The sequence below is a fragment of the Urocitellus parryii genome, chromosome 4 (genome assembly GCF_045843805.1).
Source record: "Urocitellus parryii isolate mUroPar1 chromosome 4, mUroPar1.hap1, whole genome shotgun sequence".
NCBI classification, from domain to species: Eukaryota; Metazoa; Chordata; class Mammalia; order Rodentia; family Sciuridae; genus Urocitellus; species Urocitellus parryii.
In genome coordinates this window covers 58,976,390-59,120,568 of record NC_135534.1, presented here as the reverse complement: position 1 = coordinate 59,120,568, position 144,179 = coordinate 58,976,390, and the positions used below count along the sequence as shown (strand labels likewise).

Here is a 144,179-nt window from a genome sequence, read left to right as displayed (position 1 = left end):
GTTTTCCAATTTTTGTGTGTATACTAGTTTAAAATAGTCTCTAGTGATCTTTTATATATAGTTTTTGGATATCATTTTTAAGCTATAATTTTATTTATTTAGGCTTTCTGACCTTTTAAGTTAAAGGTTTATTATTTTTTGAAGGAAGCAATTTTTCATTTCATTGATCTCTAATATTTTTCATCTCTATTTCATTTATTTCTGCTCTGATATTTTTTTCTGTCTTTCCTTCTACTAATTTTTCTTTTTCTTTTTTTTTTATAGTGCTGGGGATTAAACCCAGGAATTTATGCATACTAGGCAAGTGCACTACAACTGAGCTATATATTCAGACCTTTCCTTTTACTAATTCTGGGGTGAGTTTTCTCTTGCTTTTCTTGGTCTTTGTGGGACATCAGTAGGAATTTACTTGAAATCCACTATTTTGGTGTAGGCATTTATTGCTATAAATTTCCCTGTTATTACTGCTTTTATCGGGTCCCATAGTTTTTGGTATGTTGTATTTCCATTTTTCATTTGTTTCAAGAAAAATTTTTATTTCCCTTTTGATTTCTGCAATGACCCATGAATTTGCATAAAACCAATGTGTTGCCAATTCTATATAAGGCCTTTGGTCCAGAGACATGGATCAGACTCGAACCTGACCTCTGTCCTAGTTATCCCACACCCAAGGGCTAACGGAGTCCTTAGAGAGAGCCCCAGTCTCTGCTCTCATTCATTAGGAAATAGGAGAGGCTCATCTTTGTCTCCTTTATGGGCTAGGAGTCCACTCTCCCTTTCTGACTGTCTCTCTTTTCTTTTTCTTAATGGCTGCAACCTCTTGTATTTTAGCATTTATTCCTATAACTGCATAAGGATGGCATTAGGTTGCTTATCTATTTTCCTTGAATTTACTTCTGCTGCTACTAAATCTACCGACATCTCTTTACAGGAGATTTGGAGAGGTCTTTTTAGTTTGGCCTGGGTTTTATAAACTCCTGTTTTCTGCTGCAATCATTCTGTTTCCTCTAGATCTGCTATCAGTCATGCTGATTTCTGGAGGGACTTCCATACTAATTGGGTATAATATTGATACCAGGTCATCATAAATTGATGTAGGTGCTCATATAACACTGCATCTCTCATCTTGGAAGAAATAGTTATACTCTCTGGTCCTGGGAAAGGCTGCACATAAATAGCATGTTTCATTGCCAGTTTCTGCAAATAGTTCTGTAGTGCTTTCATAGAGCCCCAGGTTCTTCTGGACATAGGTATATCTCCTGAATCTCCTGAATTTGGCCACATATTATGAGTGGCAAGAAGCAGCCAAACTAGTAATGACTCCATACTTTCATTAGTGGCATTAGTATAAAGCCCTTGACATAAAGCAGGGAGAATAAAGGTAGTTTTTCTTTGATGTTACTTCCATAAGACCTAATCTTTGGATTCTGGATCATGAAAGGTCTAGTTGACATCACTTGGTGGGTCATAAAGATCTCATTTTACCTGGAAAAAGTACCTTCATCACAATGATAAAATGCATTAAAGTCTTTCATTGTTGAGTCCTGTCAGAATTTATAAGATTAGGAGATACTTGAGGTTCTACTATTAGGGAAATAGACCTTCCATTATCTATTTCATAAAGGGTTAATCTATGTTTTCCAGTGGAGTGGACCTGGTAGCCATCAATTAATAATTTCTTTGACTAAGACAAACTAGTTGATTTCAGTTAGTTTTGCCTAATGCTGTTGTATTTGCAATACCTTATTTAATTGTTTTGCAACTTGTTTGGTTAAATGAGTGCCTTTATCATTGGAAATTTCTAAAGGAAAACCCCATAAGGGAAACATTTTAAAATAACCTTTTAGATACTTTATAACACCAATCTTCCTGCATGGGAAAATTTTTATACAACCATAAAAACATGAATTGAAGATGAAAATGGAATGAAATCCATCTGTAAGTGTTCAACTGATCCAGAAGTTGCCAGAAATATATTCCCTGAAGTTTTTATTGTCTTAACAGAATTATGGGTTTGACAAAGCATAGATTTGATTATAAAACCACGTTAAAACAAAGATTAGTTCTAAACCACGTTAGCAATTTTAGAATTGTCACCCCACAAATACATTTCATAATTTGGATCATTTAATTTCTTCCACAATAAGTCATGTAATGCAGACATTTTTAATAATAGAAACGTTAAAGACTCAGAAGTGACTATGTGCTCTCTACGCTTTCCAGGAGTCCACAGTTAACATTGGATTTATGTCCTCTTAAATACAAATTTTGTTTCTCCAATTCAGGTGCCTAGTACTGTTTATTCAATTTAACTTGGATCAATCTTTTGGTGTTTGTTCAAATTGTGTGTCTCAAAAACTTCAGTACTAGCTAACTAAGCGTGAAAATTTGCCAAATAATTTCCTTGATGTTCAGTTAATTCTTATTAGCTTGATGTTGGGTTAATAGTTTCATGAACCAGTTTCTTTATTAGAGTTCTGGGAATTCTTATCCAGTTCAATGGTGTGATCTTAAAGTTATTAGAAACCTCTACTTGTCAGGATTCTTTTCATGAGTCCCTTTGAAGATGAAACACTTTGGGATTATAGTTTCTCAGTAGAATAATTGAGCAAGCTGTGAATGCAAAATTTAAAATGATCATAGTAAAGAGCTGATTGCAATAATGACACAAATGAAAGGAAGTTTAGTTATTTTAGTTATTTTATAGAACTAAATAGAATCATGACCAATAGCATTATACCAGGAATATTTGGTTTCTGTAACTTTCTTATGATTTCTGAAACCTATTTTAATCACACACACACACACACACACACACACACACACACACACATATATATATATATATATATATGTATATCTCCCAAAGAAGGTTTGGTATTACTTATTATTTGCTATTCCCCCTCTAATTTAAAATAACAAATGATCCCTATTAGTTTAATATCTGCCTTTAAAAAATAAATATATATATCCTTTTGAAATGTTCCAAGAGCTCATCTGGAAGATCCCAAAATTAATTTGAGGTAAAGAAAATAATTTGGTTTTAAGATGTTTGTCAAAATATCAATGTTTAAAACACTTGATCAAGACAGTATTGTAGGTAACTGTTAAATAATAGTCTTCATTAATCAGAATGATATTCAGATGCTTTAAAGGAAAATACAGACAGTTGCTTAGTTGTAGAAAAACATTGGATTTTCTTTTCTTACTTTTTTTTTCTTGGATAGGACTCAGTTTTCTAAATAATCAAAACCCTAAACCTAATAAGGACAACATGAAGCCTAGAAAACTATTTTGGCAAAACACAGAATCTTTGTTTTCTAGGCCAATTACCTAGAGGTAAAGAAAAACCTTACAATATTTTCTACTGGGAGCAGACCAATGATCCAAGAAAAACTTACTGTTTTAACAGAGAAGACCAAATTCTCTCCCTCTACCCCCACATAGTAGGTGTTTATATAAACATCTCACAACTACTCAAAGGAAATACTTTTACTTTAGGAAACTTTAAAATGAGAAAAATTTATTTTAAATGATTTAATTAATTGACATTGATAATGTTATTTGAAATTCTTCACATTATTTAAAAATAGAAAATCTATTTTTAAAAAGGTATGTACCATCAGCCTCCTGAATAACTGGGATTACAGGTGTATACTACTGTTTTGATTTGCATTTTCCTGATACCAATGATATTGAAGATTTATCATATATTTGAGGCCATTTATATGTCTTTTGAGAAATGTCTATTCAGATCCTTAGCCCACTTATAAATAGGTTATTTGCTTTCTGGCTATTGATTTGTTTTGAGTTGCTGATATATTTTGGATATTAACCCCTTCTTAGATTCATAGTTTGTAAATATGTTCTTGGATTCTGTGGGTTGTCTCTTTGCTCTTCTGATTGTTTCTCTTGTTGCATGGAAGCTTTTTAGTTCTGTCCCATTCACAAATTTTTATTTTTGTTGCCTGTGTGTTTGGGGTCATATGGAAAATATCATTACCTAAACCAACATTCTGAAGCATTTCCCTTATTTTATTTTAGTGATTTCATAGTTTGGGTTTATATGGAAGTCTGATCTATTTTGAGTTTGTATTTGTAACCGATGAGAGACAGTGGTCTACTTTCACTTTTCTGCATGTGAATATCCAGCTTTCCCCAAATCATTTATTGAAAAGATCATTTTTTCCCCTCATGTATCATTATCTTTTTGTCAAAAATCAATTGGCTGTAAATACATGGGGTTATTTCTAGGTTCTTTATTCTGAGAAGAATGACATTGGTATTTTGATAAGGATTGCACTGAATCTGTGGGGTACTTTGGGTAAAATGGACACTTTCATATTAATTCTTTTAATTCATGATTAATCGTATCCTTTTAAACTTCTTTCATCCATATTTTATTGTAGAAATCTTTTAATTTTTTTCATGAAGTTATTCCTAGGTATTTAGTTTTTAAGCTTTTGTAAATGGTATTTTTTTCCAGATAGATTGCTAATTAGCATGTAGAAAAACTGCAGATTTTTGAGCACTGATTTTTTTTATGCTGCAAGCTTACTCAATTTACTCCAGAGCTTTTTAGTGGAGACTTTAGAAACCTATACACAAGATAATAAAGAAAACTAAATTTTAGTTTTGTATCAGTGTACTTTTGGTTAAAACACATAAAATTTAATTATCACACATAAAATTCCTTTCATAAGATTCATATTTCACAAACCTTTTACAACATTCCTATCTACCTTTCTTATTTATTTATTTATTTATTTTTATTGATTTTTAAAATATATGACAGCAGAATGCGTTACAATTCATTACACACATAAAGCACAAATTTTTCATATCTCTGGTTGTATATAAAGTATATTCACACCAACTTGTGTCTTCATACATGTACTTTGGATAATGATTTCCATCTTATTCCACTTTTATCATTGCTAATCCCTTGCTTTTTTCCCCCTCCACCCCGCCCTATCTAGAGTTCATCTATTCCTCCCATCCTCCTCCTCCCTACCCCACTATGAATCAGCCACCTTATATCAGAGAAAACATTTGGCATTTGTTTTTTTGGAATTGGCTAACTTCATTTAGAATTATTTTCTATCTAACTCCATTCATTCACCTGTAAATGCCACATTCTCTTTTATTGCTGAGTAATATTCCATTGTGTATATATGCCACATTTTTTAACATTTATTTTTTAGTTTTAGGTGGACACATATCTTTATTTTACATTTATGTGGTGCTGAGAATCAAACCCAGTACCTTGTGCATGCCAGACAAGTACTGTACCACTGAGCCACAACTCCAGCCCCATGCCACATTTTTTTATCCATTCATCTATTGAAGGACATCTATTTGATTCCACAGTTTAGCTATTGTGAATTGTGCTGTTATAAACATTGATGTGGCTATGTCCCTGAAGTATGCTCTTTTTAAGTCCTTTGGGTATAGACCGAGGAGAGGGATAGCTGAGTCAAATGGTGGTTCCATTCCCAGATTTCCAAGGAATCTCCATACTGCTTTCCATATTGGCTGCACCAATTTGCAGTCCCACCAGCAGTGTATGAGTGTAACTTTTCCCCCACATCCTTGCCAATATTTATTGTTGTTTGTATTCATAAAAGCTGCCATTCTGACTGGAGTGAGATGAAATCTTAGAGTAGTTTTGATTTGCATTTCTCTAATTGCTAGAGATGATGAACATTTTTTTCATATACTTGTTGATTTGATTGTATATCATCTTCTGAGAAGTGTCTGTTCAGGTCTTTGGCTCATTTATTATTTTTTTGTGTTTAGCTTTTTAAGTTCTTTATATACTCTAGAGATTAGTGCTCTATCTTATGTGTGAGGGTAAAATCAACACCCATAAAACAAAGGGAAATGAGGAAAACTACCCCATTTACAATAGCCTAAAAAAAAGTTGGAATCAACTTATTGAAAGGTGTGAAAGATCTATACAGTGAAAACTACAGAACCCTAAAGAAAGAAATCAAAAAAGACCTTAGAAGATGGAAAGGTCTACCTTGCTCTTGGATAGACAGAATTAATATTATCAAATGACCATACTACCAAAAGCACTATACAGATTTAATGCAATTCTAATCAAAATCCCAATGGCATTCCTCATAGAAATAGAAAAAGCAATCATAAAATTTATCTGGAAAAATAAGAGACCCAGAATAGCTAAAACAATACTTAGCAGGAAGCATCACTTAGCAAGTGGCATCACTATACCAGACCTTACACCATACTACAGAGCAATAGTAACAAAAACAGCATGGTATTGGCACCAAACAGACTGGTAGACCATTGGTACAGAAGAGAAGACACAGAGTCTACTTTTCTTTTTGTCCTTTCTCATTTTGAAACCATCAGTCATTCTACTTTAGGATAAAAATTTACTCTCTTTTTCCTGTAACACAATATCCTTATACCTTGGAGTTTCTACTTACCAAAAGCACATCTTATTTTTCTTGTATATGGTTTTAAATAATCAGTTACATATGTAAATTATGATTCTTAACTCTTAGTGATGTAGGTTTATAATGAATAGTAGGAAGCAAGAAATTGTGAAATGTCACACCAGAAATCTGCAGATCGATATATCTTTGAATCATAAGTTCTAGAAGCTTTTGTCTTTTCATTGTAATTTGTTATTGTGGCACAGATCATGTTTACTAACAATCTTAAATAATATTTTTAGTGTCTCCATAATAAAAAATTGTCAGAGGCAAAATTTTATCTCCATCCTTTTTTTACTCCCTTCATTTTGCTTTTGTTTTTGCTTATTTGTTTGCTGGGTTTGAGCATAAAATGGTTGATATAAACTTCTCTCAGTCTCAACTTTAGTTGTTAATAACAAGAATGTGAAAATCTTCTGGTATAGGGAAAACATGTTTTACATAGGAATTTTACCTTTTTACATCAATTTAACTGATTAATTTTTAAAAATTTATGGATATAGCTCAGTTGGTAGAGTGCTTGCCTTGCAGTCACAAGGCCCTGGGTTCAAACCCCAGTACCACACACACACACAATATGCTTTGATTGCTCATGAAGATGAGACGATAACCAATGAACCACCATCTTAAGTTATTTTGCTTGCTGACTATCATTTTTTTTTATTAGAATGTTATACATCAGTAGTTGGGTTCATCCTAATAAAAATAACACATGCAGGGAATTTGGTTTCAGTTCACATTCTCCCGTTTTCTTTCCCTTCCTCCTTCCTCTCACCAGTCTCCTTCTTCTACTCTACTGATCTTCATTTTGTTTATTTATTTATTTGGTTGTTTGTACTTCTACATGAAGGTGAGATTCCTTGTGGTATATTTATATAGACATATAGCATATTTTTAAAAAAATTCATTTATCATTTCCTCCCCTTTCCTGTCAGCACTGACCCTCTCAATCTCCTTATACTCTACTGATCTTCCTTAAGTATTTATAATATCTGGTCCTCCTCTCCTTTCCCCCCTTATTTTGATCTAGTTTCCACATATGAGAGCTTGTTTGGAGGTTACAGGGGGAGGCAGCTATTCCTATATCCTATCCTCCTCTATCTGGGAAGGTTATCCTTTTCTACCAAGCATGCAGCTTCTGGAGGGAGGAACATGAAGCAATGAGGGAGAAAGGGGACACCTACCTAGCCAGCTAGATCAGCTGAATCAACCCTGGTGAGCAGTGGGGTGACAGATATTGCACATCCATAGCTTCCACATATAAGAGAAAACATTTGACCCTTGATTTTCTGAGACTGTCTTATCTCACTTGGCATGATGTTCTTCAGTTCTATTCATTTACTGACAAATGCAAATTTCTTTTTCTGTTGGTTAAGTAGAGGGCACCTGAGTTGAAACCATAATTTGGCTATTTTTAATCATGCTGCCATAAACATTGAGGGGGCTGTATTATTATAGTATGCTGATTTTAGTTCTTTTGGAAAAATACCAGGGAGTGGGATAGCTGGGTTATAGTCATTTCATTCCTAGGTTTTTTGAGGAATCTCCATATTGCTTTCCAGAGTGATTATACTAATTTGCAGTTCCAACTACAATGTATGATTGTAGCTTCCCCCCTACATTTTGCCAGCATTTATTAGTTTTGTATTCTTGAAAATTGCTCTTTGACTGGAGTGAGATGAAATCTTAGTGTAGTTTTGATTTGCATTTCCCTGATTGTTAGAGATGTTGAACATCTTTTCATATATTTGTTGGCCATTTGTTTTTCTTCTTTTGAGAAGTGTCTGCTCTTTTACCCATTTGTTGATTACATTTTTTTGGGTATAAGGGGAGTAAACAAGGACAGGGTAAGGACGAAGAGCTTGAGAAGAAGATTTACATTAAACAGGGATGAGAGGTGGGAGGGAAAGGGAGTGAGAAGGGAAATTGCATGGAAATGGAAGGCGATCCTCAGGGTTATACAAAATGACATATAAGAGGAAAGGAGGGGTAAGACAAGATAATACAAATGGAAGAAATGATTTACAGTAGAAGGGGTAGAGAGAGAAAAGGGGAGGGGAGGGGAGGGGAGGGGGGATAGTAGAGAATAGGACAGACAGCAGAATACATCAGACACTAGAAAGGCAACATGTCAATCAATGGAAGGGTAACTGATGTGATACAGCAATCTGTATACGGGGTAAAAGCGGGAGTTCATAACCCACTTGAATCAAACCGTGTAATATGATGTATTAAGAACTATGTAATGTTATGAACGACCAATAAAAAAACATTTTTGAGTTCTTTATATATTCTAGACATTAATCCCTTGGGAGAGGAGCAGTTGGCAAAGATTTTCTCCAAATCTGTAGGTTTTTCTCTTCATGCTCTTAATCATTTACTTTGCTGTGCAGAAGCTTTTTAATTTGATGGTATCCCAAATATTGATTCTTGGTTTTATTTTGTGAGCTGTAGGGCTCTTATTAAGAGACTCAGTACCAATATGATAATGTGTTCATCCTATGTTTTTGTCTAGCAGTTGTCAATTTTCTTGTCTAATTCCTATGTCTTTGATCCATTTTGATTTGACTTTTGTGCAGGGTGGGAGTTGGGAATCTAGTTTCCTTCTTGTCCAGGAATATATTCAGTTTCCCCAGTAACATTTGTTAAAAAGATTGTCTTTTCTCCAACATGTATTTTTGGCACCTTTATTAAGCATCAAATGGCTATAAGTATGTGAGTTTGTCTGTGTGTTTTCCATTTTGTTTCATTGGTTCTTATGTCTATTTTAATTCCAGTATCACGCTGTTTTTGTTACTATAGCTTTGCAGTATAATTTCAGACCAGTTATTGTGATGAGTCCTGCACCACTCTTTTTGGTTAGTTTTACTTTGGCTATCCTGGGTCTCTTATTATTCCAAATGAATTTAATTTCTAATTTTGTGAAGAATGTCATTGTTATTTTGATGGAGATTGCATTGGACTTATATATTTCTTTTGGTGATAGGACCATTTTTACAGTATTAATTATGCCTACCCAAGAACATGGGTATTTTTACATCTTCTAAGGTTTTCAGTTTCTTTCTTCAGTGTTTTATAATTTTTGTTGTAGAGCTTTTTCATGTCCTTGGTTAGATTTAATCTCAAGAATTTAATTTTATTTTTTTTTGAGATTATTGTGAAAGGGATGGTTTTCCTGACTTGTTTCTTAGAAAAATCACTGTTGGAGTATAGAAAAAACTATTGATTTATGGGTTTTGTCTTATATCCTGCTGTTTTGCTGAATTTATCAGCTTTAGAAGTCTTCTGGCAGAAATTTTTGGTCTTTTACACACTGGGTCATATCATCAGCAAACAATTTGACTTCTCTTCCTATTTGTACAACTCTATTCAGTATGGTATTGGCTTTGGCTTTGCTACAGATAGCCTTTATACTGTTGAGGTAAGTTTCTTTTATCCTAGTTTCTACAGATTTTTTTTTATGTGAATGGATGCTAGATTTTATTAAAGATATTATCTGCATTTATTGAGATTATTATGTGATTCTTGCCCTTAATTCTTAATTATCTTTGTTAATTTGTGTATGTTGAACCAAATTTGCATCCCTGGTATAAAATCCACCTGATCCTGGTATATTATCTTCCTGATGTGTTTTTGAATGCAACTTGCTCATATTTTATTAAGAATTTCAGCATCCATGTTCATCAGGGATATTGGTCCATAGTTTTCTTTCCTTGATGTGTCTTTGTCTAGTTTTAGTATGAAAATGGATTCATAGAATATATTTGAGAGTTTTCCTTTCCTTTTCACTTCATGGAATAATTTTAGAAATATTGATGTTATTTCTTCTTTAAAAATATGTCTGGTAAAACTCAGCTGAGAATCCATCCGGTCCTAGGCTTTTCTTTGTTGGAAGACTCTTAATTGCTGTTTCAATTTTATTACTTGATATTGGTCTCTTTAATGTTTTTTATGTCTTTCTTGTTCAATTTAGGTAGGTCATATATGTCTAGAAATTTGTCATTATCTAGATTTTCCAGTTTATTGGCGTATAAAGTTTCAAAAATATTTTCTAATGATCCTATGGATTTCAGAAGTGTCTGTGGTGCTATCTCTATTTTCATCTCCAAGTTTATTTATTTGGGTCTTCTCTTTCTTTTGGATAGTTTGGTTAAGCATTTACCAATTTTATTTATCTTTCAAAGAACCAACTCTTCATTGTCTTGTTAATGGATATTGTTTTCTATACTCAATTTTGTCTCTGATCTTCATTATTTCCTGTCTTCTACTAATTTTGGAATTAGTTTATTCTTCCTTTTCTAAGGCCTTGAAGTGGAACATGAGCTTATTTATTTGAGAATATATTTTTTAATGTAGGTACTCAATGCTATAAATTTTCCTTTTAGAACTCCCCAGAGATTTTGATATGTCATAACTTTGTTCTCATTTATTTCTAAGAATTTCTTGGTTTCTTATCTCATTTCTTCTTTGACCCATTCTTTATTTAAAAAAGTTTTGGTCAATTTCCATGTGTTTATGTAGTTTCCATTATTTTTCTTGCTGTTGATTTCTGGTTTCTTTCCATTATGATCCGATAAAATGCACAAGATTATTTTGACTTTTTTGGATTTTCTAAGATTTACATTGTGACCTAGAACATAATCTATTTTGGAAAAGTTTCCATGAATTGCTAAGAAGAGAAATCCAGCTGTTTGGGGGGTAAAATATTCTGTGGATGTCTCTTAAGTCCATTTGATTTATAGTATTATTTAATTTGGAAATATATTTATCAATCTTATATTTTGATGATCTATTAGTGATAAGTGTGTGTTGAAATCACCCATTATTATTGTATTAGAATCTATCTGATATATTTTTTAAAAAAATATTTATTTATTTATTTTTAAGGTGTAGATGGACACAACACAATGTCTTTATTTTTATGTGGTGCTGAGGATCGAACCCGGGTCCTGCCCATGCTAGGTGAGTGCCCTACCACTGAGCCACAATCCCAGCCCCTGACATATATATTTAAATATAGTTTTTTTTTGTTCTTTGTTAGAGTCCAACTCCAGCAGGGGGTCTCAGGAGATGAATGGATGGTGAGGAGTCTGAGAAAGGCGGCGGAGAAACAACACAGACACTAGAGTGAAGGTGCTAATTCTGATTCTTTACTTGTGAAGTTAATCATATATACTTTTCATTTTGGCAGGCTAACAGTATTTTGTGGTTACAAAACAAGAAACATTATTCAAGGAAACAAAATTTTACGTAGCTACAGTTAGATAAGAAGAATGTATCTTGGCTTATGCATAAGCAAGCATTTTTACTTTCAGTTCGAGTTTTTCCTTGAACTGTTTCTACTTAGTTAGCTTTTAATAATAGTTAGAAATGTCCCAGACTATTGACCTATACCTTGACTATTCTTTCTTGACTTCTGACTAGAACCAGTGCCACGAATATGGCAAGTGGTTAACTTGAAAAGAGAGGCTACTAATTTTAATCAATCAAGAGGAAGAGCATCAAACCATTGTGCACAAGAACGAGAACAAGTTGCCCAGTACCAAGCACTAATCTGTCTTCTTAATATTAATTTTTCTTCTCTAGATTTTAATTTAATTTCTCAAAAATTTCCTTGACAAGGGAGAGAAATGAATTACAGTAGATGGGGTAGAGAGAGAAGATGGGGAGGGAGGGGAGGGGGGATAGTAGAGGATAGGAAAGGTAGCAGAATACAACGTCACTAGAATGGCAATATGTAAAAACGTGGATGTGTAACCGATGTGATTCTGCAATCTGTATACGGGGTAAAAATGGGAGTTCATAACCCACTTGAATCAAATGTATGAAATATGATATGTCAAGAGCTTTGTAATGTTTTGAACAAACAATAATAAAAAAAAATTTCCTTGACTGTTTTTTCTACAGGAGGTTTCTCATTAAACATTAACAATTTATGTTCCACAGCTGAATCATTGCATTTATAACAAACAGATCTATTCATGTTTTTTCCTTCATGCTTCATGGTCATATGAGAAGTCGCAACTATACTTATTAACAGGAATACAAAAACAAACCAGCCCATTCTCAGAAACATGCTGCGCTCCTCCAGAGGATGGACACCTTATGCCATCCACCTCAGTAGGGCCTTGCCTTTGCCTGAGTCAGGGGAGGGGTGCAACAGTTGTTGTTGTTTTTTAATATTTATTTTTTAGGTGTAGATGGACACAACACAATGCCTTTATTTTTATGTGGTGCTGAGGATCGAACCTGGGTCCCACCCGTGCTAGGGGAGCGCTCTATCGCTGAGCCACAACCCCAGCCCTCTATCTGATATTTAATGTCAAGAGGTATTGTATTTATGTAATTGGGGGTACTGACATTTGGAGTATATATTTGCATGTTTATATCTTCTTGTTGGATTATTCACTTCTGACTTCTCAACTCAGATTCTAAAATCAAAGAAGGCCAGAAATGAGATATTCCAAGCTCTAAAATAAAGCAATTGTCATTTTTTTTTTGCTTGAAATCTGCATCATCAGATATAAGAAAGTTACTTCAGCTTGTTTTTGGGCTGTATTTGCATGGAACATTTTTTTCATCTTTTTACCTTTAGCCTTCCAATGTCTTTGTCTATGAGATGAATCTCTTGCAAACAGCTTATAGTTGCATCTTGTTTTTTGATCCAGCAAATAGCTTATAGTTGCATCTTGTTTTTTTGATCCATTCTGCTAATCTCTGTCTTTTAATTGGAAAGTTGAGACAATTCATATTCAGTGTTTGTGATTTCCTGTCATTTTGATTTTTTTGATATATTTAATATTTAATCATATCTTGATTCTCATTTGGTTGATTATTCTTCTATTGATCTTTCTCTACTTAGGAGTTTTGGGATTTCGTTTGGTTTTGATTTCCTCCCTCTGCAGTTTATCTTTAAGTATTCTTTTTAGTACTGGCAGGTTGTTCATGAATCTTTTTAGTTTGTTTTTGTAAAGAAAATATTTTATCCCCACTGAATTTGAAAGAGAGCTTTGCTGGATATAGAAATCTTGATTGGCAATTGTTTTCTTTTAGAGCTTAGAACATCTCTTATTCTTGGCCTTCTTTGGTTTTGGGGTTTGAGTTGAGAAGTCAGAAGTGAGCTTTGTTGGTTTGCCTCTAAATGTGACGATGTTTCTGTTTTGCAGCTTTTAATATTATTTTCTTATTTTCTGCATTCGTCATTTTGATTATGATATGTCTTGGTGAGCTGAGCTTCTTTTCTGATTTGGTCTATTTGGAATCCTGTACGTTTCCTATATGTGGATGTCTTTCTCATTTCTGATATGGCAAAAGTTTTCTGTTACTATCACAATGAAAGTATTCTGAATACTTTTAGCCTGTATCTCTGTATTCTTCTCTATCCCAATGATTCTCTGGTTTGGTCTCTTGATGTTATCCCAGAGTTCTTCTATATTCTGATAATGTTCTATCATTTTTCATCCTTTATTGCATACCGTGTACTCAAGTGAATTTTCAACAAATCAAAGTGGAAGGTGAAAAAATGCCTGAAATATTTTGAAAAATTTATCAGAGGTGAGGCAGAAGATAGCAGATGTAAACTGTAAAGAAGAAATAGAAAATTAATTGAAATAATGAAACAATAAAGAGAGAAAGAAGGAATAGAAAAATTTGTGTGTTAGTGGGGGAATAGAGTGAAGAAGGAGAGATAGGAGGGAAAAGAAGCTAATCATGAACAAATGAGCAAGTGTAGGATCCAAATAACTTGAATCCTTGTATAATTATACTCCACCTAAGTCAATTCAAGTCTAAATAATTATAAAATGCAGAAGAAAGTTATCAGTGTAAAAGTAAAACTATATGATATATATATGACATATTTTTTCAACCCACCTACACAAAAAGAACTCTCTCTCTCTCTCTCTCTCTCTCTCACACACACACACACACACACACACAAAATCATGCATATGGAAAAAGTAAAAATAATACAATACAAAGCAATGATATTTGAAGAAATTTGGAAAGTTAAAATTTTAAAAATGAATAAAAAATAAATAAAGGGAATACAGAGAAAACAAGAAATACGCAAAAATGAAAAAAAGAAGAAAAGACTCTTAAAAATATATATATTTTTAAGTTGTAGATGAACACAATACCTTTTATTTTATTTATTTATTTTTATGTGGTGTTGAGGCTTGAACTCAGTGTCTCACATGTGCTAGGCAAGAATTATGCCAATGAATTACAATCCCAGCCCCAGAAAAGAATATTTTTTATTTTATTTATTTTTTTAGAAAAGAATATTTTTTTAAAAATTTTCTATTTGTTCTTTTTAGTTATATACAACAGTAGAATGCATTTTGAGATATCATTCATACATAGAGTCTAGCTTCCCATTTTTGTAGTTGTATATCATATGGAATGAAACTGCTTATGCATACATATATGAACATAGGAATGTTATATCCAATTTAATTCTTGTCTTTCCCATTCCTATCCCTTCTCTACTCCCCTCTGTCCAATTTGGTGAACCTCTACCCCACTTCCCCCATTGTGAGTCAGTATTTGTATATTAGAGAGAACATTTGGCCTTTGTTTTCTGGGGATTGACTTATTTCGCTTAGCATAATAGTCTCCAGTTCCATCCATTTACTCACAAATGCTATAATTTCATTCTTCTTTATGGCCGAGTAGTATTCCATTGTGTATATGTATCACATTTTCTTTATTCATTCCCTAAGTTGGCTCCATAACTTAGCTGTTGTGAATTGAGCTGTTGTGAACATTGATGTGGCTGTGTCACTGTACTATGCCAATTTTAGGTCCTTGGTATACAGACTGAGGAGTGGGATAACTGGGCCAAATGGTGGTTCCATTCTAAGTTTTCTGAGGAATCTCCTACTTCTTTCCAGAATGGTTGTGCCAATTTGCAGTCTGACCAGCAGTGTATGAGTGTACCTTTGTCCCCACATCCTCTTCAGTATTTATTGTTACTTGTATTCTTGATAATTGTCATTCTAACTGGAGTGAGATGAAATCTCAGTGTAGTTTTAGTTTGCATTTCAGAAAAGACTTTTTTTATAGAGTTTTCACTCATTTTGTTCTGCTTCCAAGGAATGTTTTTGTGGGAGTCATCATGGATCAACATAGTATTTCTTAATAATATGTTTCTGACTTTCTGAGTCTTTAGAGTTCCTTTTGTAGTCCAGTATTAAATTTCAGTGAATTCCCTTTGTTACTCACCTCTGTGAGGAGCAGTCTGTCACTGTAAATATGGTGCTGAGAAACTGCTGGGATTGTGCCCTCCCTTGAATCTGCCATCTGCTGCCCTCTCACTAACTGTAATGTTTACTGCTTGGTTGTGCTATGGCAGTGTGATAGGCTGCCAAGAGACAAATAAGGACACTTGGAGGTGGGATATGTGATGTAAGGTTCATTGAGAAATGCTTATGTGGAAGATCTAGTGGCAACGGCTAGATATATATTTCAACAGACAGTGGGCCACCAATTTGTACTTCTGCTCCATGTTGTACCTCCAGTACCTTGCCAGAAAGCCCAATAGCAATGCACTAGACAGGTGTGTCTCTGGTATTTTTCCAGAAAGTCCAGGGAGACCACCTGGATGAGCACTTCCCTCTCTATGGTATTCTGATCCACCCCAGTTACAGCAGGAAGAGGGGTTTTATAAGTTAGGCTATAGAAGCAGTGACAATAATTTGCTTAGTTTCCTTTGTTCCTTGTATGACTAGTATCCCAAGGAGCAGCTGCCCTAGTGTACATGTAAGAAAGTAGCTTTCTGTAGATAAGACTAACCTGCTCTTATTTCCAGAATATATGAGAGAAAGCCAGAGTCCTTCCATGTGTATCTAGACATTGTGGCTCACACCCACTTTCATTGTGCACTTAACTTGGTTAGTTTGTTTTGGGAATGGAAAGGGCATTTAGGGATATGGTGTTTTGTTTTTAACTTTTCTTTAGGAGCAACACACTGATAAGTTTTGTAATATAGAGCTAACAAAAGCTCATTATACTAGTAAACTTTTGTGGGAAAATCATACGTCTGTATTTTATTTAATGCTAAAAATGCTTTAGACATGCCTGATTTACTCAAACCAACAATATTCTTATTTTCCAAAGGTTACTCAAGTCATGTGAATTTGAATAGCATTTGGGTTATGTATTAGTGAACTATTTGTCATAATGAAGCATTGGCTACAGTTAACTTTACAAGAGGTTTATTTAAGTTCACTTTTGGCGGTTCAAGAACATGGTACTTCCATTAGCTCAGTTCTGGTGGGATCTGTCACATCATGTCAGAGAGGAATAGTGGGAGTATATATGAGAGTGTGGTCACATCTTGAGTCAGGAAGTAGAGAGAGCTGAGTGGGGTCAAACTTGCTCCTTTCATAACCACGCTTTTTGCAAGTGCTACTTAAGAAGTCACATTAGAAAATATCTCATGGATCCAGTGATTGAAGGACATGGTACTAGACCTCCCCCCCATTTCTTAAAGGTTCTACCACTTCCTAATACCATCACTCTGGGAACCAAGCCTCTAATTACGTGAACCTTTGTGGAGACACAATTAAACCATATCAAAACCATAGCAGGTTTAGTTCTTAATTTTCTGAAAGAATGTTTTATTAGTATAAGCACTATTTTTCTTTAGTTCAATAAAACAGCACTCTTTCACAATTTATTTTTGACAATTTTATAAGGAGGTAGGAAAATATCACACATACATATCATTCATCTAGATATACATAAGCATATAATCAGAAACAGATCTTATTACTTTCATTTAAAATTTTTAGTCATATGTTGGGTACATTAACACAAAACTCATTAATTTGTCAAAGTATATCTGATTCAAATTTTTTTTGATCAAATGAATAGGATTTCCTTCCCAGATGGCTAAAGCTTTTGAATATTTGTTAGAAAAGTTTTTAAGATTTTAAAAAATAATTTTCCTCCTGTAAGTATTTTTTTTCAAAGATGCAATCTTTGTTTCATTTACTCTTTTAGATGCCTTTTTGTATCAAATAAAGAATGCATCTCATTGATTTTATGGCATTTTAGATCCTGTTTGTCTTTTGTTAAATTACTTTATTGTCATATGATAATTATGGTGGAATAAAGATCATTAAAATTTAACAATAAAATAAATAAAACATAAAACTATTCTAAAATGGTGGTGCAGTTGTGATTATACACATACATTGTATCTGCACTAAAACTTTGTATGATTGCATTCTTTGGACTTAATCTTAAGTAATAAAGTTTGGCACTTTGATATGACAAGTACGTAGTTTAAATAAACAGGTAGAAAAATTTAAATTACAAAAATATTTGAGTGTGTAAACTATACAAGGAATTTTCTGAATGTTGTTGTGGTAAGATGTGAGGCAAAGATAATATGATTATGGGTAAATAAGATCCCCAAACTGAAAACTGTCCATTGAAGGGCATACAGGCAAATGGGTTCATTTCAATGGTCTGTAGTTTGAGTTAGATAAGAAATTTTAAGAGGCAGTTGTTTTGCCACAGCAGGAAGAATATGCTTATCTTTTCTTTAAAATTATCAGCAATTCGTTGTAAGTGAATGTTGTGCTCAAAGGTCAAGGTAGATTTTTCCTACACATGTGATGTTTTACCCACCTTTGGCTGTTATTACAGAGTACCCCCAGATTCAATGTATCTTTTATCAGCTTACGTTCTAATAATGTAACAAAGTTGGCCATTTGTAATGTTTTTAAAAATGTTCTGCTAAAAGAAGATGAAACACGTTTGAGAGAAGTGTAGATATATTGTTTTTCCATGGAAAGACCTCAGGAAAAACAATTATCGAAAAGTCTGTCTTGTTTTTCAAACTGAGGATGATGCAAAATTCTTGAAGCCAATTCATTTGAAATACAGCCTCAATTCAGAAATTGGAGACAAGTATCTACATGCTTGTACTTTCTAAGGTCAAGGTGCAAGTCTTCCTTACATGTAAATGTTCTTTGCATATTTCTTTTGGTTAGTCTTGAAAAGTATTAACTTATGTCCACAAAATTTGCATGTTCCCATCCATTTAGTTATATGTGTATCTCTCTTTCCTGACATCTTTATTTTCTTCTTCTATTTCCATGAACTTCTCATCCTTTGGTTCCAGAGACACACAAGAACCAATAACTTCATTATATTTCACAACACAAAAATCATATATTATTGAAAAATGATTACCATTGTTAGTTAATTACTTTGAATACAGAAAAATGTGCATTTATTTAAACTGCTTTGACGATTTTCTTCCAAGTTGATATATTTTTAATGATAATTCATACAGTGACAAAAATGAATTCATTTCCTTCTATCTTTCAACTTGTAATTTCTTGTGACTTGCCCAATACTATCAATGAAAATGCCATCTGACCAGGATTCAAGACTTATAATCATGTACTGTTTTTTCTCCCTCACTTTTTGTTTTCTTCAGATTCCAGTAGAACTAAAATAAGCCATTCAAACTTGAATTTATCCCATGCATTTGCTATTATCTGTTGATATCATTTAGAAATACTCCCAAGTAGAAATATTCCCTTATGTTGATGGCTCTCTAGTCCTCATCTACATTGTGCCTTCTCACTTTATTACCTTTCTTTTAGAGACAGCCTTTCCAGCTAAATAAACTATTGCAATGTCCAATTTAATTTTTGTTATAGTTTAACATTAAGATTCTCTCTGGCTCAATAGTTCTATTCTTATTTTCTATTTACAACACTCTTTAAACTGACTTTCCTGCTTCTAGACTTGAACTCCTCCAGACTAGTATTCACATGCATCCAGAAGCTTAAATTTATTCATAGCACTCTACCACTTAAGGTATGGCTCAAATTCTCCACTTCTACAGGATATATTTCAGATTCTTCAGTATGGCATTCAGAGCCCACCATGATCTGACTTTTACTTCCTTTCCAGTCCTCACTAAACTTGAGTACCTTTTCTTTCTGCCTCACTTTGCATAGTACACTCCAGACATGATAATTTACTTATAGAGAGCCCAGACAGCTTCACAAATTTCCTTTTCTTTTCCTGCAATATTATTCTGTTTATCTTGCAAATATAAACTCAAATTCCAGTTTCTTTGAAATGTTTCCTAGACTACCTTCCTACTTGAAGGCTGGACTTCTTTCAAAGGACCTGTAACACCTTAAAGCATTAACAGGTGTATTAAAAGTTCATGTGGCAGAAATTACACATTAACTCCCTCAGTCTTCACATATTTTCTGACCTGTCTTGTTAAAGACATTGGAAACAAGAAACTGCGTTAGATGCTTTAGATGTGTAAAAATCTCCACCAACTAGACTATCTTATGAGAACTCAGAAGTCAAATGTTTTCTTTTTCCTTTCCTTTCCCTGTCCTTACCCTTCCTCCCTATCTTCCTCCTTTAAAAAAACTATTTTGCTAATAGCATGCAGGGTGTGGGATGTGAGTATTTAGATTCAATGACCAGCCTCAACATTCTACCTTAAGGAAGCCATCCTCATGGGTAACTGGAGACAGTGTAGCAGTGCATCAGTAGAGTGCTGCCCTCTGTCCTGCAGCTTCATGATGTGAGCCTGAATTCAATAGTCAGGTGATGGGCCACTAGTTTTGGCTCTTCTATGCCTCCCAGAGTTTTTAGAGATGCCTATTTCCCTGCAGTACATATCTTATAGTCTGACATGCCTGAGATGGTTTAGGTTTCCTACCCTGAAGTCTGATTCAGTTTGCTTCATTTAAACTGTAACTCCTTTGAAAATAGGAATAAGGTTTTTAAAAAATTATAGGGTTGATAAACTATAGTTGTATGAATTTATGGGGTACAAAAGGTATTTTTGAACACAATGTGGAATGATTAAATCAAACTAATTAACATATCATATCACATTTAACTTTTTTGTGATGAGAACATTTGAAACTAAACTCAGTGATGTTGAAATATACAGTATTGTGTTATTTGTATTCATCATGTTGTGCAATTGACCCCAAAAAATCATATGTATTCGTCTAACAGGCTTTGTACATTTATTTATTATCTCTATCCACCCTCCTCCCAACATGTATAAACCATCATTTTTATTCTCTGGTTCTATGAGCACAATTGTTTTAGATTCCATATATAAATGAGAACATATGGTATTTATCTTTCCATTCTTGGTTTATTTCATTTAGCATAATGGACTATAATTTCATTCAAGTCTTTGCAAATGATGTAACTTCTTTTTAAAAGTGCTATTCCATGAGGGATTCAAGTTAAGAGATTAGAGGAAGGCTACATTTCCAGTTGCTCTGTGGCTCAGGATATAAACAGTGGGAGTACAGCCTCTCAATGAGCATCTCAGTGAGGTAGGTGAAATTCAGTATCGGATGGTCAGAGTCTCTTAGAGACTTAAAAATTTAGGTGCATTGAACAATGAACAAGAAAAGTTACATTGGGGCCAAGTTGGTTGCACGCAGTGGCAGCAGCACTGGTTCTATTCAGAGGGGTGTGATAACATAGAGAACTACAGCAGACAATTTGGCATGGTAAAACCTGTAGAACAGAAAAGCAACCTGAACTTATGTGATCCAGAGGCTGCACAGTGAACTAGTATTTGAAAAGTACTCGTTTCTCAACTGGCAAGCAGAGAGCTGAGGCAAGGAGCCATCTTGAGGAGTCCACAATGCAGCCGGCTACTGTGGGAGCCTGGGTGATCATAGCAAATATTGCCATAGTGTCCCCCAAACCACCTACTGGGTGGCCTAGGATGTACTTAGGAGAACATGAACAAAACAGGTACAGAGAAGATTGTATCCAGGGGGATTTAAGTTGGAGAAATGGAGGGGAGTACAACTTGCTTTCCGTTCGATTCTGGTGGTTCATATGACCTGATGAAGGGAATCTGAATGGGCAGCATGATCAGACTTAGGAACTAAACCTGGGAAGACTGTATTCATGGGACCTATGGAAGGTTGGCTTTCATGCCCCGTGAGTAGAGTTCTCAGGAGACTCCTGAGATCCAGACTCCCAGCAGAGATCAGCATCTACCTGGCCCTTGGGGTGTGTTGATTTAATCTCTCCAGAACAGATATACCCAACAAAATTGCTAAGGTCTGATTAGAGCTAAGTACCATTGCTGGGACTCCCCACTTAAAACTCTACAAGGCACCACACTGGGAGTGCATCAATCTGGTATTTCCAGACAGAACTCCAATTGAGAGTAAGTACTTCCCATGTTCTGTCCTTAATTGGTGAGAAAGGAAATTGAATGGTATTTTAACCAACTTCAGTTTTTGGCTACTCAAACTGATAGCTCAGTGAGCAACATACAAAAATGAGGGAATTAATAACCACCAGCCTTTTTTTCTCTCTTTCCATTTCCCTCTCTCTTTCTTTATCTCAGTACGTAGCCCAAGAAGAAACAAAAAGAAGGATAGTTGGGCATAGATACTAATCATCCATCCTCACTGAGGATTTTGACCACTTCAGTGGAGATTATTCTTTCAGTTTTCATTAAGAATCTTTTCTATATCTCTTTTTTAAATAGCCATCACTTGCTACATCTATTTTGCTTTCTCTCTGTTCATATTTTGAACATTCTAAACTTTCTTATCACATTTTATTTTCTCTTAATAAACTGTATTTGCCATCATTTAGAAATATTTATTTATATAATTTCTGCCTACACCATTCATGTTTTCATGATTTTCCTGTTATCATTATTGTGGGTGGCATAGTTGACAGCTGTTGTTTATTTTAATGCCAGATCTACTTCATAGATATTTATTGCTTTTCCTTTTGGCAATTTCTGACCCACTTTTCTTTTTCTTTTTTTTTTGGTGTGTGTGTGTATGTTAATTAGTGCTGTAAATGTCATAGTAGGCATATGTTTTAATGCTGGATATTGTTTGCTCCTGTTGTTGCTATTGTTTGTTTAACCATTTTCTGTGAGGGACTGGGAATATCCTGGGACACTACAAATTTGCAGTGTAGAGAGTCGCTGCTCACTTAAACCCAGCCAAGAGATAGCTAGCTCACCTTTATCCACACACAAACCATTCAAGCTTATTTTAGTCAGCTTGTAGTGGTTGTTACCAAAAGACCCGATAAAAACAATTTTAGAGGAGGAAAAGTTTATTTGACACTCATGGCTTCAGAGGTCTTAGTCCATAGAGAGCTGGCTCCATTACTCAGGGCTCAAGGTAAGACAGAACATCATAGCAGAAGGGTGTGATGGAGGAAAGCAGATGGGGGGGGGAGAGTGAGAGAGAGGGAGGGAGGAGAGAGACTTGGAAATATGTTGAAAAGTTCACAACACTTGATATCCCAAAACACTTTAGAAAGAGAATGTGGTGCCCTAAAAGGCCCACACATAAGAGGATCTGAACCGTAACAAAACTCAAACTTCAATGATATTTTAATACAAAGAACATAAGACACAAAACCCCACTAACAACCAGGCTCCAAGCAGAAATGGCTGGGGGATGCGTACCAATAGTCCTACTCATGGACATCTATTCCTACAGCAAAATTGGAGAAAATTAGCACAAAGGCTATGGAGAACACACCTCTAAGGGGTCTCAATCTAGATCTGTACAATACTCCTTTAGAATATACTGAGTTGTTAAGTGAAGAAGAGAATCAAGAGAGAGTGTACTCCACATATCCTGCTGTTCACAACACAATTGCCAAATCCACAAGGAAGATGCTACTCTTTTGAGGCCTACAGGAAAATTAGAATCCTCAAGCTTTGAAAAATATGCACTATATCAAAATTCAATAATTTTTAGTCAGCTTTTTTTGTTTGCTGTGGCTAAAAGATCTGACCAGAACAATTTTAGGAGAGAAAAAGTTTATTTGAGGGCTCATGGTTTCAGAGGTCTCAATCCATAGACAACAGGTTCCATTCCATGGGGCTCGAGGTAAGGCAGAACATCATGGTGGAAGAGTGTGGCAGAGGGAAACAGCTCACATAGTGATCTGGAAGCAGACAGAGAGGTCTCCACTTGCCAGATACAAATATATACCCCAAAGCCATGCCCCCAATTCCCATCTCCTGGAGCCACACCTTACCACTGCAGTTACCACCCAGTTAATCCCTATCAGGGGATTAATTCATTGGATTAAGACTCTCACAACCCATTCATTTCTCCTCTGAACCTTCTTGCATTGTCTCACATGTTAGCTTTTAGGGGACACCTCACATCCAAACCATACACTAATCATTATCAGAGAAGTAGCAGGAAAACTATCCTACAAAGCCCACTTGGAAATATGTTGAAAAGTTCCCAACACTTGATATCCCAAAACACTTTGGAAAGAGAAAGTGGCGCCCTAAAAGGCCCACACATAAGAGGATGCATAAACCCCAACACAGTAATACAAGAAATATGAAAAGCCAGGTAACATGATGCCTCCTGAAGCTCATAATACACCAGTAACCAACAACAAAGATACTGAAGTGAATGAAATACCAGATAAAGAATTCAAAAGCATGATTATAAAAATGATAAATAAATCCCAAGAGATTTAACATGTAAATCAATAAATGTAAAGGTCAAAGGCTGTTTATTCATCTCAATAGACACAGAGAAAGCCTTTGACCAAATTCAGCACCCATTCATGATAAAAACATTGAATAAACTAGGGATACCAAGGACTTATCTCAATATCATAAAGGCTATATATAAAAAAAATGCAAAGCCAACATCATAGTGAATGGATAAAAATGGAAAGCATTTCTTTTAAACTTTGTTACAAGGCAATGATGCCCACTCTCACCACTTCTATTAAATATAGTGCTAAAAATTCTAGCCAAATTCTGGACAGGAGAAGGAAATACAAAGGTTAAAAATAGAAAAAGGAAGAAATCATATTATCACTGTTTGCAGATGATATGATCTTATGCTTAGAAGTCCCCCCCCACCCCCAAATATCCACCAGAAGACTGCTTGAGCTAATAAATAAGTTTATCATAGTAGCAGGTGGCAAAATCAACACACAAAAAGTCAATACATTTTTCTATACATCAACAATGAATCTGCCAAAAAAAGAAATTAGAAAAATTTATCCCAGTGCAGGAGCCAGGCGGGCGCTCCTCCCATCCCAGAGGCCTCCTGGGAAGCCGCCGCTGCCGCCGCAGCCGCCTGTGTGCAGCAGCAGCCCGGGGCCCCGGGGCCAGCCTCGGGAGATCCTGCCCAACGCCTCCAGGATGGCATAGTAAATCCAACAATAAGAAAAGATTTCAAAACCATACAAAATTCTACTGTTGTCCAATTGAAGGATGCCCAAGAGGTCCCGACAGACCATTTTCTCAGTTTCCTCTCCTAAAACAGCACTTTATGAAAATGCATGCCGAGAAGAAGCATAAATGCAGCAAGTGCAGCAATTCCTGTGGTAACAGTGGGACTTGAAAAGGCACGCGGAGGACTGTGGCAAGACCTTCCAGTGCACATGTGACTGTCCCTATGCCAGCAGAACGGCATTACAGTTTCACATCTACCGAACTGGTCATGAGATCCCTGCAGAACACAGGGAGAGATCCACCTAGTAAAAAAAGGAAAACGGAAAACTACCTACAAAACTAGAAGTTATCTAGTAAGACCACTGAACCATTGAGCACCCAACCCCTTCCTAGGCCAGATCCTCAAGAACTAGAAACTTCAGAAAGAAAATTAGTAACTTCTTTTGCAGATTCTTGCAGCTCTAATGCCAGAAAACAGAGTGTCACACACCTCCCAGATATCCTCAGAAGTTGCTTCTACTAAAGCCCAGAGTGGCTCTGGTTAAACTTCCGGTCATGCAGTTCTCTCCTGTGCCTGTATTTGTGCCTACCACCCGACTCTTCCACGCAGCCTGTGGTGTTAGGTGTGGATCCCGGCTCCACCGCAGGTGCTGTGCACTTAGAGCCCTTGTCAGTCAGAACCCTGATGCTTGGCCTAGAGTCAGAGGCTTGTTCTCTTAAGGAGAGCATACCTCCTTCAAAAATTATAAATCCTGTTGTTGAGCCAGTTAGTACTGGTGTTCAAGTGAACTTGGGTAAAAATCTGTTTGATCCTTTCTAAGAACTAGGGAACACCGGTCAGAAGAACAGCATTTCTTCAATCACTATACAGATGGATCTGTCTTATGCCTCACAAAACTTCCTACCTTCTGCGCAGTGGGTTGGCCCTGACTCCTCTGTGTCATCTTGTTCTCAGACTGATCTGTCATTTGATTCTCAAGTGTCCCTTCCCATTAGTGATCACATCTAGATGCTTCTGCCCAGCTCTAAGGTTAACTTCATCTATAGCTTCTCAGACTGATGCATTTATGGACACTTGTTATCAGCCAGGTGGGATCTCCAGAGAAACCCAAACCAGAGGGATGCAAAGTCCCACACATGGCCAAGTACAGATGGACCAAGCTGGACTATGCGGAGACATTTTTGAGAGTGTCCATTCATCATACAGTGTTCCTGCAGACAATATTATAAGCAGCACCTTAGTAGCAGAGACAGTAACTAGTGGTTTGTTACCTCAAAATGACCCTAAGACTTTAAATCAAGATATTGAGAAATCTGCACCCATTCTGAGCTTCAGTGCACAGAATAGTATGCTTCCTTCACAGAACATGACAGATTATCAGACCCAAACCATAGACTTATTAAGTGATTTAGAAAACATCTTGTCAAGTAATCTGCCCAATCAGACATTGGATAACCATAGTATTTAGTCTGACACAAACCCTGGGCCTTACACCCAGCTGCCATCTGGCTCAACCCAGAATCCTGGAATAGATTTTGATATTGAAGAGTTCTTCTCAGCTTCAAATATCCAGAACTCAAACTGAAGAGAGTGAACTTAGCACCATGAACACTGAGCCAGTCTTGGAATCACTGGACATAGAGACCCAAACTGACTTCTTACTTGCAGACACATCTGTCCAGCCCTACAGGTATAGGGGAAGTTCTCACTTCCTAGGCTTTGAGATGTTTGACACGCAAACACAGACAGACTTAAACTTCTTTTTGGACAGTAGCCCTCATCTGCCTTTTGGCAGCATTTTGAAACACTCCAGCTTTTCCATGAGCACTGATTCATCAGACACAGAGACCCAAACTGAAGGAATCTCCGCTGCTAAAAACCTATCTGCCCTAGAGAGCAAAGTTCAGTTGAACAGTACAGAAACACAGACCATGAGTTCAGGTTTTGAAACCTTGGGGAGCTTGTTCTTTACCAGCAATGAAACTCGGACAGCAATGGATGACTTTCTTTTAGCCGATTTGGCCTGGAACACGATGGAATCTCAGTTCAGCTCTGTGGAAACTCAGACATGTGCAGAGCTGCACACAGTCTCCAACTTCTAAAGGTGAAGTCCAGGTTGGATGGTGTTTATTATTTCCTTCCAGATATAGATAATGGGAGCAGGGACAACAGTATTAACTCTGTTGAATGTAGCTGATGATGCAGTTGCTTAGATTCTTTGCAATTCTTTGCCTTTTATACTTGTAAACACAAATTTGTGTATAAATGTGAGTGTATTATAAAGTGTAAGATGTTTGATCTAAAAAGGATTGTTCTTGTGTTGCATACATTTGCCATTTTATAGCTAGTCTTTCCATCTTTAAAACTGTATCTCGTTCCTATAAAACCAATATAGCCATTTAGCTGAAGCAAAGCTTGCCAGGTAGTAGAGTGCAAACTAACCAAATCTCCAAAATGTTTTAGCAAAGTGTAACATACTTAAATTGCACTTAAAATGTCTTCTAGATAATGCTTCTGTGGTTGGAGGCTCCTGTTTCTGCAGCTTCATCTGCTTTGCCATCTCTCTTCTGATTTGAAGACACCAAGGGAATTTACAGTTGTCTTCAGCTTTTGCAAGTTTCCATGTAGTCACTGCCATCCCTCCTCTCATGAGCTATTACTGGTGCTAACATGCGCTAACAGTCCTTTCCTAACAAGAGGTTTGTTGCTGTGAAATAATTACTGGCTAGAGAAAGGGCAGCAAGCACTTAGTGTAAGTAGTGATCCTTCTGAGTACTACATCCAGACTATGGAGACACGGTTGTTAAATCATGCCTGTTAGTTCATCCTGGGGTGTGTGGTCCTGTGCTCTCATATCACCATCAATACAGAAGCCTTCTGTGCCCAGATGTGTGGGAGTTTTCCCCATGTACCAGCAAGCAGCTCTGCAGCAGATGCCACTTGGGTGTCCTCTAATGCTCTTCAATTCTGACACTATCTGGAGTCCAGGCCTCCAGAGTGTCTAACCCAGCACTTATAAATTGGGGTTGCCACAGTCTCCTCCCTGGGTTCAATTTATTCATGAGTGGCTGGCAGAATTCAGGGAAACATGTTTACGGGTTATTGCAAAGAGTACAAATGAAGAAATGCTCAGGGTGAGGTATGTGGGAAGGAACTGGCTTCCATGACCTCGCTAGGAATCTACGTTTGACTATCTGGAAACTCACTGAACCCAGTCCTTTTGGGCCTTTATTGAAACTTCAAGGGCATGATTGATGAAATCACTGGCCATGGTCAACTTAACTTACAGCCTCTTTCCCCTCCCAGAAGGTAGAGGGGTAAGGTAGGGTGAGGCTGAAGATAATCCCTCCCCTCTAATCATGTCTTTGCTTCTGGTGAGTCCTCATCGTAAAGCTACCTAGGGGCTGCCAGCTACCAATGATCTTATTAGCATGCAAAAATATTTCTGGAAATAATAAGGGTTTTAGGAATTGTTTACTACCAGGGAGGAAGACCAAATATGTTTTTAACATTACCACATCTATAAACACCCTTCCTGCACTCCACAGCAGACCAAAGTGGGGCACCAGAACTGCTTCCCACCATGCACCTACAGGCTGCATCTGACTTTTGTCCTCAGTGTTAAAGGGAAAGAGGACACCACCCTGCAACCCCAGATTTCAAAACTTTATACTTGTGAGCTTGATAGGGCGAGAGTGCAATCTGCAATTATTTTAAAGTTACTTTTTCTTCCATCCATCACCCATCTTTTCCTTGAATAAAGAAACACAGGTCTAATAAATGTATCATTTGTGTCTTGAGGCTAGCAATTACATAATAAGTACATCTAAACTATCAAACTTACTCAGTAATCAAGAATATTTTCTATTTTGAGACAAGGACAGCATCAAGCATGTTTAGGGGATTCTCTAGTTAGTAGATCATGTTTTTTTTGTTTGATTTTTTTCTTGGTACTGGGGTTTAGACCCAGGGGCACTTAACCACTGTGTGACATCCCCAGTCCTTTTTATTTTTTCTTAAAGCTTCACTATGTTGCTGAGGCTGGCTTTGAACTTGAGATTTTCCTGCCTCAGCCTCCCAAGCTGCTGGGATGGCAGATGTGTGCTACTGTGCCCAGCCTGAATTCTTAATTGTTGCCAAACTCTCAGGCAAGTGCAGCCTGTGTGTTTTCAGAGTTTACCCCAAAATGCTCTGTTCTTTCTGTGGCACATGCTTGTGCTGCTGAAAGCTAACTCCTCAAAATAGAACTTAAGAAGGAAACTAATGATTCACTAAAGTAAATTGATGGTGTTGGTAATAATGCTTATCCCATATGTCTGAAAGAGAATTGGTAATGGATTAATAACATATCCAAGCAGATGAACTAATACCTAGTAGATTAGTTTGCTTTGGTCACAGTTACCTATGAATATGAGTTTCCAAATGAACATAAAGCCTTAACTTAGATTTTCATTGTTTTAGAATCATCACTACCTTAATGTTCAAACATCTATTTAAGTTGTCCTGATAAAGAAGAAATGCATGCTAGTTTATGGCTTTTTGTAAACAGATATGCAGTGATCTATGGCTTTTCTTCTGTTTGTGACGATGTTTGTTAATCCAGCCAATAGTTATTTACAAAAAGTGGAGCATGTGATTTTTCTTCATGTATAAGACCTGTTCCCCTGCAAACCTTAGTTACCTGAATTGTCCTAAGATCATTTGTAAAAACTGAAATACAATGATTAAAAGAAAGCTAGAATTAAAAACAAAAAAACTATCCCATTCACAATAACCTTAAATAAAATACTTAGGAATAAATCTAACCAAATAGGTGAAAGAACTTTACAGCGAATATTATAAAGCACTGAAGAAAGAAATTGAAGAAGACCTTAGAAAAGACCTCCCACATTCTTGGATAATTAATTAATGTTATCAAAATGGCCATACTACCAAAAGTGTTATACAGATTCAATGCAATCCTGATCAAAATACTAATGACATTCTTCACAGAACTAGAAAAACAGTCCTAAAATTCATTTGGAAGAATAAAAAACCCAGAACAGCCAAACAGTTCTATGCTAAAAAAGCAATGCTGGAGGAATCACAATACCTGACTTCAAATTATACTACACAGGAATAGTAACAAAAACTATATGGCTGGTATAAAAATAGACACATAGATGAATGGAACAGAAGACACAGAGACAAACCCACACAGATACAGGAATCTGATCCTTGACAAAGGTGCCCAAAACACACATTGCAGAAAAGATAGCTTTTTAAACAAACGATGCTGGGAAAACTGGTTATCCAGATGTAGAAGAATGAGACTAGTTTTTTTTTTTTTTTTTTTTTTAATCTCTCACCCTGCACAAAAGTCAACTCAAAATGAATAAAAAACCTAGGATTAGGCCAGAAACTATTCAACTCGTCTGAAGCAAACCCAGGGTCGGCACACCAAATATAGGCACAGAAATGACTTTCTCAATAGGACCCCTAAAGCTCAGGAAATAATATCAAGAATTAATAAATTCAATGGCTTCAAATTAAAAAGCTTCTGCACAGCAAAGGAAACAATTAAGAATGTAAAGAGGACCTTCAGAATGGAAGAAAAATCTTTGCTAGCTGCTTTCTGACAGAGGATAAATATTCAGAATATATAAAGAACTCAGAAAGCTTAATACCCATCCCCAAATAACCCAATTAATAAATGGGCAAGAGAACTAAACAAATATTTCCCAAAAAAGAAATACAAATAGCCATCAAGTATACAAAAAATGTTCAACATCTTTAGAAGTTGGGGAAATTCTGATCAAAATCATCTCACTCTAGTCACAATGCCAGCCATCAAGAATACAAACAATGGATCTGGAGTTGTAGCTCAGTGGTGGAGTGCTTGCCTTGCATATGTGGGGCACTGGGTTTGATCCTCAGTGCCACATAAAAATAAACCAATAAAATGAAGATATTGTGTCAATCTACAGCTAATATATATATATATATATATATATATATATATATATATAAAGAATACAAGCAATAATAAATACTGGAATGGATGTGAGGATAAAGGAACACTTTTACATTGTTGGTGGGATTGTAAATTAGTACAAATGATATGGAAATCAATATGGAGTTTCTTCAAAAGATTAGGAATGGAACCACCACCATATGCCTGGTTATACAACTCTTTGGTATTTATCTTAAAAATTCAAATCAGCATAGTATCGTGGCACATACATACTCATGTTTATTGCAGCCTATTATGGTTTAGATACTAGGTGTCCTCAAAAGATCATGTGTAAGACAATGCAATAAAGCTTAGAGGTGAAATGATTGGGCCATAAGAGTCTTAACCAAATCAGTGTGTTAATCAAATGATAAGGATTAACTGGATGGTAACTATAGACAGGTAGGGTGTGGCTTGAGGCAGTGTGTCTCTGGGGGTGTGCCTTTGGGGTATATATTTAGTCCTTGTTGAGCAGAGCTCTCTCTCTTTCTTTGCTTCCTGGTGTGATGTCTTACCTTGGTCCCTGAGTAATGGAGCCACCTGTCTATGGGCCAACTTCTTCAACTATGAGCCCCCAAATAAACTTTTCCACCTCTAATATTGTTCTTGTCAGGTCTTTTGGTTGCAGCAACAAAAAAGTTGACTAAAACATTTTTCTTTCCTGTTGGAATGATGATCTGTCATAACCTAGAACATATGGATATTTCAGATGTCAAAACATTTTATGTTCTTTCACAATAGAAGAAGATAAAGCCCAGTAAAAGGGTAATAATCCCTTCAAGTGGTGAAATACCTCAAATACTTTAGTTTTCTAATTCACATCCTAGTGGTTGGCCTGGATGAAGTCATAGGCTTTTGCCAAAGTCTACAATTAGCATGGTGGCATCTAGCCAAAATTTACAGGATCATTAAAGCACAGAGTCTGTAATGATGCAAAGAATCCAACTGGCCTTGGTTATTGAAGCCCCAAAAGAGGCTGGGGTAGCTTAAAGCTCCACTCAAATTCAGCTTGTTTCCTGGTAACTTTGGGATTAAGACTTAACATATTTCTAGGTAATTTCTCCATAAACCACACTTGATGAATTTTGTGCATCTTGTTTTAAGAACTGACAAAGATAATTATTTATTTTTAGTTCTCTAAAAGATGTCTTTAGTGATCCTAATATGAGAATTTCACCATTTTCACTGGTCCCTGTATCTCAATTGGGTTAATCAGCCATTCTCTGTTGGTCATATCATGAATACACATTTGTAATACAGTGATGGTTTTGTCTTCATAGTGATATATTGGCATTATATATCAGTGCTTTTAATTGGATCAATCTAAGTCTTTTTTCACCAAGTTGCACTTGGTGAAATAGGAGAATTTAAGTAACCTTGTGGGAACATAGTAAAGATCTATTGGTGTCAATCTCACATGAATGGAAATTGTTTTATTTTTGAAAATAGAAACACAAAAGAATCATTAGCTAAATAGATCAAACCAATCTTCTTTAGCATATTGTTCAACTTAAATTATTCATATCTATGGAAGCATGGCTGATGTTTGTTTCTTGGGTACTAGATTATTAAATTTCATGAATCTTTTACTTCTTTTTAAAGTGAATTTTGAATACTGATGCCCCTGTATTGAACATATTGAAATTCAAAGTTCTTGAAGTTTCCTCTACTCTAGAGTCCTGTATTGTTTTTAAATTAACCTCATGTCTAGGATTAGGTAATTTTAAAGTTTCCTATCTAGCATGCTCAATTAAAATGGAAGAGAGAGAATATTTGTACAATTATTTGTTTCTCCAGTGGTTTGTGAAAGGAGTGTCTCCCATTCTGACATTACATCCATTTTGATATTAGAGAGGCTAGGTCCATATACAACATTTTTATATACAATCTTACTCTGAGTTCTACTTTTATCTTTAAGCTTTCTACAGTTGAATCATGGTATCACCCTCATTTAATCATATTTCCCTTTATCTTTTCCTTGGTATCACAGTATGTGTGCACTATTATTCAGCAATCCTGACATAGTTTTTTCACCATGTCCAGGCTAGTTGCCCATATTAATACAAAGATATCCAGTTCTCTGCTGGGACTTCTGCCAAGAGACCTTTGCCTTCTCATCACCTGAAACACACTTCTCTTATTTACCTTGCACCATTTTAATTTGTTTTTGCTCTGAGGGGTTTCAATACATTTTTAGTTCTTAAATTTTCCTTTTTCACTTCTATAATTTTGCATTGTTATGTTGGTTAACCAAAAGGTGATTTGCATGTTTTGTGTTATTTCTAACAAATATTCAACTTAAACTTTTGGTAAAATAGCAGTTCTAGAGGTTAATTACTAAATGGAAATTAGAATAATATAATAATTTAAAAACTTCCAGAAAAGATCCAAACTATGTGTTTAATTAGTTAGGTTTAATTATCTGTGTTACAAAAGTGCTCATCACAGAAGGAAATGCAACAGAAAAGACAGATGAGGAACTAATAAGATTTTTGAGTATTTATCCTAATTTATAAGGCAGTAGAAATCTTTGTACCAGAAAAAAAATCAATCAATGCTTTGACAGTGTTTGTAGGACAACTTGAAATTAGTAAAATATTCCTCTTTTTTGCTCTCCAGATACAGAACAGGGTTGTTTGCCATCTTGAATGCAGTGCACATCTTTTTAAAACTGTTTGCTGCCTGTTGGAATAGCTCTAGGGCAAGTTCTAATTTATATCTGTTGGTTAGCAAGTATGTGATTCCTTGAGATGCAGCCTCAGTCTCAGTTTGGATCACTTGTAGAATTTCATGGAAATAACTAGAACTGTATCCTTCATTTCGTTGTTCTCTCATGTGTATTATTTCTTTAACCACATTCATAATTTGAGTTGTTCTCTTTATAATGTCTTTTTCAAATTCTTCCACAGGAGACCCATATGCTTGGGACTTTTGAGAAGTGAAAACATGTTTAGAATAATTGATAGAAAATGCTTTCTTTGTTTTACGGTACCTAATTTTGTTGACAATATTAGGATGCTGTTTAAAATGCTCTAGCAGAATGTTCTCTAGATCAATTTCAATATCAGGATCCTCAACAGATGGGGATAAGGGAGGCAGTAGAATGGAGATGTTCTCTGACCAGATCTTGTTGAACACATCCCTCAGTTCCTTATCATCTAACTCCATGCTCTTGGAGGACACAGCCATTCCCCTGATTTTTTCTAAGAACATATGTTCAAATTTTACTTTTTGCTCATTCCAAAGATCTTGTATTTTCTTTCCACTAGTCATAACCTCACATTTTTTTATTAGTTCTACTATAAGCTCCTCTTTAAGAGTCTTCAAATTGTTTTCAAATTTACCTTTCCACTGAGCTAATATATCTCTGTCTGTGTCTTCTCGAAAATACTTTTCAAATTTTTGCTTAATGGTTTCATGTTTTTCCACCACTTGTTTCTCTACTGAGCTTCTCTTGATCTCTTCAACTTCTCCATTCTGAATTTGGTTGGCTAGCTGTTTCTGCAATTCTAGCACATGACTTCTCAGCTCCCAGGTCCAGCTGTTGTACAAGGTCTCTAGTTTATTCATGACCATAACCTCCTTGGTGTTCCTGAACCTGAAGATGAAGTTCTCATTCATTAAAGTCTTCCATAAATCCCGTATCCGGACTTTAAGTTCTGATAACTTTAAAATATTTCCCCTGGATTCTTCTTTGGCAAGGTTAAGAATCCGGCTTTTCAGCTCCTGGACATTTTGGCTATAAGAAGGGTTGGGAGGGGCCATTGGGGGATAACCTTCCCAGAGACAAGCAAAGTAATGGATGTGGGTCTTGACATCAAACTTAATGATATCATTGAACTGGCATACATCTGGGCACTGTTCATATCTGGAAGCAGCAAGGGCCATTCCATCCAATTTCTCTTGCAGCCATCTTCGCCTTGCCATATTTTGATTTGTATCTATAACTTCTTCTATATTTTGATGAACAAATAGGCATCTTGGGGAGATAGTCAGTTGTTTCATCCTGAGAAAGGCATGGACAGCTATTTGCAGAATATCTTGCATTTCTGAAAGATTCTTTCCAAAAATATTGATCAGAGTTAAGTTTCCAAGTCCAATGACAAAGGTTGCCAACTCATTTTTCTTAACCTGTGCTTCATTGATGAGCTGTGGAACCTTAAGTCCTTCTGAGTCCACAACAAGCACAAAATCAAAGCCCAGCTGTTCTCTGAGCATCTCTTCCACCTTCAGAAGCTGCATTTAGGCCCCCCGGGTACACCTCCCAGCACTGAGACTAAACTGTAGGCCAAACATTGCATTTAGCAATGTGGACTTCCCTGAGCCCTGCAAGCCAAGGACAGAAAGAACAAACACCCGTTTTTCTCCAAGTTTCTCAGAGACCTTGTCAAAAACAGCTGCCACCCATTTCAAGGGCACATATGAAGCATCTCCATCCATCAATTCAATGGGAGCCCCAGATACCATCAGATCAGCAGCCATTTGGGGAAGGGAGAGAAATAGTGTATTTGTTTGGGAGGAAGCTTCTTCCAGAGCTTCATAGATCTGGCCCACCTCTCTCAGGAAGTGCTCAATTCCTAGGGTGGAGTCACTGATCTCTTTGGAAACATCTTCTAATTCAGCCTCCCAGAGTATGAGGGAGTCAGTCTTTGACTGCTTCTGCTTCTCTGTTTGCACTTGAGCCAACAAGAAACTGTGCCTCTGGTAGAGTGTTTCTAAGTCTTTCTTGCTTAGTTGTTCCATGAACATACTTAGCCTTTGCAGAAAATAGAGCTCCATGTGAGTTTCTGGGTGTGACTGAAGACCATCAAGAAGGGAATTCATTAGGTTATTAAGGTCAATAACTTTGTGATATTGTTCACAGCGTATTTTTTGCTTTTCCTTCTCAATCTCATTTTTGTATTGTTCAATGCTCCGGTTCCCTTTTTTTCTCACTTGATAGAATTCCTTATCCTTCTTGCACCAATCATACCATAGCTGTCCCTGAAGGGGAAGCAATTTTTCTTTTCTCTGAGATAATTTCACTTTCCCCAGGAGATCCATGATGATGTCAGCCTTTTTTCCTGCTTCTTGACAATCTCTTTGATCCTCATCAATTATAAATTCATACTTCCTAGCAATGTTGGCACAGTTATTCAAACTGCAAGGAGATGTAGAATCCTTCAGCAAGTTTTTTAATGTAGCTGTAATTTTGTCAGCTAATTCTACCTTATTTAGATTCTTGATACCAATTCTTACTTTGTGAGGATCACACTTCTCATCCACAATGTTTTCTACATTTTCAAATAAACAGATGAGTGGTTTGAGTGATTTAAAAAATTCAGGTAGAATGGAACTCTTCATTTTTTCTATGTCAGAAGTTGATAGGAGAAGTATAGTAACTGAGGAGACCTCAAGCAAGAACTTCACTTGCTTCTCATGCATTTCACCATTTCCATGGAGACTGGTGAAGGCAATACAGTTTTCAAATCTGTCCTCAGCTCTTCCACTTGGACAGAACCAGCATATTTCCACAACCCCTTCCATCAAAAGACAGCTGTTATTGTCTTTCTTAGAATGATGGTGAAAAAAATTGTCATGTTTGCCCTTACTCAGGAGTGAATTCAGAATCTGTGACTTGGAAGTGGAGACAGAATTTCCAACTCTTATGAAAGATACAATGGGGGTAGGTTGCCAGCAAATCAGTTGATTATCATAATCCCTAATTTTTTTCTCCCAACCTATTTTTTCCACCTCTTTCCAGCTTCTCCTGACTTGCCTAAGAGACCAAAGAGGGAATTCAATTTGGTGATTACAAGGATTGGGAACCAAAAATGGGAGAGCAAATTGACAAATGGAAAGTTTGGTCACCATATACTGTCTTGTAAAATCATCTGCACAGTGAAAAATTGCCATTTGTATGTCCATTGGGTGAATGCAATTTGGTATTATGGTTGTATGCGCTTCTTTGATAGTGAAAAAGTCTTCAAATGTTGGCAATTTCCTCTCTGATTCTGTAGTTTTCGGTGTCTGGGATACATTAGAAGTTGTTTCTATCTTACCTCTGTAAACTAGGTACCTTGAATGGTAATCTAATACCAAGAGTTTCTCTAAAAAACAATGTGGTAGTTCCCCCTCAGCTCTTGGTTGACTGCCAAGGAAGGAGGTCTTATTTATCAAAAGATAATTGACTTTGGACATCTTCTTGGGATAATAGCATTCTAGATTAAGCCTTCTGATCAAGTCATGAAAACGTTGATTTTTAATTGTTACTTCTTTATCATTGCATTGTTGAATATCTCTGGGAAGAGGAGTAAATCCGCTGGATGGTTTCTTTGGGTTAAAAATTTTTTAAGTTTCTAGAAAGGAACAGAAACAATGTTAATGGCTATTGACACTCTACAATAAAGAGATTTAGTTAAACTTATAATTTATTCATGCATGAATATATTCTTCAGCTTTCCAAAAATAAATTGAGTCCTTCTATGTGCTAGGTAATGGGCTGACCAAGGGATGAAGTATAATTCAGAATCCAACCTTGAAGGGCTTAAAACTTAATAGTGAGAGTTTTAAACAAGCATGTAGTCAATCATATACTTCACTGTTATGCAAGTTAAAACACAAATGCACTGGAAACACATTTGAAAAAGTGACTAGATTTTCTTGGTAGATAAAAGTGAGAAGACTACTCGACTTTTGTAGCAGATCATCATGAAAGTTGATAGGAAGAAAAGAGACTCTAAGAAGAAATAGGAAGGAACCTACCATAAGAAAGATGCTTGTGCGAGTTTTATTATGGAATGAAATGGATTTTTCTCAGGCAGAAGAGTGGTAGGTGGGGGCATCTTAGATAAAGAGAACAGAAAAGTCAAGGCAAAGATGTGTGAAAGTTGGGCATATTAAGGTAACAGAAAGAAATTTTGAATATGTGAGCAGAAAAAAAATGTAACTAGTGAGGAAAACTGAAAGGAAAATAAATTGAACTTTATTCAGTAACTTTTGACTTTGATAATCTAACATTATTATTATTATTATTCTAATTTTGGAGAGAAATGATTCATAAAAATAAAGAAATGTGTTCGCAGTGATACAGAAATGAAGAGGGAGATGGACCTCTTTGGGACCTTGCTCTTCTCTAGGAAAACTTGGAGGCATGTTGGTGCCAACTTGGAAAGACTATGGTACCCAGTAGACTACTAGAGTTAGTAAGTCTCTGAGATGTAGACCATGGTTATGACCTAGGCACTCCACTCCATTCTAGGGCAAGCATATGTGCCCCAGAGTTGATTACAAACCTTAGAAATAGTTAGATTCTGCTTTTCCTCATCTGGTCCTGCTTCATTCTCTTGTTTCCTCTTGTTTGGCTTTTTGCCACACTTTCCAGTGGAAGATCCAGCTTTGAAGGGAAGATAATGTTAATTAATCTCTCAATTAAGAAAGCATGAAGAGGCTTTTTCCTCATCTACAACCACTAGTTTGGAACCAAAAGTTTGACATAAATAATTGTGATGTCAGATATAAAAATGGCACAAAAACAACAATAATCATTTCAGAGTAATTGGGGCATTGCTGATAGAGTGTTCTCCCTCCCTATTATAAGATTTTTTTTCATTAGGATTCTTATATTGAACACTTGGAGCATGTATTTTAATAAGATGTATCTAATCTTATCCATTTCAATATATTTTTTGAAGTTTTAATTCCATGTCTTGAATGCGTTTTTAGGCAGTCCTTATAACTACTCCATTAATATTTAAATAAAAAAGATATCCAATAAGTCCTATTCAAACTTCAAATTTCAGTATTTGATTTAAAGCTGAGGATGCCATTCTGACTGAAGTGAGGTGGAGTCTTACTGTAGTTTTGATTTGCATTTCCCTAGTTGCTAGAGATGTTGGAATTTTTCATGTATTTATTGGCCATTTGTATTTCTTCTTTGAGAAATGTCTGTTTAGTTCTTCTGCCAATTTATTGATTCGGTTATTTGTATTTTTGAAAATCACACACACTTAATGTAGGCATCTTAACCCAAGACTGTAAAACTCCTTGAAGAAAACACAAGTGGAAAACTTCTTGACATTGGTCTTGGCAGTTACTTCTTAGATGTGACAGCAACAATATAGGCAGTGAAAACAAAAAAAGAGTAAAAGAGCCAGGTGCAGTGGCCCACACCTGTAATACCAGTGGTGTGGGAGGCTGGGGCAGGAGGATTGCCAGTTATAGTGAATGAAAGTTTAACAGGAAGATGAATGTTTATGCTTGATGGAGATACATCTAACTAAAAAGCTCCTGCACATTAAAGGAAGAAAATAACAGAGTGAAAAGACAACATATGGGATGGGGGAAACTATTTACAAACTAACTATCTGATAAGGTGTTAATGTCTAAAATATATGAGAATCTCCTACAACTCAATAGCAACCAACAACCCCCCCCAAGAACACCCCCCCAAAACAAACTGATTTAAAAAAAGAGCAAAAGAGTCAGGTGCAGTGACCCACACCTGTAATAGCCTCAGCTCCAGAGGTTGGGGCAGGAGGATTGCCAGTTCAAAGCCAGCCTCGGCAAAACGAGGTGCTTGGCTGGGGTTGTGGCTCAGAGGTAGAGCGCTCACCTAGCATGTGTGAGGTCCTGGGTTCAATCCTCAGCACCACATAAAAATGAAATAAAGATGTTGTGTTTACTTACAACTAAAATAAATAAATATTGAAAAAAAGTGAGGTGTTAAGCAACTCAGTGAGACCCTGTCTCTAAATAAAATACAAAATAGGGATGAGGATGTGGCTCAGTGGTCGAGTGCCCCTAAGTTCAATCCCTGGTAATTCCATCTCCAAAAAAATTGAGCAAAAAAATTAAATAGAAATTTCTCTAAAGAAGACATAAAAATGGCCATTAAACACATTAGAGAATGCTCTACATCAACAGTTATTAGGGAAATTCAAATCAAAACCACATTGAGGTGCTACTTAAACTCATTAGGATGCATGAAATCAAATAAATGGAAAATAACAGGTGCTGGAGAGGAGGTAATGAATTAGGAAATTTGTACATTGTTGGAGATAATGCAAAACAGTTCAGCTACTATGGAAAACACTTTGGTGTTTCCTCAAACATTAACTATAAAATTATCATATAACTCAGCAATTCTACTCCCAAGTATACACCCCAAAACATTGAAAATAGGTACTCAAACAAGTTATTTGTATGTATATATTGCCATAATAGCACTATTTTACTTAGCCAAAAGGTAGAAACAGATCAAATGGAAAACAGAGTGTGGCAAATACTTAAAATGGAATACTATCTACACATAAAAGGCATAAAGTGCTGATACATGCCACAATGTAAATGAAGCTCAAAAACATACTAAAGTGAAAGTATCTAGGCACAAAATTCACACTGTATGATATCATTCATATGAAATATCCAGAATATATAAATACATATAAATATACAGAACACAGATTTATGGTTTCCAGGGTCTGGGAGGAGTAGGGAGGGTAAAGGGAGGAAACTGTTTAATGGGTAAGGGGCTTAACTTTAGAGTAAAGGACATTTTTTGGAACTGGACAGGTGATATTTACAAAACATTGTGAATGTACTAAATGCCATTGAATTGTTCCCTTTAAAATTAACAAATAAAACAAAGGTATTGTGTCCATCTACTATATATATATTATATATATATATTATATGTATGTATTATATATATGTAATTTTATTTTATGTGCATTTGAGTTCAGTAAATTATTTTTTTAATGAAGCAGCATGAAACATAGCTCCTTTTATAAATGATGCTGTCATGTCTATGTGGAATTAATTACAATAAAGAATTCAGGGAAAGTCCTGAATCATGTCCGGCAAATGAAGGGGTGGATTAGTTTTAGACTTACATTCTTCTATGAATTTGCTGATCTTCTCTGCCAGGCTGCGCTGGTTTATGGCTTTCAGGACCTCGTGGGTCACAGTCTTCGAGTATTCTTCCCCATAATATTGGATCAATAGGTCGGCTAGTGTGAGTGCGTTTGCTTGCTGCAGAGTGCCCCTACGAATGTGGTCATATCCTGCAGCAAGAGGTATGCTTGTCAGTCGGAATTTGAACTTTGACAATTCCTCCTCGATGAGGTCCTCAAGGATGGTAAGAAGGAATGCCTTTGATGTGCTTTCCATTCTGCGCAGTTGAATCCTGAGGAAATGATGTCCTTAAAGTTACTGACCTGAAATGGATTATCACATGAATGATGGGAATTACATGAGGCAAGTGCTTGAAGAGAAGTCAGAAAAAGAGAAGTAGAGGGGAGATCAGTAATGTTTTGCTGAAAAACAAAAACAAACCCTGGTCCTCAGAAGATGTGCCTATGGTATATATTCCTTACATAGAAGATATTTGTCAAAGATTCAGAACAATTTATCTGCCTTCCCTTTTCCCCACAATCTTGCTGTATCCCTAGAATTCCCAAGATTATCTATTAGATGATATCTGTTTGTGGAGAATGGAATGAGATAGGATCCTATGGAGTGGGAAGTATGTTATTTCCTAGTAGACACTTATTTCTTAGTAAAGAAGTAAGTGAATTATAAGCAGTTACAATGAATGAAAGTTTAACAGAAAGACGAAGATACTTATGCTTGTATTTCTTGTGTGTCTTGGGTGGAAGGCAGTTTTTTTTAGGAGATTTTATTTGCATATGAAAATTGGGACAAACAATAGGAATAGCAAAAATTAGTTCTCTGATTTCTTGGTATTCAATAGAATCTTTACCCTTCTCCTGTGATTCCTACTCTCATTTGCTTCTCTCATTACTCTCATTCCTACTCTCTTTGTCCCAAGCTGAAAAATAACTTTTCTAGGTGTGTAAGTGTTTGAAATTAAAGCCATTATCACCATCTTTTATCAGTAATATTGCTGTCTTCTCCAACCCACCCCATCTTCCCCATTAAAACCCTGAGTATTCTTGAAGCTACAATAAAACATCTCTTTTCTAATGTTTCTTTTGATTTTCCCACAAAAATGTGATGTTATCTAATTTTCAACTCTCATAATTCTTATGACACTTGTTATAATTTTCTGTGTCTTTCAATTATTTCCCTCTGCTAGGTAGCAAGGACTCTTATCTAAATAAGCAATATACCGAGCATCAATTACATCCTGACTACTATCATAGATGTGCAACATAATTATCTTATTTATTTGTAACAGAAAATAAATAGGTATTATCCTATTTTATAGATTTAAAAACTGTAAAGCTAAGTACAGTAAGATAAGTTTGTGAGTAGAAGAATACATACAAGTCTTTCCAGTTCAAGAAACACCATTTTCCCAATACACCAATGGATATTATGTATACTTCAGTTTATATAAAAATGCTTTTACTTAATGGTTACAAAAATCAAAAGATCTTTAACTTTGCTTCTTTTGCCCACCTTCTCACCCCAAAATCACCAATTATGTATTTAACTTTTTGCTTTCATTGCCAAATTAACATCAGGCAATATTTTAACACAGTGCAACAAGAAATGGTCCATGTGATGGATTCTCAATTATAAAAATAGAGACAAGATTTCTTCCCACAGAATACTTTCATATCAGGTCAGGGTAGGATGTTGAAGGAAATGTGAGAAAAACAGTAGAAAAACAATAGAAATATTAGTATGATTATTTCTGCTATTCAGATGACGGAATAGGATGATGTGGTGAAATACTACCATGGAATTGAGAATACGGACTCTTGGAAAAAGACTACTCTGATGATGTGATAGTTAACATTAAACCTGAAAGGAGATAAGAAGGTTGATATGTAAAGAACTGGGAGAAGAACTGTCTAAGAATAAGGAAGAGACAAGGCAAATGCCTAAAACAGAATCAAATTTTGTGTTTTGGGCACTAGAATAAAGGCCAGTGTGGTTGGAACAAAACTGCAAAACAGATGAATGTTAGAAAGCTGTGATTCCTATAGCATCTTTTTAGGTCATGTAAGGATTTGGGGTTCTGTTCTATGTAATGGGAAGCAATCAAAGAACACTGAAATATGGAAAGAATACTGGTAAACATTAAGAAAGCATTGTAGAGGTCCAAAAATAATGGCAAATTGGACTGAGAGTATAGAAAGGAAATAATGAACAATGGTCATATTTAGGTTTTACATTGTAGGCATTACCAGCCAGAATTATTGATGGTTTTGTTATGGGATATAAAGGAAAGTACAAATTAAAGGATAATGTAGTAGACAGGAGTCTAAGATGTTCCCCAGGATTCTCACCTCCTGGTATACATACTGTGTATCATTTTTTTCTCTTTAATGTGAGCAGAATCCATAAATATGACCAGACATCATTTCTGTGATTACGTTACCTTTGATGGCAAAAGGAAAGTTTTATTGGGCGGCTTTATTTAATAAGCTATGCTCTTAAAAGAGATAAGAAGCAGCAGCAGGTGGACTCCTGTTTATGTAGAAGGGAGCATGTTGTAAACTGCCTGCATGAGCCACGTGTTAAGGAACTGCAGGCAGCCTCTGGGGAGTGAGACTGATCTGAGGCTATCAGCCAGCAAGAAAATAAGGATCTCAATCCTATAGGTACAAAAAACTGAATTATTATAATAATTTAAATGATTTTGGAAGATGACCTTGAACTTGAGTTGAGAACTGCAGCATTTTGATACTTATATTGCAGCTCTTGTAATCTTGAACAGAAGATCCAGGCCACCCATATTTAGACTCCTGACCCAACTGAAATAGTTAATTAGTATTTTTAAAAATAGTTTACATAATTTATTTAATAATCTTGCAACATTCATGAAATTTAATTAGAAAGGTGATTGATGATGATGATGATAGCAATATATTCAATTCTTACAATGAATTAGGCAATATTTAGTATGTTAAGCTACTAAATTGATAATTTTTTATGTAGTGATTGAAAACAAATACAGAGAATTCTGACACAAGCAAATAGATTAATGATGGTGCCATGATTTTAGATGGTCAAGATTTATTACATGAACAGATTGGGGTCTTACTTAGGTTACAATATATAGGAGAAAGGTAAGTGAAGATGGTGATTAGACTCATGTGGGGTGTATATTTTAAGGGATAGGTCCAATTTGGAGATACTAATTAGAGAGTCATCAGTATTTGAAGGCATGGGACTTGTAAGGTCTCTTGGGAAGAAGGTATGGGAGAGAAGAAAAAGTGCCCTGGCACTAAGTAACATTCCAACATTTAAAGAAGCAGTAAAGGGGACTAAACAGAAGGATCCAAGGAGGAAAAGTTAGGGAATGAGACACAAGTGGGATCCTTGAAGACTGTGTCTTGGTTCCTTGAGTTTCCAAGGAATCTATTTTTGTTTTCTTTATATATTTTCAGTATTTTTAATACATTTGTAGAAGATTACCACAAAGATTAATATTTTGATACTAGTAGGAAGTAATGACTGTCAAAGATGGGATTGATTAGATATAAAAATAAAACTATTTAAAGGATTAAAATAGCAGGACTTTTAAATTATTTATGGAAATAGAAGTATAGGAGGCTTTAAAGGTGATTCCTATATGAAAAATTGTGATATATATGTGTATTAAGAATTGTAATGCAAAAAACATTAACAAAACAAAAAACAAAAACAAAAACAAAGTACATGTATAAAGGCATAAATTGTCATGAACATACTTTATATACAGATATGAAAAATTGTGCTCTATATGTGTAATAAGAATTGTAATGCATTCCACTGCTGTCTTGTATTTAAAAAATAATATCAATAAAAGATAAAAAAATTAAAGCAACATTTGAATAAAAAAAGGTGATTCCTAAGTTTGTGCATAATTGAGTAATTTATTGAGAAGGAGGACTACAGGGTTTGGGAATAGAGGAAGACAATTGATTCAGTTATCATACATTGAGTTTAATATAATGGTTAACATGTATGCTTTGTAATTTCTTTTAAGTGCTTTACATGTATTATTTATTACTTACAAAATATTAGTAATATCATATGTGTAATTTATACATGATAAATCAGGTCTATCTTGTCCATGGCTCTGTAACAACTTGGTTCTAGAACCAATGCTTTTTTTTTTTTTTTTTTTTTTTTTTTTGTGGTGTTGAGGATTGAACCCAGGGCCTTGTGCATGCAAAGCAGGCATTCTACAAAGTGAGCTGTAACCCCAGCCCTAGAACCAATGCTTTTAACTCCCATATCAACATCCTAGTGGAGAAACCAACTCTTAAACTGGTTACATAGCTGTGCTCTGGAGGCCTCTTTGAGCTAAAGATTTAGGTTAGGGAATCATCATAACGATAAGAGCCACTACCATAAAAAATAAATGCAATCACATAGAGGAAATGTGATAAGAGAGATTAGTAAACTAAGGGCTCTTTATATGCAGAGCTGAAGCTGATATTCATTAGGCTGCAGGATGATCTTATCAATTGATAAATATTGAAATTCAGTGCTTTCATACTGTGATAAATAGATTCTTTTACTTCCAGATTCCCCCCTTCTCCAGCTTCTCAGGTTCCAATGAGTCCTGGATCGTTTCTGTCAAGGAGTAATATTCTCTATTTTATTTTGTTTATTTGTTCTACTACTTAATTTTTAAACAATAATTTATTGAATATATTATATGGTGCTATAGTAGATGATGGAGAATCAAAGATAAATTGAGTACTTTCCTGCCCTAAAGAAATTTATGAAAAATGACAGACCTAAGTACAGCATGAATGTGATTAAGCTTGAATGCAATTACTTCAGCGTGTGGTACAGGAATTTAGAGGATGAGGCAGTTATTGTTATGCATTCACTGAATTCATTAATTCTAAAAGTATAAAAAGCCACTTTTCAGAGGCTGGGGCCATAGCTCAGTGGCAGAGTGCTTGTATGAGGCAACGGGTTTAATCCTCAACACCACATAAAAATAAACAAATAAAATAAAGGCATGCTGTCCATCTACAACTACAAAATAATAAAAAGAAAAAATAAAAAAAAATAAAAAAATTTTCAGCATCCTAGTATGAGCCAAAATTCACAAATGAGGTTAAAATGAAAGCAAAGCAGCTTTATTTGGGTGCAGAATAGATTTGTAAATCAGAATACAGAAGTTCAGGTTGGAAACTGAGTGGATGGTCCCATGAAAAGAGGCAGGATTGAGATTTTTATAACAAAAATGAAGAGGAATATCAGAAATTATTTCCCCATCGGCATTCTTTGGAGATAAGCAAAGACTGAGCAATGGTGAGAAACTAATGTGAATCAGGTTGGTTACAAATTTTTCAAGTCCTTTGAAATATCTATACCGAGAACAGAATGCTCACTCTGGCATCCTTTCAGATCTTCAGCACACTGATAAAGTACCAAAAATTGTTTATGTTCAGTTCTTGACACAATGTCTGTGTAGCAACTTGTCCCTGTCAGCAAGCCTCTAAAGCTGACAAAAGGATTTTTGTTTTGTCTTTGGCCATTCTGCAGCCATTCTGACTTTTAATCTATCATTTTCCCCTTTTCATCCAGTGTCTAAAGATGTTTAACCAGGCAGATTGCTCCACCAACAAAGCAATCTTCACTGGATGAAGACCATATTAAAGAATGTAGTTCAGGAGTCAGTGTTCCCCATTGTTCAGGGGAAATTTGATGGTGCTGGGAAAGTTCATTTCCAGGAAGTTGTGTCCAGTGATCCTAAGAGGCATGCAGGAAAAGGTATTTGAAAGACAGGGCCAAATTGGAGCAATGCTTTTTGGTTTGAACAGTTCTAGGGATGCCAACAGATACACAAATGGCATAAGTACAAACACAGCAATTAAGTTTCTTTTTTTTTTTTTTTTTGGTCTGGAGAACTGCAAGTAGTCAATATGAATCATTGGGCAAGCATACTGGCAGAGGTTTTGTTCCCCTCTTACAGAAGTTGGAAAGACAAGTACAACATTTGTAGACAACAAAATTTAGAAGCATATGAAGTAAAATCATCAGGCATAGTTGGTGGTGGAAACTAGGACCTATCTGATCATCTTGAAACCTCCAACTTTGGTTCTTGATTAGTAAAAACAAACCTTGGCAAATGCTTTTGCTCTGATCTGTTTGGTGGTGGCCCAAGAATTTCACTCTAGTGGCATAAAAAGAATGTTCTCCATCCCACTCTGCAATCCCTCTCAATAATGACCTCAGTTCCAAAATCAGCAAAATAGAACAGTAAGGGCATCATGGACATTTTATTGCTCAGTCTCAGATGGCTGGATGCCACTTGTCCCTGTAAGAAGTTAGAGGACGCAGTCTGCTTGTGGGGGTTGCATAAGTAACATGCTAGAGTCTCAATTGTTATGGGAATTAACCAGGTAGATTGCTCCATCAACTAAGAAGGTCCATGTATCATCATCCATGGAATTGAGAAAGGGCTATCAATCTGTTAATCCTTTCAATGTCTGTGCAGGGTTTCTAACCTGAAATCCCAGTTTTTATGTTTGTTCTGCACCAGAAGAAAACTATCTTTGTGATTTTTAATTTTTTTTTTGTATTGGAGATTGAACCCAGAGGTGTTTTACCAATAAGCCATATGCTCAGCCCCCTTTTCTTTGGCTTTTATTTTGAGATAGGGTCTCACTAAATTGCTTAGGGTCTGCTAAATTGCTGAGGCTGGCCTTCAGTTTGTGAAACTTCTGCTTCAGCCTCTCAAGCTGCTGGGATTTCAGGCATGCCCCATCGTGCCTGGCTTGTTTGTGATTTTTGTTTCACATTACATCTGTCAGGGGCTATATACTGGGGATTCAAAAGTTAATATTAAAAGTGTTCAGTGTCTTGTGGGGGACACGGGCACAGAATCTGACTCATGTATTTTAGGATGAAGATGGATGTAGGTAAAGGGCACAGTGGAATGTGGTGAGAATGAACTAGGACTGAAGGTATAAGGATAGGTAGAAAGGAGGCATGCAGGACTAAACAAGACTAGTCAAGATTTAAAGTCCATTTTTATATGGATTATATGTCCAGATATAAAGGTCACTTTCACCTACCTTGATCATGAACAACACTATTTAGGCAATTATTAAACCTTGTCCATAAAGACACCAATGTAGTACTGTTTAAATTCACAAAGCATAGCCTTTAAAAACCAAAAAAGAAAAGAAAATTATCACTATTCCATTGGTGGTCAATGAGTCCAGTTACCAATCCAAAGGGGCACTAAAAACCCCTCTTTGATCATATCCCTGTACTATAGATTTACATGCATAAACATGCCTGATATGTAGCTAGCCCATTCCTCTCCAACACTTGTATTTTACTGTGTCTCTTAGAGTATGTACTTCTTACTGTCTCTCAATAAAAATCAATCTGCATCTTACTTTGCTCTGTCCTTAAATTCCTTTCTGCAATGATATCATGGGTCCTCACAGCCTGAATTGAGATCCATCTCCCTTTTAGGGGATTTCCTTAGGACTTCCATCCTGATGACAGGAGCAGTAATTTTTTTTTTTTTGATTCCAGTAACAGTGACCACCTAAAGTGGGATAAGGCTCCAGCGAATTGGCAGGCAGATGAGATTTTACATTCTTTAGGAGATTCTGTCTGATGGGAAATTACCTTACAGATTGCATAGTCCAGCCTCCATTTTAGAGATTAGAAATCTAGGAGCAGGCTGTGGCCAGCCTGTTTTGCACATACTAGCAGCTGAACCAGGACTTAGATCTAGTCTTTGAGCCTATCCAGAGACCCCTCCTTTAATTCACATTGACTAATCCACCATGAGTTTAGGCTGACCCAAGCTGCAGTTGCACTTTGATCTTTGTGTCCTCCCCACACCATTCATATCACCAGGAATAGGTGCCTTGGTGCCCTTGATGAGGATTCTCTCAAAGCTTCCTAAATTTGAACAAATCACTCTAAACCATATGTTTAAAGCAGGATCTTACTTAAAAGACAAAGAAGACAGAAAGACAGGCACAGTGACACAAGAAAGGCAGAGAAAGAGCAATAAAGCAATGGAGAATGATGAGGAGGTACAAAAGGGGAGACAGAAGGTGGGGCTGGGTAGGAGAGACAAAGAAGAGAAAGGGAGAAACTGAAATAGAAAAGGAAAGCAAAGACCAGGAACAAGAAGACTTTCTTGCATACTATAGGAGAAAAAGAAGGTCTCTCTAGGCACCCGTGTTCCCTTCTCATATGGATAAGAGGGGACTCTAACCTCACTGTGGCCCCCTGTGGGAAGGGGATACTCACCAGAATGAATCCTGGGTCTTCTTCCAGTTCAGTCACACCAGGGGAGGGAAGGTTGTTCTTGCAGGTAGAAATTTCCCTCTTTATGGAGGCAGTTTGTAAACTGAGAAAACCAGTTTGCTTTTAAAAAAAATGTGACTGAAAAATGAGATATGTGGAGATATCAGCTCCACAGGTGTTACCAGCCCACGCCTAGTTACTTACCATCTACAGGAAGGTGGGGAATGGGTGTAGTTAGAGGTGTTATCCTTATTTTAAAACTTTGTCAATTACATTTCTTTACATATTAAATCAAGTCCAATGTTGGGATTTAAGATTTTTCCCATCTAGCTAGTGGGCAAGAGCATGAATTGGATTCATACTGATCCATACTTAAATTCCAATGAGATCACTTGCTAGTTGAATTAGATTACTGAAACTATCAGTCTCTGTCTTCTTGTTTTTGAAATGAGAATAATAATACTGAACTCCTATGGTTGACTAAAAATTAAATGAAATAACTAGGTAAACCACTTAACATACTGATGTTCTCTTAATCAGTATTCAACAAAGGTTAGCTTTTATTTTTCTTGTAGTGGGAAGCTTTACAGAAGGGATTCCCTATTGTGTTAAAAACATGCTTTTAAAAATGTCTTCCTTAACTGAATAGATAGCCTACATCTTGGGAGCAAATCTTTACCACTCACACATCAGACAGAGCACTAATCACTAGGATATATAAGGAACTCAAAAAGCTAAATACCAAAAAAACAAAAACAAAACCAACCCAATCAATAAATGGGCCAAAGACCTGAAAAGACACTTCTCAGAAGATGATGTACAATCAATTAACAAATACATGAAAAAATGTTCATCATCACTAGCAATTAGAGAAATGCAAATTAAAACCACTCTAAGATTTCATCTCACTCCAGTCAGAATGGCAGCTATTATGCATACAAACAACAATAAGTGTTAGCAAGGATGTGGGGAAAAAGGTACACTCATCCACTGCTGGTAGAACTACAAATTGGTATAGCCAATATGGAAATCGGTATGAAGATTTCTTGGAAAATTGGGAATGGAACCCCCATTTGACCCAGTTATCCCTCTCTTTGATCTATACCCAAAGGACTTAAAAACAGCATGCTACAGGGACAGCCACATCAATGTTTATAACAGCACAATTCATAATAGCTAAACTGTGGAACCAATCTAGATGCCCCTCAATAGACGAATGGATAAAAAAATGTGGCATATGCACACAATGGAATTTTATGCAGCAATAAAAGAGAATAAAATCATGGCATTTGCAGGCAAATGGATAACGCTGGAGAAGATAGTGCTAAGTGAAGTTAGCCAATCCCCAAAAAAACAAATGCTGAATGTTTTCTTTGATGTAAGGAGGCTAATTCTTAGTGGGATAGGGAGCAGAGCATGGGAGGAATAGAAAAACTCTAGATGGGGCAGATGGGTGGGAGGGCAAGGGAGGGGTCAGGGGGTTAATAATGATGGTGGAATGAGATGGACATCATTATCCAAAGTACATGTATGAAGACACGAATTGATATGAATATACTATGTATACAACCACAAATATGAAAAATTGTGCTCTATATATGTAATAAGAATTATAATGCATTCTACTGTCATATATAAATAAAAAAATTACATAAAAATGTCTTCCTTAGGGAGAGAGAGAGATGTCACAAGATTCCTTGGTATTGTTGATTTGGTCCTTTTGTATAACGTAGTTATCAGGAAGAAGCACCAATTCAGGGTAAAAATATCTAAAAAACCAAAGGTTGAATGTTTTCTCTGATATGTGGAAGCTAACCCACAATAAGTGGAGGGGGAAAAATACAAAAAAGAAGTTCAGTGGAGTAGACAAAGGGGACTGGGGGAGGATTGGAAAAGGAAAGACAATGAAATTCAGGAATGAATCTGACATAATTTTCCTATGTAAAAAAATACATGAATATACCACAGTGAATCTCACCATTGTGTACATCCACAAGAAATTAATTAAAAAAATAACTATGGGTAAGTGGCAGAAAGATCAATAAAGGAAGAGAACAGCGTGTGGGGGGAGAGAAGGGAAAGGAGAGGTACTTGGGACTGAATTAGAATAAGATACATTCCATGCTTGTATAATTATGTCAAAATGGATTTTACTGTCATGTATAACTACAAAGAACTAATAAAGTAAAAGAAAAAAAAGAGAGAGAAAATATTCCCCATTCTTTACCTGAGGGATTAAAAAAAATCCTAGTATTATCCCTTAGACAGTGTTGATGTTTCTGGGTCCCTGAGGTCCCTGGGGTAGTAGACACCAGAAACACACCTGACCCAACTACCCTGAGCAGTGGCTGTGTAGATTAACTAACATAGGCCATCACTAAAAGTGAGAAACCTGACTTTTTTTTTTTAAACCTGTCTTTGGACTAGATGTCATGACACACCTGCTAAGTAATATACTGTCCCACCCACCTGCTCTGAAAGGGTTCTGTCTTAGCAGCTGCTGCTTTCACCTTCCCAGCAAGGAGGGTCTCACTGTCCTGGCAAGTGTTCCATCTCCCTGGAGACTGAGACTCCACTGCTGCCCTGGCCTGGAGGAGTCCTCTGCTTCCTGCTGTGTTCTGCATTCTTTTTGTACTCCTTGATTCAGGATTCAGTTCCCAGCAGCACTGGGTGGCTATAGCCAAATCTCCCCCAAACATCAGGGTATTTAAGGAGTGTTAATTAGGCAGGCCCTGGCCTGTTTTCCTTGCAGCCCTTCCTCTGAGCATGTGATTTGATAATAGTTTGAGATATTAACTTAGGTTACCTAGTATTTCACCCAGTCCATTTCTTTTTTTAAATATTTATTTTTGTTTTCGGTGGACACAACATCTTTGTTGGTATGTGGTGCTGAGGATCGAACCCGGGCCGCACGCATGCCAGGCGAGCGCGCTACCGCTGAGCCACATCTCCAGCCCCTCACCCAGTCCATTTCTTACCTCCATTCAAATATCTTGTCGCATCTGTGAATAACAGCCTTATGGAGAGCATAAAACAGGACATTTTAACATAAGTTCAGCACATTGGCTACCACAGAGTAAAGTGTGTTGAAGAAATAGGAATTATATTTCCAAGACCAAAGAAAGATTCACCCAGAGGGAAAGCAGAGGGAGAGGGAGGTAAAAAGAAATGTGACAGTTCCACCAAAGGGAATTATGTACCCCCTTTTTTTTCTTTATGTACCCTGTTTTTTTTTTTTTTTTGTAATGCTGGCTGTAAGACTCAGAAGAGAAAAGGCTATGCTAGATGCCTCTGGTCATGGTGTCACAGGGAGGTGGAGAGATGCAGCTCCAAACCTCAGTTCTTGTGTTCTTATGAAAGAAAATTACAAAAATTCAAGCAAGAAAACTTAATTGTAAGTGAAAATAAAGTAAGGCTCAAGCAAAAAGTATTCTCACAAAGAGAGAGTGGGTCATCTCTGAGTAGAGAACTACAAAGGAAACAATGCCACTTCCAGATTGATTGCTGTTTGACGTTTCACCTTCTGCAGTCCTCTCCAATCAGGGGTTCCATTCCTTTACGTTGGGTAGGGGATGTTTTGACCACAGCTTTGTCTGAAATTTTCATGGTGGCCATCTTATTCAGGGGGGCTTCATCTACAAGTTAATCCTCTTAATGTGGATACTGGGGTCAGCAGCCAGACAAAATTTACCTTAGTGAACCTGGGCTACTAAAAAAAATTTCTCTTCTAAAATATATGGAGAAACAAAGCCATAAATCCTGACTTTATAATGACCTTGGTAGATCCTGTCAAGGGTTAGTCCTATTGATCTTGCTTTCTTGATGTATTTCTTTCTTTCTTTCTTCTTTTTTTAAAAATATTCTGGTGGTTTTTATTTCCCTTGTACTTTTCCATATTGCTAACATTGGGGGATGACGAGGGTTGATTACTTTCCACAAAACAAATACTCTTTTCTAAATCAACTTCATGAAGTCATTTCGTTTTTTAATATTTATTTTTTTTAGTTATAGGTGGACACAATATCTTTATTTCATTTTTTATGTGGTGCTGAGCATTGAACCCAGTGCCTCATGAATTCGAGATGAAAGCTCTCCCTCAGAGTTATAATCCCAGCCCCAAGGCATTTCTTATCTACAATAAATGCACCAATTTTAAGTGTACATCTCTATGAATTTTGACAAATTACACCCATGGAACTACCATCAGATGTAGACCCTTTTATCACCCTGAAAAGTCCTCTCCCAGTTAACTCCCCACCCCAGCCCAACTAACAACTGATCTACTTTCTGTAACAGTGTATTAGATTTGCCTTTCTTGTGTTTCATGTAAATGAACTAATATGCTATGTACTCTTTGGCTTCTTGTCTCACCATGTTTTTGAGATTTATAATTCCATTGCATGTATTAGCAGTTTTTCTTTTTATTGCTTAAAAAAATCTATCTTATGGAGATTCTGAAATTGCTTTATTTACTCACCTGTTGATAAACATTTAGGTTATTCCCTGTTTGCGATATTATAAATAAAGCTGCTATGACTGGTATAGAAGTAGAAATTCTGGATCCTAGAGTAAGTTTATGTTTATACGAAATTTCCAACCCGTTTTTCAAAGTAGTTGTACAATTTTACATCATCACCATAATCTATAATAAAGTTTCAGTTGCTCCACATTTCTCCAATGCTGAAAGGTTGTCAGTCTATTTCATTTTAATGGTACTGGAGGGTATGTAGTGGTCTCAAGTTTTGGTATTTTGATCAAAATTTTTATTTGTTTTAATTAGTTATATATGACAGTAGAATGCATTTATGCACTTTGATATGTCATGCATAGATGGGATATTTCTTAACTGACTCCCATTTTTTCCACCTGCTTATTCTCAGGGTTAGTATATCAATTGTTTTCTACAGGTTGTTTGTACACTAAAGACAATTTCAAAGAAACTCTGTGACCCTACCATATAATTGGTTCCCATTTCACTGCTTGTTCCTAACAATAGGGACCAAAAACAGTCCTGCAAAAGACTTCTTCCACCATCCAAATGTGTTATAAAGCATCTCAGAGATGAATGTCCCTGGCAATTTGGAACTTTCTCTTTGACTACCTGTGGAACTGATGCTGGAGTCATACTTTTCCTATTTTCTGATGTATGATCATTGTGTAAATCAAAATTAAATTTGTTTTTCTAGTTCTTCAGACTTAAGGCTTGAATTCAGAACTTACATTGTGTGTAGAAAAGTAACTTAACTTTGATTTAGAACCAGAGAGTGGAAGCACCCATTCCTATTATTAAACTGTTATATTATCCATAGAAACTTCACCTTTATTTCCCTGAGAGATTTCTAAGATGAAAATTTCCATGCTAGCTGGATGCAGTGGCTCACACTTGTAACCCAGTAGCTCAGATGGCTGAGACAGGAGGATCACAAGTTCAAAGCAGCCTAAACAATTTAGCAAGGCCTTAAACAACTTAGAAAGACCCTGTCTCAAACAAAACAAAACAAACAAACAAACAAAATAAAACAACAACAAAATGGGCTGGGACATGGTTAAAGACCCTTGGGTTCAATCCCCCAGTACAAAAAAACCCACAAAACATAAACAAAACAAAACAAACAAACAAACAACAACAACAACAAAACAAACCCTGCTAAAACCCTTCAATTATTTTCTATTATCTCTATAGTAAAGTTTTTCATACAAGACCCTTCATGATCTGTCTACTGCTCCCATGTCTTACCATTCCCATCTTCATTCCACCAATCATGTGCACATTCCTGCAGTTCTTTAGTTTGTGTTTTATAACTCCATATTTTTTTATTTGCATCTTTTTTTACTTTCTTTTCTCTTTTCTGAATTGTTTTTTCCTTTCCTTTTTTTTATTATTGGTCTTTCAAAATATTACATAGTTCTTAATACATCATATTACACGGTTTGGTTCAAGTGGGTTATGAACTCCCAATTTTACCCCGTATACAGATTGCTGAATCACTCATTTAGAAGTCAGCCAAGCAACACCTTTCTGGGATATATTCTTCCACTCCATTCCCAGTGTATTGGGTATTTCTGTTATCTGCCAAAGTGCACAGAGCTTGCCAACAGAGCACAGTATAGTGATTGGTCATGATGTGTCTGTTGCCTCTCCTAGATTCTGATTTCTTCAAGGATAATAATTGTATCTAATTATGGTAGTATTTATAGTACATCAGTATCTTATACTTAACAGACCCTTAATATATATGTAATAATTAAATCACCATAGGATTTTATTTGAAATATTTTGTCTATTTTAGATTGTGCCTCAAGCAATAAGTAGCATATTTAAAATTAAGGGGCAAGGCCACCATATATGATCTGCAAAAACCATGGGAAAAAAAAAGCCAACTGGACCTGTGATTGCTAATGAATAAATAACCCTTAGTTCACACCAAAGATATAAAATGGTCAGAAGTTGGAAGTCAGAAAAGGATACTTTAGAGAAAGTTGTCAATAAACTTTGCATATTCTTCCTACCTCATCTGTACATGTGGAGGGATAGGGATTGAATTTGTTTCTCATCTGATGGCTATAGAAAAAGGCTTAGCTCAGAACAACCACTCAAAGAGCTTTGTAATTGTATCGTCTATGGCCTATTTGGGTTAGACATGACATAGGTTGCCAAGAGATAAAAGCAGATACCAAGAGATGGGATGCAAAGCATAATGTTAATATTGAAAACGCTTATCGGGAAGATGTAGTAATGGTGGGTTGGAAAGATGGTTCATCATAAATTTTGATGATGACCAACTGGACAAGTACTATATTTCACATGGTACCTCTAATCCTTCACCAGGAAATTGAGCCTCCATCCCCCCAGGTCCAGTGATGAACACCTCCCTGTCCATGGTGCTTTGTTCTGCACCAGTTACCACAGGGAGGTGGGGTTTATAGCTTTGATTCCTAAGTTACAAAACCAGTGACATCATTTGCTTAGCTTTCTTTGTCCCATTGTATGAATAACAATCCAAGGAACTTGGTGTGCATGCAAAAGAAGAGTTTTTTTTTTTTTAAGATAAAACGAACTTTTCCTAACTCCCAGCAAACATGAGAAAAAGTCAGTGCCCTTCAAAATAAAGTTTATCTAAATATTCGGGCCCATACTTGCTCCCCTTTCCCCCTTAACTTGGTTAGGTTCTTGGGAATGGTAAGGGGCATTTCAGGGACATGGTGTTTCACTATCCTCCTTTTCTCCAAGGTTGATGCAATAGTACTTATGTGGAGGTTGGCAGAGAAAAACTGATAAAATAGATTGAAAAAGTCAACCATTCCTGATGAGTTCCCATCATAGCTAGCAAACCTATGGCAGACCTGATTTAAGGAATAGTGTGAGAAGTATTAACTTAGAAAATACTTGGATAATTTAAAAAATTTAATTGGGATAGACAACTATGGAAATAACATTATATTTGACTTAAGGATGATAGTGTTGTATACATTTTAATATGCAGTAGATATCTAACAATTCATGTCCATATACAGTGGATTTGAATGGGCTGGGAAAGCCATTTTTTTCCTTATTATTATCCACAATAAGTCTTATTTATTATATTATAGAATAAACAAGGAAAAGTCAACAAAGTTCCACAATCTAGTCAAATCATAATGATATTCTTATACTCCTTTATTCTGAATTCATAAATAAGAATCCATTTTAGCTTGTGCTCCCTGTTCTTTTGTGAATGAGGCTTACCAGTACCCATGAAACACCTCCTTTGAAGCCTTCCCATGGAAACTCTGCCAAGGTTTCTCATTTTCCCAAGCCTAATGTGGCTCCTTTTCAGAAGATCAGAGAGCCTGGGTGTTGCAGTTCATAGAGATCAGCTTCCAATAGCTTAGAGAACAGAAGAGACAGGCTGAGAGTAGATATGGAGGGGCAGAGTAAAGCCGGAATAACTGAGATACTTCTGGCCACATTAGGGAGTGAAGGGAGCAGCACCTCATTGCTATGCAGAGTAAGAACAAACCAGCCTGAAATAGAACAGAATATTACAGAGATATCTGTGATCAGCCAGCACAGTTTCGGCTTCTAAGGTGAGATAACTCATCCAAGAAATATAGAGAAAGATAAGGTTTGAAGGAACATGTGAAATGACTCATCAGGAAGACACAAGTACATCATGAAAAGGATAGATCTTACCTGTTTTTTTCTTCTGAGATCTTGAGTTTAAAGTAGCTTGAGTGAAGCTCTTGTGATCAACAATTTGTGCTGACATAGCAAGGCATACAGAGAAAAAAAATCCTATTTCATCCCTGAACATGCTGCCTATACTTCTTCATTTCATAACAAAAAAGAGATACCAGGCACTTAAGAAGAAACAATTTCAAGATTATTCACAGAACAGTGTGCTGTACAGATGACATGGGGATCAGAGGTCAAATTCCAAATACCTAATATCCATTTATATGTTTACTTCTTTGTCTGCGTTTATAAATGGTATGCTTTCTTGCAGGTAAATTTAAAGAAATTTTAAAGAGAACTTTTTCTATAAGACCTCATTAATTATATGTAGAGGATAAAGGAAAAAAACAAAAATAAAAGCCAAAAACCAAAATCCAGGCACAGGGGAAAGTGTTGCTTCAATTATTTACTGCAGCATAGCAAACCAACCCAAAATAAAAGTCCATATCTATTTTTTTTAATATTTATTTTTTAGGTGTAGATGGACACAACACACTGTCTCTATTTTTATGTGGTGCTGAGAATCGAACCCAGGTCCCGCCCATGCTAGGGGGGTGCTCTACCGCTGAGCCACAGTCCCAGCCCAAAATTCCACATCTATTTGACTCATACATCTGTAATTTGTGTAAGGATAATGCCACGATGTTTAAGGCCATAGATAAGATGACTTGGATGGCATGGAAACTCAAATATGGGCATATCCCTTTCCTTCCATGAAGTTTGTCAATATGGGCTCATGTGGGTGGGAGTTTAGCCTGATAATCTCTGGTGGTTGAACTTTTTCCATGGAATCTCAGGTTCAAGATGGAATATTTTGTAAAACACCAGAGTGATAGTTATAGGCCTTTTATGACCTAGTCATGGAAGTCATACACTGTCACTTCTCCCAGTTCTATTTTTGATGCAAGGCCAATCCTACTACAGTGTGGATATGACTACACAAATACTGGGGAACATGGATCATGAAAGGGGCATTCTATAAAGTAGATACTTCAAGTAGTTTCACAAATGGGCTAATAACACATGAAATAATGGCATGTCTATCTCCTCTGAGTGGAATACGAACTTGTTTTAAATTATGATAATAATTATAATGTAATACTAGTTATCATTTGCTAATAGATTTTCTGTATTGAAGTCTATTCTAAGGACATTATATAGGTAATTCATTTTATTTTCACAGTGTTCCTCAGAGGTAGATGCTATAAATATCCTCAGTTTGGAATGAGAAAGCAAAGGCATAAAGCTTAAGTAATTTTACTAAATTCAAAGGTCAGGATATGGCAGAATTGGAATTAATACTCAGGGAATCTGGCTCCTGACTCCAAGTTCTTAATCACTAATTTTTCTAGAAGTCAGAGAAAAATGGGAAAAGCTTACTATTTAGTATCCTTGAAATCTTTAAAACTTCTCAGAAGAGTCACAATAATTGCAGTACCAAGACCAGTAAGTTAATTGTATAGCAAGTAACAACAATGTTGCGGCTGACATCTGGAGAGTTTTGAGGTTCTTATTTCAAATGTGAATGTAAGCAAGTATATTAAAAGTCCTGGGAAGAGTAAATGGAATATGTTTCCTTTCAAAAAGCCTCCAAGAATATTGTTTCTTTGACATGAATATTTGATAATTTGGATTATAAAAATTTCCAAATTTCTGTCCCTGGAATATAGCACCTTGACTGCTAGTTTAAATAGACATTTCTGAAGAGACTAATGACCTGTGGGGCATTGACTATTATATTCAGATTGAATACCTCCCTTGTCTGTGTTCCAACCTTTGCTAATTTTGGAAAGGAATAAAGGAATATCTTGTTTGTTTCTGTTACTTCTCTCTCTGCATCAAGCTTCTTTATGTTAGACATGAAAGTAAAGGTTTTTATACATAAGCAAACACAATAGAAGACATAGTTCCAGTTGAAAGTTTTATATATCTGCAGGCTTCCCTGAACTTCCCAGACTCAATTCCACTTCTTCCATCTCTTCCCCAGCCAGCTGTGGTGTGTGTGTTTGAACTATCTCAATTTGGTCCATGTTCATGCAAGTTACAGCTGTTCTTTAGCATCGGGGATTTCCAAGGAAAGTTTCTTCACACTTGCCAAAACTTGCTTGGGCATCAAGACTGTGAGATGTGCTCACTTTGATAATTTGCTTCAAAACCTCTGGCACCTTAAGAATTCAGGTAGGGCTTGTTCTTTCTCGTTCACATACAGCTACCTGTTTTTTTTTTTTTTTTTTCATTCCTCACCGGGTCCCCCAAAGGGATAGGAGTCAAAGACCTTGATTTTCTTTGGCCTGAGCTTGGTCTGGGTGGGCTGGACCCAGTTCTTAACTGCTTCCTTTGCACAATTTTGCTTCATTGCAAAATTCTGAATCTTCAGAACTATTGCATCATCATTGTTTCTGAAAGGCTCAGTTCTGGAATCAGGGCTTTGGAGGTTTGAGCAAACCCAACATATACAATTGGGTGGAAGTCCACAGATGAGCCGGTGAGAATTTTTATTTCTTGCTCATAGTACAAGCTCATTTCACAGAGAAGGTCTTCCCCCCGCCCCCCAGGATTATTGTATTATTAGAGAGACCCTTATTATTGCCTCCTGATTTTCTTCTACTCCTTTTTTGTCCTACTTCTCCTTTTCTGGCATTTAGAGTTTCCTTTTGCTTTCTTTGTTCTCCTTTTTTTTGTCATGTTTTTCAAAGATCAATTAACCATACATACATGTAAGAGTTTATTTCTAGACTTTCAATTCTATTCCATTGCTGTTATGTATCTGTATACCGGTAACTCACAATCTTGATTAAACTGAAATTGGAAATTGTGAGTCTTACTTTAGTCTTCTCTTTCAAGAGCCTTTTGGCTCTTTAGAATCCATTGAATTCTCATATGAATTTCACAGTTGGTTTTGAAATTTTTGCAAAAAAAATAGGCAGCTGTGATTTTGTTAGAGAGACTGTGTTGAATCTGCAAATCAATTTGGGAAATATGGCATTTTAATAATGTTAAATCTTCCAATTCATAGATATGTAACAACTTTCCATTTATTTAGGCCTTTTAAAATTTTTCTCAAAAATTTTGTAGTTTTCAGTATAAATCTTGTACTTATTGTGTTAAATTTATTTCTAAGCATTTTATTACCTTTTGCAATTGTAAGTAGAATTGCTTTAATTTCCTTTTTGAGTTGTTCCTTGTTCCTAGGTAGAAAAACAATTTACTTTCATATACAATTTATTTCAGAATAGCAATATTGTATCCTGTAACTTCCTGAACTGATTTTTATTATTATTATTATTATTATTATTATTATTATTATTATATTGAACCCAAGGTCACTTAATCACTAAGCCATAGCCCAGCCCTTTTTATTTTTATTTTGAGACAGGGTCTTGCTAAGTAGGCCTTTGCTAAATTGCTGAGGCTGACTTTGAACTTGTGATTCTCCCACCTGAGCCTGCTGAGTGCTGGAATTATAGATGTGTTCCACCATGCCTGACTGATTTATTAATTTTAAGATTTTTTTTGGTGAATTCCTTAGGATTTTATCTATATAAGATCATGTCATCTATGACTAGGGATACTTTTACTTCTTACTTTTCAATATAGATTTAAATTTTTTTTCTTGTCTAATTACCCTAGTGAAATCTCAAATATGTGGCAAGAATGAACAACCTTCTTTTTCTGATTTTAAGGAGTAAGAATCCATACTTTTAACATTAAGTATGATGTGAGGTGTGTGTGTTTTCAGACATGACTTTAATAGGTTGGGAAATTTATCTTTATTCCTAGCTTATGGCATGTTTTTTAATGAAAAGGTGTTGGATTTTGTCAAATGATTTTTATTTGTGATGTTATATAGTTTAATTTTTGATATAGCATAGTTTGATTCTTTTGATATGATATGAAGTATTATATTAATTTCAGGATAGTAAGCCAAACTTCCATTCATAGGTAAACCTCATGGCATTTGGCATAGTGTACTATTCTTTTTATATGCTGTTGGATTTGGTTTTGCCAGTATTTTATTGAAGAATTTTGCCTGTGTATTGACATGTTTTTGTTTCCTTGTGATCTTTTTCTTGTTTTAGTATCAGTTTAATACTTGCCTTATAGAAAGAATTAGAAAATGCTAATTTTAAACATTTCAATTCATATATTTGTTTATCAGCTGTATCAAATAAGTTTTAACTATTTGTTTTAAGTATCTGAATCTGACACACATGACATACATAACACACACAAAGATGATATTCAAAGGATTTCAACTTCAATATTCTGCATAACAGACATAATGAAAGAACATTGGTAAAACTACAACTAATTACAGTCATACTGAAACTAATTGAAACCTTAAAGAAGAAACCCTACCAAACTATTGAGCCTTTCCATGTAACATGATTGCTATAACCTTTATAAATCACTAACAGAAGCAAATTATTGGTGAGTTGATAGTTTGAACAAATTGGATTTTGTTGTCAAAAAGCAAATTTTAATAAGTTGATAATTTTGGAAAATTTGGTGAATTGTCCTTTGGGTAGCTTGATGACTGAGCATCTTTAATAAATACATTTCAACTAATTGCCTTGTTCCTAGGTTAGATAAAGCCAAGAGGATAGGAACAGAAAGACTATGCCTATCTATTGTCTCTTTTTGGTGTGTGTGGGTGAGACACAGATTTTGAGGCTAAGGATTCATTGTAAAAAGTTAAGGTGATACAAAGAGTTTTAAAAACATGGAGAAAGATTTCAGGAGTTAATGGAGGTGACAGAATTGAGCAACCCAGGCTTCTTGTGTTCAAGGCCTAGCTCTGTTGGTTCCAAATTTAGTGGTCGTGTGGTACTTCTCTTGTTGTTGTTTGTTTGTTGTTGTTATTCCCAGGAGTTCTCAGCTATGAGAGCAAGGCAGTAGAGAAATCTGGTGATTAGTAGGTGGGTGGGAGAGAAAGACAAAGGATTAAATTGAGCTGGCTGAGAATGTTGAAATGATGACGTCCAGGCTGGGTTGAAAAGGCAAAAAGAATATATTATATATAATGGAATATAATATATATATATAATATTCCATTTTATATATGATAGTCCATTTTATGTATAATATATTTACATATTTTATTTACATAAAATATATTTATATGTAATCTATGTAAATATATATAATTTATATAATGTATATAGTTTACATATATATTATATAAAAAATAGAGTATTACTCAGCCATAAAGAAGAAGGACTTCATGACTTTTGCTGGTAAATGAATGGATCTGGAGATTGTTCTGCTAAGTGAAATAAGTCATTCCCCAAAAGCCAAAGGTCAAATGTTTTCTCTGATATGTGGATGCTAGCACACAGGGTGTGGGAGGGGAAGAATAGAAGTTCAGTGAATTAGACAAAGGAGAATAAATGGAAGAGAGGGCTATAGGAATAGGAAAGACAGTGGAATGAATCTGACATAACTTTCCTATGACTATATATGAATACACCACAGTGAATCTCAACATTGTGTACATCCACAAGACTGGGATCTTAATTAGAATAAGATATACTCCATGTATATAAAATATGTCAAAATATACTCTATTGTCATGTATATCTAAAAAGAACCACAACAAAAAACACTTGGTATATACAAGGAAAAAGAGTGAGATCAAAGAACTGAAGTTGCAAGAGTTTAAAATTTGGATATCTACACGGAAAGGGATGAGGGGACCAGAGAAAAGAAGCTTGGTTTCCATAGTGAGATTCTGGAGGGTAAAATTTGAGGAGTAAATCAGGTCTGGTCATGAAAGGGTCAGAGGCCTGGTAAAGAGGGGCTGACTAGTTACTAGAGGTAAGGATCATATGGAACGGTGGGACCAGAGTGTTAGTTGGGGCATCTACATATATGGGGTAAGTATATGATGGAATGATAGCATACCCAAGGGATGGTAAACAAGATTCTGGGCCTAAAACTACTGAATTTGTGAGTGACCAAGAGCCATCTTCTCCCACTCCCAACACCCCCAGCTCAGCATGAGTCTTCCAGCTTCTTATTAAAAAGGGAAGATATGGTATTCAGTTTTACTTCTAGAGAGGCCTTTAACCTTCTTGTGTTTGCTTCTATCTCTGCTAGCCCATGTTCACTTCTCTATTGTGTTTCGAGTCCATGATTGTCTATCTGTTGTAGTCCATCCTGTTAGGTCTTTCATTAACTGAGTTTAATAAGCCATTTTGCGACTCTTGGTGGGCTATAAATTATGCATGATTTCTACTCAAAGGTAGATATACTCAAACTGACTTCCTGGAAGATGGGCCAGCCAGGGCTGTAGACTCCTCATTCCTTAGCCTCTCAGGACAAGACCATCAGGATTCCTAAAAGAAAAGAAATTAGGTATGGGATATTCAGAGGAGCCACCCAAAAGTTTTTGAAAATGAGAAGGGTTTCAGGGTAGTAGGGACTGCAGGAATAAAAAATAGTAAAGGGAGCTGCACACAGGGAAACAACCAAAATAAGGACTTCTATGCTTCTGGAACATAAAATTATAGGCAAGGGAAGTAGGTGGAGCATAGAGTATGGTTGGTCATGAAAGGGAGACAGGGCAATCTGGATTCTTTCCATTGGAAATGAGCCACTAGATATACAAAGAAATTAAGATGATCAGCTTATGTGCAGTGTGGAGGGAGGAAGGAGGAGGAGGCTGTTGTGGTAATGGAGGATAGAGATTTGCAGGATTTCACATTAGGGAGCAAGGGATGCAGGTCTGAGTAATATGGAAATAAAATCAATGTGACTTAATTTGACAAAAATGAATATAAGGAGACAGTCTCTGGCTTTTATAACTGTGTCTCCTCTGTATATTTGGCTTACACAGTGTTATCTATTAATGTTAGAATAAAATTGTCATTTTGGTATTTTGGGCAGTGGTAAGAGCATTACTTTGTCAACCTCAATGTAATGCACTGCAGCCCAAAATGAAGAACCTTTGAAAATGGAGAAGGAGTTCTCAGTTTATCTGGGTCTCTCTTATGTTTGGAATTCATTAAAGCAGTGTCTAGATGAAGTTGAAGGTGCATTCACAAACTGAGGTGAAGTTTTTAATAGGACAATTTAGCAAAATTCTCAATACACTGTATCTTCCTTGTATAGTCCTTGAGTCTTTAGCAAGTGTTCTAGGATTCTATGTACTAGTATTTGGGTCCAAATATTAGAGGAGATACAACTGTCCCTTGAGGCCACTTTGACCGTGGCAGTGGTACATTATACTGTGAGATCCTTCATGGAAGAGGTTTCTTCTCATCTCTATGTTGCTAGTCAATATCTCAGGCAACTATTTGACTCATGACAAACTTTTGATATATATGACATTTCTAGTGTCTAAAATGATTCTGGGGATTGACAGATGCTTAATAAGCACTTAGGGAGCCTCAAAAGGAAAATATTTCTAGAGGCTAAGAGGAAAAGCTATGGGAGGCCAGCCACAGTTCACCTGTTCCCAAGACTTAAAGATGTGGTTTTAACTTTAAGGCAAGTGCTTTCTCTAGGTGTAAGGAATGACTACCAGATATCTAACTGGGATAAAAGTTCATGATAAGACAGAAAGGGGGGTGATATTTTTTGGGAGAAACATCAAGAGTTATAGTTTTATTTGAAAAAAGTTTTAAGTGTCTATATCACTTGTAAAGTAACAAAGCTTTCTGGCAACTACCATGAAGGAAAGAAATAGGGGGAAAGAGAGAGCTCTGTTAATAGCAGATGTGTCTTAGACAAAGGACGTTGTGGCAAAATAACACCAGAATGATTCTGTCATGAAAGTTCTCATCTTTCTGCTAGACCAGTGACCCCATCCAACCTCACCTCTATCCCCTTAGACAATGAATGGGTTCAGTGGGTCAAATATATTTGGGAGGTACACCCTATAATAATATCTTTTTCCCCACTCTCCTGGGGGATATGGTAACCATCAGGCCCTGCTGTCAAGGTGACAGTTTTAAGTCTTTCCATGACACCGCTCTAGTCAAGCCTTTGTGTCTACTAAGGCAGTGGCAGCCTGGCTGGGTTGTAACCACAGTAATTAGTGGATATAAAAGACTTACCTGCTTTTCATATACCATGGTTATTCTGAAATCAGCTTTCTTTCCCCCTAAATTTTCTTAGAGGCCCAATTTTGACTACATTGAAAATGTCTAGGAAATTCCCAGCAGGTTAATTTTCTAAGGTTCCTCTTAATTCAGCCCTCTCTTTCATTCCCTTTCTGTATAAGAGGAAGAGTCTCCCAATCTAATCTTCAGATCTCACACTTTTTAGGCCAAAGGCCAGGAAGTGAAGGGAACAGAGTATAGGCTTTGTACTCTTCAGGCATGACAAACTGAGGATGAGGGTGTAGATAAAAATGGTATGATTAGGACCTCTCTTTAGTCCATCTGAGATAAGATGGGAGATAAGAATTCTTTACAAAAGAAAAGTAGAGGGGGATCCAACATGGCGGCCGGCGAGGAAGCAGCGATTCCAACGTCTCCACTTTAACGGGATAAGAAAGACCCACCTGAATAGCTGCAGCCTACCTATGGAGGAACTTCTAGCATAATTCCCTTTAGAGGAGAGCAGCCGTGATCTGGTAGGTTTATTGGAAATGACAGTTTGTCCCAGAGAAGTGGATCTTGGACGGCCACTCGGGCACAGAGGTCTAGTCCCGCAGCCATTAGCCACTCCGGCAAGGGGCTCCCCTGGGAGGCCTAGCTCTCGCTTTGCGAGCAGCCACCTCACCTGTCCGGTTCCTAACCACGCGGCCACAGCTACCCGGCTCCACAGGTGGCACCGCGGCGGGTGCAGAAGTCAAGTCCCGGAGCCAGCAATCGCTTTTGCAAGCGGCGGTCACCCTGAGCGGCTTGGGCCGCCCCGCCCGAACCCGCAGTCGGCCTCCGCCATCCGGGCTCCCCCGGGAGACATAGCGCTCGCTCTGGGAACAGCCGCTTCTCCCGCCCGGTCCCTAACCACGGGGCCGCAGCTACCCGGCTCCACAGGTGGCCCCGCGGCGGGTGCAGAAGTCAAGTCCTGAGGAGGGAAGATGGCAGCGAAGGGAGTGCATCACCCCAGTGCGCCGCGTCACTGAGCGGGAGAAAGATGATGTGAATCACCTGAAGGCTATCTTGTAGGGAATTTCCAGCGAAATCGAGGTGCTCCAGAATCTAGTGGACAGATTTCCATCGTGCAAAGTTTGACTGCGGGAGCTCCTTTTCTCCGCACGGAGAGTCGCATAGCCTGATAGGCAATCGCCCTGCGGCTGGAGTCTGTGGCGCGCACTGGGGAGCGGCAAGGTGCCGGAGCGGGGGAGCAACGATACCTGCGGCCCACTGGAAAGACAGGCCAGGGGGTAAATTTCAAAAACACAACAGTTGCACCAAGCAGAAAGAAACGCGAGCAGTATGAAAAGACAAGGAAAGAAAGGACTACAAGCAATGCAGGTCAACTCAACATTAGAAGAGGTAATAGCTGCAACCGATGGAATGTCAGATAAAGAGTTCAGGATATACATGCTTCAGATTATCTGGAGTCTCAAGGAAGACATGAGACAGCAAAATCAGACAATGAAAGATCACATTGACAAACAAATCCAGGAAGTAAAAGATCAATTTCACAGGGAGATAGAGGTAATAAAAAACAAACAAATAGAAATCCTAGAAATGCAGGAAACAATAAACCAACTTAAAAACTCAATTGAGAATACTACCAGCAGAGTAGATCACTTAGAAGAGAGAACATCAGACAATGAAGACAAAGTATTTCAACTGGAAAAGAACATAGACAACTCAACAAGTCTGCTAAGAAACCATGAGCAGAACATCCAAGAAATATGGGACAATATCAAAAGACCAAATTTAAGAGTCATTGGGATACAAGAAGGCACAGAGCTCCATACCAAAGGAATAAACAGTCTATTCAGTGAAATAATACGAGAAAACTTCCCAGACTTGAAGAATGAGACAGAATCCCAAATCCTAGAAGCCTACAGGACAACGAATGTGCAAAATCATAAGAGATCCACACCTAGACACATTATAATGAAGATGTCCAACATACAGAATAAGGAGAGAATTTTAAAAGCTGCAAGAGAAAGAAAGCAGATTACATTTAGGGGTAAACCAATCAGGATAACAGCTGATCTCTAGACACAGACTCTGAAAGCTAGAAGATCCTGGAATAACATATTTCAAACACTGAAAGAAAATGGGTTCCAACCAAGAATCGTGTATCCGGCGAAATTAAGCTTCAGGATAGAAGATGAAATTAAAACCTTCCACGATAAACAAAAGTTAAAAGAATTCGCAGCTAGAAAACCATCTCTTCAAAAAATCCTTGGCCAAACATTACAGGAAGAGGAAATGGAAAATAACATTGAAAACCAACAATGGGAGGTAGGACAGTAAAGGGTGGAAAGTAGTCAAAGAGGATAACAAATCAGGTTTAGTAACATCAATAAACAAATATGGATAGAAGAACAAACCATATCTCAATAATAACCCTAAATGTTAATGGCTTAAACTCACCAATCAAGAGACACAGGCTAGCAGAATGGATCACAAAACAAGACCCAACAATATGCTGCCTACAGGAGATGCATCTGATAGGAAAAGATATTCATAGACTGAAGGTGAAAGGTTGGGAAAAATCATACCACTCATATGGACTGCGGAAACAAGCAGGAGTGGCCATACTCATATCTAATAAAATAGATTTCAAACCAAAGTTAATCAAAAGGGATAAAGAGGAACACTACATACTGCTCAAGGGAACCATACACCAACAAGACATAACAATCATAAATATATATGCCCCAAATAATGGTGCAGCTGTGTTCATCAAGCAAACTCTTCTCAAGTTTAAGAGTCTAATAGACCACCATACAATAATCATGGGAGACTTCAACACACCTCTCTCACCACTGGACAGATCTTCCAAACAAAAGTTAAATAAGGAAACTATAGAACTCAATAACACAATTAAAAACCTAGACTTAATTGACATATATAGACTATACCACCCAACATCAAGTAGTTACACTTTTTTCTCAGCAGCACATGGAACCTTCTCAAAAATAGACCATATATTATGTCACAGGGCAACTCTTAGACAATATAAAGGGGTAGAGATAACACCATGCATCTTATCTGATCACAATGGAATGAAACTGAAATTCAATGATAAAAGTAGGAAGGAAAAATCAAGCATCAATTGGAGAATGAACAATAGGTTGCTGAATGATCAATGGGTTTTAGAAGACATCAAGGAGGAAATTAAAAACTTCCTAGAGTTAAATGAAAACACAGACACAACATATCGGAACCTATGGGACACATTGAAAGCAGTTCTAAGAGGAAAATTCATTGCTTGGAGTTCATTCCTCAAAAAAAGAAAAAACCAACAAATAAATGATCTCATACTTCATCTCAAAATCCTAGAAAAAGAAGAGCAAAACAACAGCAAAAGAAGTAGAAGGCAAGAAATAATTAAAATCAGAGCTGAAATTAATGAAATTGAAACAAAAGAAACAATTGAAAAAATTGACAAAACTAAAAGTTGGTTCTTTGAAAAAATAAATAAAATTGACAGACCCTTAGCCATGCTAACGAAGAGAAGAAGAGAGAGAACCCAAATTACTAGCATACAGGATGAAAAAGGCAATATCACAACAGATTCTTCAGAAATACAAAAGATAATCAGAAATTATTTTGAATCCTTATACTCCAATAAAATAGAAGACAGTGAAGGCATAGATAAATTCCTTAAGTCTTATGATCTGCCCAGATTGAGTCAGGAGGATATAGACAACCTAAACAGACCAATAACAATAGAGGAAATAGAAGAAACCATCAAAAGATTACCAACTAAGAAAAGCCCAGGACCGGATGGGTATACAGCAGAGTTTTACAAAACCTTTAAAGAGGAACTAACACCAATACTTTTCAAGCTATTTCAGGAAATAGAAAAAGAGGGAGAACTTCCAAATTCATTCTACGAGGCCAACATCACCCTGATTCCGAAACCAGACAAAGACACTTCAAAGAAAGAAAACTACAGACCAATATCTCTAATGAACCTTGATGCAAAAATCCTCAATAAAATTCTGGCGAATCGGATTCAAATACATATCAAAAAAATTATACACCATGATCAAGTAGGATTCATCCCTGGTATGCAAGGTTGGTTCAATATACGGAAATCAATAAATGTTATCCACCACATCAATAGACTTAAAAATAAGAACCATATGATCATCTCGATAGATGCAGAAAAAGCATTCGACAAAGTACAGCATCCCTTTATGTTCAAAACTCTAGAAAAATTAGGGATAACTGGATCATACCTCAACATTGTAAAAGCAATCTATGATAAACCACAGGCCAGCATCATTCTGAATGGAGAAAAATTGAAGGCATTCCCTCTAAGATCTGGTACAAGACAGGGATGCCCTCTCTCACCACTTCTGTTCAACATAGTCCTCGAAACACTGGCCAGAGAAATTAGGCAGACGAAAGAAATTAAAGGCATAAAAATAGGAAAAGAAGAACTTAAATTATCACTATTTGCAGATGATATGATTCTATACCTAGCAGACCCAAAAGGGTCTACAAAGAAGCTATTAGAGCTAATAAATGAATTCAGCAAAGTGGCAGGATATAAGATCAACACGCATAAATCAAAGGCATTCCTGTATATCAGCGACAAATCCTCTGAAACGGAAATGAGGACAACTACTCCATTCACAATATCCCCCCCAAAAATAAAATACTTGGGAATCAACCTAACAAAAGAGGTGAAAGATTTATACAATGAAAATTACAGAACCCTAAAGAAAGACATAGAAGAAGACCTTAGAAGATGGAAAAATATACCCTGCTCATGGATAGGCAGAACTAACATCATCAAAATGGCGATATTACCAAAAGTTCTCTATAAGTTCAATGCAAATGCCAATCAAAATCCCAACAGCATATCTTGTAGAAATAGATAAAAGAATCATAAAATTCATATGGAATAATAAAAGACCCAGAATAGCAAAAACAATACTAAGCAGGAAGTGTGAATCAGGCGGTATAGCGATACCAGACTTCAAACTATACTACAGAGCAATAGTAACAAAAACAGCATGGTACTGGTACCAAAACAGGCGGGTGGACCAATGGTACAGAATAGAGGACACAGTAACCAATCCACAAAACTACAACTATCTTATATTTGATAAAGGGGCTAAAAGCATGCAATGGAGGAAGGATAGCATCTTCAACAAATGGTGCTGGGAAAACTGGAAATCCATTTGCACCAAAATGAATCTGAATCCCTATCTCTCGCCGTGCACAAAAGTTAACTCAAAATGGATCAAGGAGCTTGATATTAAATCAGAGACATGGCATCTGATAGAAGAAAAAGTTGGTTATGATCTACACGCTGTGGGATCGGGCTCCAAATTCCTCAATAGGACACCCATAGCGCTAGAGTTAACAAATAGAATCAACAAATGGGACTTACTCAAACTAAAAAGTTTTTTCTCAGCAAAAGAAACAACAAGAGAGATAAACAGGGAGCCTACATCCTGGGAACAAATCTTTACTCCACACACTTCAGATAGAGCCCTAATAACCAGAATATACAAAGAACTCAAAAAATTAGACAATAAGATAACAAATAACCCAATCAATAAATGGGCCAAGGACCTGAACAGACACTTCTCAGAGGAGGACATACAATCAATCAACAAGTACATGAAAAAATGCTCACCATCGCTAGCAGTCAGAGAAATGCAAATCAAAACTACCCTAAGATACCATCTCACTCCAGTAAGACTGGCAGCCATTAGGAAGTCAAACAACAATAAGTGCTGGAGAGGATGCGGGGAAAAGGGCACTCTTGTTCATTGCTGGTGGGACTGCAAATTGGTGCAGCCAATTTGGAAAGCAGTATGGAGATTTCTCGGAAAGCTGGGAATGGAACCACCATTTGACCCAGCTATTCCCCTTCTCGGTCTATTCCCTAAAGCCCTAACAAGAGCATGCTACAGGGACACTGCTGCATCGATGTTCATAGCAGCTCAATTCACGATAGCAAGACTGTGGAACCAGCCTAGATGCCCTTCAATAGATGAATGGATAAAAAAAATGTGGCATTTATACACAATGGAATATTACTCTGCATTAAAAATGACAAAATCATAGAATTTGGAGGGAAATGGATGGCATTAGAGCAGATTATGCTAAGTGAAGCTAGTCAATCTTTAAAAAACAAATACCAAATGACTCCTTTGATATAAGGGGAGTAAACAAGGACAGGGTAGGGACGAAGAGCTTGAGAAGAAGATTTACATTAAACAGGGATGAGAGGTGGGAGGGAAAGGGAGTGAGAAGGGAAATTGCATGGAAATGGAAGGCGATCCTCAGGGTTATACAAAATGTCATATAAGAGGAAAGGAGGGGTAAGACAAGATAATACAAATGGAAGAAATGATTTATAGTAGAAGGGGTAGAGAGAGAAAAGGGGAGGGGAGGGGAGGGGAGGGGAGGGGGGATAGTAGAGAATAGGACAGACAGCAGAATACATCAGACACTAGAAAGGCAATATGTCAATCAATGGAAGGGTAACTGATGTGATACAGCAATCTGTATATGGGGTAAAAGCTGGAGTTCATAATCCACTTGAATCAAACCGTGTAATATGATGTATTAAGAACTATGTAATGTTATGAACAACCAATAAAAAAAATAAAAAAAAAACAAAAAAACAAAAGAAAAGTAGAAAAATTGTTTTTTGGCATCCAAAATGGATTTTCCATGGATCAACTTTAGTATTCAGTCACAGAAATGTAGCAGAACATGCTTAGTTATAGGTGTCGTTACAAAGTTGCTCTTTCTTCTTTCTTCTTATTTTAGACTCTGGGAATTGGACCCAGAGCCTCAGACATGCTAGGCAAGCAATCTACCACTAAGACACATCCTCAGCCCTGCCCTTCCCTGAAGTTTTTTTTTTCCCAGTGGTTGTATATAATTTTATTTTGTAGATTAATCACCAGATACTTACCTTCCCCAGGTATAAAAATGTAGGTTATTTTTCAAGTGCTACTATTATTAAAGGAAACTAAATTTAATATCTTTATGCACCTTAATGCTCCCAATTATTAATTATTTCTCAGTATAACTAGTTGTAAAATTTCTATGACAGATACAGAAACATTTTAAAGTGAACACATGTTGCTAAATTCTGTATAAAAGAATATCACACTTAACACTTTCTTTTTTGTTCTAATTAGTTATACATGACAGTAGAATGCACTTTGACACATTACACATAAATAGAGTATAACTTCACATTCTTTGAATGTACATAATACAGAATCATGTCAGTTGTGTAGTCATATATGTACAAAGGGTAGTAATGTCTGATTCATTCTACTATTCTTCATACTCCCATACTCCCTCTCCTCCCTTCACTCTGCCCTGCCTAAAGCAAAGTATTTCTATTTTTCCTTAGCCCCTCACCTTATTGTAAATTAGCATCTGCATATGGATATTGGATTGAAACCCAGGGAGTTGCCCTGTCTTATCATAGAAGAGTGACTTTACACAGCCATAAGGTAATATGGATTGCTATACCAATTTATAGGATGGAGAATGTGGCAATGAACTCTTTGTTCTTCAGCCATCAGAATCCTTGGTACAGTGAGAAACTCAGATACATTGTCCCTGCCAAAGGTATAGATCCCATGTTAACTATGCAATTACAGAATGTTCACTGGGTACACGTAGAACTATACTTTGACACCAGCAGATGGCGCAGCTACACCATAAAAAGCCAGGAGACAGCTAGAGCACCCTTCTGGATGACAAGAGATTATATAAAACACACTCTTTGCCTGGAATACTATGGAAAGAAGCAGGCAAAGGAGAGGCTCTTTAAGTGATCAAGCATTGTTTTATCCAATAGGGACATAATACTTCTTAAAGGTATATTTTGTTATTATTATTATTATTTTATTTTGCAATATTTTTATTTTGCAGGATAGAATTACATCAGTAGTGATTTATATATTTTTAGCCAGGAACTATTTTTAAAACCTATTGCACTGTGATACTGCATGCATGAATTTTGCTTTGATCATATCCAGTTTCCTTCTACTCTTCCTCTCCTACCCCAGGCCCAGCATTACCTTTCCCTAATAGTCTCTCGTCTACTTTCAGGTAATTTAAGTATTTTTTTTCTCATTTGAAAGAAAACATGCAATACTAGTCATTTTGTCTGGCGTATTTCACTTAACACAATGTCCTCCAGTTCCATCCCTTTTCCTGAAAATGACATGATTTCATCATTCTTCATGGCTGAATTGTATATATGTTCCATATTTCCTTTATCCATTCATCTGTTGATGGACATCTAGGCTGATTCCATGTCTTGGGTGTTGTGAAGAGTGCTGCAGGAAGCACAGGTAATCAAATGTCTCTTTCTTGATGCTGACTTCATTTTCTTTGTGTATATCCTAGGATATACACAAAGATTGTTGTGTATATCCTAGGATTGTTATATCTGCATCATATAGTAGTTTTATTTTTAGTTTTTTGAGGTGTCTCCATATTGTCTTCCACAGTGGCTGTATTAATTTTCATCAACAGTGTATAAGCATTCCTTTTCCTCCACATCCTTGCCAGCATTTGTTATTTTTCTGGATTTTTAAAAATAATTAGTCATTCTGACTGGGATAATGTAAAAATCTTGATGATTTTTTTCTAAAAGTATATTTAGAATAAGTTCAAGCTAGATTGAAATTTTAGTTAATTTTTTTCTTAAGCCAACCAATGGATTGGGGATTTGGGAGGGATATCAGACTATAGAGTAACATAAAGAGAGTAATATGTTTCCATACATAATATGAATTATGGCATGAGCTTTAGAATTCACTCTGATTGCCCTTCTGCAAAGCCATTGAAATTCTGGATTATGAATGTATTGCCAATAATTATCAAATTTTCTTCTTCTGCTAGAGAGATGAGAATGTGTTTCTCCAAGCTGTCCCTGTTTACACTGAATGTAGAGCAGGTAACTCAGATCTCTCCCACAATGTCCTCTGCTGGTGGCAGAGACAGCAGGAGTGAGCTTTCCCATAGAGAATAAACAAAAGACATGATAGAGTTTGCATCTTGGGAGGAGATTTTGAAACTCATGAAAATTTCATTTTTCTTGAGTTCTAGATAGTTTATAGAATCATTTGCTATCTTGAAAGCCTTGTGTATTTTCTTAAAATGCTTTGTTGCTCTTTGGAATAAACACAAAGATAATTCATATAATGTTTGCTTATAAATACATATCTTTTTTTAGTGTGTACAGATTTTACTTAATCTTCTATTATTCTGAAGATTTCATGGAAGTCATTTTGATCATAGTCACATTGTTGACTCAAAATGCTATTAGTAGATTCATGAAATCTTGAAAAAAATGCAGTTAATAATGAAATCTCTATCACAGGCCTCTAACTTCTTTTTGAAAAGAAAATTTTTCTTAATCACTTGGACATGCTCATCATAATTGATTTTAAACTTAACACCATAATTTCCCTTGAATCTGTCAACCAGGTTTGTCTCCTTTTTGAAATACTCCCAGAGGATGTTTTCTGAATCCACATCAATATTAGGCTCTGTGACTTGAGGGACAGTAGAGGATAATTCATAGACCCATTTTTTTCCAAAGTTGATTGAATTTCTCTAGCATATGACTCCTGAGCTCCCAGGTCCACTGGTTGTACATGGTTTCCAGTTTGCTCATGGCCATGACCTCTCAGGTGTTCCTGAAACTGAAAACTTTGGAGGGGTCATGTTGCCTTGTTTTTTCATGTTTCTTGAATTTTTATGTTGAGATATCACATCTGTTGGGTTGTAGGTTTTTCACATTTATATGAGGGACTTCTTAGGACATCATTCTCTCCTCCAGATGTACCCAGAGGAATTGGATTGTTGTGCACAGTTGAATTTAATTCCAAATAGACTTAACAGCGTAGTTTCCTAGCTAAGAGGGGTGGGTTTTAACACAGTGCATACTGTGTCAGAGCATTTTAAGGGTCCCACTTCCTCTGTGGGTCTGTCAGAGCCTCTGACAAGCAGTTGATATGAAAGAACTGGTCCTCAGCATGAACTGACACTATCATTAAGGAGAAAAACCATATAAGGACATTAATCTGCCCTACCATTCTGTGGGTTGCATTATGGAAGACATCCATTAGGGGAAGGTAGTCAGATTACTCAGAACTATAAACAGAATCACCAGCATTCTTCTTATTCCTCAAAAAGTGATCTACCAACTGTTAATTCCTAGAATAATAGGCACTTAACATGACCCTAAGCTCCTACATTGGCCCATGAACTGCTCAGAAACTCAGTTGGTGGCTATATGACTTTCTGCCTGTGGTGTTAGGCCAGAAATGGCCAAATGACCCAAATGAGCAGCGTATGCCCTCATTTTAACATTGTATATGTGGGGTGTGTGTGTGTGTGTGTGTGTGTGTGTATACATACATGAGACTTCTCACAAGAGGGCAGCAGCTGTGCACATACCAGGCCCTAAAAGGCATGACTATCCATGGACTCAGGCTACATGCTACTCCAAGTTCCCACTCGCGGTTCTAACAAAACCTAAAGTCCATCCAAAACATGTATATTTTTCATTTCTCTTGCCTTTGTTCCCATTTTGCAACAAACCTGCTCTGAATGGCCATCTCTGCCTCATTGTTTTCTGGGTCCAGATAGCACCCTGATCACTTAAGGGCAATCGAACCACTGTGTAAACCTCCAGTTTTACTTTTAATTTTTCCCATATCCAGTTTAGAGAAGACTCTAGACTTTGGACATATGAATTGATGTTGGAATAAGTTAAGACTTTTGGAGGTATTGGGATGAAATAAACATATTTTGTATGCAAAAGAACATGAATTTGAAGAGGTCAGGGTGGAATGCTGTGGTTTGACTGTTTGTATGCTCTAGTTCTGGAGGCTCAAATGTCCAAGATTAAGGTGCTGACACCTGATAAAGACCTTCTTTTTGTTTCATCACATGGCTGAAATCAGACGAGAAGGAGGCAGAAGAGGAATAAGGTCACTCTTTTCTAATGACATTAATCCCTCACATGAGGATACAACAATGGCATTTGAACATTACAAGTATGCAATGCAAGCCTGAGGGGATTTCAGGCATGAAACTCCAATCAATGAGTGCTGCTCTTTGGGCTGAGCCCATCAAAGAAAAAGGACCAGGACTGCCTGAAGACTTGGGGATCTACCTTCTACTCCATAATGGCCAGAGTCAAAGGAAATTTTCTTCAAGTCTCATAGAATAAGTAGCTAGATTGATATGAGCACGGAAGTGGGGAAAGGAAATTTAGACTCTGCCCCTGGGTGGTACCCAAGTGGCCATGATACCAGATAGGGAAAGCCTTAGTATGAGCAGATAGCTCCCTGTCAACCTGGAGAAAAATAATAGAGACTCTGTTGGAAAAAACCTAACATGTTAACACTAAAGCAGGTGCACTGAGCCATGGTGGGAAATCATAGTGTTATGGTCCGAGATTAATCAATATAGATTATAGGTTATAAATTATAGATTATAAGTCAAGAAATATTAATAAGTAGGATACTAGGATTTGTGATAAGTTTTATAGAATAAATAATATTAAGCTTCTCTAGTTATAAATTAGAAGAAGTAATGGTAATCATGTAACTTAAGTTATAAGTTGTTAGAAATAAGATATAAAACAGTGTAGGGTGATAAGTATAAGCCCACAGATTAATATAGTTACAGATAAGTATATCTTAATGGAACAATAGTTAAGTACAAGATATGGCTATAGGCAAGTGTAAGTAAATATAGCCATAGTGACTCCACTTTTATGACTCCTGTGTGAAACATTAATATAAGCTGTTTCTAAGGTGTTAAAAATTGTTTTTCTGTACTTCATATACTCACAAATGTGCTCGAACCCAGGATGTGGTTGTCTGTTTTTGCTCTGATAATTGGTTTCTCAGCCTTTGTATCCTGTTTACTTGCCTGCACCTACATTTTCAAGATGTGTTTTTTTCTCTTATAAACCCCATAGAACTTGGACCCAATGCTGTTCCTGGCAGAGACAATTTGGGTCCTGCAGGGATCAGTTGCCAACTGGCTAAATAAAGCCTTTCTGATTTGGATAAAATTCATAGCCCCAAAAATGGCTATGTAGAGGGAATTCTTGACAACATTTAGAGGCAAATGAGTAATAATCCACTATTGTCTGTGGGAAGAGATTATGAGGGAAATAAAAAACTGAAAACCTAAGAGGAAAGATTGGTAAGAGAAATTTTGTAGGGAATTAGCAAGTTGAAACATCCCCGTATATGGAAATTTGAAAAGCTACATGCCTTTCCAGAGCAGGATATATCCCCAGAAAGAGCCTGGTTAAGACCCAAGGTTATATCTCTCATTGGTCCTTGGGCTCAGTATAATCAGGAAGTAAAGAGTAAGGCAGAATGATAAGTGGCCTGGTTAAGCATTGAAGGAATTACATTAAGCTAAGTAAAGTCTGGATGAGAGTTTTGTTTTTTTCCTGCAAGAACTATAAAAGTGTTTATTAATACATGTTTGAACATATACTATGCTAAAGGGAAAGACACATTTAAGACCATATATTCAGATTATATTTTTCCAAAAAAAGGTTTCAAAAATTCCCTTAGACAATTACAACTCACACCAGCCAGAAAAATCAAACAATCAAAAAAAAAATCATGAGCATGAGGAATAAACTGATTTGCAGTGTTAACTACATTAGAGTTTCAAAATGTCTAGATTTCTACCCAAAATTAAAAAGCATCTAATAAATAAGAAAGTCTGACCTAGTCACAAAAAATTAACAGATTCTTTGGGTGATAGAGAGTCATCAGAATCACTTGGCAAAGAATTGAAGTCAACTGGCTTAAATATACTCAGAAGTACAAAGGAAATCATGGACAAGATCTTGGTTAGTTTTGTCTAATGGGTTCTTATAAAAAGAGCATGACTGGGCTGGGGATGTGGCTCAAGCGGTAGCGTGCTCTCCTGGCATGCGTGCGGCCTGGGTTCGATCCTCAGCACCACATATAAATAAAGATGTTGTGTCTGCCAAAAACTAAAAAATAAATACTAAAATTCTAAAAAAAAAAAAAAGAGTATTACTGGCCCCTCCCTTTCTCTCCGGTTCCTGTTTCAATATACAACTCGAGCTCTTATATGTGGTCCTACAATGATGTGATGTCATTCATTATTTGCCAAACTAGACCAAGGGGACCATGTGATTATGACTTTTGAGCCACCCAAACTGTGCTCTAAGTAAACCTATTGTCTTTATAAGTATCTTGCCTCAGCTATTTTATTTGAGTGATGACAAGTGAACAAATACAGTAATTATGAAAAACAATAGCCCCCAAATTCAAAATTTGACAAAAGACATAAATCTACACACTGAAGAAGGTCAAGAAACTCTGAGAAGGACAAGCCTGAGAGATCCACTCTGACATATATTTAACCACTTTTAAAAGAAAATTATAACAAAGCAAGAGTCTTGGAGGCAGCCAGACAGAAGTGATTTGTATAAAGGATTCTGAATAAAAATAACATGATTTCTTAGCAGAAATCAAAAAGTCTTGAAGCCAGTGGGTTGGCATTTCATATGTAGAAAGAAAGATGGTCAATCAATAGTCTTACAAGTGGAAAAACTATTTTTAATGAATTATAGAGAAATTCAGGCTTTTACAAATGAAGAAATGCCAAGGGCATTCATTATTAGTAATCCTAGCCCTACAGGAAATGTTAAATTGAGTTCTTTAGGTGGCAATGAAAAAACTAGACAAGTAAATCAAACTTACTGGAAGGAATATAAAACACAGGTAAACTACTTAGGAAAATACAAACCTCATGTTATTGTATTTCTTGCCTGTAACTGTCTTTCACATTTGAATATAATTAAAAGGTAAATGTATAAAATCTTAAATATAAATTTTGGTTAACTTGCATAAAATGCAAAGGGACATATTTGTAACAACATCAACATAAATAGGGTGGATAGAACAGTACAGACTTAAGTTTTTGTATACCTGTGGAAGCTAATATGGTATGAATTAAAAATATGTATTTAAGAGGTTAATTGTAGGCAGTAGGGAAATGGATGTGAAAATATATATTTTTAAACATAGAATAAATTAGAAAGGATTTGAAATCATATGCTAAAACAATGCAAAAAAAATAGTAGTGACTAGGCGTGATGGTGCACACCTGTAATCCCAGTGACCTGGGAGACTGAGGCAGGAGGATTGTAAGTTCAAGGCCAGTCTCAGAAACTTAACAAGACCCTCAGCAACTTACTGAAATCCTGTCTCAAAATAAAAGGACTGGCATAGAGCTCAGTAGTAAAGCATTCCTATCAATTTTATATTCTGGGAATTGATCCCAGGGTCTCAGAAATGCTAAGCATGCAATCTACCACTATGACACATTCCCAGCCCTGCTCTGCCCTGAGCTTTTATGTGTTATTGATATTAAATTGAAACCCAGTGAGCTGCCCTATCTTATAGCAGAGTGACTTCATTTAACCATAAGGTAGTATGAAGTGCTGTATCAATTTGTAGGATGAAAAATGTGGCAATGAACTTAGGGTTGTCTAGCCATCAGAATCCTTGGTACAGTGAGAAAAGCTCAAAAACGTTATTCCTGCAAATGGTAGAGTTCCCTTGCTAACTACTCAATTCAGAGCTTTGTCATAAATGTTCACTGGGTACACATAGAACTGTACTCCAGAGACCAGCAGATGGCGCAGCGACAACATAAAATGCTAGCAGGCAGCTAGAGCACCTTCTCAGTGACAGAAGGTTGTATAAACTACACACTTTGCCTGGAACACTAGGGAAAGAAGCAGACAAAAGAGTGGTTTTCCAACTGACCAAGCATTGTTTTATCCAATAGCAACTTAAATATTCCTAAAGGCATCTGTTTATTATTATTTTGAAAAACTACTTCACTGCAATATTTCATACAATGCATGAATTGTGCTTTGATCTTATCCATCTTCCTTCTAATCTACCCCACCCCCATCCCCAGGCCCAGCCTTACCTTTCCATAATAGTCTCTTTTCTACTCTCAGATAATTAAAAAAAATCTCCTTTGAGGGAAAACAATGCAATACTAGTAGTTTTGTCTGCCTTATTTTACTTAAAACCATGTCATTCTGTTCCATCTGTTTTACTGAAAATGACACAATTTCACTATTCTTCATGACTGAATAATAGTACATTTTATACATAGTTCATATCTGCATTATCCATTCTTCTGTTGATGGACACTTAGGCTAATTTCATGACTTGGCTGTTGTGCAAAGTATCACAGTAATCATGAGTATGAAAGTATCACTTTTTTATGCTGACTTCATTCCTTTTATGTGTAGACATAGGAATGTAATAGCTAGGTCATATTGTAGCTTTATTTTTAGTTTTTTAAGGAGTCACCATAGTGTTTTCTACAATGGCTTACATTCCCATCAACAGTGTATAAGCATTGTTTTTTTTTTTAATTTTCCATACCTTGCCAGCGTTTGTTGTTTATCTGGATTGTATTTTATATATATAACAAACACTGGCAAGGATATGGAAAAAAATGCTTATATACTGTTGATGGGAATGTAATATATATATATATATATATATATATATATATATATATATATATATATAATTAGTCACTCTGACTGGGATATAGTAAAATCTTAATGATTTTTTTTCTAAAAGTTTATTTATATGGTTAGATTGAAATAAGCTAGCTTGAAATTTTAGTTAATTTTTTTCCTTATGCCAAATAATGGATGGGGATTTGGAAGGAATATCAGATTAAAAAGCAAAATAAAGAGAAACTTAGCAAGACTCTGTTTCTGAACATCATCTGAATTGTGGCATAAGCCTTAGAATTCATCCCTGATTGCTCCGTTGCAAAGTCAGTGATATTTCTCCTTGAATAGAATAGGTTTCAGAAGAGGAAAGAGAATCAGCCGTATATAAACTGAAATTTCTCTTTTCTCTTCCTCTTTTCTGATCTGTCTTTGAGTTTGGAAAGTTGGAGGGAATTCAAACATAGCCCTCTTGCTCCTGTCATTCTTGTTTCTCATTCCTTGAGAGAATGCTATCCAGTCAGGAAGGTTCTGAAAAATACCTTGATTAAGGGGGAAGCTCACTGAAGGTTTATTAAGTGTAAGGCCCTAATGATCATCCCAGGTATAGGACATATAAGGAAGAAAAAGCTGGCCGTGGCCTGCATGTAAGGAGCAAGGCATAGGGGAAATAGTCATTTAAACACACAATTGTTATAAGCACCATCCTTGAAGAAGAAGTTGAGACCTCTACACTGCTGCCTTCTAGACTCATGTCTGTGGAGACAGCCCTGACCCCCAAGCAGTTATCTCTTCATCTTTTGCCAACACTTATACCTTGTATTTCAAGGTGATAATCACATTTTATTCTGTCTGTGTTCATATTCTTTCCATCAGTTTGTGTACATCTTTGAAGAAGAGCTATGTCTCAATCATACTATAAAACTGTGTCCTGTCAAAATTCTAGATATGTAGGCCACATTGACTGTGAATTGCTATTTTATGGTAGTGAAAATCGGGAAACTTCCCTTGCCTACCTTTAAGAACCTAGTTAATTCCTATTAACATAGGATATAGGCATTAAAATTAATTTTTAAATAGATCAATAATTGTTGGCCTAGAAATATGTCCATAATAGATTTTTAGAGGAAATGGGATTATAGGAGAGTGTGTATGCTATGCCTTGCTAAACTGTATGCTTTTATCCTTGAGTCCATGTGCCTGGGAGGATGGCCATTGAAATGTTTTGAGAAGGTGGGATATTTAATATTTTTCCACATTTAAAATGTTTTTGTTTTAACAAAATGCATGTTCTTTATTCAAAAAATGACAAAATAATTAAACGTCATCAAAGTTTATTTATTTTATTTTCATTAGGGTCTCACTGAATGATGGTTCTCAATTGGGGCAATACAAATGTTTCAGGAATATTTGGCAATGGCTACAGACATTTTTGGTTGTCATGTCTGTTGGGAGTGCTCCCTGCATCTAATGATAGAGTCTAGGGATGCTTCTAAGCATTCTATAATGCACAGGACAGTCCCCCACAACAATGTTGTCTGGCCCTAAATGTTGACAGTACTGAGATCAAGGTATCTTGGAATCTAATAAGGCTTGTTACCACCTGCTGGTAAGAGAAGGCCTGCAGCTTCATGAAACTTTAACCAGAAGCTAGATGACAAAGCCCTTAGTAATAAGATGGGAGGCCATAGGAGGTGGTTGTAGGGTTGAAGGTAGGAAAAGAGCAAGGAAAATTCATGTTTTCAGGATGCTCTTACTAAGACCAGTAATTGCTCCCAAGGATAACATTTTGTGCCAGAAGAACCTGTTTTCCAGTCATATTGGGTCTCTAGAGATCCAGAAAACTATGAGCTGGTGCAAGAAAGTCTTTGGGTAAACTTTATAGATTTAATTTGGCAGATGGAAGTTCAGAATCTCTAATTGCCCCTATAGGTGTCTCCTTAGTACATAGGATGGGAAGCTTTTACTCTGCCAGGAAAATTTCTAGGCTGAAGCATGTTGGACCAAGGCAATTAAATCTTCTTGTTTTGGCTCAATCTACCTCCCTCTCATTTCTAAGGAATTCATTTGATAGAACTAGGTTCCTTTTCTTGACTACCCCACCCCCATTTCAAAGACCATGGGGGAAATGTTTATTTTAGCTCTAGCCCATAAGTTTTACCTCTTTTTTGAAAACCACCAGTTTTCTGGTTACCATTGACTAATGAGTTGCCCACAAGACTGCTACATCTCATGCTCCTCTTTAATGCTTTCAACAGGGCTGAGGTCCTGTTTTGGTTTGGACACCAGGTATCCCCTGAAACTTCCTGTGTCAGTGCAGGAAATAGTCAGAGGTGAAATTATTAGATTATAGGAACAGTAACCTACTCAGTCCATCGAAGTTTGAATGGACTAATTGTGTGTAATTGCAGGCTGGTGGGGCTTGTGTGGAGGAGGTGGGTCACCGGGGTGTGCTCTGGCAGGGTTCATCATCCATGAAGCCCCTCTCCCTTTCTCTCTCTGCTCTCTGGTTGCCTTAAGCAGAGCTGTGCTCCTCCACCCCAACCTTCTGCCTTGGTGTTCTGCCTCACCTTGGTCCCAGGGCATTAAAGCTGGCCCACCATGGATTAAATCATTGAACCTGTGATCTAAAACAAACTTTTCCTCCTCTAAATTGTGCTTGTCAAGTATTTTTGTCATGGTAATGTAAAGGTGACTAGCTCACTTTCCTCCCTGCTAGTCATTTCTGGAAGACTTGCATTTTCTCACCCCTTGAAAAGACGATGCTCCATTTCTACCGATGGTGGAAAGAGAATATTATGTAGCCTTTATTTTCTTCTTGCGCTGCATCTTTATTATGCACAACCATTGTTCAAATCCATCTGGACATGACAATCTTTACCAAGACCTACAGGAATGTCAATGACCAATTTTTCCAGAAGCAGATTCTGAAAAAGTATGCAAGATATTTCTTAGGGATCAACACCTATGAAAGAAGGGGACAGAAATAGGATATGTCAGAGGTAGAAAGCGAACTGTGATGTAGACCTCAGAAACCTTCTTGAAACAGGCAGAACACTGGAGTGAGGGGGCCTATCAGAGAGAGTATCCTGTGTCAGGCCAACATGGCAGGGACTCTGTGTCTCACTCAATCACTGAAGTTGTCCAGGAGAGCATGAACTCAGGCAAAGAGGCTTTCTGCAAGTGAGGTAGATGTGAAAGGTGTAACAACCTATGAATGGCTGCTTCCTTCACTCCCCTCAGCTGGGCAGCAGTCCTTCCTTGAAGGAGGATCTGGGTGGCGCACTGCTGTTCTACCCTAGTGGAGCTGACAAGACTCAGAGTGTAAGGCACCAGAAAAACATGATTGTTTTTCTAGTTCAATGGGAAAGAAAGAAAGATAATTAAACTATGGGGGTGGGGTGTTGTTCCCAGGAGAAAATGGCCTGGTTCCCATCTTCCCCAATTTATGCTATTACCTCTGATTGCACACAAAATATAAAAATAACTATGATATTGGGCAACATTAGATAGTTGTTGTTAAAGCAACCTTATATTGCTCTTTTTTTCTGCCTTAATTCCTTGTGTTTCTCACCCTCTTTTTTAGATTTACTGTTTTCATTCTACTTTATTTAAAAATAATATTTAGAGAAAATAAAATACAGATAGGGAAAATAGCAACATAATTTTGTAACTACTAGTTGGGTTAAAATACAGAACTTGGACTTTACTCTTCATTAATGTAAAACTGATGATTTTAAACTGTACTACAAAGTTATAGTAAAAAAAATGACATGGAATTGACACCAAAATAGAAATGTAGATCAATGGTACAGAATAGAAGACACAAGAGACAAACCCACATTAATACAGTTATCTCATACTAGACAAGGCGCCAAAAACATACATTGGAAAAAAGATAGCCTCTTCAACAAATGGTGCTGGGATATCTGGAAACTCATATGCAGCAAAATAAAACTAAACCCCCATCTCTCACCATACACAAAAATCAAAGTGGATCAAGGACCTAAGAATTAGACTAGAGACCCTGCACCTAATAGAGGAAAAAGTATGCCCAAATCTTTATCACATTGGGTTAGGCCCCAATTTTCTTAAAAGGGCTCCTAAAGTGCAAGAAATAAAATCAAGAATGAATAAATGGGATGGATTCAAACTAAAAAGCTTTTTCTCAGCAAAAGAAACAATCAATGAGGTGAAGAGAAAGCCTGCATTTTGGGAGCAAATTTTTGCCACCCACACGTCAGATAAAGCATTAATCTCTAGGATATATAAAGAAATCAAAAAACTTAACACCAAAAAAACCAAACAACCCAATCAATAAATGGGCTAAGGAGCTGAACAGACACTTCTCAGAAGAAGAAATACAATTGATCAATAAATGTATGAAAAAATGTTCAACATCTCTAGTAATTAGAGAAAAGCAAATTAAAACTACTCTATAATTTCATCTCAGTCAGAATGGCAGTTATCAAGATACAAACAACAATAAGTGTTGGTGATGGTGTGGGGGGAAAGGCACACTCATACATTGTTGGTGGGACTGCAAATTAGTGCAACCAATTTGGAAAGCAGAATGGAGATTCTTAAGAAACCTTGTAAAGGAACCACCATTTGACCCAGATATCCTACTCCTTGGTCTATACCTTAAGGACTTAAAATCAGCATAATGTAGTAACGCAGCCACATCAGTGTTTATAGCAGCTCAATTCACAATAGCTAAACTGTGGAAGCAACCTAGATGCCTTCAATAGATGAATGGACAAAGAAACTGTGGTATATATACACAATGGAATATTACTCAGCATTCAAAGAGAATAGAATTATGGCATTTGCAGGTAAATGGATGGAGTTGGAGAATATCATACTAAGCAAAGTAAGCCAATCCCAAAACACCAAAGCTTGAATGTTCTCTCTGATAAGTGGGTGCTGATCCATAATAAGGGAGGATGGGAAAAATGGAAGAACTTTGGGCAAAGGGAGGGAGGGGAAGGGAGGGGGTATGGAGGCAGGAAAGATGGTGGAATGAGACAAGACAACATTACCCTAGGTACATGTATGACTGCACATATGGAGTGAGGCTACATTGTATACAACCTGAGAAATGAAAAGTTGTGGTGAAATTGTATACAATGAATCAAAATGCATTCTGCTGTCATATATACCTAATTAGAATCAATGAATGAATTATTTTTTTAAAGAAGCGGTTCTTGCTGCTTTGTCTGCAGTGTTGTGGAAAATACATCATATTGATGTTTACTAAGAAGACGGTTCATGTTCTGAGACTTGGAAGCACACAGGCCATTGTCAACTCTAATGAAGGACACAGTAGGGGTGGAGACATAACACATCTGATGACTCTTGTGACTGTGCTTCCCTTGTGGTGATTTTTTCTTGCTTGCTGCCAACTTCTCCTAATTTGTCTGAGAGACCAGAGAGTGAAAGAGTGAATTCAATTTGAGAAGTGCAGGAATTTTGCACCAGGAGGCACAGGACAAATTGACGGGTGGATAGTTTGCCCCAAATATATTGTCTGGCAAAATCATCTGCACAGTGAAAAGTGGCCATTTGAATATCCATGGGGTGAATGTGGGGTCTGGGATTAATGGGAAAAGTATTAGTGAGAATATCTTCATCTTCAAAAAAGGATCTTCACAAGGATCAAAAGCCTCATTTTCCTGATTAGATGCACTTGGAGAGACCTGATGTTCTATGTTTTCATCATCTGTGAAGACCAGGAATCTAAGTCAATAATCCAGCATTAGTAGCTTCTGAAGGAAATAGATGAGAAGTTTCTCTTCTAATTTGGGCTTGATGTTGTACACAGAATTCTTGTAGATCAGATGGAAGTTAGCTCTACTCATCCTTTTTGAGTAGTAATGTTCTAGGTTTAGATGCTGTAGTGAGTTTAGAATGGCTTCATTTTCTATCACCTCCCATTTGTTATTTTCATTATCATTTGTTTCCTGGGACTATTTCTTTCCATGGAAGAGAATTTCCAATTTCTTTCTTAACTTGCCCATTTGCAAAGAAGAGATGGTGGCTTCATAATCGCCATCAATGAGTAACCTCAAGTCTCTCTCTAGGTTTTTCCAATCATGATCTGCTCCAAGTTTAATGAGGACATGTGCAATTTCTTTAGATGATAATTTCCCCATGTGTTGTCTCGTAAGTGTCATGCATTGTGTCTTCTCTTCTGGAGAAAAACTCTGACTCCAGCTGTGCCTGTTGGACTTGTGAGCACCAGGAATGTGTGGGCCCTGGAGCTAGAAATATTTTTGATGTCTTGGTATTTATTGTAAGCAGTTTGCATTAAATCCAGCAGGAAGTTCAACTTATCACACCCCAGAAGATGATGAAAAATATACTTACCACAGGATATCCTGCACCAGCTGCACTGTAAAGTAGCAAGACCTGTGTGTCTGGCTGCCTTGCTGCTTGGAGGTGATTCAAGAAACTGCTGAGAGCTAAGTTTACCTCATATGTGGCCTTTCTTTGAGCTTCTTCCACTGTTTCTTGCACTTCACATTTTTAAGGAGTTTTTAAAATGATGGACACATATTTTTACTTTATTTATTTTATTTATTTTTATGTGGTGCTGAGGATCGAACCCAATGCCTCACACTTGTGAGGCAAGCGTTATACTGCTGAGCTATAACCCCAGCCACACCTTGCATTTCACATTTAACATTCACCTCGAAGAGTTCATTCTGGGTTTCCTTTAAAATGTTAATGAACTCAGAAAATGGGAGATTTTGAGTTGTTCTTTCTGTGACTTTGACTGGTAGATCCATTGCATAATGGAGTGAATCGGAGGAAAGTGTGTCACTTTGTAGACCTGGGGATCCAGAAGGCTGCACAACTGTGATTTAATAAATGTAATTTTATGTCTGAAATAATTTTTGCTAAAATTGACAGTGTTTACTAGGAAATTCTGCAGACCCCAGTCTGTCAGGCATATGTTAATCCAAGTGCCATAATGATTTATTTTTTGACTCAGTGTTTGCATGAATTTGATCAGGTTTTGAAGTTGCTCCCGAGGATCAGATATTTGCCAGAATTTTACATCATCCTAGAAAACTCTTGCCTCCTTCCCAGCACTAAATAATCCAGTTCCCTCCTGGATCTGTGCAGTAAGGTTAGTCAAAGCAGTTTAGTTGTCTTTCAGGCAGTTAGCTACCTTAAGGGCATCTTTAAAATCACTTCTGTGGCTGGAGAGGATGAAGTCCCAAATGGGCACCACCTGAAGTCCCACACCAAGTTTGATTACTGACAACAAGGCCAGCTTTCCACTGGATGAGGCCATCTGCTTCTTGTGGACACCTCTCTGGACCACAGATAATTGGATCTTGGTTTGAGATTTTGTAAATTTGGGCTTTTAGAAGCTCTTTTTGTATATGAGTCTGAAACCTTCATACCTGTAGCAACTCCCACTCCAAAGCCACTGTAGCTGTCCCATATGTAATATTCAGGACAACTGCTACCTGCTGCTTCACATCAGCCAGCTGGTCACTTTGCAAACCCTTTGAAACAACCTTCCACCTGTAGATTCCTCCCAGGTGCAGAGAGCCTTGGTTAACATGAGAACCAAACCTGGGGAAGTTGTTCTCAGTCCTCTGCTTCAGCAAGGTGAATCTGTCTGTGTCTGCATTCTCATCCAAGAGGCCTTTGTTGTATTCACATTCTTGGAGAGCAGGCTTGGAGAATGGATGCTCATCAATGGGAGAGTGGCAAGAGGCCAGGGGGACACAACTGAATTTAGTCGAGCATAAAGAAGAGTGCTCAGAACTTGCTTGTTGGGTTTCCTTGGATTCTCAATGCTTGCTTTTATTCATTCCAGTCTCTAGTTGAATCCCCCAGCCTCTAGCCTTGGTGGAAGCACTTACATTTTTATACAATCTGGTGAACATGGATTCTTCTTGAAAAGATATAAATTTTTTTGTTTCCATTCTTGTGCTTTGTTGAGGGCTAAAGAGGGAAAAATTACTGGGAACACTGAGTAGCTCCTCTCTCTTTTGTATCAGGTCCTTTTGGTTGCATGATTGGCAAATTCCTTGCAGGGCCAGCCCTCCTGATACCCATCTTATAGATCTCTATCTGGGAGGTTTGCCTGTGGGTCAGTGTCTGCTTTATGGGACTGAATTGTCTCTGCATGATTTCCATGACTGCCCGTAAGGGCCTTTCAGGCACTGGCCAGTACTCTTCAGGGATCTCTGTGGCTTGCCTCAGCTCTGCTTCTTTTCTCTTCACTGTCTCTTCCTGTCTCTGCCTCCTTTCTGGGAGCAAGTTCCTCAGCTCCTACAGGCTTGCTCTGCCTGCTTCTGCTTTCTCTTTATCCTCTCCATTGGTGACTTCTAGAACTCTGGAAGACTATTTAAATGGGACAGGTCAAGCAGTCTCTCCAGGGCCGTTTTCTCCCATAGATGTTGTACCTGGGATCAGCTTCTGGAAGTCTTTTCCTGTTAAATATTGTAAGGCTTGGGCACAGGTCTCACCCAGGTCTTCCTGTAGTTTGTGCAATCAGTACTTAACATCCAGTCCTACTTCTCTTGGCATTTCTTGGAGATCTTGACTCCTTTTGTCTCGGAGCAGAGCTTCATCTGAGGTGTACTCTGTTGTGGCCATGGCTTTGTGAAAACAGACACTCAGTTACTCTTGACTCTGTCCTGACCTTAGGAAGTATCTGCCACATAATCAAAATTGTGAATGTATTAGTGATGCAAGTCCAAGTCCTTCTTGTCCCCTGTTTAACTGTTGATATTTACATATATTTGTGTATATATTTAAAAACCATTTTTTTTGTGGGGGTGGTAGACATCATTGTGTTCTCAATATAGATTGGCTTTTTATTTTCCATGGTGAGTTGCGACTTAACAGCCTGATTTTGGCCCTTTCTATCACACACAATCAACTACTTGGAAAGCTCGAGACTGAGGGTTGGAGCATGAGAACATGCTTAGGTTTGGTAGCTTGATGGTTTATTTTTGAAACAAGAGCAATACCCTCGAACTATATTGACTGGTTTCATTCCTATCTCTGTTTGACCTCTTAGGTTATTTAGTATTTTTTGTCTTGTATTTTAATGGCATTTCTACCCTAGTTTATGACTGTCACTGATTTCCTGTTTTTCATCTTCCCCTTTTAATATCATCTTTCTATTACATGGACAACTTTATATATCAAGTCCTCTCTGTATGGCAATACAAGGAACTCCTATAACCAATGTTGCAATGGGGCAGCATAATGTGCATGGGGTGGTGTTATGCTGACTACCTCACTCACTCTTTTTGGACAACAAATGAAATGAGATTTCACATGTTCCTGTAGTATTTTCCCATTCAATGTCAGTACCATACTTAGCTAATTGGTATTCTACCCATGTGTCTTCCTATTAATGTAAATTTAGTACACCATGTCTTTTCAATTTATTCTCTTAAATTTGTCTTTAATCTCATCCTAACTCTTCTGTAACAGGGAATCAGAAAGCTGACTTTGCTAAAAGCAATGAGTTTTCTCCTAGGTGTAAAGTTGCCCCATTGGTAACAAGAAGCAGAATAAAGCTGGATATCTGTGCCTTCATTTGGTATCTGACTCCTTGTTACCTTAAGCTTTGGTCAGGTCTCTGCTCAGCTCTGCATGGTGTTATGTTAATGATTTAAGGAGTGTTTATTTAAAAACTAGTTATACAAGGTTATTTAGGCCTATATAAAATATGTCTCAGCACCTTTCAATGCTGTGGTCAGACATATTTGCAGGGAGATTTGTAGCAGCCTGTTTCAGACACCTGGAATGGTGCCTGGAGAACTTCAATCATCACCCGCTTCCAGGAACACATGCTTGGGAGACAAACATACTGAGCATCAAGTGCAGATTGCTCCCTCAGTTGATAAGGGCATTTCTGGAGCTGCCTCCTCAAAGAATCATTAATGAGAGAATAATCAACCAGACCTCAATTCTTTCCCTATTTAAACCTGAAGCTCATGTTAGCAAGTTGAAAGAAGGGTTGAGACTGCTGGATCTCACCTTGCCTTCCCAATATGGCTATTGATTAAAGTTTTCTTTCCTGTTTTTTACCATTACATTTTCTGCTTGGTATTTGGGGCAAGTGGCTGGACCTGGTTTGTTGGGCCCCTGGAGTCAGTCCTATTGCCGAGGATGCTGGCAACACTACCAGGTGTCCCTTAGTTTTGTCTTCATGTCTTTATTAGATGGATATAATAGGCATTCCATCTGCTGTGCTTTGAACATTTGTACCCTCCAAAACTTAGGCTGAAATTCAATTTTGATTTCACAGTATTAAAAAATTGTGCCTTTGAGAGGGTATTATGTCATAACGACTGAACCCTCATGGGCAGGATTAATGCCATTGTCAAAGCAAGAGCTTGACACTCTTTTGCCTTTTTGCCCTTCTCTCTTCTATGTGTGATGATATAACAAGAAGCTTCTTTCCAGAGTCTTATCCCTGGATCTTTTACTTTCGAGCCTCCACAGCTGTTGAAATAGGAATTTGGGAGTACAGAATACCCAGTAAGATCTACCGAGTAGCAAAAAGAAAGTAACCAAGAACCCTTGGAATATAGGAAACATCCATGAACCTTGAAATGGAAAACAAGTAACAATAAGCCATCCAGTCCATGTCCTTAGCTCTAGTCCTTGGTCAGCCTCATTGCCTGCTAAAAGTAACATGATGGGTAGGCACCATGAAAGCTGGTGTCAAATTGTGTTAACTCCACCCTATAGCTACCTCTTGTTCTGCCTTTAGCTACTGTCCCCTCTAAATATCAACATACCTACCCAAGGGGTTGGTGTCTCTCCCTCTGGAAATGGCCCATGTTCTCTCTTGAGTGTATATTCCTTTCTTTAGTACAAAAGTTTTCCCACAGCCAATATTCTCCCATGAATAATTATCTGCTTTCCTAAATACATTTCTGTGTCTCAGACTGGTGTGTACTGAAATTCTTTTCCATGTGTGTCAAGGACACCACTTGTTCTGACTGGAGTCCTACACTCTAGGTCTGGTGATAGGGAAGTTCACAAATATCTGTTCAGAATTAACTGCTCAATCTGAAGTGTTCAATTACAGCAACACAGAATAGACCAATACAGAAATTGGTGTGGAGGAGTAAAATGTTACTATGAAAAATACTTAAAAATGTGGCGTAGGAACTGAATAATGAACAGAAGGTGGAAGAACTTGGAGGCAGAGGCTAGAGAAAGCCTGCATTTCCATGAATGGAATATTAAGGCCTTTCTGGTGAGGGCAGATGAAGAGAAGAATTGTAGGGGAAGACTGAAACTTTTTAGAGATGACTTACTTGGTCCTGATGAGAATGTTGGTAGATTTATGGATGATAAAGGCAATTCTGTGAAGTCTCAGGTGGAAATGTGGAACAAGGTATTGGGCACCAGAGGAAAGGCCAAAGAACTTTGCTGAATTGTATCCATACCTGAGGGCTTTATAGAAGGCAGAGTTTAGGATTCATTTAGTAGAATAAATCCAACTAGCAAAGCTAACAGGTTTTTCAGTTAGTAGCAACTTCAGAGAGAAAAATGTAACATTTACATTTGGGAGGTGATAGCATCTTGAGGGCTAGTTTGGCATTCTTTTGCCTGTTTGCTCTTCTGTCTCCCACTGATACTGCTGGTTACCGGTGACAAGTTCTGCTCCCTCACATGTTGAAGTATAACATTAGAAAAGCACTCCAAAGCAAGCATATAAAGCCAGGGTTTATTTAAAAAGGGGTAACACAGACTTCTCCAGGAGGGAGAAGGGGGCCATAGCTGGTATCCTGGCCTCCCGGGAAGTGAGAGCATCCTGTCTTTTTTCATATGTCCTAGGCGTCCTTTGCTCTGCTCTCTTCCCCACATGGCCTTCCTGGGTAAGTGACTAGGTCCAAGAGATGCTTGGTGGGATGGCCAAAAGGTGTGAAGCAGATGAGGGGGCCAAGGTGGTGTGATCTGGGGAGGAACAGGGCATTATTAACAACTCCCTGTAGGGAGGGACAATCCCTGGGACAGGTTACCTTAACAATAAGTTGGAGCAGGAGCAGGTTATCTTGATAAGGGTGGAGGAAAGCCTCTGAAGACATTAGCATTTCAATCCCTCTCCAACTTCCTGGACTCACTCAAATTGGCCTCCCTGATCCGATCTGATTTGATTTACCCATCTATACTGACTGCCTGTCTAATTCTGGCTTCACCACTATTTGAAGACATGAGAGGAACAATCGAGAAGGTCCTCACCAAATGCCAGTGACTTGTTCTTGTCTTCCCAGTTTCCAGAGTGGTGAAAAAATTAATTTCTGTCCTTCAAAATTTATCCACTTTTACTTGTTATGGTATGGTTTATGTTATTGTGTTATGGTAGTACAAATGGTCTAAAATAACTGGGGAAAAAATTCATTTCAACCTCCTAGGGTTGGTGGCAGAATTCCTCTCCTTTTGGTTATAGAATGGCAGTTTCTGTTTTCTTGTTGTCAGTTTTCTAGAGACCACTCATAACTCCTAGAGTCTGCCCATAGTTCTTCATCACAAGATTTACCCACTCCCCCACGGGAGCTTCATTCAGTATGGTAACTTTCTTCTTCAAATCCAGCGTAGAAGAATTTCCTTCTCCTATCTGTTAAAATGGAAGCTCAGACAATGTAATCTAAGTACAGGTGATATATCCCTTCAGCTGTGCCATGTTCTTTGTCTAGAAGGAAGTCCTAGTGCCCACCTACATTTAAGCATGAGATTCCTCTAAGTTATGGACCTAAAGAGGTGGAAAATCATTGACAGACACCTTGAGGTTTGCCTCTCACAGTGGTCCCTAAGAGTTCATGTGCCTCCCAAACAAGAAATAATTTCATCTGTCTCAAATTCTAAGAGTATCATCTCAGTATTCACAAACTTGAACTCTAGAATATCCTGTATATCCGGACCAAGTATGGATTAACCTTCTTGTAATCTGTTAACTATCAGTCCTGGGGCACTGTTATCCCCCACGTATGGACTTGTGAAACTAAAGATATATGCCATCAGAGTCCAAAAAACCTGACATACAATGATGGGAAAGGTATAGGATAACAGCTGTTGGCATTCTGATCAAAAACAAGGGTATAGGAGGAATGGAATGAAAAAGAATGATTTATCCATGACAGTTCTGAAACCTAGCTGGGAAAATTTCAATCAGAGTTTCTCAATTAGGCTTGCCAGTCTAAGGGTAAAACTCAGTTGTTTATGGTTGTGCTCCCTGGGCTTTGGACACTGCCTTATGCGTCATTCCTACTTTTCCATGAAAGGTAGCAAAGGTCCACAGATAAGCAGTTCTATTTGTGTAACTGGGGCACATTTCATGCTTTCATATTAACCATTGCTGTTCTACCACTGTGGCTTCCTTTAAAATCAGCATGGTTTTTACTTCCCCTTTCTCTTCTCCCTCTCTACTCCCTAATTTTGGAGGAAGCAGAATTACCTTTCTTCCTATCCTAGGCTAAGTTATCTGTCCTTAAGCACACACACACCAAGAATGAAGTAGTTGAGATGTTGGGGGATAGTGCCAAAAGACCTAAGAAACAACTACCTACAAGTGAATTATGACCCTGACAGGGAACACCTGTAAAGTAGTCTTTGAGTCATCTTTTAAAAAGTTGTTCCCACTGATGATCAGAATCACAGCCTCTGGGACACTAGTCCCCATTTTCCATTGCCAGAGGAGCAATAATACTTCTTTTTCCTCTTCACCAAAACTGAGTCTTCATTATTGAATTAGCACTGGGGACAAGGACAGATCTTTTGTTAACATTATTTTGCTTCCTGACAGTAGAATTTTTTATGTGTGTGTGGAGGGACATAACAGCTTCCTGTCATTTTGTACTTTGTCTCTTTTAATTCAAACTAGCAGTGTTTATGCTGAACTCATTTTCTGAAGACATTGTGGATCTTCTGTGTATTTCTTTCTTTCTTTTTTTTTTTAGTTATAAATGGACACAATACCTTTATTTATTTATTTACTTTTTTGTGGCGCTGAGGATTGAACCCAGTGCCTCACACATGCTAGGGGAACGCCCCACTACTGAGCCACAACCCCAGCCCTCTTCTGTGTATTTCATTGGGTGTTAACTCTTGGACACAAGTCATATCTATACTTAATTTTCAGAGAAGCCCTCTCATACACTGTTCTCCTGCAGGGGTTTTTAATGAACAGTGTCCTACAGGTCCCTCCAGGATTTCTGGTTTGATTAATATCACGGTGCCAAACTCTTATTCCCTTGACAATATTCTTTGTGTACCTGATTACTCTGACCTTTGATATTTCCAAGGCTTTAGCAAAAGATTGCATAATCATACCCAGCAGAGATTTGCCAGGTTTCTGTTCTCTCGACTAAAAGGCTCAGGTTTCACTCCAGGTAAACTGGGCTAACTGGGCTGCACAAAATAACCACACAAGAGACACAAGTACCTTTTTCTTTGGGGTCATTGTGACGGCTCCTCTGACCTTCAGGGTCCGCAGGAAGAGAGAGAGAGAGAGAGAGAGAGAGAGAGAGAGAGAGAGAGAGAGAGCACTCCCTGACCCCTTTTATTGAGGAGAAGTTATTCAAATGAGGCAAGTGGTCAGGTTTCAGGGGGCTGAGTCTATCTTCATGATGTCCACTGTCAGTAGGTTGACTGACACTGGGGTAGGTCACACCCAAGGGCACAGTAAGAGAAGGGGACATACACAAGGCACTTCAATGGAAAATTCTACCCTAAACAGGGCAAGGGGTTACATTACAAAAGAACAGGTGAGCATAGCTCCACACATGGGGCTGTAGCAAGACAAGCCTGGGCAGGAAGACATAAGTCACTCGAACCCTAGAAGAGCAGGGCAGTCTAGCAGCAGGGGTGCCTGAGGCCACATCACCCAGCAGGGGAGTTAACTTAGTCACATGTGAGGTTGGTCTCCCACAGAGATTCATGATTGAATCTCTTAAATCTAATGTGTTTATCCTTTTAGACAGGCTGAGAAATTCAACATTATGTAGTCTTTCTTTTAGTATATAAATTCTTTTCTGGATTTATCTTTCTCCTCTTGTATTTTATTATAATCAATAATAATCAATAATCAAAAATCAGCAGCCATCTTTTACATTTTACCTGGAAGTGCCTTAACTGCTTAACCAGCCTGACAAGGATTCTCTTCCTCCTATTTCTTTTTTAAAGGGGGTGTACCAGGGATTGAACTCAGGGGTACTTGACCACTGAGCTACATCCCCAGCCATATTTTGTATTTTATTTAGCGATCGGATCTCTCTGAGTAACCTCACTTTTGCTGAGGCTGGCTTTGAACTAACCATCCTCCTGCTGGAGCCTCTCAAGCTGCTGGGATTACAGATGTACCACAGTGCCTGGCTATTCCTCCTGTTTTAGTAACATGTTTCTTACTTTCTTCTATGCCCTCACTGTGCATCCTTAAGTGATTTCAATTTATAGTGTATTCAAGGTAGTTTAAACTTTATCATGCTTCTCAAAGATCTTCTATTCTCCACCCACTTGATTCGAAGATATTTCCAAATTTTTAGGTATGTGTTATAGAAGCTTCAAACATCTCAGTGCCAAAAATAGGTATTATTTTTCATGTTACTATGTAACAATTAGCAAAAACTCCTGAGACCTGGAAGATCAAAACCAGATAACTTGTAAAGAATAGATGTTCAAATTGGGTTTCTGAGCATTTTTCAGTGGCACAAGTTATAATACAGACAGGAAAAAGAGAACAGCCCTAGGGAGTTAATCCCATTAAAATAGTACAGTTTGGCTGTCATTTGAGAATATATATAACTCCTAAGTTACCCATTATCACACACAATTTCATGTTTAGTTGGTAGAAGGAACTTGGAGCTTAAGGAGAATCAGGAGTTTAGCTGGACTTTCAGCACATGCAATTCATTAGGTGCCTCCTTCTCTTTTCAGATGTGAAGGCAAATTTGCTGATGTTTCTGGCTAAGATGGGCCTAGAAATCAAAGCACCTAGGAAGCTGACAAATGAATCAAGAAAAACAACATGAAAAGACACCAGAGGCTTGAATGGGATGAGCAAGGTCTAAGAAGAAGGGGTTCTAATAGGACTGGAATGAAAACAAAGGGAAAAGAGAAGCTCTCTGTCATCTCCAGGGTACCATGAAGATTAAAAGTGGAATTGCAAGGCTGAGCCTAGTAGTCAAGTGTTTGTATTCATGGGCAGGTAAACTACCGGCGGTGTTTAGGATTACAAAGTCCTCACTCTATGCCTGATTTAACTAGTGCATTTGTGTATCAAACAGACTTGGTTTTAAGTCAATGTAGAGCTAAAAGTCTGAGCTAATAGTTCAAAGCTGTGATTCTCAATCTTTATTTTGGGTTGAATCACAAGGAGATTAGTTTGTAAAATGTGGGTCCTTCTGGGCATGGTGGCATAGACCTGTAAGCACAACTACTCAGGAGGCCAAGGCAGGAGGATCACAAGTTTCAGGTCAGCCTGAGCATCTTAGTGACACCCTGTCTCAAAATTTTTAAGAATTTTAAAATTGCTGGTATAACACTTGCCTAGCACATGAGAGAGTGGCAACTTAAACTCTAGTACTAGGAAACAAACAAACAAACAAACAAACAACAAAAAAACCTCACACACACACAAACAAAAACAAAGAAACAAAAAACACCTCAAAAAAATCCAAAAAGCAGATTCCTATTTTTACAGAGATTCTGACAAGGAAAGTCTAGATATTGTTTAGGAATTTATTTTTCATGAATATCTAAAATTTTTTTCATTTGATAAATGCTATCAAGTGGTCAATTACATTTTGGGAAAATGCTGTCCTAAACAGCTATTTTCAGTGGAGAAAATATGGTAGTGTAAAAATACATATATTTGCTGGACATGAAAACCACTGATCTGAGATTATTTGCATCCTAGTTTCACTGAAGTATTATTTCTGGAGCGTATTTGCATACCAGAAGCTTCAATTACTATGCTAAAATGTTCAATGGAAGGGTGTTCTGAAATTTAGACTCAAGGATGAAGAAATGAAAAATGTGAACTATAAAGAAACATCCAGCATAGATCCAGCAATGCTGCCAAATCTGAGTGACTCTGCTATGATTCTGAGGAGAGATTAGTAAGAAAATGGGAGAAAAAAAATCATGTTAACCATATAAGAACATTTTCCAAAGCAATATGGTCTGATTCTTCATGTTGAAAGTACACATCAAACATTCATCACAAAAAATAACAATAATTTTATTATTTTGTTTATATGTCCAGATAGAAATTACCTACTCCTAGAATAAAGAGAAAAGTCTCAAGTGGAGCCAGGCACAGTGGCCCACACTTGTAATCCCAGTGGCTCTGGAGGCTAACACAGAAGGATCACAAGTTTAAAGTCAGCCTCAGAAACTTAGTAAGGTCCTCAGCAATTTAGCAAGACTCTGTATCTAAATAAAATATAAAAAAGTGCTGGGAATGTGGCTTAGTTGTTTTGTGCCCCAGGTTTAATATGGCATCCAAAAAACAAAACAAATAAACAAACAACAACAAAAGTTTAGTGGATACATCAAAGAGCACATTGTAATTTCCAGAGTAGTTAAAATCAGACTGATATGGGGATGTCAGCACCAGCACTGATACACTATGATAATATAGAACCATTTTTAATATTTTTAATGAATATGAGTTGAAACCTAAGATTATATAGATAAAAAATTTGTAAAAGAACAAGTAAAACTGTTAGTATAAATAATTATTGTTGTATAATGTGGAAATTAAAAACTGTTAGTAAAATTCCAGCTAGTTTAATGCAGGAAATGGTGTTGCATGGATGAGGATAAAGTATGTGTGTGTGTGCGCGTGCGCTCGCACATGTGTACATGTGGTGAGAGTGAATATGTGTGAATTTGATAGAGAATGAATTTAATGTATTGAAAGTCAATGGAGAGTACTCATGACACATTCAAAACAAATTGAGACATCCTGACTTAATGGAATAATAAAATGAAATAAATCTCAGTAAGTACCACAAAGGTAGGTAAGAAAAAAATACAAAAGGATAGAGAAATCATGGATATACATAAAATGAAATGGTGGGAAATAGCCGAGGTTTCCACATCTAGGTATATGCCAATATGTGCACATATGCATCAAGACACATCCATGAAAAATTCCATGGCAGCACTATTCATAAAAATCACACAAAACAACCCAAGTGTATATCCACATCCAGATGAATATGTAAATTGTGACACATTTATACAATAAAATGTTAATACAACAATGAAAACCAATATCACGGCTACACATAACAATATGGCTTAATCTTACAACATTGAGTTGTGAGAAAGAAGTCAATACAAAAAAAATGTATGCTTGTCAGTACTATATGCTTTCCATAAAGAAAGAAAAATAACTGACAAAAATAACTTGTAATAGCTCCATCTTCCCAGTCTTTTGGACTCTTTGACTTGACTTTTTCCTCTAATCTGTACCATTAAACTTCATATACTTATAATTGAATATCTAACTTTTGGAGTTATTGAACTCTAAGTGCTGGCCCCTTTGCTACTCAATGGAGTTGGAGAGAGAGATTAGAAAAGGTCTAGAAGGGTAAACATTTCCCTTAACCTACAATCCAGGAGCCTGGAAGGAAGCCAGGGGCACAGGAAGAGCTACACTAAATAAAGCTTGTTTGAGTTTCTTCTTGCCTTTGGTTACTTCATTTTGTAATTCTAGGTATTATGGAAGCCATCTGGTCAGACCTTTCCCACCTTAGAATTTAATACTACATCAATCTATTTTAATGTTTTTCTCTCTGGTTTCTCAAAAAGTTAAGGATAGGCAATCTCAAAATATGCTGAGTAGGTATATTGATTATTTAAAATCACCTGAAAACAGTGACTTCAAAAAGAGCCATTTGGACTGTCTTTTCCTACATGCAGCAAGCCATAACAATTATCTTCAGAGAAGTGTCCTCATGATGCTAAGGTCAGGTCTGGTTGTTAGGGTGGTAATGAACCTGATAAAGAAACTCTTTGGGGGTAACTCTTATCTTCCATTAGCTTTTCTGCTCTCCCCTGCCATAAAGCTTCATGACATCTCTAGAATTTATTATGCTAGTTTAGAGATCCATTTGTCCTGGCATCCCTTCCAAATGTATTTTCTTTTCTCTGAAGGGTATGAAAAGCATTGGTCATTTCATTGGCCTTCACTCCCTGTGAAGAACCCCATGCCCTCATAAATTTAATTAAACTTCCTGCTTTTATCTTTTCAATCTGCCTTTTATTAATTTGTTTCTTAGATCTAGTCAAAGAATCCACATAACAAGTAAAGGTTTTATATAGGGGATTTCTCCCTGTCCTACATCACCAAGGGAGTGTTCCTAACCTCTTTGCATTATCAACTGTCTGCCCTCTAAATCCTGTTCCTATTCTCCTACTTACCTCCATTCAGTCTTGTTTTATATATATTGAGCTTCTTAATTTCATGGTTGCTTCACTTTGCACAAGAAATCTTACTCAAAAAAATATTGAAACCAGTATATCTGGCTCAACAAATGATTGCTGATGAAATGAAATGATGATGGCATTCCATGATAGTTCTTATTATTTAGTCTCACTTTTGCACTTTTATTTTCCTAAAATGAATTATCTATAAATCTAATATCTTGATATTTTAAATTAGGATTTCTCGCCAACATTTTCATTGTGTTCATTCTCAGGAATTTGTCAGTTATCTTTCCCTTTTTGTATCCATCATGATAATGGGTCTTTAAGCAATTCTGATTACACAGCTAATATGGACTAGAGATTTAGCAAAGAGATTATAAAAGTCCTAGAATTTTTAGATCATTATTTTGCCTGTTACATATTGGACATTAGTTTGACCTGTTTGACTACTGTGTAGCAATAACTCTTGCATCTACTTTTGGCTTTTGTTTTTTCTGGTCCCTCTTTCACACTACATTTTTAAAAAAAACATATTTAAATCACTTATTACTTGGTTATAAAATTTGGAAAACTTTGTGTTCTATTAAGGTACAATAAAAACTACTTGGCCATGACATTCAAGACCCTTTTAATGTGGCAATAATCAATCTTTCAAATATAGCACCTCTTTACTTAAATCTGGATTTGTTTTTATTTGATAAAACAAATCACCAAATTGTTTCTTGTCTGTTATCCCAGATTTGTAGCTCTTTTTTGGAACAATGAAGATGCCAAATTCATATTTGTATCCTTACCATGTCATGATTTCTGTTTCACTGACAGTTTCTGATGACTATTGCCAGCAATTTCTATTCACATTTCAGTCTTTTAGCCTGTCCTTGTATCTCTTTGTTTATTGTATTTCTTACCTTCTGTTCACCTGCTTGTATCCTTGATGTTAAGTGTCTGTGTTCAGGTTGCTTCAGAGAGAAGTGCACCAAGAATAGGTTCCTTCCCCAGGTCTGGTATGCAGTTGGCTCACTGCGGTAGCTCAGGCTTTGGCTACTTACAGGTGAGAGGAAGCTGAATTAATACTGAGAACAGGGCATCTCCCAGTTCTCCTTTTATGTGGTGGGAGGTTCTCTCTTATTCATGTTTATTTCATGTCCCATTATTTTTTGGCATGCTGACCAACTAATCCTCAGGGTTATATAAAATGTCATATAAGAGGAAAGGAGGGGTAAGACAAGTTAATACAAATGGAAGAAATGATTTACAGTAGAAGGGGTAGAGAGAGAAAAGGGGAGGGGAGGGGAGGGGAGGGGGGATAGTAGAGAATAGGACAGACAGCAGAATACATCAGAATCTAGAAAGGCAATATGTCAATCAATGGAAGGGAAACTGATGTGATACAGCAATCTGTATACGGGGTAAAAGGGGGAGTTCATAATCCACTTGAATCAAACCGTGTAATATGATGTATTAAGAACTATGTAATGTTATGAACGACCAATAAAAAAAAAAAAAGATTATTTGTGATGACAAAACTGTGGAATACACCTCCCTCCCCGCCCACCCCCCGCCCCTGGGAGTCTGGAAAGGTGCACTGTGTCCTAAAAGGCAGAGGCAAACTGCAGCTGGGAGGCTATGAAAAAAGCTTTGCAAAGAACATGTTATCTATTTATATAGGAGCAAAATATTCACCAGTTCTCAATTGAAAAGAATTAGTAGTTTTAATAATATTAAAAACTGTTTGTGGACCCTAATGCATGAGACCTCAGTGTTAAGTTTGTTGTAACCATCACTCAGTATTTTTATATGTATTTTTCTTTTTTGATCATTAATGGTGTGTAATTGTGGCTTTTAAATGGAGAAGGGAAAATTGCTACTTATTTAGGACTTATTTAAAAAAATTGTTAAAGCTTTGCTTTAATTTATATTGGGCCAGATTATGTATCTTAACTGAAAGCTTATATGTTTCCATTTCATGAAACAAATTTGTAAGGGCCAAAAGCTTAAAACCTAGGGTATTTTATAGCTATGGGTACATGACTATAGGAAACACAGGCAAAGCTACACTTAAAGTGAGCTGCACTTATTTAACAAACATTTAATGACCTTTCTCAAGATCGTAAGTTCAAAGTATTTTAAATTTAGTGGGATTCCCCAGGTGTAAGTACAATGTTTGAGTTCCAGTATTAAATTCATGAATTTTTGTCATTTAGTAAGTTTTAACAAATGTTAAAGTAAAATCAAAACCTATTGTAGAGGCACAATGCCTTATCTTCATATAAATCTTTATTTTATAATTTAGTACATGAAATTTGAACTTCGACTTGAATCAAACTTTGGAAAACACACATATGTTATAAATATATTACATATTTTTATTAAAATATTAGGTATATAATTTATTTAATTATTTTATTTCCTTCTGCATTTGTTTATAAATCAATTGGTAATTTAAAGCTAACATTAATTTTGCTGGCCCTGGGGCTTGTTTAGTTCTTTAACTTCTACTGTTTTTTTCTCTTAAAGTTAAACCCACCTAAAGCAGTAGTTTCTCCCTCTGTCTGGCTCTTCTTTCTTTCATGTGTTTATAGTTATTTGTTCATGTGTTTATGTATGTTTTTTCTTTTTAAAGTTTTATATATTTTTTTTTTTAGAGAGAGTGAGAGAGGAGAGAGTGAGAGAGGAGAGAGAGAGAGAGAGAGAGAGTATTTTTTAATATTTATTTTTTAGTTCTCGGCGGACACAACATCTGTGTTGGTATGTGGTGCTGAGGATCGAACCCGGGCCGCACGCATGCCAGGCGAGCGCGCTACCGCTTGAGCCACATCCCCAGCCCAATATATCTTAACTTAAAGTCCTTAGTCTCTGCCTCTGTGTGAAAAAGGAAAAGAGGAGGAAAGAGGCCCAGTGCTTCTAGGAAGTAAGCTGTCTCTCTGTTAAGACTAGATATTTTGAACCTTTTTTTCCTTTTAAGTAAAATATTTAGAATAACTTTTTTTTTTTACCATGGTTCATTTTTTTTCTTTTTTTTTATTGGTTGTTCAAAACATTACAAAGCTCTTGACATATCATATTTCATACATTAGATTCAAGTTGGTTATGAACTCCCAATTTTACCCCATATACAGATTGCAGAATCACATCGGTTACACATCCACGTTTTTACATAATGCCCTATTAGTAACCGTTGTATTCTGCTACGTTTCCTATCCCCTACTATCCTCCCTCCCCTCCCCTCCCATCTTCTCTCTCTACCCCATCTACTGTAATTCATTTGAATTTCTATGCAGCTGAAAACAATATACATCCTTTTTTTTTCTTTCTCTGGATGTTTTCCTGACTTGCTCCTGGTGGTATGGAATAGCTTACTGTTGTTTTACCTTACAGATTGTTATAGGTAAAGATTTGAGGGTGACCTTTTGTACCCATATCACTGGCAGCTGCTCCCCTTTCCAGCATGTCTCAATCAGCCTCTAAGTGGTTGGCGAATGAGAAACCAAAGCTGCAAGAATTGCAGCAGCATAAGAGGTGCTTGCCTCCACAGTACCTCTTCTTGGGCAGCAACATGGGGACTCTGGCACAGTTACAGCATCACAGGTTGGAGTAAAGCAATTTGATCCTTTCATTCTGGCTCTGATTCTCACACTATGAAGCCCAGTGTCTTATCCACCTAAAGAGGAATTTCTTCTTCCCTAGAGCTTGATTGCCTGTGTCTCTATCACCTGAAAGATGGAGACAAAGATTCATGATATGGGTGACCACAGAACTTTCTCACTCTTATCCAATTCAGTCCTGACCATGACCAAGAACTCAGGTCACCAAAATAGGACACCTCGTTCAAGGGGCAGCACACCTTCAAATAGTGACCTGCTGTGACTAATGCTGCTGAAGGAACACATCGTCTTTACCTCAGGATTTGCCCTCCCGTGGCTTCAGGGTTGCCCAACAGCTCAAAAAGCTGGCTATAGCTACCACAGTTTTGGTTGAATCCAAAGGTGGTACTAGAAAATGGCAATATGCAGCTGCATAACATTGCAGAATTAAACACTAGGAAGCAATAGGAAAGGATCAACGTTAGAGACAACGAAGCAGGACCCGGTATGTTCCTCACTCTATATATCTACAGGTCATCCCTAGACAGAGACCATATTCATCCTGTAGAAACATACCTGACTCCATCTCATAACGTGGAGGTAGAAATAAAAAGTTTTTACGTTCATGTCAAAGGCCCACATTCACAAAACCAATAGCAAGGAAAGGCTTTTCATTATTCTCCAAATGGATTAGTATAGGTTCCGTGGAGAGAAATATTTCAAGCTCTTTATGTTTCTATTTATTTTGGGATTCTTTCATCTGCTTATATTCTCAAGCCCAGAACCTCCAAAATACTCCTACTCATAGTCCATTTCCAGCTCTTTGCATTGCCTATACCTCCCATACTGCTCAGTTAGTCCCAAGGATTTTCACAGGGAGGAATTCCCATCTCCATTACCCTGGTGACTGACGAGAGACAGAAGACAAGGAGAACCACCATGTCTTGCAGATGGGATATATTAAAGGCACAGGTTTGGCTCCATCCTGACTTAGGGTGGCTTTGGTAGTTGTACTGAACTTGTGGAATGTTGTCTCCAACACTCAAAAATAAGGAATAGATGGAGATGGAGAATCAGAGACCCAGAATCTGTTAGAATCTCGATTTCTCTATTTCCCAGAAAATCCAATATCCAGTCATTTGTTGCTTTAAGGATAGACCTTTGTTGCATGAGATCTGGAAGGCAATGTTTTAAATCAGAAGCCCTGAGGCAACAATAGCTTTTCTGGGTTACCCAGAGACTCCAGGAGACATGACCAAGGTCTTGTTTAATAATCCATTTGGCCAATCTGTGTCTTTACATTAGAGATTAAAATCATTCACACTCAGGTTAGTATGATAAATCCTGTCATTTTGTTTTTTTCTCCTTGCAGTCATTTCAAATGATGTTTTCATTATTTTTTCCCTTATTCATCTTAGAGTTTTGAAAGCTTACTGAATTGATACTATTTGATCATTTCTGATCCTCATTTGATACTTTATTATTCAATTGAGATGAGTTCTTTCTTGTACTCTTGTGATTGAATTTATCTTGCCTTATCTTCTATATGTAGGATTACTTTGAGTAGTTTCTGTAATACTGATTCAGTGGTCAATAAATCCTTTATTTTATGCCTATTTTGGAAGGTCTTTATTTCTGCTTTGATTCTGAAGGATGAGTTTGCTGAGTATAGTAATCTAGGCTAGTAGTTGTTTTCTTTCTGGTTTTGAAATATATCATTCCATGCCCTCCTGTCCTTTAGAGATTCTACTAAGAAATCTGCTATTTTTCTTATGGGTCTGCCTTCATTATTGACATGGTATTTCTCACTTGCAGATTCACTATTCATTCTTCATTCTGTACTTTTGGAAATTTAAATATAATGCACCATAGAGAGGTTCTTCTTTTGTTATGTCTATTTTGAGTTCTAAATCACTCCTGTACATGAATGTCCATATCATTCTCAAAATTTTGGAAAATTTTTGCTATTATTTCATGGAACAGTTTTCATAATTTTAGCTTGTACCTCATCTCCCTTCATCTTTACCTATGATTCTCATGTTTTGTTTAATCATGTGTCATAATTTTGTATGTTCTGTTTATGCTTATTTTTTATTAATTATTTCTTTTTCTTTTTTTTTTTTAAAGAGAGAGTGAGAGAGGAGAGAGAGAGAGAGATAATTTTTTTTTTAATATTTATTTTTTAGTTCTCGGCGGACACAACATCTTTGTTGGTATGTGGTGCTGAGGATCGAACCTGGGCCGCACGCACGCCAGGCGAGCGCTCTACCGCTGAGCCACATCTCCAGCCCTCTTAATTATTTCTGAATGTAACATTTCATCAACCTTTTCTACAAACCCTGCTATTATTTTTTCAGCTTGATCTCATCTATCATGAGTCTTTCAAGTGGTTTTTATTTGATATATTAAACTTTGCATTTTCAATACTTCAGTTTTTATTATTATAGAATCTTGCTCTATTAAATTGCTCTTTCATATGCTACCTTGTTTTCCTTAATTCAACTGTTCATTTTGAAGTTATTTGAATTTGTTAACTATTTAAAATCTTACACTTTTGAAGCCCTTTTCCAGCATTTCATGCAATTCAGTAACTTTGGAGTTAGTTACTAGTCAGTTATAAAAATTTGGAGGATTACTGATGCCTTTTTCCCCCCATATTTCTTGAGTTTCTATGTTGAGATGTTCATATCTGTTGGGTTGTGTATGCTTTCCACTTTTATATGAGGGTCTTCTTAGGGCACCATCTTCTCTTCATAATGCTCTTTAAACCATTGGTTTGTTGTGCAGAGTTGAATTTAGTTCCAAATAGAATTAATAGTGTAGTTTCCCTGTGGCTTCTTTGGCTGAGATGGGTGAGTTTTGACACAGAACTGTGTCAGAGTCTGAGGGTTTCACTTCCTCTGTGGGTCTCCCAAGAGTGGGATCTCTCTGGTAGATTAGGTAGATGTGTTGAAGACAGCAGAGTATACGGGATGCAATGTTTGAGGTTACTCCTCTATATTTGTCAACAGTGTGCTGTCTGCAGGGTGGTCTGCTGTAGCTGTGGGGGAGATTATGCAGGAGCTAGTCTCCATAACTACCCCCTCCAGCCATACCTACTTGGGGTTGAGTAATTACATAGGGGCTTCTTTCCTCTCCTGTTCATTAAGTTGAAGTGTCTATCACGGTTTGAATAGGACTGGGTCCTGGGTGGAGTAAGGTGCAATTTCCTTTAGCTGATCAGTGAGGTGTAGTTTTTCTTAGCTGATTTGTGAGTATAATTCAGTGGCAGATCATATTCCCAGTGTATTTGAAGTGTCAGGTTCTCTTCCCACATGACATAGGATGAAGAAAACAGAAAGGGAAAAACAATCACAAACAAGGGTCAATTAGATATAGAAATAGAGTAAAAACCACAAATGTCACACCACCACCACTAGGAATGGCAGGGGCAAAAATAATATAGAATGAACTGAATGGTTAAAAAATGATTACAAAAAAATGAGCACCAGAGAAAAAAGAAAAGGCGCACAACATAAACACTAGAAAATAAAGAAAGAAAAAAAGAAAGAAAGCAGGTAGAGATAGAAAAACAAAGCCACAACTTAAGAAAAGAAGAAGGAAAGAAAAACATTTGAGTCTTACAAGGAAAATTGAGTAAAAGAAGAGAAAAATGAGTGTGTGTATATATATATGTTTATATATAGAAGTTTTATACAAAACATATATATATATATATACATATATATGTGTGTGTGTATACACACACACACACACACTTATGTATATATATTTGTGTGTGTATGTATATACCAAACAACAAAGTGTCTAGTATTGGCTCTGCTGAGGGTTTGAACCCTTCACACAAAGTGGATGTTAGCTCCCTGTAAGGATTGGCATTTCCTTCCTTGTCTTATGCAATTCTTGGGGATAGCAGAGGATGGGGGTTATACACCTCTTTTTCCTAACTTTTGTTTTACTTTCCAGATAACAAACAAGATTGGATTGAAACTGCAGCCAGTTGGAATAGCTCTCATCTGCCCTATTCACCAGTAAGAGCTAGCATGCATTGTGATGTGCAAGGGCAGAAACCTTCTCTGAAATAATTAGTCCAATGTACTTCAAAGACTGGGCTGATGCCCAGCACTGTGGCCAGTCTGGGTCTCTGGTGTCCTTTGGGATGCCTAGTGGGTGGGTGTGGTAACAATCTGCAAAGGGGGGCTCTAGGTCCCACACAATCCACACCTAGCACTCTGGCCTTCCAAGCCCAGGTTCCTGGTGTGATCATGTGTGTGTCTGTTCAGACTCCTGAGCCTCTTCAGCTGGCTGCCTGACCTGAGTCTTAAAGGGGAAGCAGCTTCTTCTGTGTTCACATCATCACCTGATTTCCCACTGGAAAGAGATTTTAGTGAGTTTGTTTCAGTGGTGCTCCCTTCCCTGGGGCCAAGCCAAGTCTCAAGAGATGTATTCACTGAGCAAGCACTTTTGTTTTGCAGAATCAGCAAGTTTAAAGCCATCTGAAGATGTTTTCTCATTATAGCCCCCATAGTATTGAATAGAAGTTGAGAGAATCTGTCCAGTGCCAGCCTGCTCTGCAGGTTCCAGATCATCTGGGTTTGGAATGTCCTTCTGCAGTGTTTCAGTTTCTGTTCTGGTTCCATCCACTGTGTCTCTCCCTTCCTCTCTGTTACTCCTGTCCTAGAGTTGCTGCTGCATCCCCCATGCTGATGTGTGCTTCCTGCAGGGCACATTTTCTGTTCCACTTTCTAGAGTGCCTGGGCTTCTCCAAGTCTCTGTCCACTGAGCATCTTCTCAGTCACCCACCTTGATGAGGAACTGCTCTCTTTCTGTTTTCATTCCAACTTCCAGAGAATCAGGTGAGTGTTGGCTGCCTTGAATCAATTGTTCCTGTGTTCACAATAAAAATCAACTATCAAACTAAGAAAATTATTTTCTGTTTTACCTTGTTGGATGTTAGTTAGGATAAAATTGGTTTTGATTTGAATGTTTGGTCAATTTAAGAGCATGAAATTTTTAAAATACAGATTTCAAAGAACTTTAATCTCTAACAAAAGAAATTAAAAGAAAGAACATGAAGAAATAGAGGGAAAAAAGCAATGCATAGCAGAGCAAAATAGGAGAGGAAAAGGGGGAAGCATTGGGGAATAATATTGGCCATTTATATTGCTATGTTGTGCATATATACAAATGTGAAACTATGAATCTCAACATTATGTACCTCTATAATGATCCAATAAAAATATAGAAAAAAATAGAATCTGAGTCATCTGGAACATTATAAACTTCTATTATATACAACCCTTTGGGTAGTATTTCTTGAACCCTATGCAGTTGCTGGCTTTGTAATAATTACCATTAAGTGTCTTTCATTTTTTTGACACTCAAATATCAAATTATTTCCCCATTTAAACATCTGCCTGATCCTGTGCTTCCTAATTGTAAACACCTGTGGCATTCTCTAACTGAATTTTCTGGCATAGTCTCAATTTTGACATGAAAAAATAGTAGCCATCACTTTTTTAAGTAAAGCCTGCTCATCTCCTGTAATTTCTATCTTTATTACCAGCAAAGTCATTGTTCTTTTCATGTGACCATAAGTGAGAGTGCACTATCTGCTGCTTATTTTTCAACATCATTGTTCTGTCTTCTGGTATATTTCCATGGCTTCTCTGAAATCCTCTTTCTCATTTTAAGTTCCTATGGCCATTTTCAATAAGAAGTTGAATGGTTCATGGGGCTAATGTTTAAAATCTCTTTCTACTCTAAATCATCATTCATGATATAAGCTTCAAAGACTAATCAAAAAATCTTGAGTTGCTACTATGTGACATCATTGAACTGAATGTTGTATTTGACAGGGATGTTTCTACTTTCATAAAGTTTAACAGTCACTGGGAGAGGCATGCAAGCAATGAATCTTTGAATCACCTAATTGATCAATAAGCAAGTGAATAAATACTTATAATGACAACAGATGTTGGTAAGTGACATGAAAGTGGTCATGGATAGCCTTTGTAAGAGGGTAGATGGTAAACTGAGCAGCAAGAAAAATTAAACAAAAATAAGGAGACAGCTAAATCAAGAGCTTCAGGAAGCTCTTGAACTTGAGAATATAGAAGAGGGTCAGTGTGGTTGTAGTTCAAAGAAAGGACAGAGCTGCAAATAAGGCAGGAGAGGTTACAAAGGGCTAAATCATGTTGGGTCTTATTTCTAGAGAAAGGAGTTGGTATTTTATTACAAATATTATAGCAGGCCATTGAAGTGCTCCAGGGAAGGAAACAGAATCTCCTTTATGTTTAAGATTATTCAGCCTGATGTGAGAGTGTGTAGACTAGTGTAGAGGTCAAAATGTGTGGCAGATGAATCAAACCATTCAATGTTTCAAATCATCTGTGCTCTCTAGTGTGCCTGCCTGAAACATTCAATATTCCTTCTGTATCTAACATTCATAAGATCATCCATAAAATTACCTAACTATTGCTGTAATTTAAAATTCGCCTTTGTTTATGTTGTAAGCATAGCAACTATATCCTTCCACTTAAATATTCATATTTATATTTTAAACTGTTTTAGATTTTCTCTCCTTCTTTGCCTTTTTCCCTTTCTCTCCTTCTTTCATTGTCCTTTGTTCCTCTTTCTCTTTCTCATTTCTTTTCAACATCTCAGTGCTATGGGCACTGTACAAGTGCAAGATCCTTCTCTATGAGTTATGATTAGATGGGGCAAGAAGCAATGTATGATTGCATAGTATGGTGAATATAGACAGCAATAATATTCAAAGCATTTCAAAAAAATAGAAGAATTATTAAAATTTCACCATAAGTGATAATAGTTCAAGGAAATAAATATTTTTAACCTGATTTAAAAATTGTGCAATGAACACATAATTCAAATAATACATGCTATTCCCTTGACATGTATAATTTTTATGTTTTTAAAATGTATAACTTAAAGAATCAATTGAAAAAAGACCCCTCTCTGATTTTAATCCCCATGTCAACTAACAGTAGTCCATACAATGTAGGTAATAGCAACTTCTACTTTAATGGGCTAATGAAAATCATTAAAGTCTATTGCTTGTGCTTATCATAAAAATTAAGCAATATTTTCCAGCTTAAAAATATTAAAAACACAAAAGTAATGTTGTGAATTCAATATTGTAAAATTGATATTTCAATATAATTCTCATTACAAATTTCATTTAATTTTGTTCCGGGGTAAGTGATCCCTGCCTATGGTTGAAAAATATAGACAATAGAGAAATATGTTTTAAAGGTAACTTTAATTCTATAATAGTAATCTCATTTTCCTTTCACAATTTATTCTGGTTTTACATATATATGTAAAATATGTATATTATATATATTTTACATACATACACATACATAGGTATATACTGTTGGGAATTGTACACAATTGGGAATATACTAAGAAGTCATTTTTTTTGCTGTTTCATTGATGTTGTACCTTGAGAAATTTTCTGGAACTTTAATTGTAATAGCCATACAATTTTCATCAGGTAAATATCTCATAACTTATTTAATTTCCTTCATTTGTTTGGTTTTTTTAAGTTCATGCCCAGATTTCCCAATTTAAAATAATTCCACAAGGAAATATATTGCTATGAAAATCCTATCTCTATGTCTTTGATTTTTCTCAGAAATGCAAAAGAGTGATAGCATTGGGACATATGTTCATATCACCTTGGCAATGGGGTCGCAGATGGCCCTCCCACTCTCCAGTGACATGGGTTGCAGTGCCTTGGACAGACTGAACACTCTGCATGATTGATTATTATGTTTTCTCTTTTCTTTTAAAAAAGATGGAGAATAAAGTACACATTTTCTACAGTGTCCTGAAAAAATGGCATACAAAGTCCAAACCCTTCCTTCTATGATCCCAACTTATGCATTGTGCCTTTTGTTCTTCCTAATTTGGTCTTCAACCATATTATTGTGGATATCTAAAATGAAAAACATTCAGGTGCATGGTAGGTGCTCTAGTCCCAGGGACTTAGTACCACATAGTAGCCTTGAAATTAAACATCTCATTCTCAAATCAAAGCTTTCTTTCTACCTAAGTCACTTTTTTTCCCTTTTTTCTTGTAATGTCTTGGTATGTCATATCAATTTTCAAAACAACTTATCAAATTCAACACACACACAAGATACCTGCTGTGATTTTGATCAGATTTTTATTACTACATATCAATTTTAGAAATTGTTATTTCCATGATAATATGTGAAAATGGTTTGTTTCTCCATTGATTTCTATCCTAACATTTTTTCAATGATATTTATAATTATTTACAAAATATTTTCCAAATTTCTTAATTGAAATATCCAATGATTAGAAATAAACTGTCAAAATTATATTATTCCAACAGAAAAATATTTGAAATTTATAGATAAATTAATGCATTAAAAAGCTAAGCAATAACTTTGACAAAAATAACAGTATACAAAGAAATTACATTGTTATTGAACAGGAAAAGTTAGAAATTTAATTTTTTTTTTATTTTTATTGGTCGTTTATAACATTACATAGTTCTTAATACATCATATTACACGGTTTGATTCACGTGGATTATGAACTCCCCCTTTTACCCCGTATACAAATTGCTGTATCACATCAGTTTCCCTTCCATTGATTGACATATTGCCTTTCTAGTGTCTGATGTATTCTGCTGTCTGTCCTATTCTCTACTATCCCCCCTCCCCTCCCCTCCCCTCCCCTCCCCTCCCCTTTTCTTTCTCTACCCCTTCTACTGTAAATCATTTCTTCCATTTGTATTATCTTGTCTTACCCCTCCTTTCCTCTTATATGACATTTTATATAACCCTGAGGATTGCCTTCCATTTCCATGCAATTTCCCTTCTCACTCCCTTTCCCTCCCACCTCTCATCCCTGTTTAATGTAAATCTTCTTCTCAAGCTCTTCGTCCCTACCCTGTCCTTGTTTACTCCCCTTATATCAAAGGAGTCATTTGGTATTTGTTTTTTAAAGATTGGCTAGCTTCACTTAGCATAATCTGTTCTAATGCCATCCATTTCCCTCCAAATTCTATGATTTTGTCATTTTTTAATGCAGAATAATACTCCATAATATATAAGTGCCACATTTTTTTTATCCATTCATCTATTGAAGGGCATCTAGGCTGGTTCCACAGTCTTGCTATCGTGAATTGAGCTGCTATGAACATCGATGTAGCAGTGTCCCTGTAGCATGCTCTTGTTAGGGCTTTAGGGAATAGACCGAGAAGGGGAATAGCTGGGTCGAATGGTGGTTCCATTCCCAGCTTTCCGAGAAATCTCCATACTGCTTTCCAAATTGGCTGCACCAATTTGCAGTCCCACCAGCAATGAACAAGAGTGCCCTTTTCCCCACATCCTCTCCAGCACTTATTGTTGTTTGACTTCCTAATGGCTGCCAGTCTTACTGGAGTGAGATGGTATCTTAGGGTAGTTTTGATTTGCATTTCTCTGACTGCTAGCGATGGTGAGCATTTTTTCATGTACTTGTTGATTGATTGTATGTCCTCCTCTGAGAAGTGTCTGTTCAGGTCCTTGGCCCATTTATTGATTGGGTTATTTGTTATCTTATTGTCTAATTTTTTGAGTTCTTTGTAAATTCTGGTTATTAGGGCTCTATCTGAAGTGTGTGGAGTAAAGATTTGTTCCCAGGATGTAGGCTCCCTGTTTATCTCTCTTATTGTTTCTTTTGCTGAGAAAAAACTTTTTAGTTTGAGTAAGTCCCATTTGTTGATTCTATTTGTTAACTCTAGCGCTATGGGTGTCCTATTGAGGAATTTGGAGCCCGATCCCACAGCGTGTAGATCATAACCAACTTTTTCTTCTATCAGATGCCATGTCTCTGATTTAATATCAAGCTCCTTGATCCATTTTGAGTTAACTTTTGTGCACGGCGAGAGATAGGGATTCAGATTCATTTTGGTGCAAATGGATTTCCAGTTTTCCCAGCACCATTTGTTGAAGATGCTATCTTTCCTCCATTGCATGCTTTTAGCCCCTTTATCAAAAATAAGATAGTTGTAGTTTTGTGGATTGGTTACTGTGTCCTCTATTCTGTACCATTGGTCCACCCTCCTGTTTTGGTACCAGTACCATGCTGTTTTTGTTACTATTGCTCTGTAGTATAGTTTGAAGTCTGGTATCGCTATACCGCCTGATTAACACTTCCTGCTTAGTATTGTTTTTGCTATTCTGGGTCTTTTATTATTCCATATGAATTTCATGATTCTTTTATCTATTTCTACAAGAACTGCTGTTGGGATTTTGATTGGCATTGCATTGAACTTATATAGGACTTTTGGTAATATCGCCATTTTGATGATGTTAGTTCTGCCTATCCATGAGCAGGGTATATTTTTCCATCTTCTAAGGTCTTCTTCTATGTCTTTCTTTAGGGTTCTGTAATTTTCATTGTATAAATCTTTCACCTCTTTTGTTAGGTTGATTCCCAAGTATTTTATCGTTTTGGGGGATATTGTGAATGGAGTCGTTGTCCTCATTTCCGTTTCAGAGGATTTGTCGCTGATATACAGGAATGCCTTTTATTTATGGGTGTTGATCTTATATCCTGCCACTTTGCTGAATTCATTTATTAGCTCTAATAGCTTCTTTGTAGACCCTTTTGGGTCTGCTAGGTATAGAATCATATCATCTGCAAATAGTGATAATTTAAATTCTTCTTTTCCTATTTTTATGCCTTTAATTTCTTTCGTCTGCCTAATTGCTCTGGCCAGTGTTTCGAGGACTATGTTGAACAAAGTGGTGAGAGAGGGCATCCCTGTCTTGTACCAGATCTTAGAGGGAATGCCTTCAATTTTTCTCCATTCAGAATGATGCTGGCCTGTGGCTTATCATAGATTGCTTTTACAATGTTGAGGTATGATCCAGTTATCCCTAATATTTCTAGAGTTTTGAACATAAAGGGATGCTGTACTTTGTCGAAAGCTTTTTCTGCATCTATCGAGATGATCATATGGTTCTTATTTTTAAGTCTATTGATGTGGTGGATAACATTTATTGATTTCCGTATATTGAACCAACCTTGCATACCAGGGATGAATCCTACTTGATCATGGTGTATAATTTTTTTGATATGTATTTGAATCCGATTCGCCAGAATTTTATTGAGGATTTTTGCATCAAGGTTCATTAGAGATATTGGTCTGTAGTTTTCTTTCTTTGAAGTGTCTTTGTCTGGTTTCGGAATCAGGGTGATGTTGGCCTCATAGAATGAATTTGGAAGTTCTCCCTCTTTTTCTATTTCCTGAAATAGCTTGAAAAGTATTGGTGTTAGTTCCTCTTTAAAGGTTTTGTAAAACTCTGCTGTATACCCATCCGGTCCTGGGCTTTTCTTAGTTGGTAGTCTTTTGATGGTTTCTTCTATTTCCTCTATTGTTATTGGTCTGTTTAGGTTGTCTATATCCTCCTGGCTCAATCTGGGCAGATCATAAGACTCAAGGAATTTATCTATGCCTTCACTATCTTCTATTTTATTGGAGTATAAGGATTCAAAGTAATTTCTGATTATCTTCTGGATTTCTGAAGTGTCTATTGTGATATTGCCTTTTTCATCCCGTATGCTAGTAATTTGGGTTCTCTCTCTTCTTCTCTTCGTTAGCATGGCTAAGGGTCTGTCAATTTTATTTATTTTTTCAAAGAACCAGCTTTTAGTTTTGTCAATTTTTTCAATTGTTTCTTTTGTTTCAATTTCATTAATTTCAGCTCTGATTTTAATTATTTCTTGCCTTCTACTTCTTTTGCTGTTGTTTTGCTCTTCTTTTTCTAGGATTTTGAGATGAAGTATGAGGTCATTTATTTGTTGGTTTTTTCTTTTTTTGAGGAATGAACTCCAAGCAATGAATTTTCCTCTTAGAACTGCTTTCAATGTGTCCCATAGATTCCGATATGTTGTGTCTGTGTTTTCATTTAACTCTAGGAATTTTTTAGTTTCCTCCTTGATGTCTTCTAAAACCCATTGATCACTCAGCAACCTATTGTTCATTCTCCAGGTGATGCTTGATTTTTCCTTCCTTCTTTTATCATTGATTTTCAGTTTCATTCCATTATGATCAGACAAGATGCATGGTATTATCTCTACCTCTTTGTATTGTCTAAGAGTTGCCCTGTTACATAGTATATGGTCTATTTTTGAGAAGGTTCCATGTGCTGCTGAGAAAAAAGTGTGGCAACTTGATGTTGGGTGGTATAGTCTATATATGTCAATTAAGTCTAGGTTGTTAATTGTGTTATTGAGTTCTATAGTTTCCTTATTTAACTTTTGTTTGGAAGATCTGTCCAGTGGTGAGAGAGGTGTGTTGAAGTCTCCCATGATTATTGTATGGTGGTCTATTAGACTCTTGAACTTGAGAAGAGTTTGCTTGATGAACACGGCTGCACCATTATTTGGGGCATATATATTTATGATTGTTATGTCTTGTTGGTGTATGGTTCCCTTGAGCAGTATGAAGTGTCCTTCTTTATCCCTTTTGATTAGCTTTGGCTTGAAATCTATTTTATTAGATATGAGTATGGACACTCCTGCTTGTTTCCGTGGTCCATATGAGTGATATGATTTTTCCCAACCTTTCACCTTCAGTCTATGTACATCTTTTCCTATCAAATGTGTCTCCTGTAGACAGCATATTGTTGGGTCTAGTTTTGTAATCCATTCTACTAGCCTGTGTCTCTTAATTGGTGAGTTTAAGCCATTAACATTTAGGGTTATTATTGAGATATGGTTTGTTCTTCTATCCATATTTGTTTATTGATGTTACTAAACCTGATTTGTTATCCTCTTTGACTACTTTCCCCCCTTTACTGTCCAACCTCCCATTGTTGGTTATCAATGTTATTTTCCATTTCCTCTTCCTGTAATGTTTTGCCAAGGATTTTTTGAAGAGATGGTTTTCTAGCTGCAAATTCTTTTAACTTTTGTTTATCATGGAAGGTTTTAATTTCATCTTCTAACCTGAAGCTTAATTTCACCGGATACACGATTCTTGGTTGGAATCCATTTTCTTTAAGCGTTTGAAATATGTTATTCCAGGATCTTCTAGCTTTTAGAGTCTGTGTTGAGAGATCAGCTGTTATCCTGATTGGTTTACCCCTAAATGTAATCTGCTTCCTTTCCCTTGTAGCTTTTAAAATTCTCTCCTTATTCCTTATGTTGGACATCTTCATTATAATGTGTCTAGGTGTGGATCTCTTATGATTTTGCACATTCGGCGTCCTGTAGGCTTCTAGGATTTGGGATTCTGTCTCATTCTTCAAGTCTGGGAAGTTTTCTTGTATTATTTCACTGAATAGATTGCTTAATCCTTTGGTTTGGAGCTCTGTGCCTTCCTGTATCCCAATGACTCTTTAAGTTTGGTCTTTTGATATTATCCCATAGCTCTTGAATGTTCTGCTCATGGTTTCTTAGTAGACTTGCTGAGCTATCTATGTTCTTTTCAAGTTGAAATACTCTGTCTTCATTGTCTGATGTTCTATCTTCTAAGTGATCCACTCTGCTGGTAGTATTCTCAATTGAGTTTTTAAGTTGGTTTATTGTTTCCTGCATTTCTAGGATTTCTATTTGTTTGTTTTTTATTACCTCTATCTCCCTGTGAAATTGATCTTTTACTTCCTGGATTTGTTTGTCAATGTGATCTTTCATTGTCTGATTTTGCTGTCTCATGTCTTCCTTGAGACTCCAGATCATCTGAAGCATGTATGTCCTGAGCTCTCTATCTGACATTCCATCTGTTGCAGCTATTACCTCTTCTAAAGTTGAGTTGACCTGCATTGCCTGTGGTCCTTTCTTTCCTTGTCGTTTCATACCGCTGGCGTTTCTTTCTGCTTGGTGAAATTGTTGTGTCTTTGATATTTTCCCTCTATTTATTTATATTGCTCTTGTATAGTTGGAAAATCACTCTTGCAGGGCAGGTAGTGGTTGTGATCCTCCTCCAATTAGTGTGATCCGTCTACCATGCTGGCAGGCCCTAGGTCTGCTTTGCTGGTCGGTCAAAGGTCAACCTACCCAGCAGGCGCCAGGGGCACCTGTGTCACTCCTTAGGTTGCTGGGCCTAACCTCCCGATGGGTTGCAGGTTCGCCTCGCTTGCAGGCACTGGGGGAGGGGCCGGTTCCGCCCCTCAGCAGGCTTTGGGCCCGCTCTGCTGGTGTTCACAGTCCCCCGCCTACCTGCAGACACTGGGGGAGGGGACGGGCCTAGCCCTCAGCCGTCCGCCGGACCTGTCCTAGTGGGTCCGGTCCGCATTCCCCGCAGGCGCGTGTATCTGCTGTCACTTGGCTGGTTCCTGGGCCTGACCCGCCCGCCCATGGCTTGCAGGTTCGCCTCGCTTAAAAATTTAATTTTGAATGGCATTAAAAATATAACTTCCCTAGTATCTTCACTTGGATTCTACCAAAAGTAGAGCCCAAAACATAAATTTATTCTTTTTTTGGTTTGTTTTGTGGCACGATATTTTTATGATGTGACATTCCTGACCTTGGCCACTCTTCAAATTATTTTTGTTTTCCAAGTTTTTATTGGTGCATTGTGATTTTACATAATAGTGGGATTTCTTGCACATTCATACATGCACACAATGTAACAGTAGAATTTGGCCTATATCATTCCCCAGTATTTCTCCTCTCCCTCCTTGCTTTCCTTCCCCTGAACCCTTTCCTTTACTCTATTGATCTTTCTTTAATTTTCATGAGACTCACTTCACACTTTCTTTTCCTTTTTCCTCTCTAATTTCCACATCTGACCTTTACCCATCTGAGTTTGACTTATTTCACTTAACACAATGTTCTCAAGTTCCATTCATTTTCCTACAAATGACATAATTTCATATTTATTTTTGGCTGAATAAAGTTCTATTGTGTACATATACCACATTTTCTTATAAACTCATCTAATGATGGACAGTGAGTCTGGTTCTGAAATGCCAGATTCGTGGGGCCCCAATATTACTCTAGGAGCCAAATCTGATGCAATCACACAAGAGTCTTTATTGCAAGCTGGAGCCTGGACTCACAACTGTTTCCAACGTAGAGAGAGATCCTGAGGAGTGAGTCCAGACCCTTGGTATTTCAGGTTATCTTCCCTGTCTCACTCTGATTGGTTGTTACTATGGTCTGAAATTAGGCCTCAGGCATTCTTTTGGTCTTTATGGACAAATGACTCAGCAAGGTAGCTATGTGCCTAGGAATGGGTTTTCCAAGGATAAGGGTCAACCCCCACCTTTGGACCAGCGCTGCTCTGAGGTACTGGCTGGTTTTTCCAAAAGGGAGTCACATCAGTTACTCAGTTCCATAGTTTAGTTATTGTGAAATGTGCTACTACAATCAGGAGTATACTTGTATTACTATAGTTTGCTGACTATTATTCTTTAGGATAAATACTGAGGAGTGGTAAGCTGGGTCATATGGTGGTTCCATGCCTAGCCTTTTGAGGAATCGCCATACTGATTTCCATAGTTGTACTGATTTACATATCCACCAATACTGTAATAGTTTCCCTTTTCTCCACATACTCTTCAGCATGTATTATTGTTTGTATTCTTTTTTTTGTATTCTTGATGACTGCCATTCTAACTGGATTGATATGAAATCAGTGTAACAGTGGTCCACTTTATGCTTTGAATTTTATGCTTTGAACAAGCCCTTGCTTTCTCTGTCACTGCAACTTATTTTTAAAATGGACATGTTTCTCTTCCTCTCTCCCTGCTTCTCCCTATCTTAGGGGGAATAGGATTACCTTTCTTTCCCATTTTAGACAGATTTTTCTGTCCTTGAGTACACACCAATCATAGGAATTAATTAATCCATATTTAGGGGATGATACCAGAAAATATCAGTAATGACTATCTCCCAAATTAACAAGTGAATTACAACTCTAACAGAGAGCACAACACTTGAAATGTAGCCTTTGAATCCCCTCTTTAAAAGAAATTCATTTGGAAAAGTAAAAGACCCAGTATAGCCAAAGTAAGAAAAGTGAAGCAGGAAGCATCAGAATACCAGATCTTAAACTATAATATACAGCAATAGTAACAAAAATGGCATGATATTGGCACAAAATAGTCACATAGACCAGTGGTACAAAATAGAAGACACAGAGAAAAACTCATGTAAATATGGTTATCTCATACTAGACAAAGGTGCCAAAAACATACATTGGAAAAAAGATAGCCTCTTTAACACCTGGTGCTAGAAAAACTGGAAATCCATATGTAGCAAAATGAAATTAAACCTCTATCTATATCTCTGCACAAAAATCAACTCAAAGTGGATCAAAGATTTAGGCACTAGAACAGAGACCCTGTGCCTAATAGAAGAAAAAGTAGGCCCAAATATCCAGTATATATAAAGAATTCAAAAAACTTGACACCCCCAAATCCCAAATAACCCAATCAATAAACGGGCTAAGGAACTAAACAGACACTTCACAGAAGAAGAAATAAACATGAAAAAAATGTTCATAATCTCTAGCAATTAGAGAAATGAAAGTCAAAACTACTCTAAGATTTCATCTCACTCCAGTCAGAATGGCAATTATCAAGAATGCAAGCCTAATAAGTGTTGGCAAGGATGTAGGGGGAAAAGGTATAATTATATATTGCTGGTGGGCTGGTAACTTGGTTGGAAAGCAGTATGGAGATTCCTTAGAAAACTTGGAATGGACCCACCATTTGACTTAGCTATTCCACTCTTTGCTTTATACCTAAAAGACTTAAAATCAGCATACTACAGTGAAACCTCCACATATTTATCACAGCTCAATTCACAATAGTTAAACTATGGAACCAAACTCGATGCTCTTCAACAAATAAATGGATAAAGAAAATGTGGTAGGTATACACAATGGAATATTACTCAGCCTTAAAGAAAAATGAAATCATGGCATTTGCAGGTGAATGGATGGAACTAGAGAACATCCTGCTAAGTGAAATAAGCCAATCCCCCCCAAACCAAAGGCCAACTGTTTTCTCTGATAAGCAGATGCTGATTCATAGTGGGGGTGGGGTAGGGTAGAATGAAGGAACTTTGGATTGTGCAGTAGGGAGTGAGGGGAGGGGTGGGGCTGTGGGGATGAGAAGGACAGTAGAATGTGACAGACATTATTACCCTATATACACATATGATTACACTATTGGTGTGACTCTGCACCATGTATAGCCAGAGGAATGAGAAGTTTTGCTCCATTTCTATACAATGTGTCAACATGCACTCTACTCTCATGTATAACCAATTAGAACAAATTGAAAAATAAATAGAAGGGAAACCAGTAAATAGACAAAAGGGATCATGGAGAGGGAGGGGAGGAAAAGGGGGAAATACTGGGGAATAAAATTGTTCAAATTATACTGTTTTATTGTGTGCACATATGAACATATTGTAACAAATCCCACTGTTATGTATAATTATAATGTGCCAATACAAAGGGAAAAACATTAGATTGTACAGCTTTAATTGGGTGAATTGTATGATATGTGAATTCTATCTTAATAAAGCTATTTTTAAAATATTTAAAAAAAAGAGTCAGTAAATTTTCTTCATAAATTGAAACAGTGAAAAATATTCACTCAAGGAGTTAAAGTCCATTAGTAGTTTCCAGTCAAGACCTGTATATTTGTTTAACTGCCATGCAGTTACTCTATAGAATTTGTAGAAACATGCAATGGCTTTTAATTTCTTGTGTAATGATGAGTTTCTTTGAGATAGATTTTTTAAAAATTCAGAATAATATTTCAAAGCATGACATAGGTATTTTAAGTACATTTTATTTTATTTTGTCATATGATCCTATTTTAGTAATTTTTTCTCATCCAGATGGAATTGAAGCAGAGAAAAATAAAGTCATTTTATAGACACTCAAACTCCCCAAATGTTAAGCATCCATTTTTACATACTTTATTCACAAAGTTGACTATTCAAAGTTCTAGTTATAAGGAGGATGTGTTTTAAGATTGGTTATGTACTCTGATTTTTGTTCAGATGCTAATATTCTTATGTGTTCATTGGGGATTATTGCTTTTTCAACTCATCAAGCACATACTGCTTTGTGATTTTTGCCCATTCATCAGGGATTTGACCTCTATTTGCAAATTTTAGCTGATATTTTTCTTCCAGCTTTGTTCTGAAGTGACAGACAAACCATTTCCAGTATGGCTGGGTGGATGAATCTGGGGTGATGTTCCATGTGGCAAAATTCCTTCCAGCCTTCCGATAGTTCTTATAAGGAATATTACAATCATCTGTCAAAGCAAACAAACGATCACTTGCAACTAAACTAGAACAGCAATCAATGACAAAGTGGTCTGTTCTATACCAGTTAGATCCATTGACAGCCCGAGGACGATGAAATGGAACACTGTGGTCTCCATCATGTTTAGGAATTGTGTTTGTACATATTGCTTTACAGAAGGGACACTGTTTCCAGCAGCCACAGAGATGTTTAGAGAGGATTTTCCCAATTTCAGGAAACATTTCATCTATATTCCTACTTGAAAAATTTTGTTCTACTTTTTTCATTGCAGGATCCAAAGCTGTACTCATGGCTTCTTTGAGAAACTCCATATCTTTTATTTCCTGACGTTCAATGCTTATCAAGTCTCTTCGTGGGAAGATCAACTTGTTCCCCAGGTAGTCACAGAACAAATCCAGCCACTCAGATGCAGTGCTGCTTGTATCTTTAGCTACTGCTGTGGATTCATGAGTGGCAGAGAGAATGGCATTCTTGATGTCATCTAAACAGATTTTGAAAAAAGTTTTTATTTTTTCACCACCTTTGCCTGAACAGTACATTTTAATATGCTTTTCAGTGTAAGTCCTAAAGAAGGATTCTGGATCATGAATGTACTGCCAATAATTGTCAAAATTTTCTTCTTCTGCTAGAGAGATTAGAATGTGTTTCTCCAGGTTAGCCCTGTTCCCATTGAATGCAGGGCAGGTAACTCTCATGTCCCCAGTTATTTTAATGATCATTTTCCCCCATATGGTGTCAGAGACAGCAGGAGTGAGCTTGTGCCACAGAAAATCAACAAAAGACGTGATAGAGGTTGCACCTTGGCAGGATATCTTGAAACTCATGAAAAAATCATTTTTCTTGCTTTCTAGATAGTTTACAGGATCATTTACTGTCTTAAATGCCCTATGCATTTCCTTAAAATGTTTTGACGCTCTACGAAATAAACACCAACATAATTTGATTTTGTATTCACTGGTAAATATATATCTGTCTTTAGTGAGTACAGAATTCAATTCATTTTCTATTACTCTCAGGATTTTATGGAAGTCACTTTGATCATAATCACGTTGTTGACTCCACATGCTGTTAATCGTTTCATCAAATCTTGAAAAAATATGTTCAGTAGTCATATTAATGGACACTTTATCACAGGCCTCTAAGTTCTTTGAGAAAGCACAATATTCTTTATACATCTTGACCTGTTTTCCAAAATCTATATGAAAATCTTCTTCAGTATTTCTCTTTAGTTTTTCCACTATGTTTTTCTCCTTTTTGAAATAATCCAAAAGGATGTTTTCAGCATCCACATCAATGTTAGGCTCCATGGCTTGAGGGACATTTGAGGACACTTCACAGACCCATTTTCCCCAAAGTTGGTTGAATTTCTCACGTAAATCTTCTTCACTCAATTCTTTACCTTTTACACTTAAAGCCAATTTTTGGCTCCTCTCAAATAATTCATTTTGATATACCTTCTTTTTCTGTTCCAACCGTTCTTGACTTTCTTTGAGACTAATAAGTTCATTGGCTTTTCTTTTAGTGTCCGAAATAAGTGAGTCTTTAAGGACTAGTAGCTTATTTTCAAAATGGGCTTTCCACTGGATGAGTATATAACTCTCTGTGTCTTCAGTAAAATATTTTTCAAATTCTTGCTTGATGGTTTCATATATCTTTACAACTGGATCCTCAATCATGCTTGCTGTAAGTGTCAGAATTTTTCTATTCTGAATCTGATTGTGAAGCTGGTTCTGCAAGTCCAACATGTGACTCCGGAGCTCCCAGGTCCAGTGGTTATACATGGTTTCCAGTTTGCTCATGGCCATGACCTCTTGGGTGTTCCTGAAACTGAAAATGAAGTTCTCACTTACCAGGGCTCTCCACAAATCTTGAACTCTGAATTTTACGTCTGATATTCTCATGATACTTCCTCTGGATTCCTGTTTGGCAGTCAAAAGGATTCTACTTTTCAGTTCCTGGACATTGTGACTATAGCGAGGATTGGGAGGGGCCATGGGGGGATTGCCATCCCAGAGGTGAGCAAAGTAGTACACGTGAGTATTGACATCAAACTTGATGACGTCACTGAAGCAGGTTACATCTGAGCATTCTTCTTGTTTAGCAGCCAGTGCTGCCATTTCATCTAGCCTCTGCTCTAACCGCCTTCGTCCTTCTGTAGTTCGGTCTTTAGCTGTCATTTCTCCTACATTCTGATGCACAAATATGCAAGTTGGGGAGATTTTCACTTGTTTCATCCTCAGAAAGGCTTGGACAGCTATCTGTAGGATATCTTGCATTTCTGATGGATTCTCCCCAAATATATTGATCAGAGTCAAGTTTGCAAGTCCAATGACAAAGGTAGCTAACTCATTGTCCCAATTCTGGGACTTGTTGCTGAGTTCTGGGGCCCGAAGTCCTTCTGTGTCTACAACAAGCAAAAAATCAAAGCCAAGTTCCTCTGTGGATGACTCATCCACCTTTAGGAGCTGCATGTAGGCCCCCTTGGTACACCTGCCTGCACTTACAGTGAACTGCAGCCCAAAAAGGGCATTCATCAGAGTGGACTTTCCAGAGCTCTGCAGGCCAAGGACAGAGAGAACAAAGAGCCTTTTGTCTCCAAGTTTCTCAGAGAGTTTGTCAAGAACAGCTGCCACCCACTTTAGGGGCACATAGGAAGCATCTCCGTCCATCAGTTCTATGGGGACACCAGCTATCATCAGGTCTGCAGCAATTTGGGGAAGGGAGAGAAAAATTGTCTCTCTTTTGGCAGAAGTTTCTTCCAGAGCTTCATAGATCTGGCCAACTTCTCTGAGAAACTGCTCAATTCCCAAGGTACAGTCAGTAATCTCAGTAGATATGGCTTCTATTTTATTTTGCCAGAGTTTTAAGTTGCTGGTTTGGGATTTTTGCTTTTCTGTTTTCACAATTGACCACAAATGAGTTAGTTTTTCATGCAAGTTTTCCAAATGCTCTGCAGTCAGGCTATCCAAAAACACACTCATCCATTGCAAGAAACAGAGTATAGTGTGAGTTTCTGAATATTCATGGAGAATTTGAAGGACAAATCCCATTATATTTTTAAGAGGAAAGGCTCTTGTCAACTGCTGATGTCGTATTATTTGTTTATCTGCCTCAACATCACTCTTGTGTTGTTCAATGCTTCTATTCCCCTTTTCTCTCAAATGATATAGTTCTTTGTCCTTCTTACACCAAAGATGCCATAGTTGTCCCTGAAGGGGTAGAAATTTTTCCTTCATCTGAGACAACTCTGTTTCTTTTAGTAGGTCCATGATAGTCTCAGCCTTTTGTTTGGCTTCCTTGCAATTTTTCTGGTCTTCATCAATAAGAAATCCTTGCTGGCGAGCAATTGGAGAGCAGTGCTCCATGCTGAGAGCAGTGTCACAGAGCTCTAGCAAATGTCTGATGGTAGTTGTGAGCTCCTCTGTCAATTCTGCCTCATTTCTATTCCTCAGGCCAATTTTCACTCTTCTACCACTATTATTGGCTTTGGATTTTTCTTTGTCTTCAAGTAAGCAGATCAGACGTCTTGATGATTGCCACAGGTCACAGACTATTTTTTTGTTTTCTTTATTTTCATCAGAAGCAGACATGAGGACCACAATGAGAGAAGAGACCTCCTGCAGGAAGGTGAGTTGCCTCTTATGTTCCTTTGCATCTCCATGAAGGTTCATGAAGGTCACACACTTGTCAAACCTGTCTTCCTCTTCCCCTCCAGGGCAGAACCAGCAGATTTCCACCACACCCCGCATCAAAAGGCAATTCTTGCTGCTTTCTCTGCAGTGTCGGTGGAAAAACACATCATGTTTGTGTTCACTGAGAAGACAGTTCATGATCTGAGATTTGGAAGCAGAGAGGCCACTGCCAACTCTAATGAAGGACACAATGGGAGTGGAGACACGACACATATGAAGATTCTTGTGACTGTTCTTCCCTTGTGGTGATTTCTTTCCTTCCTGCCAACTTCTTCTAATTTGTCTGAGGGACCAGAGAGAGAATTCAATTTGAGAAGTGCAAGGATTTGGCACCAGGAGAGGCAGGGCAAATTGACAGATGGATAATTTGGTCAAAATATATTGTCTGGCAAAATCATCTGCACAGTGAAAAATGGCCATCTGAATATCCATGGGGTGAATGTGGGGCCTGGACTCTGTTCTCAAAGGATTAGTAAGACTATCACCATCTTCAAAAAAGTCTTCATAAGGATCAATAGCCTCATTTTTCTGTTTGGAGGCATTTGGAGAGACCTGATGTTCTATGTTTTCATCATCTTTGAAGACCTGGTACCTCAGTCCATAATCCAGCATCAGTAGTTTCTGAAGGAAATAGAAGGGAAGTTTCTGTTCAGATTTGGGCTGGGTGTTGCACACAGAAGTCTTATAGATCAAATGGAAGTCAGCTCTACTCATCCTTTTTGGGTAGTAATGTTCTAGGCCAAGACGCTGGAGTAAATCTAGAAAGGCTCTGTTTTCTATTATTTCACTTGTGTTACTTGCATTAATATCTGATTCACAGGGCTGTTTTTTTTCATGGAGAAGACTTTGTAGCTGTCTTTTGACCTCATCCATTTTCAAAGAAGAGATGGTGGCTCCATAATCCCCATCAATGAGCAACCTCAAGTCTCTTTCTAGGTTTTCCCAATCATGATCTGCCCCCAGTTTAGAGAGGACATGTACAACTTCTTTAGAAATAAATTGTCCCATATGTTTTCTCATAAACTCCATGCGTTTTATCTTCTCTTCTGGAGAAACAGCTACTACTCCAGCTTTGGCTGTCAGACCTGTGAGCACTAGGAATGCATGAGCTTTGTAGCTGGAAATATTTTTCAGCTCCTGGTATTTATTGAAGGCAGTTTGCATTTCATCCAGTAGGAAGTTTAGCTCATCACGGCCCAGGAGATACCAAAAAATATTGCTTACCACCTGATATCCTGCACCAGCTGCAATGGAAAGTATCAAGAGGTGTGTGTCTGTCTGCTCTGTTGCTTGGAGGTAATTCAGGAAGCTGCTGAGAGCTAAGCTGATCCTATAGGTGACGTTTCTTTGAGCTTCTTTCTCTGTTTCTTGGTCTTCACACTTGACATTCACTTCAAAGAGTTCATTCCGGGTTTCCTTTAAGATTTCAATAAACTGAGAAAATTGGGAGATGCTGAGCTGCTCTTGCTCTGACTCTGACTTACGGTAGATCCATTGCATGATGGAGTGAGCCTGAGGAAAGTTTTTCACTTTGTAGACGTGGGGATCCAGAAGAGTGCGCAACTGTGATTTAATAAAAGTAATTTTATGTCTGGAAGAATTTTTGCTAAAATTGACAGTGTTTACTAGAAAATTCTGTAGGTCCCAGTCTGTGAGACATTGGTTAATCCAAGTGTCATAATCATTTATTTTTTGACTCAGTGTTTGCATGAATGCTATCAGTTTTTGAAGCTGCACTTCAGGATCAGTTACCTCCCAGGATTTTACCTCCTCTAGGAAAACTCTTGCCTCCTTCCCAGCACTCAACAATCCACTTCCCTCCTGGATCTGTGCACTGAGGCCAGTCAGAGCAGTGTAGTTGTCTTTCAGGCAGTTAGCTATCTTAAGGGGATCTTTAAAGTCACTTCTGTGACTAGAGAGGATGATGTCCCAAACGGGCACCAGCTGAAGTCCCCGGTCAATGACACACCAGGTTTGATTGCTGGAACTAAGGCCAGCTTTCCACTGGACAAGGCTATCTGTTTCTGTTGGGCCACCTATCTGGGCTACAGATAGTTGGATTTTGGTTTGAAGATTTTGTGAAATTTGGCTTTGGGAAACTGTTTTGCAATGTGAGTCTGACACACTCATATCCCCAGCAACTTTTATTGGATATCCACTGTAGCTTCCCCTTATGTAAATATCCAGGACCTCTGCTGCCTGCTGCTTCACATCAGCCAGCTGGTCACTTTGGAATCCCTCTGAAATTGCCTTCCATCCATAGATTCCTCCCAGGTGCATAGGACCTTGGTTTACATGAGAGCCAAACCTGTGGAAGAAAATTTCAGTCCTCTGCTTCAGTAAGGAGACGTTATCTGTGTCTGCCTTCTGATCCAAGACTACTTCCATGTATTTCAATTCCTGAAGGGCAGGCTTGGATAGCTGAAGCTCATTCATGTGAAAGTAGCAAGAGGCCAGCGGGACATAGCAGAACTTGGTTGAGCAGAAATATGTACACTCAGAACTTGCTTGTTGCGTTTCCTTGGATTCTGAATGCTTGCTTTTATTCATTCCAATCTCTATTGGAATTCCCCAGCCTCCACCATAGGCAGAGGCACTTACACTGAAGCCCATCTTTTCTATTGTCTGGGTGAACATGGATTCTTCTTGAAAAGATGTAAATTGTTTTGTTTCCATTCTTGTGCTTTGCTGGGGGCCAAAGAGGGAGAAATCCCTGGGGACACTGATTAGCTCCTCCCTCTTCTGTATCAGGTCCATTTGGTTGCATGTTTGGTAAACCCCTTGCAGAGCTAGCCCTCCAGATGCCCATCTTATTAGATCTCTATCTGGGAGGTTTTGCCTGTGAGACAGTGTCTGCTCCTTGGGACTGAGTTGTCTCTGCATGATTTCCATGACTTCTCTTAGGGGCTTTTCAGGCACTGGCCAGTACTCTTCAGGGATCTCCATGGCTTGCCTCAGCTCTGCTTCTTTTTTCCTCACTACTTCTTCCTGTCTCTGCCTCCCTTCTAATAAGAAGTTTCCCAGCTCCTGCAGCAATTGTTCTACCTGCTTCTGCTTTTTCATTATCATTTCCACTGGCGACTCCTGAAACTCTGGAAGACTATTTGAGTGTGACAGGGCAACCAGCTTCTCCAGGGCCCTTTTCTCCCATGGATGTTGTACCTGGGATTTCAGTTTCTGGAGGTCTTTTTCTGTTAAGTGTTGTATGACTTGAGGACAGGTCAAGCCCAGATCTTGCTGCAGCTTGGGCAACCAGTACTCAATATCCAGTCCTACTTGCCTCAGCATCTCTTGAAAATCTTGCCTCCTTTTGCCTCTGAGCAGAGGCTCATCAGAAGTGTGTTCTGTTGTGTCCATACCTGTGTGTAAAACACGCATCCAGTTAGATTTAATGGTATTGTAACTTTAGGAAATGTTTGCCACATGATCAAAAGAATGAATGTCTTAGTGTGACTTTCTCTTCCCTGCTTTACTTATACTAAAATATATTTTTCATCAAAACCTTTTTGTGTTTCTGCTTGGTATCATTGTGGTTGTTGTCACATAGATTGCTTTTTTATTTGCCTTGGTAAATTACAACTTAATAGCCTCATTTGTGCACTTACCACATAAGCTCAATTGCATGAATAGTATGAGGCTGAGGCATGAAGATTGAGAATATCTATGAGTTTCTAAGCTCAGTGCGCATTATTAAAACTAGAGCAATATCATCATTTGGAATTTTTTTGTCTATATTTTTTTCTTTTGAATTGTTTCATTCCTATATCTCTGTTACTTCGTCCTAGGTTTTTTAATACTCATTTGGTCTTTTAAAATGAACTTCTAACCTGATTTATGCTTGGTAACTCATTTCTTACATTTCATCCATACCTAGTTAATATCATGTTTCCATTACATGAAGAATTATCTATATATGGATGTCATCCAAGTCCATGTATATAGATCCCCATATTCTCCTTAATCCAGGGTTCCTTTCATGTTTTGCACCATTTCATCTTCAGTGAATATCCTTAGATGAAAGATGAGATGTGGTATCATTTATTCCAATTTTATATATTATTCAAGTTTTTCTTCCTCCTACAATTCCTGTGCCATTCAATGACACTAGCATGCTTGCTCAATGTCTATCTTATACACCTATGTTCCTACAAATATATTACACTGTCTTTTTGATTTTTGCTTTTTAAAAATAAATAGATGTATTGTTTATTTTTATAATAAGTATAATTCTGCATATCACAAAATCATCAATCAACAGTGTACAATCCAAAATTTTGTCATATATTAACAATCACTGGCACTATATAATTCCAGAACATTTGCATCACCCCTAAATCAAACTCCTTACTCATTCCCAGTCACTCCCCATTCTTCCCTCCTCAACTCAGCCTTAGGAAATCACTAATCTATTCTCTCTCTCTATGAATTTTCCTCTTTTGGACATTTCATATAAATGGATTAATACAATACTTGGTCTTTTGTGATTAGTTTATTTCACTCAGGACAATGTTTTCAAGGTTCATCCATATTGCAGAACCTATCTTTTATTTTTTGGGGGGCACTGGGGATTGAAATTAGGGATCCTCAGCCACTGAGCCACATCCCCAGACCTATTTTGTATTTTATTTAGAGACAGCGTCTCACTGAGTTGCTTAGTACCTCACTGTTGCTGAGGCTGGATTGAACTCTTGAGCCTCCTGCCTCAGCCTTCCCAGCCACTGGGATTATGGTGTGTGCCACTGCACCTGGCTACCATCTCTCTTAAATATCTTTTTTACTTAACTTTTTTGATTTAAAAATTTTATTGGCACATTATATTTATACATAATAGCGAGATTCTTTCTTCCACATTCAAACATGCACATAACATAATTTGGTCAATCTCATTCTGTGATACCTTTTTTGTTCCCATCACTCCTCTACTGATCCACTTGGTCTACTCTACTAATCTCCCTTCTATTATTATTATTATTATTATTATTATTATTATTTTAATTATTAGAATACATAAAATTGGGATTCTTTGTGGAATAGTCATATCCAGTTGTAGCATACTTTGATAGATTTTGCTCTCCAGTACTTCCCCATACCATACCATCCCCTCTTCACTTCCTCTTGATCCCCTTTATCTACCCTATTATTCTCCTTTCTATTTTCATGAGATACTTTTAAAAAATTTCTTCCATTTTTTTTCTCTCTAGCTTTCTCCAATGAAAGAAAATTCAACCTTTGTTTTTCTTTATTTCACTTACCATTAACTCTAGTTCTGTCTACTTTTCAGCAAATGATATAATTTTGTTGTTCTTTATGGCTGAGTAAAACTCATGATGTATATGTGTATGTATGTATATATATGTGGGAAGCCATTCTGACACATGATTGGGTGGCTCCCGTTAAGGGCCTGAGTCGCTTTGGCTGTGTCGAAGCTTTCCCGACCCTTTCCTGATGAGAGAGCCCATCTGTGTGGGGGTGTGCCTGACCACTGACCCCGGGGACCCAATCACTGACCCTGACCTTGGAGTGCAGCCACCCATCAACCTTAATTGGATGGAATTCTCCCCTGAATCTCTTGTTCCCCAATAAAAGGCTACTCCCAGGTGTGTTCACTCTCTCTCTCTCCTGCTAGCCCTGAGTAATCCTTGCTGCCCTGCTGGGTGGTTAGAGGAGGGAACCAGAGAGGGGAACTGTCTCGGACCTAGCAATATAAATAAGGTAACTGAGTCTGTGTGTTTTATTTCGATCTCTTCTAACTAACTTTATGCCTAGAACCTCATTAATGAAACCATTGCGCAGGCCGCGTGGTAGAATTGGCGCCCAACGTGGGGCATTCTAGATTAGTTAGATTGAGTGGGAGCGCGCTATAAAGATAAGGATAAAAAGAAAGATAAAGGAAGAGGTGACATTTGGGTCACAAAAGTACCTAGAGTTATTGAGGAAAAGAGACGTTAAATTAATTAAAATTTGAAATTCAACTTCTACGGATAAGGAAATGTATCTGACTATTTTAGACAGTATAATTAATCAGAAAGGAAAACAGATAAAGAAAACTCAGATATTACAATTTTTAAAGATTGTAGGTGAATATTGTCCTTGGTTTTGTTACCAAGAGTCTCCAAATTTACTTACTTGGGAGAAATTAGGAAGAAAGTTACAGAGAGTCTGTCTTTCTAATGAAATACCTGGAGGCATAGAAAATATACAGAAAACTTGGACGGCTCTAGAAGTTTGTCTTTTTGAATATATGGGCCAGAGTTTGTGGCCCCCTGAGGACCTTTTAAAAGGCATTCAACGAGCTATTAGGTCTATTCAAATGGAAAATCCGCCGGAGGCTAAATTAATTCCCTTTCCCTTAAGCCGTTTAAAAACAAAGGCACTAGGGGCCAAGCCAAAGGTTAAAAATGTGAACTTAAACTCACAAGATCAGGCTAGCCCGCAGGCCGATTGTACAGAGCAACATCACAGAGGAGAAACCTCCCAAATCCTAGAGAGCCCTCCGGAAGAGGTAGATGATCTTGTTAGAGAGGAAAATACGGAAGAGACTCCTAGAGGGGCTCAGGGTTCTTCTCAACCACGTGGTTTAGAAAACCAAATTCAAAATGGCGATAGTTCAGAATCTGACCGCAGCTCACAGTCTGAGGAAGAGGAATCAGATGTTGAAATTCAGGACTTAGAGAGAAATTTTAATAGGCTGCTGTTAACACCGCCTGCCCAAGCTATTCCAATTCGACCAGTACCTGCTAGAAGGACAAAATTTAACAGGTACGCTGGAGTAACAATGACTTTTCTTACCCCAGTCCAGCAAGGTATTAAGAAGGCTCAAGAAATGGGAGAGGATTCTAATGGTTTTCACCTCTTTCCAGTTTTTGAGCAAGTTAATGAGCAAGATCAGAGAGTTAGAGTTCATGCTGTAATTCCATATAAAACTATTAAAGAACTAAAAAATGCATGTGAGATGTATGGTCCAAATTCCCCTTTTGTACAGAGTCTGATAGAAAATATTTGCTCACAACCCCTTCCTCCTATCGATTGGATTTTTTTAGCCAGATCTTGTCTGAGCAGGGGAGATTACTTGCTTTGGAAGACTTATTGGACTGATTTTTGTAATGAACATGCAGAAAGGAACAGAAGACAGGGCATAGAAATTCCAGTAATGATGTTTTTAGGGACTGAAGATTTCGCTGATTTAGAAAGACAGTTAAATTATGATTTTGTAGTATACAATCAAATTACTGATTGTGCAAAACGTGCTTGGAGACAGATCGTCCCCAAGGACCAGTCCAATTTAGTTCTTACCAAAATCAGACAAGGTGCCAATGAAACTTATTCAGATTTTGTAGCCCGACTGTATCAGTCGGTGAACAGGTCCATAGGGGACCCAGGAGCGAGTGAATTTATTGTTAGACAGTTGGCTTTTGAGAACGCAAATAAAATTGGTCAGGATGTTCTCCGACCGCATCGTAAAAAAGGAATAGTTTCTGAGTATATTCACCTGTGTTCTGACTTAGATTCCACACAGTTGCAAACAGTAGCTTTAGCGGCTGCATTAAAGAAACCTTGGGGCCGCAAAATTTAGGTCAAAAGTCCCGAGGTAGATGTTACATGTGTGGAAAAAACAATCATTTTGCCTGCGAGTGTCGCATGCACAATTTTAAGTTCAGGGCTCCATCTACTGGAGATAATAGATATTGCAGGACTCAGCGCCATGCGGTGGATTCAGATGGAGCGGATGAGCCCGCCTTCTCGCCGCCGGCATTTCCTCCTAGCGGGAGAACAAAAAACTTCTGTTCGGCCCCTCCCCGGGGCCGAGCAACAATACGGGGAATTCCAAGGGAGGTCGCAGAGTGTGACGTCACTGGCGCCGACCAGGACAGTCCGCAATTTTTACTGGGACAGAGATCGCAGACAGTTTTCTTAGGACCTTCAAAGACAGTTGAATTAGATCCTGAAACGGGGCTGGAATAAATCCCTACTGGAATTCTTGGGCCGCTTCCTGATAATACTGTAGGTTTAATTTTGGGACGTAATAATTTAAAGGGAGCCATCGAGGTGATACCTGGCGTGATAGATTCAAAATTTAAAGGACAGTTATATGTTACTGTAAAATCCAATTATGCCCTAAGGCTCACCCCAAAGGATACTTTTGCTCAATTAATATTATTGCCTTGTGTCTCAGAAAGGCACCTGCTGGTAGAGTATACTGGTCACAGTTAGTATGGCAACAACGCCCTTTATTAAAACTTAGAATTAATAATAAAAATTTCCTAGGAATAATAGACACAGGGGCTAATATCTCGGTATTGTCCAGTAGATTTTGGCCTAGGAACTGGCCTTTGCATGTAGCACCAGCTAACCTAGAGGGAATAGGACAGGTTTCACAGCCTGCTCAAAGTGCCAACTATCTCCATTGGGAAGATTCTGATGGGAACAGTGGAGTATTTAAGCCTTATGTGTTAGAGTCTTTATCAGCTAACCTATGGGGAAGAGATATTTTAGCCAAAATGGGATTGTTATTAGTTATTCCAAATTCTATAAGGTCAGTTGAGGAAGTTAATCAGAGGTATTTTCCTGGAGATGATAAGGAGACCCTTCAGGAAGAGTATCTGTTTACAAGCCAGTCTCCACGACAAAGATTAATAAATGCTCCAAACCAAAATTTTTACTAGGGGCCCTGAGTACTTCCCCGATCCCTAAGACAGCTGAAAAAATCACATGGCTCACAGGGGAGCCTATATGGATTTCTCAGTGGCCCATCTCAGGGGAAAAACTTAAAATAATTCATAGATTAGTTGAGGAACAACTTCAGGCTGGTCATATTGTACCAATGCTTAGTCCTTGGAACACACCTATTTTTGTTATTAAGAAAAAGTCAGGAAATTGGAGATTACTACAGGATTTAAGGGTGATAAATCATGCAATTCAGCCTATGGGATCATTACAGCCAGGACTTCCCTCCCCCACAGCCATTCCTTTAGATTATAGCTTGATGGTAATAGATTTAAAAGACTGCTTTTTTCTCTATAAGGTTACATCCTGAAGATTGTGAAAGATTTGCTTTCACTGTCCCAGCAATTAATTTTAAGAAACCTGTTAAAAGATATTGCTGGAAGGTACTCCCTCAGGGAATGCGTAATAGTCCTACACTGTGTCAAAACTACGTTGATCAGGTGATAGATCCCATTAGAAATAGCTTTCCTGATGCATATATTATTCATTTTATGGATGATATATTATTGGCTCATGCTAATCCAGAGGTACTTTCAGAAATTTTTATTCAGTTAGAGACTTCGCTTACAGCAATGGGTTTATGTATAGCTCCTCAAAAAATTCAAAAGGTATCTCCTTTTCAATATCTAGGTCAGATAATTCAAGGACGTACAGTCCGTCCTCAAAATCTTCAGATAAGAGTTAAGGAGTTACATACCCTTAATGATTTTCAAAAACTATTAGGAGATATTAATTGGCTAAGGCCATCCTTAAAACTAACTACTTCTGAGTTAAGTCCTTTATTTCAGATATTACAAGGAAATCCTTCTCCAACCTCTCCATGTCAGCTAACTTTGGAAGCTAAAACAGCCTTAAGAAAAGTTGAAATTGCAATTAAAAATGCACAGCTTACTAGAATAGATCCTAAAGAAATAGTGTATTTATTAATATTTCCAACTGAGCATACCCCAACAGGAGCCATATGACAAAGATTAGGAGTTATTGAGTGGATTTATTTATCCCACTCCCCTCAAAAAACATTAATTCCTTTTCATGATTCTATAGCTCAATTAGTAATTAAAGGTAGAACTAGGATTTTACAATTAATTGGATCTGAGCCTGATATAATAATTATTCCATTTTCTGTTCAACAGTCTAATTGGCTTTTTCAAACTTCTAGCTTACGTAAAAAAATAAGTATTACCAGAGAACAAGCTCGTCAGATTGTAAGCCAATGCCCTAAGAGTGTTATTCACACTCCATCTCTGCCATCAGGGGTAAATCCCCGTGGATTAAAACCAAATCAAATATGGCAAATGGATGTAACTCATATTCCTCAATTTGGTAAGCAATGTTATGTGCATGTCATAGTGGACACTTATTCTAGATTTATTTTTGCCACAGCACGTACTAAGAAAAATACTCAACATGTAATTTCTCATTGTTTAGCAGCCTTTTCCATTTTAGGGTGCCCTATGCAGATTAAAACAGATAATGCTCCAGCTTACATAAGCTCTTCTTTTCAAGAATTTTGCCAAGAGTTTAAAATTAATCATAAAACAGGAATTCCTTATAACCCCCAAGGTCAAGCCATTGTGGAATGAGCTCATTTATCTATTAAGCTTCAATTACAAAAATTAAAATGGGGGAATAGGCTTGTCACTCCCACAAATAGCCTTAATCATGCCTTGTTTGTTTTAAATTTTTTAAACTGTGATGCAGAACATCACAATGCCACTGAGAGAGAAATGTCTCCCTCAGTAACAGGCCCTTTAGGCAGAGTTCTGTGGAAAGATTTACAAACTGGTCAATGGAAGGGTCCGGACCCAGTGATAATCTGGGGCTGAGGTCATGCTTGTATCTTCCCAGAAGGCTCTTTCCGTCCTATTTGGGTGCCTGAACGTGCTATCAGACATGGAAGAGATAGAACCCAGACTCAAGCGACTGAGGATCGACCCGGAGGAGCCACTACCCAGAAGTAGGAGATATCGGAAAAAGATGAAGAAAGACCAGATTGAACCAGCTGAAAAGCTGATTTCGTGGAAAGACGTGAAGAAGCTAACAACCCAGGCTTCCCGAATACCTCGACGCCTAGGAGAGAACAGGACCCCAGTCTTGATGGTAACAACAGTAATTGCCCTACTGGGCTGTCAGGTAAAAGGGAATCAAGTAGACACTTATTGGACATATTTCCCAGATCCACCCCTGGTACACCCAGCTGTGTGGACTGGAGAATCTATTCCAGTATTTACTAATGACTCATTCATGATGGGAGAATTTACAGATACTCATATTACTCCCAATCATGTGACTAGATTTAATTATTCTGGTTACAGTGCCCAATTACCTTTGTGTTGGTCACATGATAAACATGCTGGCTGTCTGAAAGTATCATTCGAAGAAAAGACAGCAGTTGGTAGACCTAGACTGACAAATAATTCTATTTATGGGGACTTAAAACCTAATATTAGATCAGTAATTAAGATGGGACTTTCCCATAACAAGCCAGTCATTTCTACAAAACCTCCACCAATACCCCACTGTCCAATTAGTTCTATAATTGAGATTGGCACCTTTCCTAAATGGATGGATTGTGTAAATACCTTTCCTGTACAACATAAGGTGTCTAAAGATAGTGGGTATATTTTAGACTGGTCTCCAAAAATTGATAAGAGACAATTACGAAGAAATTCTGCTATGACACCTGCAGGATTTGTTAGTAATATTTTGACTTACAGTGAAGGAGGTGTTCAAAAAGATATTTGGCGTTTAATTGCTGCCTCAGAATTTTTACATTTTACAGATAAACCTTTACCAAAATTTGTCAGCAAGAACTGTAAAGAGGGATCTTGCTATGGTTTAAGAGCTTGTATCCAATCTCCTTGTGTTTTAATTATTGGAAATGTAAAAGTTAAATGGATAGATGACAGATATATTGTTACTTGTAATAAGTGCAACCTAACAAATTGTATTACTAGGTATAATGGAGGAAAAGGAGTGCTGATACTTCATCAGCCCTCTTTTGTTTTATTACCTGCTAATATTTCAGAGCCATGGTATGCTGATGCTGGTTTACAAGTCTTGCAGCAAATTCATGCCCAGTTAACAAGACCTAAACGTGCTATTGGAGTCATAATTGTTGGTGTTTTAGCACTGGTCTCGTTTATTGCCTCAACTGTCTCTGCATCTCTGACATTGTCTCAGAATATTCAGCATGCAAAATTTCTTAATAATTTAGCTCAAAATACTTCCAAGGCTCTGTGTAATCAAGTAAATATTGATGAAAGGATTGAGACTAAATTAAAGGCCTTAGAGGCGACTGTTATAGACATAGGTAATGAACTTTCAGCCTTAAAATTTAAAGAAAGGCTTAAATGCCATGCTAATTATAAGTATGTATGTGTTACAGCTGCCAAGTACAATGCTTCTCTCTGGGATTGGGAGAAGGTTAAAAACCATTTATTAGGTATTTGGCAAAATAGTAATAATAGCTTGGATATTCTGGAACTTCATCACCATATCCAAGACATTCAAAATAATAGAGCTGATTTTTCAGATCCTTCTTCTTTGGCTAACCAAATATTGAAGGAGTTAAATGGATTCAACCCTGGAAATATTCTTAAACACTCCGCTTGGTACATTATTGGGTTATTCTCCTTGCTGTTAATTCTCTTTTGTGTTGTAATCATAGGATGGCGAGTCTTCCAATCAAGGATCCAGAAACTCCAGAGAGTGAACCACTGCCTCATTGTTAAGAAAAGAAAGGGGCGATATGTGGGAAGCCATTCTGACACGTGATTGGGTGGCTCCCGTTAAGGGCCTGAGGCGCTTTGGCTGTGTCGAAGCTTTCCCGACACTTTCCTGATGAGAGAGCCCATCCATGTGGGGGTGTGCCTGATCATGACCCCGGGGACCCAATCACTGACCCTGACCTTGGAGTGCAGCCCCCCTCAACCTTCATTGGATGGAATTCTCCCCTGAATCTCTTGTTCCCCAATAAAAGGCTACTCCCAGGTGTGTTCACTCTCTCTCTCTCCTGCTAGCCCTGAGTAATCCTTGCTGCCCTGCTGGGCGGTTAGAGGAGGGAACCAGAGAGGGGAACCGTCTCGGACCTAGCAATATAAATAAGGTAACTGAGTCTGTGTGTTTTATTTCGATCTCTTCTAATTAACTTTATGCCTAGAACCTCATTAATGAAACCATTGCGCAGGCCGCGTGGTAGACATATATATATATACACAATATTTTCTTTACCCATTTGTCTGTTGACAGATACCTACCCTGATGCAATAACTTGTCTATCATGAATACCACTGCTATAAACTTTGGGATGCTTGAACCTAATATGCTGGTTTTAGCCATTTGGGATAAATAGAAAGTTGTAGTATATTGCAGTCATGTAATTGTTCCATTGTTAGTCTTTGTAGGACTCTTCATACTGCTTTCTAAAGTAGATATAACAATTTGTAGTACCAACAAGTACATATAAGTTTAATTTTCTTTTCCTTCACATTCTCACTTGCAATTATTGTTATTTGTATTGTTGATGTTAAAACTCTCTTTATTTTTATTTCTCTTCACCCCCTACACACTGTCTTTTAGATTTTTCCTTCACTTGTCTTTAGTGAATTAGCCACTATCGTTTGAATGTTCGTATCCTCTAATACTCTTATTGAAATTTGCAATTTAGCAGTATTATGCATTGGTACCCTTGAGAGGTGATTTTGGCATGAAACCTGCACCTTTATGGATGAGAATAACTCCATTATAAATGGATTATTTCAAACCCCTTTTGTTTTTTTTGTACTTTTGCTTTCTGTTTGTGCTAACAGAGCAAGAATGCTCTGTTTGTATATATGTGCCTCAATTTTGGACATTCCAGCCTCTAGAACTGTCAGTAAATATATGCAGGGTTCATTTCAAGTCACTAGGTCCAATTTATGCATTGAATACAAATATTATGGTCTGACCACAAGTGGCTTATTTTAAAAATAACATGTTCTTCTTCTTCCTCTCCTCACCAACTGTGGGGAAGCAGGATTAACAATCTTTTTGTACTAAGCCAAATTATCAGCCGCTCATTGTCCATAAGAATAAAGAAACTGTACTTGAAACTGGAACAACAGATCTTTTAGGGATATAATTTATTAGATATACTGAAAATAATACTTAGAAAACAACCCTGGTGTGCTTTCCTTTTCAACCTCTCTTTTCCCCCTGGGAGTTAGAATGGTTGCCTTTGTGATGTGAGTCTCATGCATTTATCTTTTGCCAACAAATTAAAAACCTTTTTCTTTTTCCTCAAAACTTGGTCTTCATTAGTGGATCTGCATCAAGGATAAGGACTGAGTTTTGGTATCAAATTTTGCAACTCTGGTGGGACCTGAGAAGAGCCTCTGCACCTTGTGCAGGTGTGGCACTTCAAGTGTGAGCTGGTTGAGAACACCACTAGAGAAATGGGAGATCAATAAATTTGCCTCTGGTAAGACTAAAGTAGCTGTTCCCATAAGTAAAAGGGAACAACTGAGGGTCCATCCTAGCAGCTACCAAGGCTTCTTTGGCTTCAGGGAGCATGTACTTTCTTTCCCTGAACAGTATGGTGCAATTTGCCATCTAGTCTATTTGAGAAAAAGAAATTTAGGGGGATATATTTGCAACACCTTGATCATCTGGTAATTCCTGTGGTTTATATGCCAAGACTCTCATTTCTATCCATCTAGTTATTTTTGATGGGAAAATCTGATCCTTCTTTGTGGCAACCTCTGTGGGTTCACTGGTGTAGAAACCATGCTTGAGTGAGATTAGGGAACCTATGGGATTTGTCCCAATTTAGTCAAATGTTTTAAAGGTTTCCAATCTCTGGTCCTGGTTTTGTGATCTTCTCTGTTATGGTTAGATATAAGGTGTCCCCCCAAAGTCAGCATAATTTGGTGATACAGCCACAGCAGTGTTTATAGCAGCACAATTCACAATAGCCAAGTTATGTCACCAGCCCAGGGGCCCATAAGTAGGTGAATGCATAAAGCCATTGCATATATGTGGTATATATACACAATGAAGTTTTACTCACCATAAAGAAGAGTGAAATTATGTCATTTTCTAGTAAATGTATGGAACTGGAGGCCATTATGCTGAGTGAAATAAGCTAGACTCTGAATATCAAAGGTTGAATATATATTCTCTCATATGTAGAAGCTAGACAAAATAAGGGGAAAAATGGGGGGAACCTCATGGAAATGAGAAGGAATATCAGTGGAGCACAGAACTGTGATGGAGGAGGAGTGAGGAAGGAAGATCACAGTGAAGAAATATGGAATTAAATCGACCAAAATATACTATGTATATACATCAATATACCACAGTGAATTTCACCTTTAAAACTATAAAGCACCAATTTTTAAAAAAATTAAAAATAAATATAAGAAAGACCTATAGAGGAAGGGAAATGGGGAGGGAGTATTGGAAGGAAAGGGGAAGTACTGGTGACGGACATGGAGCAAATTACATTTCATGCTTGTGTAATTATCTCAAAATGAACCTCAATATTAGGTTTAACTATAATGCACTAATAGAAAAGAAAATTTTAAAGTATAAATTACATAGAAATTAGAAAATACTTTGAGATAATTGGAAATTAAAATGTAACATGATGAAACTTATAAGATACCATGAAACTAACACTTGTAAATTTCAAAATTATAAAAGATCTCAAATCTGTAAAACAAATCAGGCCTTAAGAAAATAGAAACAGAAGAGTAAAATTAACACAAAGAATGCAGAAGGAAGAAAATAATAAAGATTAGAATGGAGATGAATTGAATGGAGAATAGAAAGACCATAGAGAAAATCAACACAACTAAAATATAGCTTTATGAAAAAAAACCCAAACAGACAAGAATTGTGGGGACTCAGATGACCAAAGTGAGATATGAAACTGTGGACATACTACCAACTTTTTAGAGAGAAAATTAAAAGAAGTTTAGAAGGACATTGTGAAAATATGTAACTCAACAAATTACATATGACCAGATGGCTTTACTAAAAAAATTAACACCCCTATAGCCAACATTAGCTTGATACGAAAGTCAGACAGAGATGTCACCCAATGGCAATTTTTTTTGCATAAATTAGAAACATGATAAATTCATGTGGAAGAGCAGAGGACCTCAACTAACTTAACCAATATTAAAAATGAAGAACATAGTTAATGGATTCATACAGATTCATATTTCTTAATTTCAAAACACAACAAAACCACAGATATCATAACAGTGTGGTACCATCATGAGAATAGACATGTAGATCAGTGAAATGGAATGAAAAGATGAGAAAATAAATTATACATGTAGAGCCAAGTAGTTTTGACAAGGGTACCAAAATAAGTCAATGGGGAAAAAAGTCTCCTTTATAAGTGATGTTAAGACAACTATATATCCACATGCAAACAAATGAAGTCAGAACCCTAACTCACATAATATATGAAAATTAACTCTAAATGGATCAAAGACATAAATTTAAGAGGTAAAATACTTTAAAAGGGTAAACCTTCATCACCTGAGTGTGATGAACATTGAAAGCATTATGCTAAGTGGGAGGAACCATACAGGAAATATGAAATATTATTTCATTCCTTTATAAGAAATATTCAAAATAAGTAAATCTATAGAGACTGAAGGCAGATTGATGGTTGCTGAGGTCTAGGGAATGTTGGAAGGGGAGTGATTGCTTAATGAACATGGGACTGTCTTTTGTGATAATAAAATTAGTTTGAAACTTGATCGAGGTAGTTGATATATAACATTGTGAATGTACTAAATTATAGTGATCTGTATAATTTAAAATGGTTCATTTGGTATTATGTGATTTTTACCTTATTAAAAAAGAAATCATGTATATTTCCAATTAAATGAAGTATATGGAAACCAAAAGCAATTCAAAATGAAAAAGGATAATATTCTAAATTATTGTATTATATTTACTATTATTTATGGTATAAAGTCCACTTTTGTCTCTCTTTATGTATAGAGGACATACTTCATAATGATGTGTTACTATGCATCTCTTCCCAATTTTTAGTTGGCATCAGTCACTTAAAATTGGCCACAGAGGATGTATTATGTAATGGAAAATTCTATGAATCAGAAATATTTTTTATTTACTTATTTATTTATTGAGCCAGAAATTTGGGGTTGGGAATATAACTCAGTGGTAGTGTATTTACTTATCATGTACAAGGTCCTGGGTTTGATCCCCAGCAATAGCAAAATTCCAAACCAGGAGCTTTCTTTTCCTGAGAGTTAAACATTTACTACACATCATCAATTGGAACTTTCATGGTCCTGTATGCTTCCCATAGACCACTGACTGTGTTTCCAGGAAGTGGAGACTATGCCTTAGTCAGCTTTCATTCCTGAGGACAGAAAATAGTGGCTAGCAAAGATGGAGAACTTTCAAGAATCAAAGAATGTGCTCTGCAAACTTTTCTGTCCCTAGGGTTCTGCTGCTTTTTCCCCTGTTTGTAGTTGTAGTTCCTTTGGAAGAATTCTAGCTGAATTCTTTCATAACCCTAAGAGAAGTTGTGTGTTGTGTGTGTGTGTGTATGGGTATGTGTTTACATTTTTATTTTATTTTTTTCCCCTGGGAGAAGAACAAGAACCAATGATCTAGGAAGCCCTCCCCAGATTGGACAAATGGTGTTTGGAACTGTGCTGTAGAGAGGTAATTTTAGATGGCAGCTGTGATGATTGTTCTCTTCCTCTGGAGGTTCTTTTAGATTTTCCCTTAAGCTGTGGAGAAATATTTTTTTCTAGGAAGGCAGTTGACCTCTGCTAAAACCACCTTTCTTTCTGAGCTATAAAAGAAAACTATAAAATATATTTCATGGACCATTAAAAAAATGGGAAAATTCTGCTTAAGTTTTTTTCTTCACTTTTGTTTTAGTTCTACCAGACTTTCAAAGAAGAACTAACACACATACTCCTCCAATCATTCCATGGAATATGAAAAGAGGGATCCCATTTAAACTCATTTTATAAAGTTAGTATCACCTTGATACCAAAATCAGACAAAGACACATCAAGGAAAGAAAACTTCAGACCAAAATCTCTGATGAACATAGATGCAAAATTTTTAATAAAATGCTGAAAATAATATACAAAAACATATTAAAAAGTTTGTGCACCATGATCAAGTGGGGTTTATCCCAGGGATGCAAGGTTGGTTCAACATATGGCAATCAACAAGAGTAATTCAACACATCAATAGACTTATATAGATAAGACTCATATGTTATCTCAATTCATGCAGAAAAAGCATTTGACAAAGTACAGCATCTATTCATGTTCAAAACATTAGAAAAACTAGGGATTGTAGGAACATACCTCAACATTGCAAAAACTATATTTGTTAAACCTAAGGCCCACATTATTATAAATGGGGAAAACTTGGAAGCAGTCCCTCTAAAACCTAAATAAGACAGAGATGCCCTCATTCATCACTTCTATTCAACATAGTTCTTGAAACTCTAGCCAGGGCAATTAGGGCAAACAAAGAAATTAAATGATATGAATAGAAAAAGAAGTGCTCAAACTATTGCTATTTACCAAGGTCATGGTTCTATGTTTGAAGGTCCCCAAAACTCCACCAGAAATCTTATAGAACTCATAAATGAATATAGCAAAGTAGCAGGATATAAAATTAACACCCATAAATCAATTGTATTCCTCTACATCACTGACCAATCAGCTG

At 37.1% G+C, this 144,179-nt stretch overlaps 1 protein-coding gene and 3 pseudogenes across 1 annotated transcript; 1 reads left to right on the top strand and 3 right to left on the bottom strand.

The window, feature by feature from the left end:
* Positions 1-15,502: 15,502 nt before the first annotated feature.
* Positions 15,503-15,590, bottom strand: LOC113200833 (small nucleolar RNA SNORD116; annotated as a pseudogene).
* Positions 15,591-24,775: 9,185 nt separating this feature from the next.
* Positions 24,776-26,796, top strand: LOC113200823 (ATM interactor pseudogene; annotated as a pseudogene).
* A 6,437-nt stretch (positions 26,797-33,233) lies between these two features.
* On the bottom strand, positions 33,234-89,355 carry LOC113200804 (interferon-induced very large GTPase 1-like; annotated as a pseudogene).
* A 32,441-nt stretch (positions 89,356-121,796) lies between these two features.
* On the bottom strand, positions 121,797-129,086 carry LOC113200805 (interferon-induced very large GTPase 1-like). Its single transcript, XM_077798058.1, has one exon. The coding sequence runs from the start codon at positions 129,084-129,086 to the stop codon at positions 121,797-121,799; it is 7,290 nt and encodes a 2,429-aa protein (XP_077654184.1).
* Positions 129,087-144,179: the final 15,093 nt, after the last annotated feature.

Bases quoted from the DNA above. Each gene is read 5' to 3' on its own strand.
- LOC113200805 (XM_077798058.1), bottom strand. From the start codon at position 129,086: ATGGACACAACAGAACACACTTCTGATGAGCCTCTGCTCAGAGGCAAA.